The 144179-nt window shown below is 33.9% G+C and overlaps 7 protein-coding genes and 1 non-coding gene across 13 annotated transcripts in view; 4 read left to right on the forward strand and 4 right to left on the reverse strand.

Annotated features, from left to right (window-relative positions):
* rtknb (rhotekin b) overlaps nucleotides 1–19447 on the forward strand; it is a 31616-nt gene extending 12169 nt beyond the window's left edge. Inside the window, exons 11-13 of one of the 2 annotated variants that reach the window (XM_051094011.1) lie at nucleotides 9250–9351; nucleotides 12206–12305; nucleotides 18475–19447. In XM_051094011.1, the coding sequence (XP_050949968.1) occupies nucleotides 9250–9351; nucleotides 12206–12305; nucleotides 18475–18481 (209 nt within the window). In that variant the 3' untranslated portion in view covers nucleotides 18482–19447. The remainder of the gene's footprint in view (nucleotides 1–9249; nucleotides 9352–12205; nucleotides 12306–18474) is intronic. The other variant, XM_051094012.1, reaches the window with a different exon arrangement.
* Nucleotides 19448–22426: 2979 nt separating this feature from the next.
* Nucleotides 22427–29243, reverse strand: arid6 (AT-rich interaction domain 6). The gene is made up of 6 exons (XM_051094005.1): nucleotides 28997–29243; nucleotides 26399–26549; nucleotides 26257–26309; nucleotides 25858–25955; nucleotides 24944–25115; nucleotides 22427–24277 (listed from the first exon to the last, which is right to left on the reverse strand). The coding sequence occupies exons 2-6, from the start codon at nucleotides 26541–26543 to the stop codon at nucleotides 22922–22924; spliced, it is 1824 nt and encodes a 607-aa protein (XP_050949962.1). The 5' UTR covers nucleotides 26544–26549; nucleotides 28997–29243; the 3' UTR covers nucleotides 22427–22921.
* Nucleotides 29244–35884: 6641 nt separating this feature from the next.
* On the reverse strand, nucleotides 35885–59582 carry LOC127152734 (myb-like protein X). 3 transcript variants are annotated; one of them, XM_051093575.1, is made up of 13 exons: nucleotides 59332–59582; nucleotides 53843–53898; nucleotides 53661–53764; nucleotides 53513–53587; nucleotides 53127–53270; nucleotides 52898–52975; nucleotides 51223–51374; nucleotides 51099–51153; nucleotides 50953–51027; nucleotides 50749–50857; nucleotides 46159–49974; nucleotides 44298–44548; nucleotides 35885–36372 (listed from the first exon to the last, which is right to left on the reverse strand). In XM_051093575.1, the coding sequence occupies exons 1-12, from the start codon at nucleotides 59424–59426 to the stop codon at nucleotides 44310–44312; spliced, it is 4998 nt and encodes a 1665-aa protein (XP_050949532.1). In that variant the 5' UTR covers nucleotides 59427–59582; the 3' UTR covers nucleotides 35885–36372; nucleotides 44298–44309. The 3 variants fall into 3 exon arrangements, with proteins under 3 accessions (XP_050949532.1, XP_050949531.1, XP_050949533.1); XM_051093574.1 differs by having other exon boundaries at nucleotides 50953–51030; XM_051093576.1 differs by lacking the exon at nucleotides 50953–51027.
* On the forward strand, nucleotides 58951–59022 carry trnam-cau (transfer RNA methionine (anticodon CAU)). The gene has a single exon. It is a non-coding gene; the product is annotated as a tRNA-Met (tRNA).
* A 526-nt stretch (nucleotides 59583–60108) lies between the features above and the next one.
* Nucleotides 60109–71255, forward strand: dnajc21 (DnaJ heat shock protein family (Hsp40) member C21). The gene is made up of 11 exons (XM_051093001.1): nucleotides 60109–60490; nucleotides 60679–60772; nucleotides 61700–61823; nucleotides 63220–63348; nucleotides 64468–64772; nucleotides 66900–67069; nucleotides 67505–67598; nucleotides 67980–68141; nucleotides 68800–69009; nucleotides 69132–69216; nucleotides 70663–71255. Exons 1-11 carry the CDS (start codon nucleotides 60394–60396, stop codon nucleotides 70819–70821), a joined length of 1629 nt encoding a protein of 542 aa, XP_050948958.1. The 5' UTR covers nucleotides 60109–60393; the 3' UTR covers nucleotides 70822–71255.
* Nucleotides 71256–71272: 17 nt separating this feature from the next.
* agxt2 (alanine--glyoxylate aminotransferase 2) lies at nucleotides 71273–87629 on the reverse strand. The gene is made up of 14 exons (XM_051093002.1): nucleotides 87443–87629; nucleotides 86815–86903; nucleotides 86534–86724; nucleotides 86221–86344; nucleotides 86005–86099; nucleotides 85792–85885; nucleotides 83763–83856; nucleotides 82482–82582; nucleotides 81751–81843; nucleotides 81128–81260; nucleotides 78038–78126; nucleotides 77296–77445; nucleotides 72982–73080; nucleotides 71273–72551 (listed from the first exon to the last, which is right to left on the reverse strand). Exons 1-14 carry the CDS (start codon nucleotides 87540–87542, stop codon nucleotides 72450–72452), a joined length of 1554 nt encoding a protein of 517 aa, XP_050948959.1. The 5' UTR covers nucleotides 87543–87629; the 3' UTR covers nucleotides 71273–72449.
* Nucleotides 87630–88944: 1315 nt separating this feature from the next.
* On the reverse strand, nucleotides 88945–120933 carry prlra (prolactin receptor a). The gene is made up of 9 exons (XM_051093181.1): nucleotides 120742–120933; nucleotides 105843–105936; nucleotides 104461–104593; nucleotides 101656–101825; nucleotides 97668–97834; nucleotides 96313–96454; nucleotides 95025–95121; nucleotides 94242–94311; nucleotides 88945–93395 (listed from the first exon to the last, which is right to left on the reverse strand). The coding sequence occupies exons 2-9, from the start codon at nucleotides 105904–105906 to the stop codon at nucleotides 92415–92417; spliced, it is 1824 nt and encodes a 607-aa protein (XP_050949138.1). The 5' UTR covers nucleotides 105907–105936; nucleotides 120742–120933; the 3' UTR covers nucleotides 88945–92414.
* A 13593-nt stretch (nucleotides 120934–134526) lies between these two features.
* nedd4l (NEDD4 like E3 ubiquitin protein ligase) overlaps nucleotides 134527–144179 on the forward strand; it is a 93136-nt gene continuing 83483 nt past the window's right edge. For all 3 annotated transcript variants that reach the window (XM_051092623.1, XM_051092624.1, XM_051092625.1), the window contains exon 1: nucleotides 134527–134875. In XM_051092623.1, the coding sequence (XP_050948580.1) occupies nucleotides 134831–134875 (45 nt within the window). In that variant the 5' untranslated portion in view covers nucleotides 134527–134830. The remainder of the gene's footprint in view (nucleotides 134876–144179) is intronic.

The raw sequence follows: 144179 nt of genomic DNA on the forward strand, positions 1-144179 counted from the left end.
AAAGGTAGAGTATGGCGAAAAACTCCATCTCATTTTCTCCTACAACTTCACAATCGTCCGACATCGTTGTACCTTTTTGTTTGTAAACAACATTTGACTTACTTACACTTCCTTAGTCTTTGCGCGTTCGCTTTGTAAACGCTGGGTCTGTAGTTCCTCCTGCGTTCTGTGTGACCTTTCGACATGATTCAATAGTACGTAGCGTCGTGGACACGCATCCCAGAGCCTGTACTACACAAGCTTTGGTGCTTAAAAAGTATACAATTTTTATTTTCTGAAAAAAATGACAGATCGTTTCTAGATAAGACCCTTCTTCCTCGGCTGGGACCATTTAGAGCCCTTTGAAGCTGCATTTAAACTTGCAATTGTGAGGAAAAAAGGTTACAATTGTCTTTTTTTTGTATTTTGTATTCAGTGGCGGAAACTCTAATTGTGACCCTGGATCACAAAACTAGTCTTAAGGGTAATTTTAAAATTAGATTTATAGATTTTTTTTTTTTTAAATTTTAGATTTATACATCATCTGAACGTTGAATAAATAAGTTTTCCATTGTTGGGATTGGACAATATTTTGCAGAGATACAACTATTTGAAAAGCTGGAGGGTGCAAAACATAAAAATAATGAGAAAATCACCTTTAAAGTTGTCCAAATGAAGTTCTTAGTAATGCATATTACTAATCAAAAATTAAGTTCTGATATATTTACGGTAGGAAATTTACAAAATATGCAGTAACTGTTGTGATTAAGCTATAGTGTTTATGCATTAATACTAAATGTATTTAGACTACTATTTTTGATACAAATACCTAGAAACTATATTAAATTTTATACCATGATATTGAGGTGCTATATTTCTGTAACTGTTATTATCATGATATAAATGCATGCTACTATAGAAGAGCAATAATTAATTAAATAAAAAAAACTCAAACAGTCAGAATAATTAAATTTCACCATATAAAAATGAGGTTGCTACAATTTTTAGGTTTACAACTGTCAGGTTTTTACAACTTTCACACTGTAGCAAAAATCTGCCTTTAAACTTGAAAGAAATAAAAAAATTGACATTTATCGTGATAATTATCAATATCAACTGAAAAAACTGAAAAAAATAATTGTGATAATATTTTTAGCTATATTGCCCAGCCCTAGTGAGACCTTTTGTTTTGTTAGTACTGTTTATAGTGTACACATTATATATTGTCTTATGTATTTGCTTAATATGGAGAGGCCATTTAAGATGTTTGGATTATGAAGTTTACCTCCATACTCAAGTCAGTTATACTGTTTTAATAAAGCACTCAACTAGTTTATTTAGCTGGATGAGCTACAGTATTTTAACACATAATTAAATTAAAATAAGTGACAGTTGAAAGGTATTGCACTTGTAAGAATATTTACAAGTGGCCTCAAACTTTGCAAGGAATCCAGTCTTGTTGTTTTAAAATCGGGCATCTTGGCGACAGGTTTTAAGGCTTGTTAGGCTTGACTTGTTTACTCTTTTTATTGTGAAATCTACTGTTACTTGAAGTGAAGGCTTGAACTAGATTTTTTAAATTCACTAGTGACGTAAAGCTATAGTAAGCAAAGACTTCCTTTTGCGCAACATGCTTTTATTTTACAATGATTAAATATGGGGATGTTTCATTTGCAAGATTTTTTATATTTCAACAATTTGGCCTAAGAAAGTGATAAATCAGAAGGTTTAACAAGGACATTCTGATGATCTGCTGATATGATAAATGAGATAATTACAGAAAAGTAAACGTGCATAATTGCACGGGTTTGCGTTCATATCTGCATGAGCATGACCACTTTTTTTGGGGTATGAGGAACTGATATGCCTGAAGGACAGCGTCATCACCGGCATAAAAACCTTATCAAACTGGATTTTTCCCTAATCGCACTTTAAAGCAGATGAACTGATGAAGGACACGAACATGCGAATAAAGTAAAACAATACAGTAAATTATGAACCAAAGTAGGTCAGAAAAAAGAGTGTAAGAGATTATAAAATATTTATAGTTAAAATAATTTTACACCTACATAAACCAGTTCTGTAATGTATTAAAATGAAATAATAAACTGAGAAAACCAGATTAAAAAGAAAGGATAGTTATTATATGACTTTGTTTCATCCGTGGAGCACTTGATGCAATGCAAGTTGTTGCAAAACGTCTGTGTTTTTTTTTTTTTGGAGTGTGACTTTTTGTCACACACAATATATACCCTGCCAATATCTTTTGTCAGTTGTTAAAGGGTTGAACTTGACAAGGAATGTTATTGAACTTAAATATTAGTGTCCCACTGGCTAATAAAATCAGATGTCACTCAGCTATGTGGATTTTGACATTCACCCAAAATGTTCTTTCACATATTGTCTTTAAAATATTTCAACAATGTCTGCCTGATTTAAAAGAAGCTTTGTTGTTGTACATGACGTCAACCTGCCAGAATTTTCCACCTCATAGAGTTTCTGGGGGTGTTGACTTGTTTCCTTTGTCTTAGTCTTTGTTTTGGTTGTGCGTTTATGTAACTTTATTGACAACCCCTGTTCGTCTTCAGGAATGACAGAATTAATAGTTCTATATCTAATAACTATATCTTTTCGATGCCATCATCCATCACCAATGACTGACAGACATCACAATGTTAAGCCGGCATGAGAGGAAAAAATATATTTCAATGCTTTCTCTTGCAGTTATATCATTGGGCAATTCTACTACAAATTGTGGGCATTAGAGAGCCACTATTAATAGCTTTTGAATGGGTGCTCGTTTTTTGCACTTTCAAGATTCGAGTTTGAGTACTTACCCCACAGTTTCGAGTACTTACGACACATTTTACAAGATTAGATGTTTGTCAGTGATGCTCAGGATCTGCAAATCATTCGCCATCATCCTATCAGTCATTTCTCCTTACTCTGTTTATGTGGTAAGTAGGGCTGGCGGTATATTGAATATTAGCGATAATATCACAATAAATTTAATGACGATGTAAAATTTGAAAATATCGCGAATATCGAGTATTTCAAATTCCCCCTTCTCCCAAAACAGCTTATACTACTGTTTCAGCTATTAAAATAGTTCAGTTTTGTATGTAATGGCAAAGTGATTAGATTTTGTTTTGTTTTTTTATTTAGTTAATTTAGAAAAACGTTTGGAGCATTTTTGTTCATTAAATGTAAGTTTTTGTTTTTTAAAGTAATGGCCAAGCGGCAGACTGATCATAGTCTGTCTGATCAATTTTGCCTTCTCAAATCATCACGACTTGCCTAAAATAAAATCTATAGATACAGGCCTAAAAGAGTTCAAGTATAAAATAGTTTCAATGTTAAACTAAGATAAATACACTGTAAAAAATAAAAAACACAATTTGTTGAGTCATCTTAAAATAATTTGTTACCCTGCTGCCTTAAAATTTAAGTTCAGTCAACTAAAATAAGTTGTATTAAGTAACAACTTAGATATTTGTGTTTGCTAAACTTAACAGATGGGTAAGTAACCCAGCTGCCTTAAAATTTTAAGTTGATTCAAATCAAATATCTAAGTTGTCACTTAGTATAATTTAACATTTCAAGTTGAATAAACTTTTTTTGAGTTGACTGAACTTAAAATTTTAAGGCAGCCAGGTTACGAATTATTTTAAGTTGTATGCGCTATTAGGCATAATTATGTGTGCGGAGAGTGGAAGCTAAAGCCGCTGTGCAGGGCAGCATGTGCACTTGGATTTTTTTCAGTGGAAACAATTTCAAATATTCCGTCATTTTTGCTCATAAAGGTAGGAGTAATACATCATTCGGAAGTGTAAAGGGCCTACTTTTATTTGTGTGCGCTTACAGTATCAATAAAATGTTGCAGACGGTGCTTTTATAAAATAAAGAAAACAAACATGATGCGCTTTCTGTTGTCTCAGGATCGCTCCACATAAATGAAGCGAAACTCAGCGAATACATACCTCACGGAAATAAGTATATCTATAGAAAGCTTTAATTTATTACTTAACGAAATAAAATAAACGCTTTCATTATGTAATCTGTAAAGACGCATTTCTCTGTAAAGACGCATTTCTCTCTAAAGGCGCGTCCAAAGAGGATAAGGCGAGTCAGGATTGGCAACTTCATCCTTGCGACAATAGAAAACACTAGTTTATTAATAATTCAAATCTCCTGACAATTTCCCCCCGACACATTCATGGTAATTACTTTTGCAGGTGCTTTGTGGCAAGTTTCAGCCTATTGCATGCACTCGAACGCGGGAATGTTCCAGCGACGCTCGCGTCTGGTGTAGACGTGGTGTGAGTTTTTAATGAGTTATGTTACAGACCTGCTTGTTTTTAATGTTTTTATTAAATCTCTGTATTGATCATATCATCGTATTATTTACTGCCATGCGAGCCACAAATTAAAGCTTGGCGAGCCATGCAATTAGTAACACTGGAATAGAGAAACATAGGCTATTTGGAATATGGAATTACTATTAAGAATTTCACTGTTCTTATTTCCCCCAGTTGCACAGTGTAATTTGTGAATTGCACGCACTAAAAAGTTGACTGAATGCACTTTCTGCACTTGTTTTGCACTACAGTTACATATACATGTTCATTTAATAAAACTAAACACTAAACATTTTGGGCAAAAGAAAATCATGTTTTTTTATTATTTAAAGCAAATGCAAACAATATCGAGATATATATCGAATATCGCAAAAATTTTGACAATATCGAGATTGCCCCAGCCCTAGTGGTAAGTGAAATTTATTTGTACTGTAATGTAACAGGCTAAACATGTCCCTTTAGTGGCTCTGTAGAACGTGTTAATCGCTTTCCGTGTCAAATATAGATTCACACTTCGGGCATAATTCTAATGCCCATACCTCCTGATGTCATTGTCCATTGTATTCTGTAGACATCGTCCGATGCCAATTTGGTAAATACCGCCCAACCCTAAACTGAATTAGATGAGTTAGCAATGCTTTGTTTTCAAATGTCAAAAATTTTTCTTCGCTAAGCAGCCGAACCATAATTAATTCTGTAATTGAGATTTATTAAAATTTGCAACTGAAATAAGGGTGTGACTCTTTTGGTTAGCAGCAAATTTCATTTATTCACTATTGCTTGGGTGTCGAGTTTGATGAGAGTCAGTTTGTATTTTAGGCAAAACAAAGAACACTGACAGACTTATTAAGCCTACATTCCTGAACAGGCCGCTTGAAAAACAACAAAGAGTGCAATACTAGCAACAGTGAGCGATCAGGAATCTATATCACAAATTTCTATATCACAAAATCAGTAAGGTTACATAATATAAGGGTTGTCAATCAATTAAGCCATTCCACAGCAATCCATTTTGCAATTATGTATCATTATTCAAATGAAAGTCATATTTTAAGACCTTTGGTTAAGATTTGAGACCCTAGAGATTAACTTTTATACTTTCCTTTTGATTTAAACTGCCAGTTGACTGACATTTATGATTTCAGAAATGCTACATTTAGAAAGATACACGCTATTGCGAGTTAGCCAACCGTGGAAATAAACTCTTCACTCAACAGGTTTTGACGTCTTTAAAACCAAGTTGCTTTCTTAAACAAAACAGAGACACAGACAGATGTGGGTGGATCTTAAAATGTGTGATCATTGGAGATCATTTATCATTCGATGTGGATAAACTGGTTTTAGTGGATGATTACTGGAATAAGAAAATTGTAACATAGATTTCACGTTAGGTGTTATGAGGAAACGCTTCCCTTCACAAAAAAGTGTTTGAATTAACTATGAATAAAATATAATATTATTGCCCAACAAGCAGCAGATAGGACTGTCTGTGGTTAAATGCCATTAGGTAGTAATGTTTTGCTTGAAGATTAAGTGCTTGGTTGCTCAACAAACCTTGTAATATGATTTACATACTGTTGTTAAAAAAATATACTGTTGTCTGAAAATATGCATGCATAATATGCTCACATACTGGAAAAAACCTTGTTAAAAATACAGTAAAAAGCTGCCAGAAATTCACTGTAAAGAAAAAAAGTATGTTTCCGGTATTACAAGAGAGGCTTTGCTATTTGCACTGCTGTTTTACTCCCTTTTACTGTTTTTCACTGTGTGTACTAAGATGATGATATTTATTTTATATATTTTTAAACAATCAAAGAATGTAGTTTTTTTTCAAGAGTACTTTATTTTTCAGATTTTTTTTTTTTACCAGTTTATATATTTTTAAGCTTTTTATTTGTCTTGTATTTTCTGACATGCCATCACCTCAGTTTGACCTGTATTTTAAAATTCAGTGGATACATTGTATAACAGATAAAGCACAGCGTACAGTGCTTTCTTTGTTCAGTTGATAGAACAGGGTGGTATTGTTAACATACTTCATACTTCAAAAAAGGATTAGAAACGCAGACAAGAATTCTCTCCCAGCAGCAATATGCTATATTCACAAAGCCTGTTTTCTTTTTTAACGCAAATGAATTCATCAGCTGTTTTATTTAACGAGTGATTTTTAATGCATAGACCGTGACTGTGAAAAAAGGCATGTGTTAAGGCTGCTCTTTGTCTGCTTAAAATTCTGTGTAAATATGTAATGCTGCATCAAAAAAAAAAGTAGAGATGGGTTTAAAAATGTTTGAAAAAACTGTGCCCCATAACTGTGAAGTGTCATGTGACATTGTGTCGCCGTTTGAAATGATCTATTTTATCTTTTAGAAAATGAAGTTTGAAAAGTAAACAAAAGCTGAGCAGCATTAAATAGTCTCTGTAAAGACATCTACCGTAAATGCCACTTAAGATGCGCTTCTTCGATGTAAATTAGGGATGCGTTAAGGCTGCTCCATGCCCGCTAAAAATTCAGTGTAGAGGCACCATGCTGCATCAAAGCCAGACTAAATTATGCCTGCTCAGAGCCACCTCTGAGCAGCATTTAAACAGTCTGTATGGAGACACCTAAATGCCACTTTAGAAGCACTTCTGTGCCACCTTTGCACTGTAAATTAGGCATAAGTTAAAGCTGCTCTGTGCCTGGCTTAAGGCTTGCTGTGTAAAAGCATTTAAGCCTGAGCATCATTAAACAGTCAGTGTAAAGACTTCTACTGTAAATGCCACCTCTGAAGCGCTTCTGTGCCACCTTTGAAGTGTAAATTTTGCCAGAGTTAAGGCTGTTCTATGCCTGCTGAAAATTTGTTGTAAAGGCACAATAGTGCAAGCCAGACTCAATTATGCCTGCTCAGAGCTAGCCTTTAATATAAAAGCATATGGTTTTATTTGCTGTATAAATGCATTTATGCCATCTCTGAGCAGCATTAAACAGTCTGTGTAAAGTCACCAAACTGTGCCTGCTCAAAATTCAGTGTAAATATGTAATGCTGCATCAAAGCCAGACCAAGTTATGCCTGCTCAGAGCCACCTCAGCACCTAATTTTAAAAAATATAGTTGTATTTGCTGTCTTTGTAAAAACTAATGAATGCCACTTCAGAAGCACTCCTGTGCCACATTTGCAGTGTAAGTTGGGCATGAGTTAAGGCTGCCCCGTGCCTGCTCAATATTAAGTGTACAGGCATAATGCTGCATCAGAGCCGGACTAAATTATGCCTGCTCAGAGCCACATCCGCCCCTAGTGTAAAAGTATAGTTATTATTGCTTTGTAAATGCATTTAAGCCATCTCTAAACAGCATTAAACAGTCTCTGTTAAGACACCTAAATGCCGCTTCAGAAGCGCTTCTGCGCCACCTTTGCAGAGTAAATTAGGCATGTGTTAAGGCTTCTCTGTGCCTGCTTAAAATTTGTGTAAATATGTGATGCTGCATCGAAGCCAGACCAAGTTCCATCTCCTTTCCTTTCCTAAAAAGTTATGCCTGCTCAGAGCCACCTCAGCCCCTAATGTAAAAAATACAGTTGTATTTGTTGTTTAAATCCATTTATGCTGTCACTGAGCAGCATTAAACAGTCTTTGTAAAGACACCTAAATGCCTCTTCAGAAGCACTTCTGTACCACCTTTGCCATGTAAATTAGGCGTGAATTAAGGCTGCTCCGTGCCTGCTCAAAATTCAATGTTAAGGCACAATGCTGCATCAAAGCCAGGCCAATTTATGCCTGCACAGAGCCACCTCAGCTCGTAGTGCCAAAGTATTCAGCTGTAGTTGCTGTGTAAAAGCATTTAAGCCACCTCTGAGCAGCATTAAAATGCCACTTCAGAAGCGCTTCTGTGCCACCTTTGCAGAGTAAATTAGGCATGTATTAAGGCTGCTCTGTGTCTGCCTAAAATTTTGTGTGAATATGTAATGTTGCATCAAAGCCAGACTAAGTTTTGCCACCACAGAGCCACCACAGCCCCTAAAATATAAACACACATAAACCATTTAAATCCATTTATGCCACCTCTGGGCAACATTAAATGACACCTGAATGCCACTGAAGCGCTTCTGTGCCACCTTTGCCGTGTAAATTTGAAGTCATGCAACTCGGGTCCACAACACTGTAAGGTTGCTAAACTGACACTGAGCAGTTTTATACTTTCACACATTCATGTTCAAAGCAGTTAAATTCCTCTGCACTGAATCACAACATCGAGTATGGTTTATTAGTTTAGGCAAAAGGAAACAGTACAATGCATGTTCTGAATAATACATTTAAAATAATAAATTCTCTGATTGTATAATAGATGTTGTGCAATTGCCACGTTTTGAAAAGATAAGGAGATACGTTGAAGCGGTTGATCAGACTGGTTTCTGTGGTTTGGGTATTTGCGTAATGATGTCAGGAGATTAATATTGTGTATCAAAAGACGGGTTTTTGTACTTTTAGCATTTTTTCCCCACCCAGTCTTATATCCTTGTCTTATGGCTTATGTGTCACAATGAGTTGAAAAGCATGCGGTCTGTTTGGTGTGTCACAAGACACAAGACAGGTGTTCTGATTTCTTAGAAGTGTAACATACAGAGTTCCTGAAGGATTGAAATTCAATACATATCTTACACAAATATGTAGACACGAGCACGTAGTGCCTCTCTAAAAAGCATCCTTGTTAATGGCTGTGTTTCAGCTAGTTTCATGCTAGGTATTTATTACATGGCGTGCAAGAATGATGTTTTTATGGCCTGCGTCCTCTAAATGTTAACAGATGGACCAGTCTAGTTTGTCTGTGTTTCACATTTACACTCAAACCCTTGTTTAAGTCCTCAGGTATTTAAAATTATGCACTCAAACAAAACAACTTTTAATTGACAGTCTGTGCTTTTCTGTGTAGGTCAGTGGAAACAGTGCTGCAATGAGCTCATGAAGATTGAGGAACCTTCTCCAAAGAAAATGGTGGCGGTGACAAAACAAGGCTCTCTGTATCATGAAATGGGTAAGAGCATTTTGGGATTGTAGGAAGTCTCTAAGTAAGAGACTTTTCTGTTCCATCAAGGTTTTTAATCATCTCTTGGAGGCGTATTACAGACATAAATAAGACACAAACTTTCGCTAATTTCTCATTTTCATTTAGTTTATCTTGATGTACTAAAATAACAGAATAATGAAATAAAAATTAATGAAAACTACATGGACTTTAAAACTAATAAAAATGTTTGTTTTTTTTTAACTCAGTTGTACTAAATTGTATATTATGTGTTTTTCTAAGACGAGATATAAGAAAGTTTAATGAACAGTGTTTTCTTTGAGGTAGGGCGTATTTAATAACTTTATTTAGCTAATTAATTTAATTTAAATAATTTACTTGATAGAATAAGAATGCTAAAATGTCTACAAATCCAGGATAATATGATCTGTTTATATTTTTAGCCATTTCATAGAAGAGATTTTGAGTTAAGATATCCTTTTGTGCTTAAACTTTTTTATCTCTAGCAATCAGGTAGAGTGTGTTAAGATTGCATAATATTCACTTGTGTAATTTCAAAAATATGCAGACATATTTTTTCAGTGTTATATAATTTAATCTGTATACCAGATCTAAGACTAGATAAAGCAAGTCAAAATTTTACATGCTATAAATGTATCATAATACAATCACACAAAAGTATGTATGAGACTAATATCACTGAAGCTTGTATGTATGCGATCCAGACCCAACTGCGCATTTTGATTAAATATCATGAATGTAGTAGACAAAAAATACTCATAATGACTTTCTCTTGAGCTTAGCAGACACATGATAGACATATGGTGCTAATTTAAGCATAGTACACATTTCCCTCAATTACCCCACCCTGTTGGGTGGGGATGTATTTCCTTTCAGACGTATCAGTTGACAGACAGTTCAGCCAAGCGCCGAGCCAGACGTGCTGTCAGGCTATTCATTTCTAATCACTTGTGACACTTATACAGTACAGCCACCAAACTAAGATGCAATCCATTATTGTGCCGGCATCTTTAGAAGATTTGAAGAACAAGAAGAACATTTCTTTGAAGAACAAGACTGGTAAAAATATGCGTATGGAACATGTTGACAGATTAAAAAAAGCCTGAATGCACAACAACTGTAGAAGAAAAGCAATATTGTGTTTGCTGCCTGTCATTCACTTTATTCTTTATATTACCTAGTTCACCCCGAAAAAGAACATTGTCATCATTTTTTTCACCATCATGTCGTTTCACACCTGTATGATTTCTTTCTTCTGAAAAAAAAACAAAACAAGACATTCAAGATTAAGTTTGGGGCAAAACAACTTTGGAACCAGTTGGCAATTATTGTATGGACAAAAAAAAAAAAAACATCCACAGAAGACAAAAAACAGAGGTTTGGAATGACATGAAGAGCGTAAATAATGACAAACATTTAAGGGTGTATCTGTTTAATGCAGCCACAGTATGTTCAAAGTGTATATTTGAAGGTATTTAAATTATACAAATGTATGACACAATGACAGCTGCCAGAGATTAAGACTTATGATTAATTTAAATATATTTTTTTAATGCAATTTAATGTTTTTAAAAATCTTTTATTAAATATTTGGATTTTTTTTTAATTTTCATTTATTTCTTCATTTGTTTTAGAATTATTAATAATTTTAGAATTTATAAAACTATAAAAATATGTTCATATGCAGTGTTTCGGCTAGGGTTACATCGTTGGTTCTTTGATGGTAACCAGTAACCGGTACCCGACGGTACTTTTATTCGTTACTCTCTGTGTAATGACGAAAACATTATTTAAGTAAAAAAAGTAAATCAAAAATTCTCAGTTTCAACATTTTGAACAATAGGGCCCTAGAAACTTTTTTTCTTTTCTTTTTATTCAGAAATTCTTTTGTGTTTTCATTTTTCTGATAATCAAATGAAGGCATTAAACATTTATTTATTTTTAATCAAATGAAACCCTTTCATTTTTTGGCATGCTAACAGAGGCTTACTGTTAAAATTAATATATGGAAGAAAAAAAAATATTTTTTTCTACAGTTAAGTGGTTAATCTTGTTGTAAAATTTATTTTTATCATTTAACAGTTTTATTTAAATTTGCCAGAAATAAGAATATATAAACACCTACATTATACTGTACAAAAGTACAAGAAAATATATTTCTGTTACATGTCAAAACGTACTTTTATTTTGACGAGTTTTCTCACGAGACGGTAAAATTCATATTTTTTTAAAGTTACTCTCACAGCAAGTTTGTGTTAATTAAGTTTGTGTGTTCATGTCATATAGTAAGCAAAACCGTGTTTCCGCCATTCGTACATACAGAGGCAAACGTAACATGCAGAATTCATATTTAAACCGTCTTTTTGCGTTTTAATGTTCACAGACACTAGTGCATATCGCAATTTGAATTAAGTGTATAGAGTAAAATCCGGTTTTATGAATGGACTCGCGATCCCGTCCACGTTTTTGCGGAGGACAAACTGTAGACGCGCGTCTGTGTAGAGACAGAAATGACATCCCGTCGTGTGAATAACATAAATAACATAAGACTATTTAGTTTGTTTAGTAAAACAACAAGGTATAGACCTGTTCTATAGGAAAGGTAACTTTAAATGACTTCTGTTGTAATGTAGCGCTATATTGAAACTAAAAATTAAATAAAATTAACTTGATCTTCAAGAGGGGCAGGGGGTGCCGTTGGGGGGGCGAGGCGCCCCCCTAATATAATGATAGGGGAAACACTGATATGTTTCATATCTCACCAGATAACTGTAAAGTGACTTAAAAAAGATCTTGGTAACTTATTTTTTATAGTATTGTGTCTACATATTTTTTTATACAGTTACACAGTCATCCACCCAGAGCAGAAACCATCTTTCACCCCTGAACAGACCTGTTTCTTCTGAAATCCGAAGTCTTCTGTCCACCTATTATAATGACAGGTGATAGAGGTTCAGAAAAGCATTCAAACACATACACCCACACACAAATTTACAAAAATAACACTTGAATGTCCTCCTACACGCACTGAAGGCATGTGTATTGCAGAATGACATTTATTAGGACACGTAACAAATACCCTTATACCAGATGAAGCACGCATTTGGACGGTACACAATGTGCCCGTGGCGCCTGAACAGGTTCTAGGCATTCACGTTAATTTTAATGCCCAGGAGTGGCTTCCCAACATGCAAAGTTGTCTGCATTGTTTAACCTTTGCATTAAAGGACATTCAGTTGTATTATAATTTCAATGAAAGCGATATAGAGGCATGTTAACACATTCAAGCGTGTTCACACATGCCATAATAGTGTAGGTGTGGTGTCGCTGTCACACATGCCAAACTCTGGCACATATCTGTCAGCAAATTGTGATTCATCTGCATCTTGTGTAGTGATGAGACACAGAAGTTCAACTGCTGTATCCTCATACTGGATAGGACAGCTGAGAATAAACAAATCTAATTTAGACTACTTGCGTGAGTTATTGACGTAAGCTTTGTTGTGATGCGTGTTTTAGTAAGTCAGGTATAATCTGTGATTCTAAGGTGATCAATGGGATTAAAAAAGGAATTAAATTCAAAAGATGAAACAGTAGGAAGACTTGAGCTTGGTGATTTGAATGTGAGACATGCTGACAATAATGAAAATACATGTGTTTTGAATTCAAAGTTGCAGATTAATAGTTACAAATGTGTAAAATGACATTCACATAAAATTACAGACACATATGTACATCATATTTAATTAAGCATTTTACTTAAAGGGGTCATCGGATGCTAAGTTCACTTTTTCATGTTGTTTGAACATTAATGTGTGTTGGCAGTGTATGTACAAATCTACCCTATAATGATAAAAATCCATGCAGTGGTTTTTAATTAATCTGTAAAAATAATATCCCCTTTTTCAAATCGAGCCATTCTCAGATGCCTGTCGGTGTGGCGTCACACTGACAGAGGCCGCTCCCACGATAGTTGATTGACATGAGCTCTTACCTCAGACCAGCTGTCAAAGTCCAGTAACTTTCCATGTTTCGATGCCGAAGCAGGGATGTAAGTTAGACAAGAATATCTCTGATTGAGCAATTGAGTTGTTGTGTTGCTGGATGTAATAATGAACATAGTCGTCGTCATTTACCCCTGACATCTGAGCCGCTGAAGATGCAGTAGATTACATTTGTTTGTGAAGGGAATGTGCCTCCCGATCTACATATATCCGTCTATGTTCGCGCGAATCATTCATGATCCAGCTTCACTTACAGCAGAAGTGTGTATAAGCGTTTTTTTAATGAATCTTTGTGATCGCCTTTTCCTTATAGCGTGGTAGTTAGGAAGTTTAGCGGCTAAATGCGGCTAAAGTAAACAAGATCGTCACTCCACAGAGAGAAGAGAGGGGCGGGGGTGAGCAGAGCGCATTTGCATTTAAAGGAACAACCCCTTAGAATGAGATGATTTTTGCAGAGCTGATTTTGGCAAGGTAAAAAGGGTGTTGTTTTACACAACCATTGAGAATTTTTAATTAAAGTATATTAGAGACTTTTCATTAAGACCCTAAAGAATCATATCAACTTGTGGAAAATGGGCATCCGATGACCCCTTTAAGATTCGCTGTAGTTGTACTGCACTTTACTTCGCTGTCGTGAGAAAGCAGAACCAGGAGTGTGGTGGGATAAAAGCCGTTTTATTGGTTGATGCCTGAGCAATGAACAACACCAGCCAGCACGACTTGCCATGCAGCAAAATATTTTTATGCATATGTATCAGTTATTTGTAAAACAATGGAAACTATTTTCAGTTGTTGTGAAACTTGTGTGAAAGATGTGAAAGATTAAGCTTTTCACATCAGAGCTGTGTGTAAAGTTCAACTATGAATATTAATATGCAAGCTCTCGAGTTTATGTACACACAGGGTATATATAAATTTTACATATATTATTTGATTTGATTATTTTTGTACAATGTGGGAGTGGTGGCATGTTTATTAAAGCCCTTTATCAAATTACATTATTAACATGATATCATTTTTTGGCTGGTGAATACAGGCATATAATACGTAAAATGACATCGATGTCCCACATCAGAAAAAATATAGATTTTTAAAAATATTTTTTGAAACGCTATGTTGTTTTGTTTTGATTATTTTTGTACAATGTGGGAGTGGTGGTAAGTTTCATTATTACATCAAATAACATTATTAACATGATAGAATATATATATATTTTTTTTTTGGCTGGTGAATACAAGCATATACTACATAAATGACACCCATGTCAAATGTATTTTTAGAAACACTGTTTATTTATTTTATTTTATTTTATTTTGTACAATATGGGAGTGGTGGTGTGTTTATTGAAGCCTGTTATCAAATTACATTATTAACACTGATGCAGAAATGCGTGTTAAGCGCTGCCCTTCACATTGTTTTTAATACTATTATTTTTATTGTTGAATAAAAATAATTGAATGCGTAATCTAAAATCACCCACCTAGTGTGCTACACCCAATCTTATTGTGTGGAAAATAATTCATGATTTGTTTGTTCTTACATGACATCAGATATAACCAAAATTAAACAGGCAATTCAGCACACATTTTATAATAAATTTTAAATAATAATAAATTATTAATAACTTTTGTAATAAGTGGCATTTTATTTTAAATTAAAATTTATTTTGAGGCAACAAAAGTTTTACAAAGTTAGAAAATGATTTGTTAAAGGGTTTTTTTTCTTTTTTGTAGCATTTTGAAGACGTTTTTTTGGTTAGTCAATGTAGTCATCATATTTTAAACCTATAAAATATATATTTTTTAAACCTAAAGATAAAAGCAATGAAATGTTTTGATGTACAATGAATAGAACAAATCTAAGTATCATTATTTGCATTCTTTGTATTATTTCCAAGTGACTAATGAAGATTATGATCTTTGATAATATAATTAATCAGCAATGGATTTCCCCTAATGGTCATGGACTTAGCTTGCTTGTACTGTAATTAGTTGATAAACAGAGTTCCATTGTGCACACAACAGTCTGTGTTACGCTACAGTTGTGTTGCGCTAGTTCGCTCCTGTCATCCTATTGCCAACCATTTCTTCTTGAGGGTAGAGCAAGAAGACAAAGTGGAATTAGGGAATGTGAATTCTCAGCCGAGTACTGCTGTGTCTGTATTGCGCTGGTGCAGATGGTTAACATTCCTGTGGCCTCCACCTGCCGGTATCTGTTAATGACTGTGCAGTGTGTGGGTGTTTGTGGTTGTGTGTGGGCGTTTCTGCATGTCAACACATGTGTCTCAATCCACACGGAAAAGTTGTGTTAGCCTACATGTGCTGTAGCATGAGGAAGTTGCGGATAAATTTAATCAGACCTTGTGTTTTTCGCTCATGACGTTGAGCATTCCTGATCAGGAGTTGTTATGAATGTTTCTCTTTTTTCAGTTTGTGTTGTTTCGACCTGGAAATTTTGGTAACATTTTACAATAAGGTTCATTAGTTGACTACTTTAGTTAAAATGAACTAAGAATGAATGTAGAATATTTCTACACTTTTAAAAATAAAGGTGCTTAAAAAGTTCTTCACAGCGATGCCATAGAAGAACCATTTTTGGTTCCACAAAGAACCATTCAGTGAAAGGTTCTTTTAAGAGCCATCTTTCTTACCTTTTTATTATCTAAAGAGATGATTCCATAAAGAACCTTTAACATCTGAAGAACCTTTCTGTTTGACAAAACGTTCTTTGTGGTGAAAGAAGGTTCTTCAGATTATAAAAAGGTAAGAAAGAGATGATTCTATAAAGGGGTCATCGGATGCCAATTTTCCACAAGCTGATATGATTCTTTAGGGTCTTAATGAAAAGTCTATAATATACTTTAATCTATAATAAGTCTATAATATACTAATATACTTATAATATACTTCATACTTGGTTAAAAATTCTCAATGGTTGTGTAAAACAACACTCTTTTTACCTTGCCAAAACCAGCTCTGCAAAAATCATCTCATTCTGGTCAAGGTTGCTTTAAATGCAAATGAGCTCTGCTCGCCCCGCCCCTCTCTTCTCTCTGTGGAGAGGCGAGCCTGTTTACTTTAGCCACATTTAGCCATGTTTAGCCGCTAAAATTGCTAACTAGCACATTATTAGGAAAAGCGATTGCAAAGATTCATAAAAAAAACCCTAATACTCACTTCTGCTGTAAGTGAAGCTGGATCACGAATGATTCGCGCAAACATAGACGGATATATGTAGAACGGGAGGCGCATTCCCTTTTAAGCACCTTTATTTTTAAGAGTGTAATAATGTTAATTTCACCATTTACTAATGCATTATTAAAATCAAAAGTTGTGCTTGTTAACATTAGTTAATGCATTGTGAACTAACATGAACTAGCAATGAACGAATGTATTTTCATTAACTAACATTAAGAAAGATGAATAAATATTGTAATGTATTGAATTAACATTAACTAATGGAACTTTGTGTTGCTGCAATTTTATAACGTTACATAATTAAATAGAATAAATACATTTCAGCAAAAAAATATTAAACACAAAGTTTTCAACATTGGTGATAATAAGAAATATTTCCAAAGCAGGAAATCAGCATATTAGAATTTATTTCTGAATTATCATGTGGCAGGAATAATGGCTGCTGAAAATGCAGCTTTGTCATCATAAAAAATAATGACATTTATTCACAATATTACTGTTTTTGTTGTATTTTTGATCAAATAAATGCAACACAATGCAGCATGTTTCAGAAACATTAAAAAATCTTACTGACACCAAACATTTGTGCATAGAGCATATAGGGAGCAACAACGGGCAAATTTTCAATTAATTAGATGATATTTTTTTAAAATCAGTATATTGACTGAATATAAGATTTATACGTCATATGAATACTGAATAAATACGCTTTCCATTGATGTATGGTTTGTTAGGGTAGGATAATATTTGCCCGAGATACAACTATTGAAAATCTGGAATCTGAGGGTGCAAAAAAATCGAAATATTGAGAAAATCGCCTTTAAAGTTGTCCAAATTAAGTTCTTAGCAATGCATATTACTAATCAAAAATGAAGTTTTGATATATTTACGGTAGGAAATTTACAAAATATCTTCATGGTACATGATCCTAATGATTTTTGGCATAAAAATCGTTCATTTTGACCCAGAAAATGTATTTTTGGCTATTGCTACAAATATACCCGTGCTACTTAAGACTGGTTTTGTGGTCCAGGGTCACATAGAAATTAATGACATTTATTCACAATATTACTGTTTTTGTTGTATTTTTGATCAAATAAATGCAACACAATGCAACACGTTTCAAAAACATGTCCAAATGAAGCAATGCATATTACTGATCAAAAATTGAGTTTTGATATATTTATGGTAGGAAATTTACAAAATATTTTTTAATTTATAGTAAATACCGGTTACTAAAATCTCCCTTGTGAATTTGCAACTTTTAACTAGGCCTACAATTGTTACACAACCAGTGAACTGTTATAGTTGCAACTTTAAACAACTAGTTACTAATTATACGGACTTAAGTGATGCAAGTCTTACTTTTTTATGTGGCTTGTACTGTATATGGTCAACATGAATCAAACATGTAATCAATTTTACTTCCATAATGTGGTGCTTTCCAAGTGAATCAAGATATTCAACAACAACAAAAATTAGGGCGGGACGTTCAGATTTTAAATTATTTTAATGATGTTACATTACAGGACGGAACCAGATTGAATGTGAGTTCACTGTGAATTGCAAAAACAAATTATTGTATCAGGGACTTTTATTAAGAAAGACAGCCCCAGTTCGATTTAATCTTGACTTTAGTGCACGCTTAAAAAATTGTATGCGTTACAATGCATTCATGCATACATTGTGGGGATGCGAGCATGCGCGTACACATGTAGATGCCATAGATTTCATGAATATTTTTTTATTTTTTTAAATATGATTTGTGGCCGCAGTTCCGCAGTCACTCTACCAGTTTAGACTTTACCAGAAATCAAGACGTAAATATGTGCCACACCACAATGAAATCAAAGCATGTATGTCATTAATTTGTTTATTTACACTCTTCTCCCTCTGCTTTTTTTTTTCAGTTACTGAAGAATCAAACAAGAAAACTAAAGAAAAAAGCTGTTTTGCGCAAAGCTGAACACACCCCAGTATACTACCGCTCACACAAATCCTTTTTTTTTCCATATTTATTTGCTAAATCCAAAAAGCACACCCACCCAAGTCCAAAATACTGTATTGGCTTAAAATTGGTTTGTCATTATCACAGAATTGGCCCTAATATTACAAAACTATACACTATCCCACATTTTAGCTACGTACCATATAAATAATGAATAATAATAAACTGTGATATTTGTTTCAAAATCACGCAAGATTAAAAGTGTTACAAAAGACAGTAAACTAGCACACCTACATAGGAACTTGTTTGCCAGGAACAACAGCCAATTATAGTTTAGCGTCAGTATGCAAATATATTTTGATCATTTCACATTCCAAAGAGCCTGCTATATCAGCTTGTCAGTACCGCATATACATGTACAGCGTAGTATTTTGTCTTATGGTATTTCTTTTTTAATGCTCAATAAAGGTTTTATTCCACAAACCTGTACTGGCAGTGTAACTTAATCCTATGCAGGATCAGGACGTCATTACACGTGTTGCTGGATTAAAATCACTCATCCTTAAAATTGACTGAAATGTTTTTACTTACTACAAGCTGTGGAAATCCTGCATGACAGGAGTTTGACAGTTTACGCTTTTGGTTGGTTTTTGTTTTTTTTTATTCATAATAAGCTATTTCAAGGCCATTGAAGAGAATTGAGCAAACCGATTTCATGTATGATTTAAAAGGTATCAAATTTAAAAGCTGTCTATCTTCCCTTAAGATAAATCAATCAAGCCGCCAACCAACCAAAGCGGTTTCAAATCATTATGAAAATAACTTTCATTTCTAAACCTTTCCTGGATTTAAATTTTAGCTTTGTCAGTGATAGCTGTAAAGGTAGGCCCTACAGCTTTGTGACTTACTGTAACTTGTATTTTGTAGGAAACAAAGATTCACATATAATGTACTCACCCCCTTGTCATCCAAGATGTTCATGTCTTTCTCTCTTCAGTCGTAAAGAAATTAAATACTTGAAATACTTTTTAATCTTAAACGCTCGTCTTGCCTTTCTCTCCCTAAGCTCTGTGTATTCTGACTCAAGACAGTTAGGGTATGTCGAAAAACTCTGATCATATTTTTTCCCTCAACTTCAAAAATCATTTCAAACTCATCCTACATCACTGCAGAAGCACCGACCCAGTCTTTGCAAAGTGAACATGCAAAGAAGATCAAATACCTGCAACAAAAACGGTAAAACGACGATATAGAACGATTTTGAAGTTGAGGGAGAACATGAGATGGGAGTTTTTCAACATACCCTAACTGTCATGAACTGGAACAAAAACAGTCCAGGCAGAGTAAGACAAGACGTGCGTTTGGCATTAAAAAGTATATCAATTGTATTATTTTTATTCAAATAGCCGATCGTTTTGCTAGTTAAGTCCCTTCTTTCTCATCTGGGATTGTTTAAAACCACATTTGGGATTGTTTGAAGCTGCATTTAAACTGCATTTTGAAAGTTCAAAATCGGGGCACTATATCAGTCCATTATATTGAGAAAAATGCTTAAATGTTTTCCTCAAAAAACATAATTTCTTCACGACCAAATAAAGACGAACATCTTGGATGACAAGGGGATGAATACATTATATGTGAATCTTTGTTTTGGAAGGGGACTTCTCCTTTAATGCAGTTCCTTTCTAAGAGCAAAGTTATGAATAGCAAGCTACAGTTGAGGTCAAAAGTTTACATCCCCCTTTCAGAATCTGCAAAATGTTAATTATTTTACCAAAATAAGAGGGATCATATTAAATGCATGTTATTTTGTTATTTAGTACTGACCTTAATAAGATACACTTTACATAGAGTCCGCAAGAGAAAATAGTAGTTGAATTTTTAAAAATGACCCTGTTCAAAAGTTTACATACATTTGATTCTTAATACAGTGTTGTTACCTGAATGATCCACAGCTGTTCCCTTGTTTGTCCTGAACAGTTAAACTGCTTGCTGTTCCTCAGAAAAATCTTTCAGGTCCCACAATTTTTTTGGGTTTCCAGTGTTTTTGTGTATTTGAACCCTTTCCAACAATGACTGTGTGATTTTGAGATCCATCTTTTCACACTGAGGACAACTGAGGGACTCATATGTAACTATTACAGAAGGTTCAAATGCTCACTGATGCTTGAGAAGGAAAAACGACGCATTAAGAGCCGGGGTGAAAACTTTTGAAATGAATGGAAATGTGTACATTTTTCTTATTTTGCCTAAATATCATTTTTTTTTCATATAGTACTGCCCTTCAGAGGCTACAGAAGATACTTACATGTTTCCCAGAAGACAAAATGAGTTACATTTACCCTGATCTTCAAATTAAAAAAGTTTTCATCCCTCAGTTCTTAATGCATGGTTTTTCTCAAAATCATTCAGTCATTGTTGGAAAGAGTTTAAATACACAGAATTGCTGAAAAAACAAAGAATTTGTGGGACCTGAAGGATTTTTTTGAAGAACAGCAGGCAGTTCAGGACAAACAAGGGACTCATGAACAACTACCACAAAACAAAAAAACACAGCTGTGGATCATTCAGGTAACAACACAGTATTAAGAATCAAGTGTATGTAAACTTTTGAACAGGGTCATATTTATACATTCAACTATTATTTTCTCTTGTGGACTATATGTAAACATCTTTTATGTGAAATATCTTATTCGGGTTAGTACTAAATATGAATTAGTATGAATAGTACTAAATAAAATTGTTGACTGATTTGTTTTCTTGCATGTTTTTTTTAGCAATTGTAGCAGTTGACTAAGAAGTTAAGCCTCTTCATTATTAATAATTGGGCCATTCTATCAAATATAGTATTATTCAGTTATGTAATATGGGTGTGATGTGTCTCATTGGTTAATGATTTGGCTGGTAACCCAAAGGTTCTAGGTTCAATTCCCATGAAAAGCTGTTTGACAGCTGTTTCACCGAGACTTCCTTCCTGGTCTTTCTGAACAGTAGTTGCGATAGGAATGAATTTGTTGTTTCATGATGTATGTGACAATTGTGTTCTTAAGTTTGTGTTGATTGTGCCATTATAATAAAATGAGCAATTGGAAATCCCCGGCATTTCTTGTTTGTGGGTGTGTGTTTGCATGTGTCTACATGCTGTTTTTTTTTTTTTGTTTGCTTGTTTTTTTATGTGTTTACAGTGTGAACTAAATGATTTTATGTTATGAACCTTGACTAAAGCATATTTCAGCGTCTTAAAGTCTTCTATGCAAGTATCGAGAGTAGATCTTTAGGCATGATATTTCAGTAGGTTCCTGTGCAACCAGTAAAACAACATATGTATGTGATACCTAACATTTTCTTAGAAATTAGTTAGAGGTAGTGTCTTTCAAGAGCTCATATTCATTGCAAAAGAATGCAAAATAAAACACATATGTGACCCTGGACCACAAAACCAGTCATAAGTAGCACAGGTATATTTGTAGCAATAGCACTGTATGGGTCAAAATTATCGATTTTTCTTTTATGCTAAAAATCATTAGGATATTAAGTAAATATCATGTTCCAAATTTCCTACCGTAAATATATCAAAATGTGATTTTTGATTAGTAATATGCATTGTCAAATATTGGTCTATCCTAATAAACCATACTTCGTCGGAAAGCTTATTTATTCAACTTTCAGATGATGTATAAATCTGTTGTAAAAGAAATTGACCCTTATGACTGGTTTTGTGGTCCAGGGTTACATATGTGAGCTGATTTTTGGTAAGAAGTTGGAATGAATCATAATCCTTAATCTAAATGTTGGATGAGTTTTTTGTAACCTAAAAAGTCATTGTAAGTTCTCTTCTAGGAAATCATTTGATGTCTCAAATTTTTCGTGTGATATCACTGTAAAAAATGCAAACGTAAATTTTGAAGTATTCTAAAAAACATTTATTTAAAACATGAAGAAGTGAAAAATAATATAACAAAAACATTATATGTGCATTTTACATGTTTACATTTCTATAAAAAAAAAATTACAAAAAGTTCTGTGCTTTGCTACCAAAGTATCAGTGCTTCTTCATAAAACTGTGTTGCTTAAAAGTTAACAAAAAGGTACCATTGCTTATTTTAACAATCTCACAAAAAAGCAAACTAAAAGATTTTTTCCTGAGCTGACCCTTTTCATAATCTTTATTATATATATATATATATATATATATAGAAAAGGTTAATCAGTAAAAAGCACCTGTTGTGTCTAATTTAGTGTCCTGACTGAGAGTGGACAGTGCTTTCATGCTACAGTTGCATATCCTCAACATTTCTCTTTTCAGTTCATCTTTTCAGAAATCCTTCAGTAATACAACACAAGAGGCTGATTTGGCAAGACTGCAGCATTGACCAAGGTGAGGAATTTTTTCTCAGATGTGCAAATTTTCAAAATGTCTGCCCTCTTTCCAGTCTATACGGTAGGCTTGCCAGAAGGAGTTTGAGGTTTTCCGATGTCACCTGTATCGAAGGTGGGGATGTCGAGATTTCCTTTGCCACACCGTTAGATGTTCCCATCACTTTCTCAGACTTTCTTCCAGGCTTCATGGTCAAAGAGAGCGGAGAGTCTTCACTGTAACTGGGGAGTCTGGGAATCATGCTTTCTTGGTGCTTAGAAGCTTGTCCCTGCTTTGGTTGAAAGGGTCTTGGTACATCAGAGCTGTTTACATGAAAGGAATTGATCATCTGGAGCTTTGATTCTGCTGGGATGCCATTGCCACCAAAGAGTCGAAACTTCTTCATACCATTTTCTGGAGGGGTGGCATCCGAAAGGTTTCTCAAAGGACTTTTCAAACTCAGATTAGTCGGTTCCTCGCCCGTGGTGGAGCTCTCGGACGTTTCTGACCGTGATCGCACGTGGAACTTGTGCTCGGGTTGAGCTTCAGCTTTGGTTGGGAGTTGAGATGCATGGCTACTTGCCATAAAAGCTGGGTTGGAGAGCAACCCTCTCCTAATCAACTCCTGTAGAAGCTTTAGAGGAATCTGAATCTCCATATTGCCGTTCGGATCTACGGGTGGGGGTCCGAAAGGATTGCTTCGGTTTACGATCCCTAACTTAGGTGCACCAGAAGATTCTTCCTTCAACCAGTCCGCGTGCGGCTCTCGCTCCCGTGCTTTCATAGCTAATGCTTCGGAGTAGTTCATTCTCCGGTTGAAGAGGTTTACTGAAGGAGGACTTGCCCTACGTGGGACTGGATTGGCGGTGGAAGACGAAGTGAGATCAATGATGTCAGCTGACACGGGACTCGGTCCTGCTTGGACAGACCCTGCTCCTCCTTCTCCCAAGGAAGTTTTATCCTCTGTTTCCCCCTTCTCTGCACCTTCTTCGCTCGTCAAACCCCTTGGAGGATAAAGCGGTGAGGCTTCGTTGAGGAACTTGGGCTTTTTTGAGGGTGGACTGAAAGATGAAGGCGTGTCACTCAACGTATCAAGTCTGTTTTCTTTCCGGCTGAGGTTGAGGGGTTCCTCCCAACCGGCTGATGACTTGTACTCTTTAGCCAGGTGGCGTAGCCTATCGAGTGGCTGTTTGCAGCTCTGAACCTCCACAGAGGGCGTGCCCAAGTACGAAGGAGGTGGTCGAGGAAGGTCTTGAGAAGGGCTGAGGCTCAAATGAGGCACTGCAGACTCTCGAAGAGCCATATAGTTGGGTAGAGATGTACTGCCGTGTGGGAAGTATGGAGCAACATTCAAAGGCATGCTGAAAATCTGTCTCTGATGCTCCGTAAACAGAGGGCTTGGAGAGGGCTTGAGAAAGAAAAGGGAGTAGTATTCAATTAATTCAATGCTCTGATAAAACTTCGGAAATTGCATTTCTACTACACTCTCAGAAAAGAAAGGTACAAAAGCTGTCGCCAGGGAGCAGTGTTGCCAAGCCCGCGTTTTTTCCACAAAATTGGGCTACTCTAAGGCTGTTGCTGCAGGTTGTTTTTCATGTCCACGGATTGAAGTGTCCCCAATAACATGATGTTTAGCCCCTGGAATGCGAATTTTACCAGGGGACCCCATTTGAAACAAGATTGGGCTAGTTTTGAGTAGTAATTAGGTGGGTTTTGTTGTGAAAACCTGGCAACCCTGCCGGCGCCTTTAAAGTTGTCCAAATTAAGTTTGTGATATATTTTTAAAATATTAATTTTGAAATTTAAAAATATATTTTCATGGAACATGATCTTTACTTAATATCCTAATGATTTTTGTCGAAAAAGAAAACTTGATCATTTTGACCCATACAATGTATTTTTGGCTATTGCTACAAATATACCTGTGCTACTTAAGACTGGTTTTGTGGGCCAGGGTCACATATTAGTACCTTATTAGTGCATATTTGTACCTTTTGCAAAGGTACCACCCCAGAGCTTTTGTACTTTTGTTTCTGTCTTTGAAAGTATATATTTTGTTCTTAAGATTTCATACCTGAGGGAATGCCGGGAGGTGTCTGAAATCTGCACGTTTGCCGTTCCTGGGGTATTCGTGCTCGCTGTAGTCGCTGTAGCTGCTGGGGTGGAAGCGTTTTTGAGATCTAGGGGTCCTGAAGACAATATCGTCCCTGTATCCATTTTGGTGACACTCAAAAGGAAGAAGCAGCCTGGTTGGACAAAAAGAGGTTTGTGACTAAAATGTATTTAAATAACCTGTTTTATATATATAATATTGGTGAGCAGCTGCTGTTTAAAGGGGACATCGGATGCTAAATTCACTTTTTTTGGTGTTTCTGCCTTAGCAGTGTATGGAGACAACTAGCCTACAATGATCAAAATTCATTCATTCCTATTTTTTAATCCCAAAAAACCTAAACTGTCTCAATTATCAAGCCGTTGAGGGGTGGGGTGATCAGAGCTCATTAGCATTTAAAGAGACATGCACCGAAACAGGTCGCTGTGAACAGAGCTGTTTTTGACTAGGTAAAAAGGGTGTTGTTTTACACGACCATTGAGGAATCTTAACCAAAGTATGTTATATACTGTCCCATATTTGCATATTTCCGCCTGTCCGCCATTTTCTCCGCACTCCAGCAGCTGTAGCAACAAAGTTTTCGTAAGCAATTCAGGTGTTTGGCATATCATGTGATAGTTTTGTTTTTGATAGTGACGCACCAACAAATACACAAATAACCGAATAGAGGGGCGGGGTGAACAGAGCTCATTAGCATTTAAAGAGACATGCACCCAAACAGGTCGCTGTGAACAGGGCTGTTTTTGACTAGGTAAAAAGGGTGTTGTTTTACACAACCATTGAGGAATTTTAACCAAAGTATGTTGCGGACATTTCATGAAGACCAAAGTGGAAAATATGCATCTGATGTGTCCTTTAAGGTTACATGTTCTTACTTTTCATAGTGTCTGCGAGTGCAAGTGGCTGCACTAGTGCTGCGCGGGTTTCCTCCAAGTATGTTGTAAACTTTCTTCCACAGCTGCTGTGCAGTAACCTGGAAGTCACACACACACACACACACACACAAGACACTTATATTTTTGGTGTTAAGTGGCAACAAGTATTTTTCTTGGCAGTAATCTGAAGTTATCAATCTTAACACCAGATAAAGTATGCTGAGAGGAAGTTCAGTCAAAAATCATTATGGTTTTTCCTCTCAAGCAAATTAATCCTTTGACGTGAAATGGTTAGTCACTTTTCTTATATGTACTGTAACAGCATTTATAAAATTGTTTTCCAAGGTGGAGTCATTCAATTTTAATTTTGTGGTTAGCATACAGTAAATGTCTTTTTACCTGTTGATAGCCTCCTAGCTCCTTCACTGTCTTGTACATTAGGAACATATCGACTGAAAAGGAAAGGATAAGTAACAAAGTAGATGTTAAAACTCTGAAATGATTTCTTTTAGACATGCGTTCACTTGTCGTTCTCACTCACTCTGTTTGAAGCCTAGATGAGGTATTCTTTCAATCGGAGTGTCTCTCTGTTTCATAAAGAGGTAGAGGTCTTTGAGGAAGCTCTCCTCTGTCATCTCCTCTCCCTGTTCTGATCTCTTCTCCTGCGGGCAGTCCTGCTCCATCATACTGATCTGGAAATACAGTATAGGCATGTTTAACATTGCATAGTGACCACGTTTTGTGTAATATATATGGTAAAATCTTATCTAGATACAGTTAGGACACTGTATGTATGATTGAAAATGTCACTATGAAAGGGCACTAATGGAGGTATGGGAATTTTGTACTAATCGTAGCTTAATTGAGTTCACATGCATGCTAGATACTTGATTCCTGCTTTTACTTCCTATATGCTTTAAATCTCCATTAAACTTCAATTTGCTAATAATAGAAAAATTAAAAAAATAATACTAAATTGTTTTGCTAAGAAATTCACATAAATTTCAAAAGAAACAAATGAATTGTGTCCAAAATGGTAGTATATAGACAATATAAAGTATTTTTATTCTTCACTTTATATACCTTCTATTATTTTTAATGGAATAAAAATAAAAAAAATAATAAAATAAAATAAAAGTAATTGCGATTTTGTTTTTTTATCTCACAATTTTGACTTTTTTCCTTGCAGTTGCGAGTTTACATCTTGCAATTCTGAGAATTGAGATCTAAACTTGCAATTTTGAGTTATAAAGTCAGAAGTGCAGGATATGAATTTTTTTCTTGCAAATGTTTGTATCTCGCAATTCTGACTTTTTTTCTCAGAACTAAGACATAAACGCCGATTCTGTTCTCAGAATTGACTTTTCATCTTACAATTCTGACTTAATAACTCGAAATCGCATGTTATAAAGTCAGAGAAGAAAAGTCATAATTCTGAGTTTATGTCATGTAATTCTGAGGAAAAAAGTCACAATTGTGAGATAAAAACTCATAGTTCTAAAAAAATAAAAACTTGCAATTGTGAGGAAAAAAGGTCAGAATTGTGAGATAAAAGGTCAGAATTATCTTTTTTTATTTTGTATTCAGTAGCGGAAACTCTAATCGTGACCCTGGATCACAAAATCAGTCTTAAGGGTAATTTTTTACTTAGATTTATAGAATTTTTAAATTTTAGATTTATACATAATCTGAAAGCTGAATAAAAAAGATTTCCATTGTTGGGATTGGACAATATTTTACATAGATACAACTATTTGAAAAGCTGGAGGGTGCAAAAAAATAAAAATAATGAGAAATTATTAAAATGCATATTACTAATCAAAAATTAAATTCTGATATATTTATGGTAGGAAATTTACAAAATATCTTTATGGAACATGATCCAATAATTAAGTATAGGATATTAATTACCTAATAATTAATCATAATAATTAAATAATTTTGGCATAAAAGACAAAAAATAAATAATTTTGATCCTTGCAATGTGTTTTTGGTCATTTTTGCTTTAAATATACCCGTGCTACTTAGGACTGGTTTTGCGGTCAAGGGTCACAATTGCCGTTCTTATCAAATTGTTCATGCACAGAATAAATTATGCTTGAACGTTATCTTCAACTGATTAAACTGCTAACTTTATCTTCATTCCATCCTTAACCTGTTAACTTCGCAAAGCTCTGAGTTCATGTTAGATAATCAATCTAATGTCCAGATCAAACTTCACCTGGGCAGATTAATATCTTAATCACGGCAGTCATCTCAGACAGGTGACTTGACTATCAAACACTCAGTGTACCATGACTTTGTACGGACAGTAATTCACCGAAACGTGTCTGACGCACATGATGCCTATCTGGCATGAGTAGAAAATGCGGCTTGACAGCAATATTGAATCTCTCATTGTTAGCTGCTTTTTTGACACCTGCTCTCACATTTCCTTCCTCTTTGATTTTCACTTGTTTTTACAAGTGCATATTGATGTATACAGTTTAGTTGTTTCCTTATTTCTCGAGGTACATTAAGATGATTTAAATGCGTTGAAAGCTCTGAAAGTTCACTTGCATCACTAAAATACAGCTTGCTTGCTTTCAAGCTGTAAAAAACACAAAAGCAATGAACATGTGAAAATGTCTGATTCCTCCAGTGTGATGCAACAATTTCAGGCCTTTATATGACATGCAAGAAACACTGTGATTTATAAACAATGACCAATGCGTCACATAAGCTATGGAATCAATTACTTGACTCAGACAATTAGTTAGTCTCATTGACAACTCACTAATCCAGCAGTGACAAAGACTGATGATCATTCACTCCATGCACATTCATACTTACTAATCATCTTTAATCATGATGTAAACAGCTAAACACAACCATGTGTGATTTTGTTTACTATACTACCAACACAACGCTTTTCTGAGATTTAAAGAGAACCAGAACTTGGAGAAATTTGTGTTTGTTTGTACAATGAAAGCCAGTTGGGTTCAAAACAACACTGGACCCTGTTGGCTTTAATTGTAGGTTTTCGGCAGAAGAAAAGAAAGTCACAGGTTTGGAACGACGAGGGTGAGTAAAGTTGATTTTTGAGAAAACTAGCCTTTTACGGTTTTATGTCAAATTAGCTTCTTCCACTACATCTTACCTGTGTCTTTTCAGATGATGTCAGTGGTGGTTTGCTGGATGGATCCTATTTGGAGAAGAATGTAATCCAGAGAAGGTTAAGCTAATTATCCGGCCCTTAGCGGTTTCTTTGACATGAACGTTTTGTGATGCCTACACGCCGTTTCTCTACTCCTGAATGAAATCATGGCCTCTTAGCGCTGAGATGTCTATTCAACTGCCTTCCTGTTTGGAATGTTGAGTTGGACAGGTTCTTCCTGTTCTGAAGACAAATGCCAAAACCTCAGAGTATAAATATTGCTGATAATTACTCTGAGATTATTACGTTAAAATGTAGTCATCAAGATTTGTTCTTCCAAGGAGAAGCTTGTCATTAAGTTTCGTGTTAATTACTTCTTCTTGTTAACGCTACATAAATGATTTCCACACCCAAGTTTTAATGGCATCGCATTCCGAAGTAATGCGCTGTTTTATATCAATAAAATGAATGCACATTAGTCAGACTTATAAACTGTTGTTGACCTTTAATGAGCTTTTTTAAAAAATTACATTTGCGCTAAACAATGAAAATGTCTTACATATTACCATTGATCAGTTTTACCCATCACACTTTTTTTGTGGGATGTTGAATTCTCAGTTATATGTCATTACCAGTAATTATTAAATGTAGCTCTGCAAAATTTCTTAATTAAAATAGACACCGTAATATGTAACATTAATATTACAATAGCTCAGAATTTACTGATGGAAGAATTAGAGAGAAATGCATGAATGTATTTTGAGTGCTTTTCGTAGCAGAGTTCAGTATTGCAGTAAGTCAAAGGACAATGTGAGACATTGTTAAAGCAATAGTTCACCCATTAATGAAAAATGTCTGTTTTTAATGATGTCCACTGTATTTTATAATCCCATTTTTCTTAAAAAAAAAAAAAAAAATTGTGTGTGTGATCCACAAAAACAGTCAGTAATGACTAAAAAATGATAATAATAATAATAATAATAAAATAAATTATAATAAATAATAAAAAATAAATTGGTGAACTTGCCGTTTAAGATTTTGTTCCCCAATTTTCGACAACAACAATAATTATAATAATAATAATAATAATAATAAATTGTGAACTTGCCATGTTGTGTAAGATTAGTTTTGTTTTTGAATATATATATAGATAGATAGATAGATATAAATATATAAATAGATATTCAAAAACAAAACTAATGATTTTAAATTATGTCCACAGTATTTTATGACCCCAATTTTCCTCAAAAAGATTAAAAAAAAATATATATATATATATATATATATATATATACAAATTCAGTGACTTATATAAAAAGAAATAATAATAAATAAATAAAAATTAATAAACTGGTGAACTTGTCATTTAAGAAGAAGCAGTTAAGAAGCAAGACACTCAAGTAAATTTTTTGCTGTTGGTCCACTGTATGTTATGACCCCAATTTTCCTCAAAAAAGCTACATAGTTTTTTGTGATAAGCAAAAAACAAAAACAAAAAAAAACAAAACAAAAAAAAACAGTGAACTTGTCCTTTAAGATCGTGTGTAAGATTACTTGGGTATTTTTCTCAGAAGAAAAATTCTGACTCAAGTACTCAAGTAAATTTTTTTTTTTTTAAATAAGATCAACTATATAAGATCTTGCAAAAAAATCAGCAAAAAAAAAAACAACAAAAAACACTGAACTTGCCCTTTAAGATCGTGTGTAAGATTACTTTGGAATTTTTCTCTTTTTTTATAAATAAGATAAACTATTTTATGACCTATTTTCCCCCAATTTTCAACAACAACAATAATTATAATAATAATAAATTGTGAACTTGCCGTGTTGTGTAAGATTAGTTTTGTTTTTGAATATATATGTATATATATTATATATTCAAAAACAAAACTAATGATTTTAAATGATGTCCACAGTATTTTATGACCCCAATTTTCCTCAAAAAGAGAAAAAAAAATATTTATCATATATATATATATACAGATTCAGCGACTTAAATAAAAATAAATAAATAAAAATAAATAGACTGGTGAACTTGCCATTTAAGAAGAAGCAGTTAAGAAGCAAGACACTCAAGTAAATGTTTTATTTTTTTATTTTTTTTTTGCTGTTGTTGCTCAACTGTATGTTATGACCCCAATTTTCCTAAAAAAAGCTACATAGTTTTTGTGATAAGCAAAAAAACAAAAACAAAAACAAAACAAAAAAAAAACAGTGAACTTGTCCTTTAAGATCGTGTGTAAGATTACTTGGGTATTTTTCTCAGAAGAAAAATTCTGACTCAAGTACTCAAGTAAATTTTTTTTTTTTTATAAATAAGATCAACTATATAAGATCTTGTGTAAGATTGCATTATCTCAGAAGAAAAAATAAGAAGCAGGACACTCTGTATATATATATATATATATATATATATTTTTTTTTTTTTTTTTTTTTTTTTTTTGGGGGGTACCCTATTTTATGACACCAATTTTCCTCCAAAACTCATGTGGGAGACTTACGCAAACATCTCCTGATGTTGTTCTTGTTGTGTGACAATATGGTTTTGTTAGGCAGATGAGGTTTAAAGCAGACGGAAATTAAAACTTACTCACAGGCGGTTGTCTATTCCTGCAGATTTATCTTTGTTTGGTTTGTTTTACTCATTTGCAAACAATGAGGAAAAAATAACCACAAATAAAACCTGTTCCCCCATTTCACTCCTTAATAGTAACCGGAGTGGAAAATATGTCGCTATACAAAGAGAAACAGAGATGACCTGGAATGAATTTATGTAAGAGACGTGGCTAATGCAGTATTGTTTACCTTCTTAGGAGAAGTTTCCAACTGACAAAACAGTGTTAAAATAAGTCCATCCATCATTTTTATAAGCATTCACTTGTAGTGGCGCTTGACAGACTGCAGACGTGAAGTGCGACAGTGTTGACATGTTTGTTTGTCAGGGCTTTGGCAGCAAGACAGACTACTTATGTTGTCTGCCTTTTTTGTTGTGCTTGTCCACACGTATCCAACCATATATTTAAAGTCATACTCTGTAATAAAAGCACAATTTTCTTGCCTTGAATAACCTGTTTTTCTGATAAGAACAGTGGCTGTGCAAAACTGCAGAAAAATATGTGTACACTTAATGCACACTTAGGGTATGCATTTCTTTAAAATAGACAAAATATCAAACCAAGTAGCTTTTTTGTGAGGAAATATAGCATATACAGTTGAAGTCAGAATCTGCAAAGTGTTAATTATTTTATCAAAATAATAAGGATCAAACAAAATGCATGTAATTTTTTATTCAGTACTGACCTGAATAAAACATATTACATAAAAATGTTTACATGTAGTCCACAAGAGAAAATAATACTTGAATTTATAAAAATGACCCTGTTACACTTAACTACGATACACTTGATTCTTAATACTGTGTTGTTACCTGAATGATCCACAGCTGTGCGTTTTTGTTTTTTGTTTTTTTTTTAAGTGATAGTTGTTCATGAGTCTCTTGTTTGACCTTAACAGTCAAACTGCCTGCTGTTCTTCAGAAAAATCCTTCCGGTCCCACAAATGGTTTTTCAGCATTTTTGTATATTTGAACTCTTTTCTACAATGACTGTACCATTTTGAGGTCCATCTTTTCACACTGAGAATGACTGAAGGACTCTTATGCAACTATTACAGAAGGTTCAAATGCTCACTGATGCATTATAAGGAAAAATGATGCATTAGGAACACTCACTTTTTTTGAAAATAGGCTCATTTTCCAACTCCCCTAGAGTTAAACAATTGAGTTTTACCATTTTTGAATCCATTCAGCCGATCTCTGGGTCTGGCAGTAGCCCTTTTAGCATAGCTTAGCATAGATCATTGAATCTGATTAGACCGTTAGCATCTCACTCAAAAATGACCAAAGAGTTTCGATATTTTTCCTATCTAAAACTTGACTCTTCTGTAGTCGGTTTTGATAGCTTGCCATATCAGTGTGTTTTTGTTTGTTTGTTTGTTTGTTTTGCATCTAATTAACAACTAAATACTCCTGTACACCTCTGTACACTGGAAAAAGCATGGATTATTATATGTCTGCTTAATATTTCTTTTGAGAGAGGTATTATTTTTCAGATTTTCACACAAAATAGGATGAGTTTCATTCGGCTAAATGCGGCTAAAGTAAACAGGCTCGTCTTTCCACAGAGAAGAGAGAAGGGGCAAGCAGAGCTCATTTGCATTTAAAGCAGCCTCGACCAGAATGAGATGATATTTGCAGAGCTGATTTTGGCAAGGTAAAAAGGGTGTTGTTTTACACAACCATTGAGATTTTTTAACCAAAATATATTATAGATTTTTCATTAAGACCCTAAAGAATCATATCGACTTGTGGAAATGGGCATCCGATGACCCCTTTAACAAATATCCAGTGGTTAATGGATATAGATGCAGCCAGGAATTATGTTTTCTAATACTTATATGCTTCTGATTTTGACGTCGGGAAAAATAAATAATAATATATCAATATAAAATATATGGTTTATCTGTGTTCTTCAAGCCATCTCGGGTATTTTCATAATGATTAAGTATATTTGTAAGCCATTCGACATACAGTATAGAATTTAATGTCCGCCTCATTCTATGATAAGAAGCCACATTAGATCACAAAAGGAAGTTATTTCAAACACTCGACTGATGTTGTGAAGTAAAAATAAGTTATACGTTTCTCTTTTGTTGGACAACAGGTTTAGAAAGGCTTATCATTGTATGTCATTAGAAGGGAAGGTGCTCTGCAAGTGTTGCTTTTTCAGATATAAACAGGGAAGCATTCCTCATGTCAGCATGTGAAATCACGGGTGCACACACTGCAAATTTCCAGATAAATAAAACAAGGAAATTATTTAAATGCAAAACCAAAAAAACACAATTCATAAGCGCGTGTTGAACTGTGGATGTCTGAGCGGTTTGATTTTATATTGAGTATCCTAGTAACCACCTGCTTGCACAGGGAGACTATTTTCAGGCGCTGCGTAATATCATTGCGCCTGCTGGACCCATGGTACGGCAGCAAAGACGTGTAGATACTTGAATGTTTTCTAGAAGACAAAATAAGTTAAATCTACCCCGATCTTCAAATTCAAAAAGTTTTCACCCCCTGGCTTAATGCATTGTGTTTCCTTCTGAAGCATCAGTGAGCATTTGAACCTTCTGTAATATTTACATATGAGTCTCTCAGTTGTATTCAGTGTGACTTTGTGGGACCTGTAGGATTTTTCTAAACTTTTAACTGTTCGGGGCAAACAAGGGACTTGTGAACAACTATCACTAAACGAAAAAACAGCTGTGGATCAACACAGTTTCAAGAATCAAGTGTATGTAAACTTTTGAATATTATTTTCTCTTGTCGAGTATATGTAAACATCTTTTATGTGAAAGATCTTACTCAGGTCAGTACTAAATAAAAAATAACATGCATTTTGTATGATCCCTCCTGGTAAAATAATGAATATTTTGCAGATTCTGCAAGGTGTTTGTACACTTCTGACTTCAGCTGTATCTAGATTGGATTCCAACTTCAAGGCTGATATTTGTATTTAAAATTGTGTTTAGTCATACAACTTCTTTTAATAAACTGACTGTTTTGTATGTATTAATTGAGGTTAAAAATGATTTTTTAAAGACTTATCTTAGATTAAATTTCAGCTGATAGGCATTGCAAACTTGTTTTTGTTAAGAAACATAAAGGAACATTGTGAAAAATCCCCTAAAAAAAGGAAAATGTGCTAAATTTCCTCATTTCACTCTCAGATCCTGATTAGCAAGAAGATATGACCTGATGAAATGATTGGCAGTAAATCTTAAACCTGTTTCCTGCCAGCATCGTTTTTCAAAAAAAAAAAAAAAAAACGTTCCTACATTTTTCTTTTTCTCCATTCCACAACTTTTTTGGTCAACTGTCAACAGTTCTCATTCTTTGCCATCTTTCTTCACTCACACTCACAAACAAACGTATTCCGTGCTTGAAATGCATCCTCGGATATGGGCAATTTATTCCCTTTTCACATTTTGCAATAGCTGAGTTTGTCCCTATACCTGCTTTGGGTTCCTCCAAGAACCTTTAAGTGAACAGTTCTTAAAAGAACCTTTTTTTATTGGTGTGAAGAGCATTTTAATAAAATTCGAAGAAACTCTTCTTCATTATTTTCAGGAATGTTAAAACCATCAGTGCCAACATTTGAATGATTTTATCTAATGGTTATGTTTTACATGTCAATTTTTACTTGTCTGGATCAGTACATGAACTATTTTCAAAACTGGTAAAATAGCATTATATAAGTTTTGCATAATCAGGTTAATATTCATGAGGCAAACATGTGCCACCTGACTTCCGTGAACCAGTCACAAGATTCAAATAATTATATGATCGTTTTCAGCAAGTGACGTAGATGTGCAAAGCATTTCAAGTATGTTATCAACAGACTCATGGTTACTATTATCAGATCAACAAAATTAAGGCAGGAGCTTAGTTTTCAAAGCAGGCATACCATTGAATCTTAGAATGCCAGTGATGAATTTACCTGTTTTTGCAGTAAAAGTGTTTTTATTCTCTTATAAGCTTATAAAACTTGAGTGAACTTTGTAATGTTTGCACTGACTGTCTTTGTGCTAACTGATGTGATTTAATTGGTAAACCAGTGGTACGGACGGTTAACACAATGACTCAGTAAAGTGATTCTTTTCACCTATTCTTTCGAGAAGAGATATCCATCTAAATTTGTAAATAGAGTCAAATAAGTCACATGAATAGCATACACCATATTTACTATTTTGGAGAAATCTTTATTGGAAAGTAAGAACCATTATAGAGTAACAACAGTTTATTTTGCTTAAGAGAAAAAAATGAATAATAAATACACATATATGCTCTGTAACTACACATAACCTACAGTCAAAAGTCTGAGTCTGTTTGTGAAAATTAATGTTTTTTTTTTTAATATAGTGCATTTTATCCAATACAAATTATATTATCAATATGAGTGAAAAGCTAAATAGAAAAAATGAACATCAGTCTATGATGTCTTAGTATTTGGTGTGTCATGATAATCATATTCTCCAGCATGATTTGACAAATACAGCTGCTTTATTTTACAAAATAACATTTCACAGAATTTTTAAAAATGTATACATTTTCTTAATTTTCAGTGTGGTCTCAAACACTTGGAGCCTGTTATATGTTGAGTGCATTTGTGGACGTAGTTCTTAATATTGCATTATTGTGCACACATGAGAATAATTTGTGTATCACTGAAAGGCCTCCAGTGATTGGTTGAGAGAAATATCTTTTAGTCATATTTCTCTAAACAGGCTCATCTATGATTGGCACAGAGTTCCCATGATATCTCCTGTGTGAAAGAGATGGAAATAATGAATTATTAGATTAGGTGGATGTACAACTGAATGAAAATATACAATGTAGATTTTTAATGCTTTTTTTTAAAAAAAAAAAAAAAAAAAAGAAAAGATGTTTCTTATGCCCATCAAAGCTGCATTTATTTGATCAAAAATCCAGAAAAAACTGTAATATTGTGAAATAATATTTCAGTGTAAAATAAGTGTTTCCTATGTTAATATGCTTTAAGATGTAATTTATTCTTGTGATGCAAAGCTGAATTTTCAGCATCATTACTCCAGTCTTCAATGTCACATGATCCTTTTAATAATAATTAAAAAGTTAAAAAGAACAGATTCTTTTTTTAAATAGAAATAACCATTTACTATTTAAAAGGTTGTCTTCAGTAAATTGTTATTTGTTCTTTTTTTTTTAAAGGAATTAATACATTTATTCAGCAAGGATGTGAATTGTAAAAAAAAAAAAAAGGTTGGAATAAATGCTGTTCTTTTAAACTTTTTTTCATCAATCCTAAAAAAGTATCGCAGGTTCTAAAAAAATACTGAACAACAGAATTGTTTCCAACACTGATAATAAAAGTCATTTCTGAAAGATCATGTGACACTGAATACTGGAGTAATGATGCTGAAAATTCAGCTTTTTCATCACAGAAATAAAGTATATCTTAAAAAATATTTATAAATATATATCCATTATTTTAAACCGCAATAATATTTCACAATATCACAATTTTTTCTGTATTTTTAATCAAATAAACGCAGCCTTGATGAGCATAGGAGACTTCTTTTAAAAAAAACATTAAAAATCCTACTGATCGCAAACTTTTGAACAGCAGTGTATACATGTTTATATTTTCCACATTGGATTAAATTACAGCACAAACTAATGAATAAGAAGCAAGGCATCTCATGTGAAGGACTATAGATGTAAAAAAAAATTGTAAGAAAGAAAACGAAAGAGGAAATGCAGCACATATATATTTGTCAAGGTGGATTGTGGAATCAATAGGATCAACAGACAGTTTATAAACTTGTTTGCTGAGTACATTCCCCATATGTCAGATGGCTCAATGTTCCAGGAACACGCACAAGTATGTTTCTGTTTCACATTGTATATTTAACCCAGAATTATTTCATGGTGTTTAGTATAAAATGTGTTCACCTGAACTATTTTTGGGGGCTTATTTTTATGAAAATACTCTACTATTCAAAAGTGTGGGGTTGGTAAAATTTTTATATTTCTGAAAGAAGTCTCTTATGCTCACCTCGGCTTTGTCTTACTGTAAATTGTCAGCATTTTCAGCATCATTACTCCAGTCTTCAGTGTCACATGATACTTCAGAAAGTATTCTACATATGCTGATTCAATGCTAGAAACATTTCATATTATCAATGTTGAAAACAGCTGCTTAATATTTTTGTGCAAACTGTGATGCATTTTGGCAGGACTTACAGCATTTATTTAAAATTATTGTAAATGTCGTTTTTGTTCAATTGAATGTAACCTTAAATAAAATGATATATGAGTAATCTTGAATGGGTGATTGAACACAGTGGGAATAATTTACCCCTCAACTTGTATACAATACAGTCTAGATTATTTTTTCTTTTACCTTGTATAATTTTTAAGGGTGATGGCATGTCACACAACATATCCGGCCAAATTGCCATCTGATATACAATTACATAATTTGGTGTGTATAATTAATATATATAAATATTGTATTAATTTTCTATTTTTTTCTGTAATTGCAAAGCTGAATTTTCAGCATCATTACTCCAGTTTTCAGCATCACATAATCCTTCAGAATCATTCTAATATGCTGATTTGCTGCTTAAGAAACAATTCTTCTAGTTAAAAAAATGATTGTTCTTCTTGATTTTTCAGATGAACAGAAATGTTTTATAACATTATAAATGTCTTCAGTGTCATTTTTTAACTATAAAATGCATCCTTGCTGATTAAAAAAACAAAACAAAAAACAATTTACTGACCCCAAACGTTTGAAATATTCTATTTCAATGAAAATAATTATGTGAGAAAATATTGCCATGTAATACACATAATGCCATTTTATGCTTATAAACAAATTAATTATTTAAAAAAAGGGTAAAAATTTATTAGCTATTTGAGTCACAACATTTTTTTCATGATACTTATAACTCTATCTGAACACATAATTCTGCACTAGGATTAAATATGATATATTCAGACTAGTATGTAGCTATTCGCACAAGTATTTTAGTAGTAGTATTTTAGTTTTTGTTATTTGGAATAATTCCATTTTTAAAATCTGAATTATAATTAATTTTGTATGTGTTTTTAAAATTAATTAGCAAACTTCTTTGTTAATTTTTAATTATTTTATTATTTTAGTACTCCAACTTTGGCAACTAGATACATGCATTTTTATATTTAATAATAATTAATAAAATAAAATGTGTGTGTGTGTATATGTGTATATATATATATATATATATATATATATATATATATATATACATATATATACATATATACATATATATATATATATATATATATATATATATATATCAAAATTCTTATGTTTTTTATTTCTTAGAATTTATTTTTATATTTTATATATTTATTTCAGTTGTCAGTTCAATTGTTTATTACTGCAGTTGTTTTGAAATGATTTTCTTTCTTTATTATTTTTTTCTTTACATCAACAGCCTGTCATGAATCTTCACTTCAAGCTGGAGAGCCACACATTTAACTTGGCTTACTTATCATTGTTTGTTTGCACAAAACATTCTTGCATTTGCCCTTAACGATGGGAGCATACTGATTTGCATGTTAATTTTTAAAGTGCTCCTATTATGCCTTTTCAAATATGATCTTTCATGTAGTGTGTCATGCAGCTGTATGTGAACATAAACTATCTGCAAAGTTGTGAAGCCGACAGTGCACGATAAATAAAGTTATTGTCTATCAAAAAAAAGAGTTGGCTCACATTTGCCTGAACGAGTCGTCAGGAATTCGAATCTTTTTCTGTTACGGCCATACGTCACAAAGTAACACATCTGCATAATGTCCGCCCACATTCTACGTCGCGAACAACTTGCAAACCCATTCATTTCAATTTCTTCCGCCCTGCGAGGACGGCTTGTTTCTGCCCCGAACAAAGCGTGTGCGCTCCCCGCGGACAAAGTTCAAAATGAGTTGTACAAATTAACTTTTGCTGCTGCACTCTGCAGGGCTGCACTGAACCCAGCGGCCAGCGCAGCGCTTTCCGCGTTCGGTGTGAAAGCCGCCTTAATACATTATACAATGTTGAAGTTTACAACATAGAGGTGTGCCCAGTTCGCTTACATTCCTAACCCTAACCCTACACTTTCCACGGTAGCCCGTGCTAACTTGTCGATCAGCCACTTCATCCGTTTTATCATCAGACTCTGGCTGGAATTGGTATGGTAAAATCGATGCCATCATTTCTATGTATTGACAAGTATCCAGGGCTGTCAGTCAGTTATGGCAATGGGCGTTTCGTTCTCCGACACGCTGTACGCGGTAAACCAATCATAAAGGACTGCGCCATCTGACCAATCACAGCAGTGAGGGCTCACGGAAAGGAGGGGTTTAGAGAGACTGATTCTTCAAACTGCTTCGCACGAGTCGTTGAATAATTTAGAAATGGGGTAAAATTAAATCTATTTTTAGATAAAACTGAAGTTGTTTTTGACCTTGCATTCATGTAAACCTGTTTTGGGAGTCTATTAAAACAATATTAGCAACCTTTAAAATGGCATAATAGGGGCACTTTAAAGCAGCAATGATTTGAATGTAAATATGGAAGTGATCCAGGTCTCATCAAAGGTGTGGCCACCCCCACATGCCACAATGCTAACGTCTCTTTCAAGTTTGAGATTCGGGTAAACATGTATGAATAACCCTAAAAGCTATGTTTGGCATTTTGGTAAACAATCCATCTTTGTACACAGAAAGAAAAAAGTAAATCTAGATATACCTGCTTGAATCAATTCCAGGGGCCCATTTTGTACTCTTTTATGAAGTTAAGGAGCTTGATGTTATGTGCTTAGTGTTATTTTAGTATCACTGATATACTATTATAGTTTTTGTTAATATATTTTGAATTAAAAATTGATTTTTATATTTTCTGGTTTCATTTTAAATTTACTTAAAGTTTGTTTTTCATTTTTATTATTTTAATTTGTCCATATACTATATTTTTTAGTAAGTTTTTAGTTTTAGTTGATTTAGTTATTTTAGTACTTAATGTAAACTTAATGTAAAAAAGAAACGTGTGTATACATGCATACACCCCCTCTAAAACAATTCAGCAATTACTCTTTACTTAGAAGACATGTTAGGATTCTGTGGAGATATAATGTTCTAACAAGCCTGCTTGATCAGTTACCAAAGAAGAATGTAAAAATTATTCAGGAAAATAAGATTTTCTTATGAAAGTGATAAAATGTTGTGTTGCAAAAATGAGTACACCCTCCTGAAAGTTACTAAATGGAAAAAAAAAAAAACCTTTTGGTAAGTGAGGTAAAACAGGTAAGTGTATTGAACCAAAACTTCTAAAGACAACTAATTCCCTGACAATTAGAAGTGTTATATAGCTTACTGAATCATACTCAAAATTAATGCTGGCAACAATGGAACCACTTGGGAGAGAAATGCCAGGTGACTTATTTCTTAGCATAAAAGAGGACAATGGTATAAGTGGAATACCAAATTATTGTTTTAAATGTGGCAATATAGCAGAAATAACACCGACTTGGACTTCTGACAAGGCTCCTGAAATAATCAGGTCTTCACTTTAAGTTTTCATTTAATGATGAGTGAATTTGTGCTAGAAAAAGAAATACATTCAAGTGTCTCAGAGCTGGCAAAAGCTGGCCCATATTTACGAAATATAGACTTTTGGGAATCCATACTCTGGTCTCAAGAGACCAAGTCAATCATTTCGGATCCAAAAGCATCCAAAATGTTCTGGTGTTGCTAGAGGAGGAGTACAGTGAGAAATGCCTGGTTCCCACAGTGACGTTCAGTGGTGGTAAAGCTCTTATATTGGGATGTATGAGTGCTGAAGGTGTGAGGGAGTTGTGCTCTATCAATGCTGTCATGAATTCACACACCACTGTGAGATGTAATACAAAAACTTGAAACAGAAGACGCTACCCTTCCCTCATTCCCTGCATTATTGGGCATTTTTAAAGCATGACAATGAAGGTATTCATTCTCCCAATGTGAACATGTATTTCACTCAGTCGTAACACTTTTGAGCAGCTGTGGGGGATGAGCTGAGCAAAACTCCCCATTAAAGACCAGGGCATTTAAGGAGGTCGTCCTCCAGGAGTTAAACAGGACAGATGTGAAAAATTGTCATGAACTTGAGCACTCAGTGACAAGAAGGGTCAGAGCAGTTTACTTAAAGTTCTGGAGGACATAATAAGTACTAGAATATCATACATTTGCTGAATTACGTCTAGGGTGTACTCATTTCTGCAATCCTTCATTTAAACAAATTTATTTATTTTACAGAAAATACTGGCATATATTTTGTTGTTTTTACTAAGTATATGTTTAATAAATTTCAATTTTGTCATCCTTCCATGAATTATATTAGTGATCATTAAGTAAATACATCTTTTACATTTATTCAGAGTGAGTGTACTTATTTTTGCTGTGCACTGTATATATATATATATATATATATACAAATACAAAAAAAATAAAATTCTTTATATATATATATATATATATTTTTTTATTTCAAGTAATGAATAAAAAAATACAAATGTTTTTAAAAATATTTTTATATATACAAACATGTATATAAGCGTTTTTTTTGTTTGTTTGTTTTATTTTATTTTGTTTCAAGTAATGAATTTTTCTTTAATTTAATTTAGTTTTTTTTAACAATAACCCTTATTACACTGTATTCACATGACTCCAGTCCATCAGTTAACATCTTGTGAAGTGAAAAGCTGCATTTTTGTAATAAACATGAGTTCTGTAGCCATAAAATTGCTTTTTTCAGTGAAAAAGTCATCCTGTCTGAATCAAGAGAGAAATATGCACAGATCAAGCACCATTTACAAATGAAAACAGTTTAACTACTAAACTACTGTATACATATCAGTGGACTGGAGGAAGCATTATTATGGATTATGGACTCTCACTTCAGCCGGAAGTGACTGTTTAAAGTTAAAACGGCCTACACTGTAAAAAATAAAAAACACAATTTGTTGAGTCAGCTTAAAATAATTTGTTACCCTGCTGCCTTATTTTAAGTTAAGTTAAATTTTAAGTTCAGTCAACTAAAATAAGTTTAGTTAACTTGAAATGTTAAGTTGTACTAAGTAACAACTTAGATATTTGTGTTTGCTAAACTTAACAGATGGGTAAGTAACCCAGCTGCCTTAAAATTTGAAGTTGATTCAACTCAAATATCTAAGTTGTCGCTTAGTATAATTTAACATTTCAAGTTGCATAAACTTTTTTTGAGTCGACTGAACTTAAAATTTTAAGGCAGCCAGGTTACAAATTATATTAAGTTGACTCAACAAATTGTTTTTTACAGTGTAATGGTGTATTTGTTTCTTACAAATATGCAGCTTTTCACTTTATAAGATGTTAGTTGATGGACTGAAGTGGTGTGGATTACTTGTGGATTATTGTGATGTTTTTATCAGCTGTTTGGACTCTCATTATGACGGCACCCATTCACTGCAATGGATCCACTGGTGAGCAAATGATGTACATTTCTAAGTTCCAGTGAAGAAACAAACTCATCTACATCTAGGATGGCCTGAGAGTAAGTACATTTTTAGCAAAGTTTTATTTTTGGGTGAGCTATTCCTTTAAAGTAACTTTTTTTTAGGTGTGTATTGTGACGAGTATCTCCGGGCTCATCAGCGTCGCCCTGGTAACCAACGATCGTCAGCTGCACGCCACCATCACCGGCTGATCGGTCACGGCTGCTTTCCAATCAAGACCTGCCTACAAAAGACGCTGAAACACGCTACCGAGTCAGACTTGGATCTCACACATGCTGGACGCTACTAACTCATTTTCTCTCTTTGCCAGAAAGCAGCGAGTGACCGACAGCCCACTTAAGGAGCACGACACGGACACCCACTTTCGAGCACGAGGACCGAGACAGAGCACCAGCCACGCCAGCACCCCACGTCTTCTTTCTGCACCTGTTTTCACGAAGTATTATAATAAAATCCACCCTCCGGGGGGTTTTTCACTCAGCTCTCTCTGTCGTGTGATTCTTCACCCCGTGACAGTATACATAGCAGAAAGCAACCAGGGCATAAACCTGGTATGTTTTTGCTGAATCTGAATCGTGCTGAATCTTATCCAATATTTTTGCCAAAGGAATGCACGATGTGAAGAGAGATAGCGACACTGATGTTACAGTAAAAGCATTTGCACTCAATGTACCTTATAAACATGTCTCCCGTCTGTCTGTCTTGTTCTGATTGATGGCCCATCTATCCCATAATCCTTTGCTGGGCACGGGTCACAGTGCAAGTTTACTTTTTCTGTACTCTTGATACGAGATAATTTGAGGTTGAGGTGTTTATACTAGGTCGAGTTCGGTCGAAAATTGCAGTGTAATATTTCCTTCCAGCAAAAGCACTTTTGAGATTTACTAATATAATTATCATGATGAGATTTACTCTAAATCTCTAAATTGGGGTAATTATGTATAGCAGTTATATCGCATTGTAGGATTTCACCATCCAAGACTTACAAAAAGCAACCGACCTGGGGTGAAAAGGACAGCAAATGTGCGATTAGCCCTGAATTACCCTTCCACTCCTTAAGGTTTTATAATTAATGCCAATCCAAACCAGTAACATTGCATTCTTTAACAGAATGATTTGCTCGGAGATAACAGCTCACACCTACCAATTATGCTCTTCACTTTTCATCAGCTATCTTATCATTCCTCATGTCGCTGGGAGTTTCCACATTGGTTTCGCTTTCTTGTTTAATGTCTTCATTAACTTGGTCGGCGTCAGAATCGCATTTTGAGTTCTGCTCCACATCTGTGTCTTTGGCTAGGAGTGATATAGCCTCTTTTCTTTCTTCAGCATCACTTATATCATCGGTCGGATCCAGCTGATGAGTAATACAACATTTTAGGTCCACTTTAGAATCTGTAAAGTTTCAAAACAATAAAGAAGATTTTATCAGTTAAAACCAATGGCTTATTTAAAAATTGATTTACTGATAAAACATACTTCTTAGAAAGCACATTAAATGTAAGTGTCTACTTTTGTTTCAAATACATTTTTGGAGAATAAAATGTAAATTGTAAATTTGGTTGAAATAATGTTACATTGTCATTCAGTATAACACAATATTTATGTAAAAATTCAAACAACATACTTATTCCGACTTAATAAAATATAAAAGAATCAGGGAGCATATCAAATTTTATTGTGTTTTAAATGAGTAAAAATTCTTACTGACAAACAGGCAAAACCTAGGATAGTGGCCAATTTTAAAAATGTAAAATTACAACTAATTATTATTTGGGGTAAAAGTAATTTGTCTTTTAATATGTCATAAATTGATTTTTGTTGTAAACAAGCCTGACAAGATTGTTACACTGTATGATATTTACTTTTTGCTCACAAAAACTAAAACAAAAAGGCAATTAAATTAAACAGAAAACATTTTAAAAGTTTTTTTTTTTTTTTTTTTTTTTGGAAAATAACAATTTAAAGCAGTATTTACACTTAAAGTTTTTTGGCTTAAATCCTTTTCGTCTTTGACTCATTTAGTCTATTTATGATTTTTAGATTTCGACACAAAACCACAAAAGAAAGTTTCGGCTTTCTATTAAAAAAATGTAACATTAATTAATTAATAGAATTCTAAAATCATTTTATTATTAAAAAATAATAAAATTATTAAATAACAAAATTGTATTTTTACTCAAAAGTATAGTCCATAATCATTTAAATATTGTCTTTCAAAAATATTCTTATAAAAAAAAATCTTTTTTGTTTTTGACTCACATAGTCGATTTATGCTTTTTAGATTTCAAACAAAACCACAAAGGAAAGTTTCGGCTTTCTATTAAAAAATTTTACATTTGAAATGTTTTATACTAATAGAATTCTAAAATAATTTTATTATTAAAAAATAATTTTTTCAAACATATCATTCAAACATTTGGAAGCAGTACGTTTTTTATTTATTTATTTATTTTTAAAGAAGTCTCTTATGCTCTCCAAGGATCATGTAATTGCTTAAAAATACAGTAAAACTGTAATAATGTGAAATATTAAAAACATTATAATTTAATATAGGTGTTTTCTAATGTTTTAAAATGTAATTTATTATTGTATTGGAAAATGGCAATTTTACGCATTGTGGTACTCTTGTGAAACGCTTCAAAGACTGACATGGAAGAGAAGAAATTGTTGAATAGAGTTTTTTGTTTTCGTTGTACACAAAGTATTCTCGTAGCTTCATAAAATTACTGTTAAATCACTGATGTCACATGGACTATTTTAATGATGTCCTTACTATCTTTCTGGCCCTTGAACGTGTCAGTTGCGTTGCTGTCTATGCAGGCTCAGAAAGCTCTCAGATTTCATCTGAAATATCTTAACTTCTGTTCTGAAAATAAACGAAGGTCTTACAGGTTTGGAACGACATGAGGGTGAGTAATTAATGACAGAATTTGCATTTTTGGCTAAACTATTCCTTTAAAATTCTTAAAGAACTCTTTATCCAATGACGCCATTTTCATTACCTGAGTCTTCTGAGAAATGACTGACAGGTACAAGCCCTTCCCCTTCATCGGATTGTCCAATCCCAGCTTGATTCTCAGCTATAGAATCAAGCGAAAAATCTGCGAAATCATGGCTGCTGTCCACAATTTTCTCCTCTTTAAGCACTCCTGCATCTGTCTGTTTATCCTTCACTGTAGCGCATGTTTCTGTATCAGGTGATGTGGAATCCTGGCTGTTCTCTGAGGAAGCTTGAGAGTCAGCAGATTCAGTTTTCTCTTTCATGTCTGAATCTCTTTGATTTGTCGAACTTGAAAGATCTGATTTGACCTCAATGGTTGGCAAGTTCATTTGGAGTGAGGTATCAGTTGAGCTCATCTTTGGCACAGTTTTATCGTGAGTGGTTGAAATGCTTTCAGAAATACATGCGTCACTGATTTGAGATGGCTCTGTAGCGTGGGATTCTGGGAAGAGTGCATGCTGAGAAAAAACTGTGTCAGCCTCCTCTGTCTGGATTAAAGATCTGTCTGTCTGTTCCCTGTCATTTTCTTGATCAGGTTTTACCTCTTTAACACGTTCTTCTGTCGCCTCATCCCTCTTTATAATCTCTGTGTTGGATTCTTCCGTCCTGAGCACAGTCACGTTCACTGCTTTATCTACATCCATGTGTGGCATTCGTTCATTATCTTGGTTCAGTTTGTCCTGCTGTTGGTTTTCTGTCATACTGTCTTGTTTGTTTTCACTTTCAAATTCCCCCAAGATGTTCTCATATTGTATTTTTTCGCTTTCCCCAATTTTACAATCCTGGTCTTTTTCCAATCTTCTACCTTCTTGTTTTTCACCATCATCTTCTTTTTTGCTCTCACGTTCATCTACATTTTTTCCATCTTGCACCTTTTCTTGCTCACATGCTTCCATACCTTTTACATCTTGTGTATTTTCAGTCTCAAAAACTTCCACCACTTTCCTCCCTTCTTTTTCAATTTCATGTTCTTCTCTGTCTCCATTTCTTATTTTTTCACTGTCATAGTCTTCAGTTATTTTCCAATTCATTGACTCATGTTCTTCCATCTTCGTTGCATATTGTAATTTTTCAGCCTCAAATACTTCTATGCTTGTCTCATCTCGTCCTTTATCACCGTCAAATGCATCCATAATTTTTTCATCTTGTTTCTCTTTCCATACATGTTCTTCCATTTCTTTTTCACTCTTATATTCTTCGCATTTTTCTACCGTTTTCACAGCATGCTCATTTTCTTGGCTTCCAATTTCATGTTCTTCCATAATTTCCCCAGCTTGTTCCTTTTCACTCTCGTGTTCTTCCTCACATTTCTCTGCAATTTTCCAATTTTGCTCATTTTCTTGCCCACATTCTTCCATCATTTTTTCATATTGTATTTTTTCAGTTTCAGATGTTTCCATGCATTTCTTGTCTTGTGCTTTTTCATTGTCAAATGAATCTACAATTTTCCCATCTTGTTTTTCTTCGCTTCCATATTCTTCCATCATTTCTCCATCAAATTCTTTTTCACACTTATATTCTTCTTCACATTTTTCTACAGTTTTCCCATCTTGCTCATTTTTTTGCCTTTCACTTTCATGCTCTTCCATGATGTTCCCATCTTGTATTTTTTCATCCTCTTGTTCTTCCATAATTTCCCCAGCTTGTTCCTTGTCACTCTCATGTTCTTCCTCATAATTCTCTGCAATTTTCCAATTTTGCTCATTTTCTTGCCCACATTCTTCCATCATTTTTGCATACTGTATTGTTTCAGTTTCAGATGTTTCCATGCATTTCTTGTCTTGTTCGTTTTCACTGTCAAATGAATCCGCAATTTTACCATCTTGCTCATTTTTCTGGCTTTCACTTTCATGCTCTTCCATGATGTTCCCATCTAGTATTTTTTCAACCTTATTTTCTTCCATAATTTCCCCAGCTTGTTCCTTTTCACTCTCATGTTCTTCCTCACATCTTTCTTCCATTTTCTCATTTTCTTGTCCACATTCTTCCATAACTTTTGCATCCTGTATTGTTTGAGTTTCAGATACTTCCATGCTTTTCTTGTCTTGTTCTTTTTCATTGTCAAATGCATCCACAATTTTCACATCTTTCTCATTTTCTCTCATACACTGTAATGTCATTTTTGCATTTTGTATATTTTCACACTCAAATTCTTCTGTAATTTTCCAGTCTTGGTCTTTTACACTTTCAGGTTCTTCCATGATGCCCCCATCTTGTATTTTTTCAACCTCAAGTTCTTCCATAATTTTCGCATCTTTATCCTTTTCACTCTCATGTTCTTCCTCACATTTTTCTTCCAATTTTCTTTTTTGCTCATTTTCTTGCCCACATTCTTCCATAATTTTTGCATTTTGTATCGTTTCAGTTTCAGATACTTCTATGCTTTTCTTATATTCCTCTTTTTCATTGTCAAATGCATCCACAATTTTCCTGTCTTGCTCATGTTTTTTCATAATTTTTACACTTTCATGTTCTTCCAAATCTTTCCCATCATGTATTTTTTCAACTTCAGATTCTTCCAAAATTTTCCCACCTTTTTGCTTTTCACTCTCATGTTCTTCCTCACATCTTTCTTCCATTTTCTTATTTTCTTGCTCACATTCTTCCATTACCTTTACAGACTGCATAGTTTCAGTTTTAGATATTTCCATGCTTTTCTCATCTTTTTCACTGTCAAATCCATCCACAGTTTTCCCATCTTGCTCATGTTCTTCCACCTTTTTTTCATTTTCATGTTCTTCCGAATCTTTCCCATCTTCGTCAGGTTTTTCTGTAATTTCTCTATTTTGCTCTTTTCCTAGCTCACACTCTAACCTCATTGTTTCATGTTGTATTTTTTCACTCTCTTGTTCCTCTATTATTTTCCCACTCTCAAATTCTTCCATAATTTCCGCAACTTTCTCTTCTTCACCCTCACGTTCTTCCATAATTTTTCCATCTTGTTTTTCTGCACTCTCACATTCTTCCAACATTTTCCCATCTTGTTCTTTTCCACTCTCATATTCTGCCATTGTTTTACCATTTGATTCTTTTTCACTTTCATGTTTTTCCATAGTCGTCCCATCATGTTCTTCCTTTCCTCTTTTCATTATGTCTCCCGTTTCTTCCTGCCCCGCTCTCTCTCCATCCGTCTCTTCAGTCGCATCTTTCCCCTCACATTTAATCTCTTTTTCTTCACTTCCTTCATCCTCCTCTTCCTCAACCGTAGATATAACTGATGCCCGAGCAGTAAAATCTCTCTCTGGTTCCAGGTCTTTCAGCATTTGTGGAGAAACAGGCAGAGCAGGAAGTGGTCTGCTGGGTGGTCCAGGTACCAAAGCACATGATGGAGGAAGAAGAGGCTCTAAGGCTTTGTCAAGTGTCCCAGGCTGGTTCACAGATGGTTCTGGTGAATTCTCAAAACCAGGGGGAGGTGGAGGAAACTCATCCTCTATCTGTGATTCATCTGGTTGGAACTGCTCAGGGGCTGGTGGAGGTGGGTAAAAGACCAGACTATCTAGTATATCACTGATGGGAGTTTTGATTTCAGATTCAGTTGCATCGGTTGAAGATGATGGTTGAGTTTGGAATTGTGGCTCCATCATCTTAGGTGAAGATAGTTGGATCTGGCTTGTGGTAGGTACCACTGCACCATTTTGCAGTGAGGAAGCTGAAGTGCTAGTGAAAAGGATTGGGCTCTGGGATGTGGGGGACGACATAAAATAAGGCGATAAAACGGATGATCTGTACGGGGATGTTGGTGTAGAAGAAGGCGATTCATTAAAACTGAAGATATTGTCCGTCTGACTGCAACGCAGTCGTCTATAGGGACTCCTGACTGCAAAAAAAAGAGAAAGAGATTTTGAAACAAAAATATAGACTACTAAAATATGAAAAGTACAATAATCAACAAATCTGTCTACATCTCAGGTGTGTGCGTCACATTACTTTTGTTCAGTTGCTGAACACCCTGTTCCTATTTTGCTCATGCAGAACATTTATTGTTTATTAGATGTTAATCTACATTACTTTTTTGCATGTTGAAGAAAGTCTTAAATATTATTACAATTTAAAATAACTGTTTTCTGTTTGAATATATTTTAAATTGTAATTTATTCCTGTGATGCAATGCCAGTTTTTTTAGCATCATTACTCCAGTTTTTAGTGTCACATGATCCTTCAGAAAACAGAATATTATTTCAATGAAATAAGCATGTAAACGTCTGGTTAATTTTGATCAATTCAGTGCATCAAAAAAAAAAAAAAAAAAAAGAAATAAAAAATCTGGACCCCACACTTTTTAACAGTGGTGCATAAATATTTAGAAACAGTAACCTAGATATGAAAAAAAAATACTGTAAATGTAGCCTATTGTTTATTGTCATTTTGTAAAAGCTAATACAGCAACTGTAGTAAATGCAAAAAAAAAAAAAAAAAAAAAAAATATGGCCTTTACATGGATGCCATAAAAATGCATTTGGATTTTAAAATAAATTCTCAAATGTTAGACACAAAATATTTGTTTGTGGGCAGCTTATGCAGTAGTGTAGTTGCTCCCACTGTTTCACTCAATGGAAACACAAATTCTGATTCTCTTTGTCTTACACTTTACCTGGACATGTGGGGCTGGGACTGGAGGGTGTATGGACACTTGAGGTGGACAGTTGTCTGAAAAACTCTCTTGGGTTTGCTGCACGCTGAGACACTAGAGCTGCTGCCTCCTGTTGGCCATAAACAGTATTACATCACAGCTTGACAATGACAGGCCACATATTTAGGGGAGAGGTTTAGTGCGGGTTTAACTGACAGAACTAACCGCAGCTTTTTCCTCTGATTGAGAGCATGAATATCTAGCTTTGATTTCCTCTTCTTCACGCTCACTTTCCTCGTGCTTCTGTGATACAATATACATTAAGTATATATACATGCAAACACACATGTACAGAAACAAATTTATCATACCCATTTCATTTTCTCCACTTTCCGGGTCTCTGCCTCCATTTGGGCCTGCATTCTCCTATTTAAAAAAAAAAAAAGTTTAACTTTGACCCTTTTTTGCATGCATGCATGAGAATGTATGACTTACCTCTGCTCCTTTATTTTCTGTTCTTTTTCATTCATCCTCCTCTCTCTTTCTATTGCATCTCTCCTTTCCTGGAGCAGTCGTTCTTTCTCTCTTTGCCTCCTGTCCTCTGCTGCCCTCCGCTGTTCCTCCTTTTTCCTTTCCTCCTCTTCTCTCTGGAAAATAAAATAAGTAAGGTAATCACATGCACCACACCCAAAAATGAAAATTCTGTCATTAATTTCTCACCCTCATGTCGTTCCAAACTTTTAAGACCTTTGCTCATCTTTGGAACACAAATAAAGATATTTTTGCAACTACCACGTTCAAGGCCCAGAAAGGTAGTAAGGACATTGTTAAAATAGTCCATGTGACATCTGTGATTCAACCGTAATATTATGAAGCTACTAGAATACTTTTCGTGCACAAATAATGATTTTTTCAACAATTTTTTCTTTTACATGTCAGTCTTTGGTGCGAATTCACTGCCTTTCTGGGCTTTGAACGTATCAGTTGCGTTTCTGTCTATGCAGGGTCAGAAAGCTCTCAGATTTCATCAAAAATATCTTAATTTGGGTTTGGAAGATGAACGAAGGTTTTTTGGGTTTGGAACGACATGAGGGTGAATAATTAAAGGAGAAGTCCACTTCCAGAACAAAAATTTACAGATAATGTACTCACCCCCTTGTCATCCAAGATGTTCATGTCTTTCTTTCTTCAGGTGTAAAGAAATTATGTTTTTTAAGGGAAACATTTCAGGATTTTTCTCCATATAATGGACTGATATGGTGCCCTGAGTTTGAACTTCTAAAATGTTTAAATGCGGCTTCAAACGATCCCAAATGCGGTTGTAAACAATCCCAACCGAGGAAGAAGGGTCTTATCTAGCAAAATGATGGGTTATTTTCATTAAAAAAAATCCAATTTAAATACTTTTTAATCTCAAACGCTCATCTTGTCTTGCTCTTGCTGTGTATTCTGGCTCAAGACAGTTAGGGTATGTCGAAAAACTCCAATCGTATTTTCTCCCTCAACTTCAAGAATAATTTCAAAATCATCCTACATTGCTGCAGAAGTACCAACCAAGTGAACATGCAAAGAAGATCAAACACCCTTAACAAAAAAGGTAAAACAGCAATGTAGGACGATTTTGAAGTTGACGGAGAACATGAGATGGGAATTTTTCGACATACCCTAACTGTCATGAAAAAAACATTTCAGGCAGAGCAAGACAAGACAAGCGTTTGACATTAAAAAGTATATAAATTGTATTATTTTTATGAAAATAACCGATTGTTTCACTAGGTAAGACCTTTCTTCCTCAGCTGGGATCATTTACAACTGCATTTGGGATCGTTTGAAGCCGCATTTAAACTGCATTTTGGAAGTTCAAAATCGGGGCACCATATCAGTCCATTATATGGAGAAAAATCCTGAAATATTTTCTTTAAAAAACATAATTTCTTTACGACTAAAGGAAGAAAGACATGAACATCTTGGATGACAAGGGGGTGAATACATTATCAATTTTTGTTCTGGAAGTGAACTTCTCCTTTAAACAATGTATTTTCAGAAATTTGACAGAATTTTCATTTTTGGGTGAATTATTCCTTTAATTCTAACGTGCTAAGTCATATTTACAACTATAAAAGAAAAACAGACAACAATAAAAAAGAAACATTAAAAACTCACTCCATACCTCCGCTTGTGCCCAAAAAGAATCTCTCTGAATTCTCTGGATCTCCGCAGCTGCGATTATTCGCTTGTAATTAGTGCCCTGGAAACATTAAGGAGACAGTTTGATTTGTTTACCATTTTTCTGATTTTAATACAGTTTAATTGCTTGACTGGCTATACTTTTCAAAACAACTTCATCATTTAGGATCAATAAAGCCTGTTTGTAGTAAGAAATTGTCATGATCTTATACCACAGTATCTTGTCTATCTTCTGCCCGGCGGCCGGGTCTCCCTCTCGGCCCCTGCGTCACCGCTGCAGCACTACAGGCCAGAGTACAGATCCTTTCCTCTGTGATTTCATCCAAAGTGTGGGCAGGAAGAAAGATGTGAACTTCCTGAAGCATTAGAAGGACAAACATAGCACAGAGAAAAGTTATTTTTTATCTTTTTATTTTATTTAAGACTAAAAAGCCTTCTAAAAGAAAAAAATAAATGGAAAAATTGAATTTAAGATCTCCACATGCTCACATGTTCACAGAACAAAAAGCACTGTTGTGCTGCCTAAATCAATTTACTCAAAAATGTAAAGCTTGGAGTTTATCAGAATACATTTAAAGCTGATATTGTTCTCTTTTACCTTAAAGAAGGCCCTGATCGCTGGTAAATGACTGGCACATTCAGCTCTGCGGTACTCATCCACTTCTTTTCCTACCTGAGAGACCACAAACACTGGTTAAAGGGAAATGTGTGTGTTTTACATGAAACTGTGTGGAGGATGAACTAACCCATAATATCATAGCGATGCGGGGTTGAGCTTTGCCCACCCTGCACATCCCATAAAGCGGCCGCCTAGGGTGAAGTTTAGCCGTCAACTCATTCAATCCACCTACTATGTTTAAAAAAAAAAAGCATGAAAACAAGCACGCAAACATAAAACCTTATTTCTAAAGCTTTTTTGTGCTCTTACCTCCAGAATCAGACAGTTTGAGCCTGTTCATTATTCCATCGTAGGCAAATAAAGCCCTGCATACAAAGATAGAGAGAAACAGCCACAGGGAATATTAAAGGTTCACTTTATTTCATTAAGATAGATAACTCAATTTAGATAAATGCAATATATGTGCAGGCAAGCTCTCTGATATTTTAGTAACAGACATATGAATGCTTCTGTTCTGACGTTTAAGGGTTCTATGTGATTAATTGATAGATTTCCCTTAGTGCTCAGTGCATATGAAATTAAAGTGAGCATATTAAATGTATATATGTATATATATATATATATATATATATATATATATATATATATATATATAGACATTTCTTAAGTAGCAGGGGTATATTTGGAGCAGTAGCCAAAACTACATTAAAATGATTAATTTTTCTTTTATGCCAAAAGGGTGTTAAGTAAAGATCATGTTTCATGAAAATATTTTGTTAATTTCCTACCGGAAATATATCAAAGCTTAATTTTTGTTTAGTAATATGCATTGCAAAAAACTTCATTTGGACACATTGAAGGTGATTTTCTCAATATTTGAGAGATTTTTTTTTTTTTGCACCCTCAGATTCCAGATTTTTCTGTATCTCAGACAAATATTGTCCTATCCTAACAAACCATACATAAATGGAAAGTTTATTTATTTATTTATTAGCTTATTTATATTATTAAAAAATGGACCCTTATGACTTGTTTTGTGGTCCAGGATTTATATATATATATGTATATATATATATACACACACACACACACACACACACAAACAGTTTTTTCTGGTCATCAAATCTGATTGGCTGAAAGGTACTGAACAGTTGGAACTCCAACTGTTTCACTGTTTGTATCACTCTGTTTGCATTATTTCCCACAGAGAGTGTCATGGCGGACACCCAGATTCACTGTAATTTTTATAAATAGTAGTGTTTTTGTGTCACAGAATGTAGTTTTAAGATTTTCTTTAGGTGAGAATGCACAAATATATATATATATATATATATATATATATATATACATATATATATATATATATACACACACACACAAACACACACACAATATATATATATAGATATACAGAGCTGGGTATTACTTACACAAATTGTAATCCGTTACTGATTCCAAATTACGTGACAAAATATCTATAGTAGATAGTAACATATTTAAGGTAATATAATCTTATATATAATATAATCAAAAAGACTACTTTTTGATTACTTTTGACCTAACTTGTTAATAACATTGATTTAAATAGGATAATATTATACCATAAAAATACAAAGAGTAAGAAAATATATTCCATTTGTTGTTGTTAACAACATAAGGTGCATTAAATATATTAGGTATATTATGTCAAGGTTTCCCAAGCTGGTGTTTGTGAAGAAACTGCAGGGTGTTTATGAGTTTAATGAAAAACTAATTAATTAATTCATAAAAAGTCTTACATTAAAATAATTCATTTTAAAATCAATAAAAATAAAATAACTTATTAAAAAATAAAATATTTTACTTGTTTACCTGCATGTCATGTGACCATAACCAACATCGGACAACCAATGAACACACAAATGTGAGACTTAATTATTAAAATATTTATTTAAAAATCTCAGGGGTACTTCGAGTAAATATTACTGTGTTTGAAAAATTACTGTCACAAAACATAACGACTTTCTGAATGCATTTAATCAGTAAGGTTATTTTAGAAAGGAAATTTTTAAAGATTAAAAAGAGGAATTAGGGAGAACCAATAAATTATGAATAATTTATTGCTATTGTGTAAATAATACATATTCACGTAAAAAGTAAATGTAGTTTGATTACGGGTATTTTTAACTACTTATTTTTAAGCACTTAATTTTTGGAATCTGATTATGTAATCCAAATTACATCTAATCAGTTACTACCCAGCTCTGTATATATGTATATAAGGTGGGAAATGGCACCATTTCCTGTGGACAGGACCCTTCTTGGATCCCTAGGGTCTTCTATAATCTGCTCACACCCAAAAACAAAAGGCCAGTTTTCCCACATTCTCATGAGAACAATGTCAAGAACATACAACTACAACGGCATGAAGAACAAACCTGAGGACTCAATTTAGAAACATTACAAGCAAAAAAAAAATAATTGAATTTGGTTATTTGGACACTGGAGCCATAATGTCTGTCGTTCCTGGAAATCACCATGTCATGGTCATTCTCAAAAGCCTAGAAGGATAATCGCATAGACTGTTAATCCAAACATTTTTTCAACTTCTAGGCAAATAGTTTGAGCTATATTAAAAGAAACGGCTTACGCAAATGTCTTGAGCTGAAGCATGTTACATCTAACTTACATAAGACACACATTTAAGCTGCTTGGGTGCTGTTATGTTACTATGCATGTGATGCTTTTGTAAGTTTACTCATTAATGCAAGATGCTAAAGTCACCAGTGTTTTTCATACAGCGGTCAGTTTTGAGATTTTTGTCTATTTTGCTTTCATAACTTATCTAGACTAATGGAAAGAAAACATACAAAATATAAATGTAAGTGTTTAGTATTACACTTTATCTACTTCCATCTGGAGATTTCAATTACAAGTCACAATTTCAAGTCAGAAATCTCCACCTCAGTAGCACTTACATACACCAAACTTGAAAGTTTTATTCCATTTATCTATATTTTAAGGGGTTTTGTCAGAGGGGTTTGTTTATATATTGTTCGACCTGATTTATAAAACATTTTCTGGCTGTTGACAGTATTTTCTGATTTATAGAGCAGTAAAAATATTCTAACTATTAAATACCCACACAATGTGGAATATAGTGATGTTTATTATTTACACTTTTTACCTATAGTGTGTCAAATGTACTATAGAACATAAAACATCATGCTGTATTATAAATACCCATACTCTATAAAAATCTGAGGAAATGGCAGAGACAGGAAGGTTATGAAGATGCAGAGTCCTGTTTCCGTGTTTAGACTAACACCTTTGAAGGAGACATCTGGCACTTTCTATTTCCATTTATGCGCTTGAATCCATTATTAAAATTATATTTGAATATCTAATAACCTGAAGTGGGTAAAGCCAAATACAAATCTAAACTACACATGATGAAATTAGGACATGGTTTGAATAATTACATGAGGCCTTGGTTTATAAACAGCTTAGAACATCAAATCAGATGGAATGCAGTCTGAATGTCAGGAAAGAAATCCAAAAGGTTTGCTCTTATCACAAACACACAGACTAAATGAAGTTCAGAATTATACAGACTTATTTTAGCTCACAAACAACCAACAATGTTTCTTTTGAAAAGTCCTTCCAGCGGCGACATTCTCCCTTTTAAAACATTTCCTGAGACAAGAACAACAGGAACTGCTCTGCCCGTGGACATGTCTGCAGTTTAGCCCCCAGCATGGTCAAAAACAATCACTGACAGACTTATGTCTGAAGTAGCGTGTTTAACAGATGCTTGACCCACACACACCTCCATGCTTTAGGTTTAGCATCTCAGATCATAGGATAGTTTGTCATACAGGGTGATTTTGCAGATAAACATGCTAATTAAGATAAGCAGGGGTATTTACAGAGGAAATTGGTCTGGGAGGGGGTTGTTTGGTCATTAAGATAAGACAGACATTCTGAAATGTAATTCATAAGATCAACACACCACGTCTACTTTATACTGGACTAGCTAGTTTGGGTAAAATGTAAAAAAAAAAAAACTTTAAAACGAGGTCATTTACCAAAAAAAAAAAATTTTTTTTTTTTGTCCTAATAATTTAACCCTCTATGGTACCGTGTTGCCTCTAGGCAACACAGACTATTTTTGGTTTTTTAAATAAAATGAGCCACCCATTTAATGAATGCTATCTTAGTAAAGAAGTCGTCAAATACTAACAAATGAAATTGCAAAAAAGTGGTCACATGACCCATAGGGGTCTATTTTGCTTCCTCTTTCAGGACATGTGTACATGTCACATGGCTCCATATTTTGTCCAGAGAAAGGGGCAGTTTTAATCAATTTTCATCCATATAATTGCCAACAAAAAATCTGAATCACCTTCACTGATTAGTAAAGAAGTATTTTCAAAAACTTTTCATAATATATCATTAAATATATCATAAGAAATGACAAAAAACTGCATGTTGCCTCAAGGCAACGTTGTACCGTAATGGAATCACATATGGCCAGGCATATAGCATAGCATACATGCATATGATATTTGTATAAAAAAATTAGTATTATCTAAATGTATTTGCATTTTTGCATGATATTGTAATGTATTTATAAGAATTGTAATTCATATACAATATCTGCACATATTCTGCTGAGAGCAGGTGCTTCCCCAGCTTTCACAAACAGTGAGGAGTCATTAGTGAGGAAGGAGATTTTACATGCATGTGCTTGTGTTTGTATGTGCATGCTTGTAAGGAAAAGTTATATATTAGCATAAGGTTATGATATATATATATATATATATATATATATATATATATATATATATATATATATATATATATATATATATATATATATATATATATATATATATATATATATATTTTTTTTTTTTTTTTTACTTTGAAACAACACTAATTATAATGTTTTGGTATGATAACAGATATGATAGTTTGGTTATACTTGTGATCCACGATGGTACAGTGTTGAAATCGTACTTTTTGTTAAATATGAGATGTGCAAAACATCAAAAGTGTGATAAATCTATTTGTTCAAATGTTTGATTAAACAAATCGGTGTTTTAAATAAATTGATTAATTTTTTTCTGCATGAAAATATCAAATGTTGCATTTTGTCCATTGTGGTACAATGTTGCCTTGAGGCAACAACTTTTAAAAAAATAAATAAATAAAAACGGACGCTAGAATATCCCCTTAACATACATATAAGCAAAACCATCTGTGTGGTGGAATAGCTGCACATTATTTATTTTCTTTCCAAGGAATTTCAGCATGAGCAGTGTTTTATGTGTTTGTCGGCGTTTGTGAATAATTGATAGCTTAAACAGATAAATATTAGGGAACGGAAAATTCTTTTCTTCAAAACGTGAACGCGCGCCTTTGAACTACCGCCTAGCAGAGTGGCGCAGCGGAAGCGTGCTGGGCCCATAACCCAGAGGTCGATGGATCGAAACCATCCTCTGCTAGCTTTGTTTTTTTCGCTTTTACAAAATACGATATTATGCAAATTCTATATCATATTTTAACGGATTAGATGTGTATTATAGTTATTGTTGTTTAAAAACATTTGCTATTTAATTAAAAGTACGTGTTGTCAAACAACATTTCTTGGCAAAATAAATACATATAATAATAATTAAATTTAAAACAGCTTTACGTATCCTGCTCACATTTGATTTCCTTTTACGTTTTACTGTATCTTGTCTATCTGAAATATATTTGCTTGTACGCGTAGATTTTAAAAACAAGCAAATAAATAAAAAACGTTTTCATACCAGTTTGTTGACGAGCGTGGATTTAGGATGTCTTCTTTTGCCGTAAGTAAAGACAAACTGTATGTATCCAGATCAACTTCCCTCATTGATTTCATGATGTTAGTTTATAAGATATTATATCCAATTCTTACATGCAAAACAAACGTGACTAAAATAAACTGCAGACATACAGCAGATCTCGTTATGGCAGCAGCTATATATCCTTCTGAAAGATTAAAATAGCCAGCATTTGTCAATTGTATGCAAACTCTTAGGAAGCTTAGAAAAAAAGGCATAAGCCACTCCTGCTCGGAATAAATAGCGGTTTGCATTGTTTCAAAGGTTAGCCACTCACTGACAAATCCCACCCATTCAATTTAAATTAACAGAACAGTATTAGAGTTTATGCTTGATATTGATTTTGAAATAAACAATAAGTTGCAAAAATAATCTATAGATATTTTTTATGTAACGTTTAACGTTATATAAGCCTTTAGATCATTTAATCAATAATTAACGTGTGTTGTGTAAGTTATATCACATATGTTTATGGTTTCAAACATTTTTGTTATTTAAATATATTCGATTATTAAGATATAAAGCGATATATATATTCAAAAATATTATTTTATTCTTTAAAAACGTCCTTTTTATCTTTATTATATTTGAATGCATACACAAATGCAATTTCAGATAAACAAATAAATAAAAAAAACAAAAAATATAATATATATAAAATTTCATACTTAAAAGCTACAACTCTCAACCAATAGCAGCGCGTTTAGTCCGTGACATCAATTCCATGCGCCGCGGCTGCACACACGCGACACCGGCTTCGTGCGGTTTTTCCATCGAGTGAAAACATGACAACTGTTTAAGAAGTTGAAGAATAAGCGCGCTTAGTGGCTTATAGTATTATATTTATTATATTTAGTGTTATATAAGACTAGCGTTGTTTTAGTTTTAGTTCAAATCTAATCCACGTGGGCATATTGGTGACATTTCGTTCTGTAGCTAATGACAGTGGATTTCAAAACACGGCCTTTTAAGTTTGTATAGGATCTTCCTCAGGTAAAAACCAGGATGAAGTGTCACTATGAGGTGCTGGGGGTTAAAAGGGACGCGTCGGACGACGACCTGAAGAAGGCTTATAGAAAACTAGCCTTGAAATGGCACCCGGGTATGTGATTTCATCTTCTCTCTTTGATAATTAATAGCGGTTATTGTCCTTTATTAATAAATAAGGCTGTTGTCTGTTTTCTGACTCGTCAGCGATGATCTGTCAAGTGCTGTTTATAGGATTTAGATTAGCTTAAACATGAAATAAAGATATGATGTAGCTCATATTTTCTTAAATTCTGATTCTAGACAAGAATTTGGATAACGCAGAGGAGGCTGCAGAGGAGTTTAAGCTTATCCAAGCTGCATATGATGTTCTGAGTGACCCACAGGAGAGAGCCTGGTAAGATCAATAAACAACAAATATGTTCATCATAAATTGCAATACATGTAGCTTAATTCAGAACTAATGAGATTTTACTTAGGCTAATATATGTTACATATCCTGTGTAAACAATCCTTAAAAAAGGATAATTTCTTTTCAAATTAATATCCTATTCAGTCTTTTGTTCACCACTGTGATGTTGCAAACCTGTATGACCTTATACATCATGTTGTGTGAGAAAACGTTTATTGCGAAATCTCTAAACCACGTTTTTTTTTATATAAAAGTGGATTAAAAGTGATTTTTCCCACCAAGATCTAAATGTAAGACTCACTGCATACACTCTAATAAATGTTATGAAGTTATGGTTTTATGTAAGAAACAGCCAGAAATTTAATTTTGGTTTATCGGGTGCTGGTTAATGAGTGGCTCACTCTTTTCCTCATCCTCATGTCATTCCAAACCAATGTGCAGTTATTTTTTCCATTCAACAGATGAAAGGAGAATTTAGCTATTTTCCATATGGTGTTATGGATACTTTTATGGTGTTTTTTTTTTAGAGCATGACATAAGTGGCCACTGCTGTTGTACAAAACCACTTCTTCAAAATTCTCCTTTTGTGTTCAGTGGAAAAACAGCATATGGGCTTGGAACGATAGAGACAATGTTGACATGCTGATCTATTTGTTCTGGCTGTGTAACAAAAATGAGGATTTGTCAAAACTTGTATTAGTACTGGATGAATCAGGAATGGGTTGAAAATTGCAAACAAATTAGTAATACTAATCCTAATCATATTATTATACTAATTTAACTAATTTTTTAACAGTACCAATAATACTAATCAGTATTGGGCCAGTAGTATACTAAAATGGCTATTACAGTTTTTGATATTATTTCATTAATATTTAATTATGCTAAAACGACTGTTACTTTTGTTTTTAGGTATGATAACCACCGAGAGGCGCTGCTGAAAGGAGGTGTCAGCGGAGAGTATCAGGATGACAGCGTTGATCTCTTGCAGTTCTTCACTGTCACCTGTTACTCAGGTTTTGGAGATGACGAAAAGGTGAATATTTAAAATTTATTTTTTTGTTCGTTCACATTCTTGTTTTTCATCTGCGTTCACTTTAAATGTATGACATATGTAATTTTTTAAGTAAGTCTCTTCTGCTCACCAAGCCTGCGTTTATTTGATCCAGAGTACAGCAAGACAGTAAAATTTTGAAATATTTTTACTACTTAAAATAACTGTTTTCTATTTAAATGTATTTGAAAATGTAATTTATGCCTGTGATCAAATCTAAATTTTCAGCATCATTACTCCAGTCTTCAGTGTCACATGATCCTTCAGAAATTATTCTGATCAAGAAACGTTTAAAAGCTTTTTTATTATACACTATACCATTTAAAAGCTTGGAGTTAGTATTTTTTCTTTTCTTTTTTTGGGAAATTATACAAATTAATACTTTTATTTAGCAAGGATGCTAAAGGATGCTTAAACACCGAAGACATCATTTTTTTCTGAACTTTCTATTCATCAAAGAAACCTGAAAAAAATTCTCTGTCTACTGCTGTTTCTAACATATTAATAAAAATAAATGTTTTTTGAGCAGTAAATCAGAATATTAGTATCATTTCTGAAGGGTGATGTGATTGTTTAATAATGCTAAAAATTTAGCTTTGAAATCACAGGAATAAATTATATTTTCAAATATTCAACTAGAAAACAGTTATTTTAAATACTACAAATATTTCAAAATTTTACTGTTTTTGCTGTACTTTGGATCAAATGGACCCTTTTCACAAGTCTGTGATGACGTGTTTCAACGGTCATTATCATCATAAATCCTTTAAAGTTTTTTATATTTTGATTTTTAAAAATATGTACTTTTATAACACTGTACTTTGTATTATATCACCTTTTCATCAAGTTCCAAAAAAAACTAGTTAACGCTACGCGAGGGTGTTTCTAATGTCGCGTCTATGGGAGGGAAGGTAAATTTGATGTTCTCTCTTCTGACTGCCGATATCAGTCTAGCTCAATTTTTTTCCTTTGATTGAAAGCCATGAAAACACTATTGTGTAGTTTTTCTTTTGCTATTTGAGCAAATGGGAATGCAAAAAAATATATATGTGGTACTCTCCCATTCACTGCTCTCGGATTTTACCAACTATGACGACTTGCGCTATGAGAAACCTGGAAATGTGAGAAAGGTCCATTAATGCAGGTTTGGTGAGCAGAAGAGACTTCTTTAAAAAACATTAATCTTACTGTTCAAAAACTTTTGACAGGTAGTGTATCGCTCATATGTCTGCTGTACCAACCTGTACTGCTGGAGGGCAGTAGAAGTTCATGTTAAAAATGCACAAGTTGTGCTTTCAGTTTGGAATAATTCAGACAGTTTGTGGAAATGCATGTATTCTGTTTTAATACTGCAAACTGTTTCTCTCTTTTTCTGTAGGGCTTTTACACTGTATACAGAAACGTGTTTGAGACTATCGTAAAGGAGGAGACGGAGCACAGTAAAGATGTGGAAGAAGTGGAGGATGGGTTTCCCTCATTTGGAGACTCTCAGAGTGACTATGACACTGTATGTAGACACTGGCACGTGCAGTTTTTCTCAAAAACATTAGGTACAACTGAACCTGTGACACTGAAGACTGGAGTAATGATGCTGAAAATTCAGCTTTGCCATCACAGGGATAAATGACATTTTAGAATATATATTTAAATAGAAAACAGCAATTTTATATTGTAATAATATGTCACAATATTGCTTTTACTGTCATTTTCATCAAATAGTTTCAGCTTTGGTCAGACTTTAGAGACGTCTTTTTAAAATATAAAAAAATCTTACAGATCCGACTTCTGAACAGAATTAGTGTGACCTTTTCTTAGTGAACCAGAATCATTAAATTCCCTAGAAAATGTAACACATCTTGAGACAGAAGTAATGTATGGACTGTGAGAGCTGGTTGATGAACCCACCAGTAGTTATCAATTTATTACAAATGTTAAGATATTAGTAGAGTATGGATTGCTTTTGTTAGAGAAATATGTATTTATACCATGAAGATGAAATACTTCAGTGCTAAAACATGGCATTAGAGTTCCTCAGGAGGAGGTCTAGTGCATTTTAGACCTTACAGCCAAATGAGACTGGATTATTAACTTATTAGCTAAATGGAACACAGAAGTATTTCATCTATAAATACTTTTCCAAGCTACTACATGTAACAGGATGGCACTCTTCCATATCTGAAAACATTTTTAGACTGTTGGCTAAAAAATAAAGGGGGAAAAAATCTTGATGGAAGACTTCACATTTAGTTCAAGGGATCCAGCATGTCCTTTAGTTGCTGAGACCATATTCTTCAGAGTTTGAACAATGAGGTTCATCCCACTCCAATTAGTCCTGAAGGCTCTTAAATGATCTAAACCGTTTCCCCTTCCGGTGTGGCTTGTACCTGCACTTTACCTAATGGATGTTTTGGAGTGTTTGCCATCGTTGGAGGCTTGCAAGAAGCAGTTGAACAGAGGACAAGTGTACCAGCCTTCTAAAAACTCTCCATCTTGTTGTTAAAAAGGATGAAGCATTCAGAAAGTTTATACATAAAATCTAGTTGTATAGTATTATACTTTTTCTTTGCATTTGTCTGTGTTTTTTTCCATAAGTAATAATCTATATTCATCTCATTTGTGCTCTCAGGTGGTACATTTATTCTATGGCTACTGGCAGAGCTTCTGCACACGCAAAAACTTCGCATGGAAGGAGGAGTACGACACGCGTCAGGCCTCCAACCGCTGGGAGAAAAGAGCCATGGAGAAAGAGAATAAGAAAACCAGGGACAAGGCTAGGAAAGAGCACAGCGAGCTGGTGCGCCAACTAGTGGCTTTTGTTCGAAAGCGCGACAAGCGAGTTCAGGCCCATAAGAAGCTGGTGGAAGAGCAGAATGCAGAGAAGGCCAAAAAAGTTGAAGAACTGAGGAGAAAACAGAAGCTCCACCAGGCCAAGTGAGTAAGATTGGCCCATTTTATACAACTGGGTGATATGACAATATTTTTGTTCATGCAGTGATAAAAATGTATCATGTGGGAGAGCAAGACTGACCCATGCGTTTTTGTTTAAAGGCGACTCAACTCTATGCATGTTCTGCAAGGCCCCCCTTTCCATTAAAGGGATAAAGGGATAGTCATTAATTACTCACCCTCATGTCGTTCCAAACCTGTAAGACCTTCGTTCATCTTTGGAACACAAATTAAGATATTTTTGGTGACACGTTCAAGGCCCAGAAAGGTAGTAAGAACATTGTTAAAATGGTCCATGTGACATCAGTGGTTCAACTGTAATTTTATCAAGCTATGAGCATACTTTTTGTGCAAAGAAAACAAAAATAATGACTTTATTCAACAATGTCTTCTCTTCCTCGGATTTCAACAAAAATATCTTAATTCGTGTTTTGAAGATGAACAAAGGTCGTACAAGTTTGGAACGTCTTTTTCCAAAAAAATTGTTTTTATGCAAATTATATAATATCAAAGTACATATTTTTAGTAATTGTGTAGTTAATTCTCAAATTGTATTTTCAGAAAGTTTTGGAATATTTATTCTCTCCCCAAATTTGTCACTGTCAAAACACAGTAATAATAATTTCACTAGACGGGTTATATTGACCTATTCAAATTTTGCTTTCATCTAGATTGTAAATATATTTTGTTTGCTATTTGCTAAATTTTTTTCAGAGGTAAGTCCAATGTTTCAAGTGTAATTTATGCGATTAGTTTTTGTAAAAGGCAAAAAGTTGATCATACTTATTTCAAAGTTAAGCATTCATTAGTTTGAATATACATGGAACCAAAAACTATCATAACATCTTGGTTGATAATTCAGTATACTTTATTTTTGACAAAACATCCCATTTTTCGGTAGTGACTGCACTTTTTCGGTAGTGACAGTAATGCTTTGGTAGCAACCACATCACGTTACAGAATTTTAACCCACATACTGAAACACTACTAAAACATACTAAAATACAAAAAAAATGGCATAACTGCACTAAAATTTAGTTTATATTTCCCAAATATGAGGATTATGTGTTCTCTTTTGTCACTAACGAAATAATGATGACACGTTTTAGTAGTGACAATTCTATGGGATAACACCCAAAAAGATGTCACTACCAAAACGCCACCAAATGCCAGCACAGTTCTGAACAGTGGTATACATACAGAAACATGTTATAGAACTCCCAAATAAGTGTGCTTAATTAAAGAAAAAAGGTGTTCGGTAGTGACGTTCCTCAACACATTTACCTCAAAATGATGGGACATATCTACTCAAACCTTGAGTGAGGGGGACAAAGGAATATTTCCTGATCATAAATTTATCTGTTTAGTTAAAATCAGTCTCTGCAAGTAGACTAAAACGTACACTGTTTCGATAGTGACATGAAAAATGTGGGACACTTTTTTTTTTTTTTTTTTTTAAGTTTCATAATTTACAATGAATATATAAAAAATATATATATATATATATATATTTTAACTTCACCTCTTAAAAGAAGTAAAAATACACTTTTAAAAACAACAATGGAAAAAACTTTTTTTTTTTTGATATTTTCATACATTGAAATTTAGGGGTTAGGATTCAGGACAGCCACCTCCCAATTGCAAGTACCCAATAAATGATGATTTTATATATATTAAGCTTTCTAATATTTTAAATATTATTGTGGGTTTGAGTAGATAATAAAAGGATCTTAGGCTGTGTTCACACTTGCCGTCTTTTTTGAAACTGCCAGCGTCTGTTTTACACTGTAATCCTATGGAGTAAACCGTGTTTTCAAAAAAAAAAAGTCCTGAACGTTTTTTTTAAACGCTGCCGCCACAAAAGACGCCCTCTGCGTTTTACTCAAAAAGCGTCAACTTTTGTCAGCTTTTTCTTGTCAAAAAAGACGCCAAGTGTGAACATAGCCTTACTAAACATGTACGATTTGATTACTTAAATGCTTTTTAAATGTGGTTTTTGGTTGTGGGACAGCAGTTTGCACCAATTCTGTGGAATGGCCCATATATGTGTAAAACATTATTGCTGTAATAAAATATATCACAGTTATGTATATGTTGATTGTGTGCCATTAGGCTGGCGGAAGACTATCAGGAACAGAGTTGGGCTGCAATGTCGGAGCTGGAGAAAGAACTGCAGCAGATGGAAGCAGAGTACGGTCAAGAATTTGGTGATGCATCAGACAGTGAAGAGGACGAGGAGGAGCTGGAAAATGGGCAGGAGAGGGCAAATGTGGACGGGGGAGGTGAGCTCTGATGTCACATATACTTAAGTGGATTCTGGGTAGAGGATGTTAGAGGTTCAGGGGCTGGTCAAAGGTTCAGTGCACATTAGATCATTCTGAGACTGAAAAATGTTCAGAAGGGTTGAAAGCATAATTTCTTTTTTAAAGAAGGAGAGCTCAAGTACTTCTTCTTCTTCTTTTTTTTTTTTAAGCTACATTATATTTGTTGTGTTATATCTATGCAGTGATATTCAGATATAGGTGTGACATCAGTGTACAAATACTTGTTGAGGCCACTATAAATAGACAGAACAAGTCAGAGCAAACATCTGTGATTCATACATAAATGCAATGATTCACCAGCGTCACCGAGCCATGAAAAATACCTCAGTTATACTGTAAACATTTATGAGTAATGGACAGCACACATATCTCACTGCTGTATGATTCTGTCAGATGTGGTGCAGGCAGATGGTGCCGCGGAAATGGACGACTATTATGATGACCTGTACTGCCCTGCCTGTGACAAATCTTTTAAATCCGATAAAGCGTGAGTGAATAGAGCACCCCACATACGCCGCACTGAAACCTTCCATGCACACCCTCCATCACTTCAGAGATGGAAATTCATATTTTATTTTTTAGATCTCAAATTTTTATATCGTTTAAAAACATATAACATTTCAGTTCAGAGCTGATTTACCTTTTTTAAAATATATATTTACATTTCTGTTCTATAGTTTGAGGTCAATAAGGTCTCATCAAGGCTGCATTTTTTTTAATACAAAATAGGGAATTATAATGTAAAAGAACTGTTTTCCATTTTAACACACTCTAAAATGCAATTTATTCTTGTGATGCAAAGCTGAATTTTCAGCATCATTACTCCACTCCATTTAATGCAGCAGTATAACTTTTTCTCACACATCAGTATGAAAAACCATGAGAAGTCTAAGAAACACAGAGAGATGGTGGCATTGCTACGGCAACAGTTGGAGGAGGAAGAAAAGACGCTGAATCAGAATTCTGCCGAGAGAGAAGAGGAAGAGGATGACGACGATGAAGAAGAACTCGATGACACACCAAGACAAAAGTAAAACATGCCTGTCAGCTCTCTTCAATTATAGCTTGCAACGTAATATTTCACAATATATCCATAATGTCTAAAATGAACATTAATGAAACATTACTGTAAAATGAATAATTATAATATGAATAAATAGTAATGTAAACAAATAAATGCATAGATTTTTGAAACCCTGGACCACAAAACCAGTCGTAGCACGGGTGTATTTGTAGCAGTAGGCAACAATATATTGTATAGGTTAAAATTATCGATTTTTCTTTCATACCAAAAATCATTAGGATATTAAGTAAAGATCATGTTCCATGAAGATATTTTGTAAATTTCCTATAATAAATATATCAAAGCTTAATTTTTGATTAGTAATATGCTTTGCTAAGAACTTCATATGGACAACTTTAAAGGCGATTTTTCTCAATATTTTTATTTATTTTTTTTTTTTTTTTTGCACCCTCAGATTCCAGATTTTCAAATAGTTGTATCTCAGCTCAACCACACATCACTAGAAAGCTTATTTATTCAGCTTTCAAATGATGTATAAATCTCAATTTAAAAAAAAATGGCCCTCATGACTGGTTTTGTGATCCAGGGTCACAAAAATGAGGATAAGAGCATCTGGAGGCATTACTGGCTGTTCCTGTCCACTGATTGGTTCATTTAATTACAGGCTATCTAAAAAGCAGAAGAAAAAGAGACGCCAGCAGAAAAATGTAAATGTAAGTGAAGAACCAGAGATTGACAACCCAGTCCCACAGTCCACAGAAGAGCATTCCGCACCTGCGCCCGATTCGGGTAACAACGAAGACGCCCCTGTCCCCTCTGAAGACCCAGATGAGAAACTAAAACCAGAGGGATGTGAACCCGAAAACCAAAAAAGGTATCTCTTCTTTAACAATCCACTGGTTTGAACCTGTTGTAAAGTGCTTAACCCTTGGATTGTGGGTAAAGTCCTCTTTGTTTATATTAACTGAGATTAACTCTTAATGTGACCCCTTACAGCTCCGCAAAAACAAAAGCGAAGAAAAGCGGAAAAGACTCTAAGAAGAACAACAAAGTGCACGGAGGTGTGGAAGTTGCACAAGAGGTGTGTACTGTAATTTAGTTAGCATGTGTGTACATGTGAGCAAACAGCCACTCCTCAATGATGTTACAGCTGTTTTGTAATTATCATCTGGACGTCAACAACTTGATATGACTTGATGTGATTTCCTGCAACAAAAAGTAATATGTCCTGTAAAGGGATAGTTCACACAAAAATTAAAATTCTGTTATTACTTTCTCACCCTCATGTCGTTCCAAACCTGCAAGATGTTCATTCATCTTTGGAACACAAATTAAGATATTTTTGATGAAATCCAAGAGCTTTTTTGTCCCTGCATAGACAGCAACACAACTGACCCGTTCAAGACCCAGAAAGGTAGTAAGGACATCATTAGAATAGCTATGAAAATACTTCTTCTGCGCAAAGAAAACAAAAATAACGACTTTATTCAACAGCTGCTTCTGATTTTTAAAGCTAATTTTTCACAATTCATGACAGATAATTTATTTTTGGGTGAACTATCCCTTTAAGTAAAACTCCAGACTGTTGATATTTTTTAATTATTATTTTAATTTAAAAAAATGCAATGTGCATTCATTTTTAATAATTACATAGTTTAGAGTAGGGGTGCAAGATTAATCGAAATACAACTAAAATTGCATATATGAATTAGTGTGATTACAAAAACGCAAAGGCTGTGATTCAACTCCATCTTTCCTCTGGGTTAGGGTTGCATTAACATGCAAAAATTTGACAGTTTAATGACAAAATTAAGACAAGCCATAAATATTAGTCTTGTTTTATTTATTTATTTTTACAGTTTAATTTGTATTAAAAATTATATTTTTTATTTTACAGTTAAATATTACAATATTAATATTTCTTGTTTTAATCAACTGGACCACAAAACTAGTCATAAGTCACACAGGTATATTTGTAGAAATAGCCAACAATACATTGTATGGGTCAAAATTATAAATTTTTCTTTTATGCAAAAAATCATTAGGATATTAAGTACAGATCATGTTCCATGAAGATGTTTTGTAAATCTCCTACCGTAAATATATCAAAACATACATTTTGATTAGTAATATGCATTGCTAAGAACTTCATTTGGACAACTTTAAAGGCGATTTTCTCAATATTTTGATTTTTTTTTTTTTTTTTGCACTCTTAGATTCCAGATTTTCAAATAGTTTTCTCAGCCAAATATTGTCCTATCCTAACAAACTATACATCAGTGGAAAGCTTATTTATTTAGATGATGTATAAATCTAAGCGTTTCAAAAAATGACCCTTATGACTGGTCCAGGGACTCTACATTTTTTCCAAAAAGGAATCACAATTACAATTTTCCCCCAAATTGTGCAGCCCTAGTTAGTCATCACTTTCCAAAATGGCATTTGTCAGCAAATTTGTGGCAGATAAGCTTAATGTAACTTTTTGTGTGTGTGTGTGTGTGTGTGTGTGTGTGTCTGCTCCTTATAGAAGGAAGCCAACCTGCACTGTGTGACCTGTCAGTATGAATTCGCCACCAGGAACAAACTTTTTGATCACCTGAAAACCACAGGCCACGCCACCGCCCTCTCTTCTAGTAACACCGCCCAAACGTGCAAGAAAAAGAAGGACGCCAGGAAGAACAGATAACCGAGAGGCAGCCTTAAAGACTGAAGCCCCTCTGATTGTACATTTGTCTAAGAAAACACAACCTCTGCTGTTTTTTACAGCTCGTTTGATGACATGCAGTTGTGCAACCATCAGGAAGCGTGTGTATTTCTGTCCCTAGAAGAATGAACATCTCTTGTAACACGCCATATGCCAAAAGATTTCCCAAGAGCTGCCATTTTATTCCCACCATAATTGATGTGTAATCTGGTGCCTCAGAGCTGCTCTGTAAGCGAATGAGACTTGAGTAGGCCGTGCGAATGTATTGTTTTGATTTTAGGACATTGTGAATAATTATCTTCCTGCTAAAGATGGCATGCTTTATGTCACGTTTAGTTGGGTTTTCATAGTCACCATTCCAGACTGGTAACCTGTAAACGGCTACGTGAGGAATAAAACGCCAATGGATGTTTTGAAAGTGCTTTTGACAATATTTCACAGAGATTTCTTTTTATTGGAAATGTTTTGTAACATTGAAGTGTTCATATGAACCGCAAAATTTCACAACAGTGTTATTTTTAGTAATAAGACCAATGGGATTAGGATTCAAAAGGTTAAAAGCTAAACATTCAGATATTTGTATTATACCACGTGTATTGGGTCAGCTGCGGTATAAAAAGGCTTAGTGTTATGCAAAACAAATACCATAGGATTTCCAAGAAAAAATCTCAAAAAGGACCAGGACGAACAACGGATGCTTATTTAATATACAGTTGCTTTCTTTACAGGACAAAATATCCATATATCATCTTCACATACTGTTTTAAGGGACAACAGATTTATTATAAAAGTGACATTGCTTGCCTTAATCGTTTAAACTATGAATGTCATTTGAACTGGGTCGGGTTTGAATTTAAAGACTTTCCAAACAGGTTTTATGTATTTATAACAGTGTTGTTTTACTTAAAAACCAAGGATATTTGTCGAAATCCTTTGATAATGTAATTATAAATACTAAAAATTTGCTTTAGTCGTTATATTTTTCAGCACTGAAGGCAATAACCTAATTGAAAAGATGGTTGGATTTGTTTTTTTGTTTGTTTCTTGCACGAGGGAATCTGTCAAGTACTGTTTTTATAGTATATCATTTGGCATCACGTAGCCGTACCTGTAAAACAACACAAACCTGTTATAGCAAGTATATCGTCCTGTATTGATAGAAGATACTAAAATAATTTTAAAAGTAATTTTGTTTTACTTTACTAATTCTTGAATTAGTATACTTTATTACGTGACGGTAACATGACTAGCATTATTCATGTTTTTCTACAACACCTCTTTTAATTAAAGTGTTTAAGTCTAAATGATTTGAGAGTAAAACTAGCCCCATTTCCTAAAAGATCTGGTCTTAGAAGGTCAGGTAATAAGAATCTCAAGTGCTTATACTTAGAGGTGCTAGATTTCTGAAGTAAAGTGTACTCAATTACTGAAGCAAGAGGGAGTCTAATGAGAACCACTCTTGACATATCACTCTCATATATTAAGCAACACGAGTATGGAATTGTGTTATTTGCCTTCGGCAGTCTTTCGATGAACTGCCCGGACCTGTTGCGTAATGTATAGTTATCTAGATGAAATATGAGCCAATGTATCTTCATGTTCTGCAAGTCTTATCTTCTCTCCATGTAGTTTTGCACCGCCTGGTTAAACACGGCGAGGAAAAAGTCTGCGTCATCTTTAGTTATGCACATAGGAGGCTTGATCCTGAACGTCTGGAAAAAGAACAGGTGAGAGAGGGGGAAAACATCTGAGGATGAGCAAGACTAAAATTCAAAGATTTGAATATGAGCGTCAAAAATATATTTTCAAAAAATACTTAAAAAATGTATGAATAATAACATTTGTATATTTTATTGCAGTTTTTTAAATTTTACTGTTTTAAAATAGAAACAAATATGAATTAAAGTTTTAAGTTGTGTACATTCTGTACAAAGTTTACAATTACTGTGCATACTGTGACTCTTTCTATAAGTTCAGGCAAGCAGGATACCTGAGGCACTGAGTGTCCATGCCACTACAAGACTGAGGTGAATCCCTGAAATACCTTTTCCATTGCACAACATCCACACACACCCTATGCATTCATATTCCACCCCTGCAAGAATCGCTTCACACATGGCCTTTCAGATAACCCTCGCCTACCTGTCCATACAGTCCCCCTTTTCCAATCAGTACGCCCATGTCTTTAGTGTCCTCGAAGATCTCAGCTATGGCCTCGGGAGGAAGCGGGTCCCTGCTGGCCTACACATTGGGTTTGAGAGAGAGAGCCAGTAGGTTTTAGGAGAGCAATTTCAGGTTAGAGCAAACAAGCTTTGATTAAAAATTCTGTTTATGTACCCAAATCAGTATTTTGAACTGTTGTCAGTAACAATAGATGTTTAAAATCTAAATTATACATTATACAGAAGCTCACAGGGCTGTTATATTATCACAAAATCGATATAGAAAACAATATAAAAACGTTTGTTTGGGCACGTCACATTCTGGCTTCACCGACAAACATGTCGGTCCATGAAGTTAGTCTAGCCTAGTGCAAGTTATGCAAAAACTCCCGTTATAATAACTGAAGCTATGAAATTTAAGTTCCTCTGATTGGCTAATGCATTCCTAAGTTAACCAGAAACGCGTTTGATTGGTTATAAGGCTCAACGCTGCACAAAACAGTGCGTAAAAGATACTTTTTTCGTTCATTTCACATTCCATTTCAATCGCGACAGCCGTAATACATTGTTTAATTGTGCAGGGGCATTTTTTTGCCCCTTTGTCTTGAATCTATGGGGCATTTGTGCCACAAGCCCTAGTTAATTTCCAACCCTGCCAACAAGTAAGTGTATTTCTGTTTCATTGTTTTTTATATATATATATACAAACACACTACTGCTCAAAAGTTTGGTATCAGTAAGACTTGTAATGTTTTTAAAGAAGTATCTTATGCTCACCAAGACTGCATTTATGTGATCAAAATGTTATTACAATATAAAATAATAATTTTTATTTTAATATACTTTAAAGTATAATTTATTCCTGTGATGCAAAGCTGAATTTTCATCAGCTGTTACTAAAGACTTAAGTGTCACATGATTGTTCAGAAATAATTCTAATATGTTGATTTATTATTAGAATTATCAATTTTGGAAACAGCTGAGCTGCCAAATATTTTTTTGGAACCTGTGATTTTTTTTTTTCAGGATTCTTTGAATGAATAAGTTAAAAAGCATTTAAAAACAGCATTTATTCATAATATAAATATTTTCTAACAATGTAAATCTATGCTATAGCTTTTTATTAATGTAACACATCCTTGTTGAATAAAAATATTAATTTCTTTAAAAAAAAAAAAGAAAGAATAAAAATGTACTGACCCCAAACTTTTAAACAGTAAATCCTGTTGTTTTTTTTAACTTTTTATTCATCAAAGAATCAAAAAAATCACAGGTTCCAAAAATAATTAAGCAACACAACACTTTCCAGCACTGATAATAAATCAGTATATTAGAATGATTTCTGAAGGATCATGTGACACTTAAGACTGGAGTAACAGCTGATGAAAATTCAGGTTTGCATCACGGGAATAAATTATATTTTAAAGTATATTAAAATAGAAAAAAATCAGTGAAATCTGCAGAAATGTTACTTTGTGTGTCTGTCTTATTTTTCCAGACACATCCTCAAACAGTTTCCAGTATAAATAGCCACAGGTAAGTGAGGTTCAGTGAGTGTTTTTAGCTCTGGCAGAGAGTAGAGTGTGTTCTGGGAATGTTCGAACACGCTGTCTCATTGCTCTCTGCTCTAGTTAATGGCTAACAAGTCTTCTAGTTCATTTCCTGTGAGGAAAATGACATACACTCACAACAAACACTCTGAATCATTAACTCTTCTATCTGGATTTAGTAACTCCTACTCGTGACTCTTCTCATACCTCAAGGTCAAGAAACCATGATTGCTCTGCAAATAAAGTTTAATGAAGTGGATGCACAATCACAAAGCTTGAGGATTTTCACAATGATTTCTGAACCGTGCCAAAGCCTGAGAGTCACTGGGCAAAATAGACACGAGAAAAAAAACAAAAAAACGACTCTTTAATGTTGAGACTCTTGTTTGTGCTGAATTTTCTTTGAGCTCTTCCTAGAAGAAAAGCTGCAGTAGTCTGTGTTCAGTGCACTTGTATCTGAAAGGTAAAAGCAAGGTTACTGTGCCTGATGAGAGGCAGTTTCCATCATTAAAGCTCTCCACAGATGGACATATGCCCCACCAGATGTGTTTGTGTGTTCAAAGCATTAGTTCAGGTGGATCAAAATGTCCTTATTCAAAGTTACACGATCCTTCACCTGACAACTGAGTACACTTTGTTGCTTTTGTAACGTGGAGAGATTGTAGATATGGTTACTTACTGATGTTGGGCAGAAATATAGCTTAGTTTCTAAAGCAAATAAAAAATATATAGACTCATTTCAGTCATGCTGTAACGTATAAAGATATCACATCAAGATATGAATAAATAGTTTGTATTCTTACAAATTATTAATCCAAATCATGTACAGCAGGTCATTAAGTTTATTTCCACCACGGGATAAAAATAAATAAATAAAAACTTGTCACACAATTTAGACTGTTTGTCCAGCAATTGTGAATTTATCTCTCACAATTCTGACTCTTTTTGCTCATAATTTAAAAAAAAAAAACAGAATTGCAACAGGAAAAAATTGCAATTATGTTTTTTTTAAATAAACAAACAAAAAACAATGCAAACTGAGAGTTTAGAAAAAAAAAATGTCAAAATTGGGAGGGAAAAAAGTCTGAATTATGAGATCAAATTTCACATTTACCTTTTTTATTTTTAAGGAGAACAATTTACAAATAATTTACTCTCCCACTTGTCATCCAAGATGTTCATGTCTTTCTGTCTTCAGTCATAAAGAAATTATGGTTTTTGAGGAAACATTTCATTTTTCTCCATATAATGGATTTCATTGGTGCGCCAATTTTGAACTTCCAAAATGTAGTTTAAATGCCGCTTCAAAGGGCTATAAATGATCCCAGCCAAGGAAGAAGGGTCTTATCTAGCAAAACGATCGGTTTGTATATTTTTAAACACAAAAGCTTGTGTATCACAAGCTCTGGGATGTGCGTCCATGATGCTACAAATTAGTAATGGGTCGTTGTTGAACGATTATTTCATTTTGAATGAATCTTTAGTGTGACTCAGGAAGAACGAGTCGTCTTGGGGAGTGATTCGTTCAGTCGCGCATGCGCAACATCCTATTAGGTTCTGTACTGGAATTAGTTCACCTGTTTCGAGTCTTCGGGTTTTTTGAGTCATACGTTCATCTTATGGGACTGTCACGTGATGAATGAACGACTTAAACCCGAAAACTTGTCAGATAAGAGGTGAGGTGAGCTAATCATAGACTAAAGACTCAGGTAAACAATGAATTAATCTTTTCTGTTTCTTATAGCATTATAGTTTTGTCTTGTTTGTATTGTGATCAACGTTTGTGTAAGCAGTAGATGTGTTAGGGAAGTAACACGTAACATTTTAATTATGTGTTACTATAATAAACGAAATGACTCAAAAAGATTCATTCATTTTGCTAAACAAGACTCCAAGGTCCTAGTCGGTAAAATGATTCGAACTTCCCATCACTACTACGAATCACGTGTAAGTTCATCGTCTGTGTACTGAGTATGGCAAAAAACTCCATCTTATTTTCTCCTACAGCTTGAGAGGAGGACATCGTTGTGCCTTTTCGTCTGTAAACAGCGTTTACAAACGTACTTGCAAAAGACTTTCTTAGTCTTTGCACGTTCGCTTTGTAAACACTGGGTCTGTAGTTCACGTTCCGCGTGACCTTTTGACATGATTCATTCGACATGATTCAATAGTATGTAGCGTCGTGGACGCGCATCCCAGAGCCTGTGCTACACAAGCTTTTGTGCTTAAAAAGTATACAAAAATGTATTTCCTAAAAAATTGACCGATCGTTTCGCTAGATAAGACCCTTCTTTCTCGGCTGGGATTATTTAGAGCCCTTTGAAACTGCATTTAAACTACATTTTGGAAGTTCAAAATCAGGGCACCATTGTGAGATTTAAACTTTGAATACAAAATTTAGGTGAGAATTGCAAGAAAAGTGTACAGAATATGAGAGATAAACTCAGAATTGCAAGACAAGTCACAATTACCTTTTTTATTTTGTGGTGGAAAAAAAACAGAATTGTGAGATGCAAACTCAGAGTTTAGAGAAAAATGTGAGAATTATAAGCTGTAGACTCAAAATTGCGGAAAAAAAAAAAAAAAAGTTAGAATTGTAAGAGAAAATTTAAAAAAAAAAAAATTTGTGATGGAAACAGGCTTCCATAGGTTGTTAATACATAGAACTGTTGTATTGGCTGATGAGTATGAACAGTATAATATGAATGAAAGCTACATGCACTTAATCTATCTGCTTCTTTTACCTTGTCTTTGACCATCTCCACCCCAATCTGAAGACCTTTTCCTCTCACGTCACCGATGATCTCATACTTGTCCCTTAGTTTGGCCAATTCAGTAAGCAGGTACGTCCCCACTTCAGCACTGTTCTCCTGCACCCTGTCCTCTTTTATCGTCTGAGAGCAATATACAGGATTCAGTTTCAAGTATTTATTATCTAGTATAATGGATATGATACAGGGAATAACACTGCACTTAAATCCAATTATAAAAACTTGAACAAGAGGATAAAATTAGCAACTGCAAGGTCTCATTTTAATTGATTTAAATTGATTTATATTTTATATTATTATTTATATTTTTGTAGTAGTTTGTCATTTATTATAACACTAATTAACATTTTATGTATACTATTTTTAACATTAATTATATTTTTATACTAGTTTATGATTTATTATATCTCTTAGAACATTTTGTATTCACTATTTCTGACATTTTATATTATTTTGTTAACCACTGACCTTTTTATCTGAGTTAAATTATTGTTTTGTTTTATAATATTACTTAAATATCAGGTATTTTATGTATGTATTTTACAATTTTGATCATTATCTCACAAGCATATATATTGTTAAAATTGTATTTAATTTTTTATAATTAATTTTACAAGTTTGTAATTAATCACACTCAAAATTACAATTTATTCTTCACTATTGCTTATACCAACATAACTGTACACGACTGAAAAGTAAAATGATCTGTACTTACATCTAGCACTGACGAGGCGACTGCACAGGCTAACGGGTTTCCTCCAAATGTGTTGAAATGAACTCCCTTCCCAAATGACCTGGCAATTTCTGCAAAATATGCATATCACATGATATCAGTGCTGTAAACAATCATTCAATATGCGTGCAACCCACTCACTGCATGATATTCATTGGGGTTTCATACATTTGTCACAAATTTATATTAAACACTCATAATAAAACACTCATAATTTTAGACATTATTATAAATCAAATTCATCTATTCAGACTTTGTATGACCTGACCCACTCTTTCTTTTCACTTATTCTCTCAGCTTCTCACAGGCGAGAGCCAGAGCAACATAATTAGAGTGAATGGGGAAAAAAAGCATAAAGCGAGCAGTGGCAAAACAGCATGCTTTGAAAGTAAAGTATGTGAGACTAATGGAGAATTGGAACTCATTACTTGATTCACATGTGTGAGTGAGTCGAATGCGGCCCTGCGGTACCTCATTAGGAGCATTATCTCAGACCTAATTAACTATTATGGTGCAACGACATTCTTATTTAGACAAACTCAAAGTCTTAAAGGCATAATTCAACCAAAAAAAAAAGACATTTTGTCATCATTTAGTCACCCTCGTGTCATTCCAGACCATCCATTTCTTTCTTCTGCTGAACACAAAAGACTTCCTATGTATGGACCCAAAATAAAATGCAAGTTAATAGGAACCAGGTCTGTTCGATTGTCAAGATTTCAGAATCTTCTTCTGTGTTCAGCAGAAAACAACTTAAGCTCCAGCCATAGCATCTTGAAGAATGACATTCACCTCGAGCACCGTTTTTGCTTTTGAAAAAATCTTTATTTGGGAAAAAATTGAAAAACAGTTACTATACTGTATGTGTATTACTACTGGGCTTCTCCTTTAAAGTGTACCTAAAGTATACTTGCAATAGACCAATTATAGGTTTGTAAACATTCGGGATGCATGCGCAACCCTGGAGAGAATTACACGGATACGGTACAAAATAGTTACATTTAAAAAGAGTATAGATTATATTAATTAGATGTAATTTTCAAAATGTTCTCCGCATATTACAAGAGTTTGTCACCCACTGTTATTCAACGAAATTGACATTAGATAGTGGGATAGTCTTACAGATCCGATTTTTTTTCCTCCTCAGAACTGACTGGAAATCTCACTATTTTTGAGTTAAATCGAGTTATAAAGTCTGAATTAGGAGATATTAACTTGCATTTGCATAAAAAAACATTTTGAATTGTGTGATAAAATAAATAAATGTTACGTAAAAATGTTAATAGTAATAGATTGAAATAATATTTCATGCTGTGACTGTAGAGATAATACAACATGTCCCCTATGAACAGCATATGTGAATATTATGTAGAGCTATTGTTAAAACAAATCAAAAGTAGAGTAATCATAACAGTTTTTATCCACAGTATGACAACAGTATTCTATAAAAATGATTTGCATTCTGAATTTGACTTCAAAAGGCACAAAAATATTTTTTTCTCTTATTCCATGGATTTTACCCATTTACCTCCACTTGTTACCAGTGTTTTTCTGCAACCACTATGTGCACGCAGCTGCAAGTGGCACAATGTCTACTCCGAATTGATCTATAGTTCCACTTTAGCACAATCAAATATACTTCAGTATATCTTTAGTTTGACTTCAGCACTACTTCTGCACAATTAAAGTGAATTAAGTACAAAATTAGTTGTTCCAATCTAGCAGACTTTAAATATATCAGTTTAGTATACTAAAAGTACAATTGCAGGGTATTTTTTATTAAGTGCATAATATGTAAATGTATTTGTAGTACACTTAGAATGAAATAAATGTATTTTTACTAGGGTTTATATTATTTTGGACTGGAAGTCTAGCCTGAGACAAGGATAAAACAATAAAATGGCATAAATGTAAAATGAAGGAGAAGTTCACTTCCAGAACAAAAATTTGTGAATAATTAGGAAAGATCATTTAGAAAATAACTGATCGTTTCGCTTGATAAGACCCTTCTATCTCAGCTGGGATTGTTTAAAGCCCTTTGAAGCTGCATTTGGAAGTTCAAACTTGCGGGCACCATAGAAGTCCACTATATGGAGAGAAATCCTGAAATGTTTTCCTCAGAAAACATAATATCTTTATGACTGAAGAAATAAAGACATGAACATCTTGGATGACAAGGGGGCGAGTAAATTATCTGTAATTTTTTTGTTCTGGAAGTGAACTTCTCCTTTAATGCTGAAAAGTTGGATTAATTTATTTAACCACTGTCCCAAGATTATTTTAGTATTATTTATATACTGTTATTGTATTTATTATTATTTCAAATGAGCTTTTATCATTAAATTTTAATATTATTTATTTTTATTTTTATTTTAGGTCTTAGTAATTTAGTAATTAATGTGCTATTTTTAACAAAGTAAATTATTTAAAATAATTTATTTTGATTTCAGTTTTAGGTTTAGTAACGTCACAGTTATGAGCCAAGGTAATATTTCTAATATTTCTAAGCTTTGTTTCAATTAATGAAGACAGAGATTAGTGTATTAGGACAAAAACTCAAATGTTGTTTAACAACTGTTGTGTAACTACTGTGTCGAACTTTTGTGCCACTTGTGTATCCAGCTGCATTGAATGGCTTTTCAATATGAAACACTGGTACTGAAGCAGAGCTTTTCAAAGTCACAAGGCAATAGGGTGAACACAACAGTAAGCCTATTAAAATCAACGTGAAACAGATTTAACTTAGAATTTGTGTTTAATTTTGTTCTAAGAATATTTTAATTGAGTGCAGCACTGAACTCGGATTCAAGCTCACCACTGGGCCATAGTGCTGACTAATTCTGCTTCCTGGTTGACCGTTGTCTTCCTGCACGGACCCTCAATAAACTTTGAAGAATAACACTCAGTGTGTGCACCTCATTTAAAATACCTCCAGGTTTAAATGCAGTTAAATTAATCCCTGAACGCACACTTGCATAAATTGAATAAATATTACAAAGCCACAGACAGCGTGAATAAGCAAGACACACAATAAGTTCATCTGAATTTGCCTGAATTTCACACTAGCCTCACCTGCTGTGGTCACTACAGCCCCCATCGGGAAGCCGTTCGCTATGCCCTTTGCCATGGTAACCATGTCTGGAAGGACATTATGTCCTTGGAAACCCCAAAAGTGGCTCCCTGTGCGACCAAAGCCAGTCTGGACCTAAAAGAACAAAAAATACCAACAAATTTGCAATAAATAATAACTTTATTTAGTAATCAACCAAGCGTTTGCATATTACAAAGCCTTAAAATAAACCAAAAAACTGATTCAATTAAATTTTTTTAGTTTTTAACTTGCTTTTAAAAACTTATTGTCAAAAGTTTGTCTTTCCAGGCTCCCAAAATGTAGTTTTCGTGTAAATAAATGTCCAAAACACAAAGAGCTTTGCATTTTTAGTTAAAAAATGGTGTCATGTAAAGGCCCCTAACAGTCTGGGGTCACCTGAATGATTTCCTGCTGGTTCATTTACCTGCAATTGGGGGCGGGGTTAAGCACAGGTGTTTCTGTTCACTTCACTAAAGTGATACATCTGTTTGGTTTTGATTTTGGGAAGTGGGGTGAAAATGCACAGCTACCTCAACTAGCACCATCTCTATGTTTTTGGCTTCAAAGATGTACAGAATGAGATTTACAAGGAAATTCTTCAGACCTCATCCGCTATACAGATTCCTCCTTTCTCCCGAACAAGCCGGTAGGTGTCTTTCAGGTAGTTTTTCGGGAACTGAACCGCCCCACCGACCCCCTATAGAAAGATAAAAATGATAATCATAGTATAACTTGCCAGCCACATGTTAATATTTGAGGGCAATGAGTTTGTTAAGAGTAATTTTTAGTCAGTGCTGGGAGTCATACAATATAGAAATGCAGACAGAACATACAGTACAGATAAACCTAACAACTATGGACGCTGCTGGTCTGTTTAATTATGTACTTGAATGAAAATGAAAGCAATTACTGCTCGGAATTATTTTATATAATTGCAAACATTACACTGACTGTGTCAGAAAATACAATATAGAGCAAAATGCTGACATTCTGCTGTGAAAATGCAAGTTATTTTACCAGATGTCATTTAACTAACTTATGACGTCTACTAGCAAAGTGCTGGTTAATGGCTGTGATTTTGTTTGTCAGCATTTGTTTCTATGACAACTGAAATGCTCTGGTTACACTCCTAGAAATATAGGTTCCAAAAGGGGTTTTCACAGTGATGCTGTAAAAGAGCCATTTTAAGTTCTCCAAAAAAACTTCTGTAGAAATGTTCCATGGATGTTAAAGTTTCTTTATAGAACCATAGATGCCAATAAAGAACCTATATTTGTAAGTGTATATGTTGAACGATGCATTCATATACAATCAAAGTTTCAATGTAAATCAAACCTGGATGGGTTCCGCAAAGAAAGCAGCAATACGATTGGGAACGGTTGTGGCGAACATCTCTTTGAGCTCCTTAATGTACATATCATTGGCTTGACAGTGACCTGAAAACAGATAGAAACGAATATGATATGTGACATTTGTGCTAACAAGTAGATTAGTGTAGAGCGGTGCTTGTTGCTTGTGCTTGTGCCTGCTGAGAGTGGTTTTCCACATGTTGGCACAAATCGGCCATATTGATGGCACAGAACGTAAACAATGCCATTGAACCGAACGAAACTCACATATTTTGCTGATTGCTGCTGCTGAAAATGGTCAATTATTGTCATGTTTTGGCTGTAGTAATCAGTCATACCGGGAAAAACAGTACTTCTAAAAGTTTTAACAAATCAAGGAGAAGAGTGCAAAAAACTGTCTGAGGAACAAAAGGCATTGTGGTTGACCAAACTGAACCAGGATTTCCAGAGCATGAATCTTGACAACATTCGTGTTTGTTTCTGGTCAGGTAGGTGAAATATAAGGCTAATATCTTAATTAATACTCCTCCTACGTATCTATACTATAGATTAACTTTAGTTTTTCAAAATATTGCTCCCTTTTCTACTTCCTAAGTCCTTCTCTATATGATTTAGCAGCTTCCATACATTTTTTTTTATGTTGTTTAGACAGATTCATTTAGCAGAATAAGGATTCAGTAGTACATGAACCATTCAATCCATGCTGTTGTTTACATCCGAGTATCGCCAATATGACAAACTGTGACGTAAGTGCAAACCCTCTATTACAGTAAAGAGTTAACAAGCTCTGATCATGTGTTGTGTGGTTGTTTTTAATATAGTAGCTGCTGTCAATGTTTGACCTGATGAGACCATGTACTTTAAACACATTGTTTGAGCTATTTAACAAGGGATCATTGATTCCATGTGAAAAGAAGAACAAACTACTTTTTTCCCGAGTCAAGGCAATTTTATAGGCCTATGCCATTGTTCATATACACTGGTAATTCAAACAGCTTTACAGTAACATGCACAAAAGGAAAGCGCAAACATCTGCATGTAATCTACACTTTTTCATTCATTTTTAAATTTCTAATTTTAAAAACTTTTTATTAAAAACAAAAAACGGTTTCATTTATTTAATATTTTTTTAACCCCTAAAATTTCAAAAAGTTTGGGTTAAGGTTAGGCTGTAGAATTTCTAATCGAGCATTACCTTTATATAAAAACGACAGACGTCTATGGTATGCCCTCATAAAGCTTTGTGTGTAAGTGTGTGTGTTTGTACCTGGGGAGCAGCTGCACTCTCGGATGGTTTGAACTGGGGAGTCTCTACAGTGGCTTCCTCCCCAGAGGCCTCTGAACACATCCGGACACATGGTCTACAATGAACACAACCCACACAGGAACAAAAGTTTTAAAAAATGTATTAAAGGGATAGTTCACACAAAAATGAAAATTCTGTCATTAATTTTTTCACCCTCATGTCTTTCCAAACCTGTAAGACTCAAATTAAAGAAGTTCAATGTACAGAACAAAATGTACAGATAATGTACTCACCCCCTTGTCATCCAAGATGTTCATGTCTGTCTTTCTTCATTCGTAAAGAAGTTATTTTTTTTGAGGAAAACATTTCAGGATTTTTCTCCATATAATGGACTTCAATGGTGCCCACGAGTTTGAACATCCAAAATGCAGTTTAAATGCAGCTTCAAAGGGCTCTAAACAATCTAAACAAAAACTGACAATTTATATACTTTTTAACCTCAAATGCTCATCTTGTCTAGCTACTCAGTTGGAGTAGGTAGAAAAACTCCCATCTCATTTTCTCCTCCAACTTTAAAATCATCCTGCATCGCTGCAGAAGTACCGACCCAGTGTTTACAAAGTGAACGTGATCAAACGCCCTTTACAAGAAACAGCGATGTAGGATGATTTTGAAGGTGGAGAAGAAAATGAGACCTACCCTAACTGTCTTAATCCGGAATACACAGACTACACGCAGAGCTAGACAAGATGAGGATTTGAGGTTAAAAAGTATATTAACTGTCATATTTTTTAGGAAATGACCGATCGTTTCGCTAGATAAGATTGTTCTTCTTCAGCTGGGATCATTTAGAGCCCTTTGAAGCTGCATTTAAACTGCAATTTGGAAGAACTCACGGACACCATAGAAGTCCACCATATGGAGAGAAATGCTGAAATGTTTTCCTCAAAAAATACAAATTTCTTTACGACTGAAGAAAAAAAGACATGAACATCTTGGATGACAAGGGGGTGAGTAAATTATCTGTACATTTTTGTTCTGGAAGTGAACTTCTCCTGTAAGATTTTTTTTTTAATGAAAAATAAAATGCAACTGACACGTTCAATGCCAAGAAAGGTAGTAAGGACATTGTTAAAATAGTCCATCTGACATCAGCCATTCAACTGTAATTTTAAGAAGCTACGAGAAAATTTTGGGTGCAAAGAAAACAAAAATAACGACTTTATTCAACAATTTTCAGTTTCCGATGTCCTACCTTTCTGAGCCTTGAATGTGTCAGTTGCATTGCTGTCTATGCAGGGTCAAAAAACTCTCGGATTTCATAAAAAAAATCTTAATTTGTGTTCCAAAGATGAATGAAGGTTTTACAGGTTTGGAACGACATGAGGGTAAGTAATTAATGACAGAATTTTTATTTTTAGGTGAACTATCCCTTTAATTTAAGATATATTAAAGACTTATCTTACACAAGATTGCTTCACAATCCACTTTTTTTTTGCAAAGGTACTCAAATCATTAAACAAAACGCTGAAATAAAATATAATAATTTTTGTGGGTTAAATATTGTCTTACATTTAGGGCCAGTTTTACTAAACAGGGCAAATTAGTGCACAATTCCAAAAAACAGCGCAGATGGGAGGGGAAATTTCTGCAGGTGATTTACTAACAATGCGTAAATTAAAGAACACAGACGCAACATCTCATTTACGGAAAATGTGTTCTTCTGGCATTCCAAATTAATGAATACATGTGGAAAAAGTCCTCTCCCTTCTACCACATGCTCGCTGTTCTCTGTGGTGCCTCCTCCTAGCAACAATAACAGGATGGTTGCATGGTTTGCGCTGCTGCAAGCTGTTAGTAAAACTGGGCCATAATGTTTAGGGTTGTTACTCAAACGTCATAAGCTCTAACAGTATTACTTTTGCATTAAACACCACCAACATAACTTATGTTTCTTCTTTTAATGCAATTTGTAGACTTGACCCGGAGGAACATTACATTATAAAGCAGGTAGCTGACATGAGAAGAGATGTGTGGGTGTGAGACATACATTATGGCAGCCCATAGAAGACGGGATGGGATATTTATAATCTGCGTTGGATGTCAGGCCCGTCGCTTGTGGACTGCCGCCATGATAAGAACCCCTTAGCACACAAACACAGATGATGCATTGATTATCTATGGATGTACAGGGATGCTTGATCTGTCAGCAAGAACTTGCCATCTTCCATTCGTTCAAAAATGGACAAATAAGGTCAATCACCTCAGTGTGATGACATCAAAGTTTCCCGTGTGAAGCCGGGCCATAAGTACTGCGAGGTCATTAGCCTCCGAGCCACTGTTGGTAAAATAGACAACCTGGAAAAGAAGACCATTGTGAATTTCATGCTACACCACAAAAGGCTACATGCACTGTATTCAAATTGTATGTATGCACATTTTGGTTTGCGGTTGGTAAAACGTTTTCCTTCAGCAGTACCTTTAGCGGGTCTGGGAAAAGGGAGGCTAGTTTCTCTGCATACTCCTGCATTTGCGGGTACACGTAGATGGCTGTCGTGTGCCATAGACGCCTTAGCTGTTTCTCAGCCGCCTCTGTCACTTTCCTGCATCCAAAGTGAAACTTCTGATTAGGAATAATTCCAATTTGTAAACAGCAGCCCATGTAAGAGCTCAGGGCAATAAGATGCTGGAAGTCCATAAACATGAATCTAATTACAGCTTAGTCATTTATTTCTGTAATGCACAGTTATGAAATAAGCAAAAATGTTGCATGGCAACAGATTGAACCTTACGGGTTGCAATGTCCTACGCTGACAGTGACGACCCCCGCAAACAAATCCAGATAGCGTCTTCCATCCACGTCCCACAGCCACTGCATGTAACCCTGGTTTATGAAGACTGGCTTCTTGTAATAGGTTACCTTAAAAGTCATGGGGTTGCAGTTGTGTTTCCTTATGTCTAGTAAACGGTCTTTAGACATGCCCTGAAGGAGAAATGCATTCATGCTTAAAAAATGATTTGATTTCTATCTGATTATTATTATTACGAATGCACTCAGATATAAACCGCTTACCTGATACGGCTCAGGTTTAAAGTCACATGGGGGGATCTGGGGCAGGACAGGTGGTGGGTGTTTCACAGCTGATTTTTGGCAGAGCACACCTGTGCAAAGGTACATTTAGTGCTCAATAAGCCATTGAGAGAGTTACGGGTCACGATATTTCCTTCCAGCTCATATGCAAAGAGATATTTTTATCTTTTAAACTGCAGGAAAGCCCTGTTCTGAGACCTGCTAACGTTAATCTTGTGGTAACCTTGCATGCATTGGCACAGAAGATTTGCAGTGGTGATATAGGATGCATATTATATCAGTATCTATTTATCTATCATAGTAGTATTGTAAGTATTACTTTGTATAATACCTTTATTTTTAAATATCTAATAGTTAGTTAGATAGATAGACAGATAGAGTTGTTATTATATTAACAGGGCAGTCATTCGTCATCAAATATCACAGTATCGCCATTGTAAACATACGTTTGCACTTTTTTGTTATGATGACAGGACCGTTATTCGATGCCCAGGAATGCAGACTATAGATTTGTTCGAGTCGCATTTCGCAAACACAATTTATAGAACTATCAAAACTTTCCATAAATGTTGCGGTCACTTTAAATGAGAGACAAATACTGTATTCTTACCGCCACCGTTGTGGAATTTCACATACGCATCAACTGAATTCCACCGGTCCGTTTTCCCGAAGAGAGACGGACCGTGCAGCCGTGAACAAACTTTATGCATTACTGATGTTTTTAAGATAAATTCTTCTGCAGGAAATCCCCAAATTAAAGTGTTGAAGCGGTGAATTCTACCCCAAAAGTGCTTGGGGAGGGGCGAGTTCAGCCAATGGTATGTGAGGGTAAAGTCTCAAGGCCTTTTACTAAGGAGTAATGTTTTTCACAGAGAGCAAAGCTGATCGTTTGAATATTATCTTAAAAGTTTATGGAATATAGTTTAAGTTCATCAGATTGTGTCCGTAATAAATACAAATAATAAATTAATAATTGTAAATATTCAGAATATAATATAAACCGTTTCTGCTAATTACGGCTGCGTATATTTGATTAAAATACAGGGGAAAAAATCAGAAATATTGTGAAATATTATTGCAATTTAAAATTGTGGTTTTCTATTTTAATATACTTTAAAATAGAATTTATTCCTGTGATGCAAAGCTAAATTTTCGGCATCTTTAAAGTCTTTAAAGTCACATGATCTTTCAGAAATCATTCTAATATGCTGATTTATTATCAGTGTTGGAAACGAATTTATTTGTTTATTTATTTATTTATTTTTTGGGAACGTGATAATTTTTTCAGGATTCTTTGATGAATAAAACTTTAAAAAGAACAGCATTTATTTAAAATCTTTTGTAACAGTATACACTAAGGTTCAAAGTGTGAGTATTCAGCAAAGATGTGTTAAAGTGAAAAAAAGTGATAGTAAAGACTTATATTGTTAGGAAAGATTTCTATATGGAATAAATGCTGATCTTTATAACTTTTTATTCATCAAAGAATTCTGAAAAATATCACAGGTTCCAAGAAAATTAAGCAGCACTGTTTCCAACACTGATATAGTAAACCAGCATATTAGAATGATTTCTGAAGGATCATGTGACACTGAAGACTGGAGTAGTTATGCTGAAAATTCAGCTTTGCACCACAGAAATAAATTATATTTTAAAGTATATTAAAATAGAAACCACAATTTTAAATTGCAATAATATTTCACAACCTGAACATAAATAAAATATTAAGCAGCACAACTGTTTCCAACATTGATAATAAAAGTAATAAATCAGCATATTAGAATCCTAGCATATTAGGATTGTGTGACACTGAAGAGTAATGGCTGATTAAAATTTAGCTTTGCATCACAGAAATAAATTACATTTTAAAGTATATTAATATAGAAAATAATTTAAATTGCAATAATATTTTATAATATTTTTCCTGTATTTTGATCAAATAAATGGAAAAATCGTACTGATCCCAAACTTTTGAATGGCTGTGTGTGTGTGTATATATATATATATATATATATATATATATATATATATATATATATATATATATATATATAATAAACTATGATGATCTACAATAGTCAAGAAAACCCATTAACGACTCAACAACATATCTGAAACAATCTGAGCATCTTTTAATGGTTTTGCTATGTGATTTCACAAATAATGTTTATGGAGAGCAGAACACAGTAGAACACACAAGATGTATTTCTTACATAGGTTAATATCACAAATTTAATTTCAGAACCTCCAGTGACTTGACAGTACAGAAAAAAGACTAAATAAAACAGCAACATTTTTTATGTACTGTATATACAGTAATAATAGTATTCTTAGTGTATAACAAACACATTTTTGTGATTTGAACACATTTTTTAGTCAAATGGTGTTGGAAAGTTTTCATCTCTACATGAGAATATAATCATCACTCCAGGAGATTTCGGCATACGCATTTTCTTTGTAAAATATCTTGCTCTCAGATTAAATAGACTGAAATATTATTTCAAACTCTTGCCCTGAGGCTTCACATTAAATTAGATACTGATAAAAATACGCATTTTGTAGATTTGCCATTGCCTGAGTTAGAAATCTATTAAAATAAACATGCTTTTCCATGCAGATTTATTAGGCTTGAAACTCAGAATGTGTGACTGTTCAAAAACCAAGATATGAAAAAATCTTACGCTACTCACAAATCAGTTAGATGGGATGATTTATGTATGGCTTAGACAAACCTGACAAAACTATGTGTCAGTACAATATATATATATTATCCGTAGGTTACATATAAATGTGTTTCTATATTATATATAACAACCGAATATTTATTGTATATTTACATGGATGCATAATGCAACTTTACACATAAATATATATTTAATAAATGATCCTTTCCAAAAAATACACCTCACTCTGCTTTCAGAGATTTATGCATAAAATAAGGCAACATGTGGAGGTTGACTCTTGCACTGGCAAGGGCTAAAATCTTCCTTGTCTCCATGTAACTGGTTTAATGGTCAGTGATTTATACATGCACAAGATAATAATTGTTTGGCTGGATTAAATGCATATATGCCGATCTCTCTAATTTGAAAAATATTTTTAGAATTTCTTTTTTTATATCAAACATAAAAATTTACAGTGCTGAATTAATGGCTACCTATGATCTAAAGATATACAGTCTTGGAAAAATAGATTCTCACAAGGTTAACATTCAAAGAAACACACAAATTCTTACAATGAACAGTTCGCTGTAACATATTTGGAAAAATATTTGACTGCTGGCACTGTATGATTTTTCGGTCGTGCTTACAATATGTTTAAAATCAGTGCCTATAACTTCTATAATACATACATTCGGCAGGAGTGTTTATGCAAGCTTTCCTCCACCTGAGAGTTGTAAATATCAAAGGCAAAGTCTTCACAATTACAAGAGTCTACAATCAGTTCAAATCCCTTTTAAACAATTTACTTTTTCATTAGTGTACCATTAATAAGCAAAGACATTTAAATCTTATGGCTGAGATTATACTATGTTTGCAGTAGGATTACAGTAGGACTAAACCAACTCTGACTGCAAACAGTGCTCTTGTGTTTATATAATATGCTGTGTGAGTTTTAAATAACTGCTATTATATTTAAAATTAATGGAATGTGTAGTGAAATGCTTTAAGTTGTGAACTGGGTGAATGCTCATGATAATGATAATACTCAAGATCAGTTTATAAAAAATAGTCCACGTACATTATAGCATCAGACCCCATCATGTAGTTTAGGAGTGGACGGTGGCATAAAGTAGTGGCTTTGAACACGTAACAGTGCCATGATGAACATACATACAATAACAATGCATAGTCGTTTGCTGAGGGCAACTATGCTAAGTGCTAAGTTTTCAAATCTCATTAATATCTAAATAAGACAAATTGTTAAAAGTTAACATGAAATGGCGTTTACAAATCATTTTACTTCCACAATAGACACTACCAGTCAAAAGTTTTTGAACAGTAAGATTTTTCATGTTTTTAAAGAAGTCTCTTCTGCTCACCAAGCCTGCATTTATTTGATCCAAAATACAGGAAAAATGTAAAATTTTGCAATATTTTTACTTTTAAAATACCTGTTTTCTATTTGAATAGATTTTTTTAGCATCATTACTCTAGTCACATGATCCTTCAGAAATCATTCTAATATTCTGATTTGCTGCTCAAAAACTTTTAATTATTATTATTCTGTTGAAAACAGCTGAGTAGAATTTTTTTTTTTTTTTTTTTTTTGTTTTTTTTTGATGAATAGAAAAAACAGAAGAACAGCATTTATCTGAGATAGAAATCTTTTGTAACATTATAAATGTCTATCATTACTTTTGATTAATTTAAAGCATCCAACCTTTTGAATGGCATTGTGTATAACGTTACAAAAGCTTTTTATTTCAGATAAATGTTGATCTTTGGATCCTTCTATTCATCGGAAATTCCTAAAAAATGTACTCAACTGTTTTAAATATTGATAATAATAATAAATGTTTCTTGGACAGCAAATCAGAATATTAGAATGAATTCTGAAGGATCATGTGACCTTGAAGACGGGAGTAATGATGCTGAAAATGTAGATTTGATCACAGGAATTAATTACATTTTAAAATATATTCAAATAAAAAGCAGTTATTTTAAACAGTAAAAATATTTCACAATATTACTGCTTTTGTTGTATTTTGGATCAAATAAATGCAGGCTTGGTGAGCAGAAGAGACTTCTTTAAAAACATTAAAAATCTTACTGTTCAAAAACTTTTGACTGGTAGTGTATTTTTGAGTAAAACAGCATAAAATACAGAAGAATTCCATTGGCTATTGCTGGATTGTGAAAAGTAGGCTTTAACTGACATGTCCCATGAAATCCCAATGCCTGAATGGCTATTCGGCTATGGATTAATATAGTATCAAAACTAAGCAGAATTTAAGTGAATTTTGCAGAAATGTGCAATAAAGTGAATGGGATCCATTTTAGTAATTTTTTTTTTTTTGGGGTGTTTATAAGTGTCACCTCATCAAAATACACAATCTGTCAAAGAAACAAAATCAATGATTTCTCACACTCTTTAAAAAAAAGGTTAAAAAAAGAGGGTTTTTCACATAAACGCCAAGGAAGAACCATTTTTTAGGTTCCCCCCAAAAAATTTCAGTTCATAGTTCTAAAAAGAACTTTTTTTCTTGTTGTGAAGAACATTTTTCACTATAAAGAACCTTTTGTGCAATTGAAAGATTCCATGGATGTTAAAGATTCTTCATGAAACCTTCAAAGCCAATAAAAAACCTGTTTTTACATAAAAGTAAGCAATGTAAAAGTTTACAGCACACACACCCTGTTTAGACCTCAGCTCTGAAACAAGACCCTCTTGCTAATATATTCTAAAAGTAAATATTCTTATAAATATATAAATTCTCCTCATTAAACCGGTGTGTGAGGGAGAAAAGCGCTTCTTTTAGGACTTGGCAAGAGCTGTTGACAGTTTAGTGGTTTTGTGGTCAGCTTATAGTTTTTGCTGCATTTGAGGCAGATTGCACTCATGCATTGGACCACTACGTGCTAGTAGGTTGGCATTAAGACTGTTGAATCTACATAACCATTTCCCATCACTCTCATGCCTTCCAGTGGCATCCCACTGTTCGATTGGTGGACGGCAGGTTTGCAGGGATGAGGTGGTTGTTGGGTTGTGCATTGATCAGCCTGGCTGTCCAAGTCCTGTCTGTAATTGTCCACGCACTGATGGGACGTTTCCCTCTGCAGAAGCAGAATATTGTTTGACGTCACGTTTTTGACTTTGCTGTAGTCCTCCCCGGCGTAATCAGACCCTTCGGGTTCGCGGTTTGGGTCTGAAAGCGGCCTAAGCAGTAGCATATTCTGCAGGTCGACCGTTTGCACTTCTACGTATTCCAAAGAATGTGACTGAGACACGCCGGGAACAGGAGTGTGGACGCTGTCCAGGTTAAACTGGTTGTAGCTTTGAGAATGTCGGCAGGCTGGTTTACTGAAGCGGCCCTCCTGTTGTGGTGATAGCTGGTGGTAGTTGCTTGGTGTTGCAAGTGGCGACAAATGGCTGAGGATCTCTGGGACGCTGTGGTAGGCCGGTTTCACCACTCCGTTCTGGTAATGGTGGTGAGGTTGCGGTTGAGGAGACGAAAATACGACAGGCCAGGTCTTTACACGTCCATCGGTGGAGTCTGGAGAACCAGGTTCGGGACCCTGGCTTTCACTGCTTTCAGTAGAAGCCCAGCTGGTTTCTCCATGCTGGCTGTATTGATGTTGATCACTTGTGCTTCCTTCCCGTCCCTCCATGCACTTCTCTAAAAGCAGAGTGCGACTATCGCAGCTTCCCCGGCCTGAATCGCTGTCCGACGGGCTTTTGGACTTCATGCAGTCCTCTGATAGATCTTTACCATCCAAGACCAATTCTTGCTCCTCATTGTCATACACCTCAAGGTACTCTACCATTAAGTCGACGTAATCTGTGGTTGGAGGGAAACCTTGGATCACCAAAGAATTGAAAACTTCCTCTGACTTTCCGCTCTGCAAAAAAGCAAGTGAGATGATTGCCTCAAACATGCAATTAAAAATGTGGCATGAAGGAAAATATTAAAATCTTAATATCCTGAGGACATGCCTCACAAATAATGAATTCTGACTTTATTTCTTGCAGTTTCAAGTTTATATCTTTTATCTTTTATCAATTCTGAGAAAAAAAGTCAGAATTGCGAGATATAAAGCTTGCATTTTATCTCGCAGTTTTTTTTATTTTTTTAATCAGTTTTTATCATTTTGCAATTCTGAGAACATATCAGTCTTTTTCCCCCTTCAAAAACTCACAATTGAGAGTTTGTATCTCACAATTCATAGAGAAAAGTCAGAATTCTGAGATACAAACTTGCATTTGCAGGAAAAAAAAAATTTTATCCCACAAATCTGGCTTCATTTCTCACAATTTGTGAGTTTATATCAAGCAATTCTGAGAAAAAAAGTAGAATTGTGAGTTTATATCTTGTAATTTTGACTTAATTTCTCAGATTAACAAGTTTTTATCTCAAAATTGTGACTTTTTCCATCGCACAATTCAGAGAAAAAAGTCAGAATTGCAAGACATTAACTTGCATTTGTAAGAAAAAAAGTTTTTAATCGCAATTCTGGCTTTATTTCTCGCAATTTCCAAATTTACATCACGCAGTACTGACAAAAAAGTCAGAATTGTGAGTTTATAATTTTGTAATTTTGAATTTATATCTCCCAATTTTTACTTAATAACTTGCAATTGTAAAAAAAAGTCAGAATTGTGAGAGGAAAAGTTGCAACAACCTTTTTTTATTTTTTATTCAGTGGCTTCCATACTTTTCTGAGATGCACAACTGATATTTCTATTACCTTGAGCAGCTGTTTGTCAAATCCTTTGATTTTTGGTCCAGGAACAGGAGGCAGCAAACAAAGCTTCACACTGAATACAAATATAAAAACCAGAATAAGAATCAAAAAGTTGATATTGAACTCTTTTTCAATGGTTAAATAAATGCTTTATATAGATAAAATGCACTGAATTTGAATTTAGACCAATTTTTATATTTATTTAAGGTGAGTTTTGTCTTAACTGTGCACTGACCTAAAAATTAAGATCAATATCTATCATTAAATGTTTTCCTGCTTAATTATAATGTAAGCACTATGGATACAGAATAGGGACTTATCTAGAATGCGGAACAAAAGGTTCCACGTGTCCCGACAGGATTAAGAGATTAATTTTGGATCCCGTTCGTCCTTGTACTGTTAAAAACGCCTCACATTATCTGACAATGTAATTAGTCTATCTTTGTCTATTTAAATCTGCGCTGAGAAAAACTGCCCTAAAAACTACATTTGAGAGTGAAGTGAGGAAGTGCAAGATCTGGATCAATCCTCTAATGGCAATTTAATCCTACATAATGAGTATGAGTATTTGTCAGCAAGAACAATGAGGCAAATTATGTATATAACTGGTCTGAGCAAATGGGATTTCAATCACATAAAAGGCATGAATTGTAGATTTGACAATGGTGGTAAAAAATAATATAGAATAAAACAAGCAAAATAATCTTAAAATATATAAGAAAACAAAATGCAAATGTAAAAAATGAATAAATATGAAACACAGAAATGCTTCAGGCTCAAACGCACCTGTTTCGTTTCACATTTAGTGTCCAGGTGAGGATGAGGACGATGAAGACAGAGAATATTGTGATCATGATCCACAACGAACGCTCTCTGGGTATATCTATACAAACAAAATCAGGAAATTGTGATGAATAGAGTAAATCTCTACTGCAATTTGTTTTTCCATTTATGACAAATCAAACTGTGTTGTCACCAACAGTCCTTGGATAGAATAACAAGATAAACAGTGGGTAAAATTGGGTCATTGCATTTAAAAACTATGAAAAAAAAAAAAAAAAACAGGAACAGTGTGGTTTTTGAGAACACTGTGAGCTGGAAACAGGATGATCTCTGACTCATTTTGCTCTATTTCATGCTCGACGCCGTCAGGTGCGACTCCCACCGGGCCTGACTTTCCATGGAAGCTCCGGGGCAACTGAGGCCCAGCCGGAGCTGTGGCTCAAAAACGCGTCCTGCTGAGGTTGTGCTAGCCAGGTGAAGATGAGTTCACAACTCCCTGGAGAAACTGAAGGCCTGTTGGTATTCCCTCTAGTATTGTCTGCGCTGCTAGATACATATGCGTAGAGCAGATTTGTTCTCAGGCTCAGCAGGAGACCATGGAGACACAGACTGTGGTCCTAAAATGGCTTTCTGGCTATGCTGGATGATAATCTAATAGGCTTTACGCATGCCTTAACCTACTGGACTAGAAATGTTTCAAAAGTCTGAAAATAATTATAACCAAAAACTGTTATGCTGATAATATAATTTAATAACAATTAAATTGTTAATTTATTATAATAAATTATTTTTACTTACTAAAATTTTTTAATGTTTTTTAAAGTCTCTTCTGCTCACCAAGCCTGCATTTATTTGACCCAAAGTACAGCAAAAACAGTAAAATTTTAAAATATTTTTACTATTTAAAATAACTGACTCCAAGCTTTTGAATGGTAGCGTATAATGTTACCAAAGCTTTTAATTTGAGATAAATGCTGATTTGATGAAGTATCCTGTAAAAAATGTTCTTTTGTTTTAAATATTGATAATAACAATGTTTCAAAAACATTAAAAATTTTACTGTCCAAAAGCTTTTGCCTTGTAGTGTATGTTAAATACAACACATGTATATAAATATAAATACATTTATATAACTATAAATACAAATATTATATATTAGAATTTTTTTTTTAATCTACAGCATTTTTACATTTTATTAAAAATATTATGAAAAAATTACAGAAACAAATTCTCCCCAAAATATTTATAATAAGCAAGTTTACTTAAATAACGAAGAAAAAAGAAGACTCACAATTAGGCATTTTGACGTAGGTGGTTTGGGTCCACTCGCTCCAGAAACCATGATCGGGTCTACAGCGCACTTGCACCATATATGTTTTATCGGAATGAAGACTGAACACAATGTAGTACTTCTGCATACCAGCATCATATTCCTACAGAAAAAAATTAATGAAAAGATTAAAAAAAAACAAAAAACTTAAGCTACCACTACAACACTTTTTTATTAAACTCATTAATCAATATGAATATATAAAAAAAAATTATATATTTATGTAATTTATATAACTCTTTTATATGAGATTCCTAACTATTTCTAACTATATTTTACAGATATAATAAAAAAATATATAAAAATTTTAAATAAATAATAAAAATACATTATAAATATATATATATATTAATAATTGTAATTGTATTAATATTTTGAATATAATTATTTAAAATACATAAGATATTAAATTTAAAAAATGCAAATCTTAAACACTTGCATATTGCACAGTTTCCTAATATGTCTGCTTATACATCAGGTTGTTTAAATTCAGATCAAAATAGATGCCAGCATCATACTCCTACACAGATATAAAGAAAGCATAAGCGACTGTACCACTGCAATTAACTAAATCAATATTTATATAATAAAATGTATTAAAAATCATATAATATTAAATAAAAATACATATATCACATACTATACAGGTATTTGCTGCTTTACAAAATGTCAGCTTATACTTAAAGTTGTGGGAATGCAAATCAAAGTAGATTTTAGTTAAATATTTATCCAGTTAGCACTTAAATTCATGACAATTACATCATCAGCAATAATCATCAGTTACATACGTTGTCTCCGTTCATAAAGCCGATACTACCGTGCTCAGGTTACTTTGTCACTAGGCAATCATTATTGGTCATGCCAATAATGTGTTACTGAAGCACAGCCTTTGGAAAAAATCTGGTTTGATCTAGTCACTGTTGTTCTGTATATCTAGCCTCCCTCAGGTTTCTGCGGACTAATGAAGACATAAACCCAGACTGGGACAGTCAATGATTAAACTGCTTTGTGCAACAGCTGATTTAATAATGTTGGCTCACTTGCCCTTAGCATTCCATTCATTTAAGATCTCGGATAAAGTCACAAACAAACAACAGACACTGTTAACTATTTTCTAACTTGTTGGCTCACATTCAACAAGTTGGTTGGCAATACCAGTCCGTAACACCAAGAAAAACAAGCATGTAATGTTTGCTGTGAAGATGGCCTGCCCATCTCAATTTTATCTATACTTAATTCTAGTTAAACTTTTACAAATGTAACTGATAATTAAACATTTTCTAAAGACAAAAAGATGATTCGTTGTTCAAACCCACCTCCCATTCTGTATCTTCTTCTTGTTTAACTCGTAGCTGGTACAGTAGCGTGATCCATCCTGAGCGGGTGTCTGCGGTTCGGGGTTTCTCCCAGGACACTCTCACGTACGGACCCTGGTCGCCATTAACCACAACCGCTGTCACGTTCTCTGGAGTGTTTGGTTGAACTGTGGGTAAAAACGAAAGGACAGATCAGGACAGGATGTCCATAAGAAAAAAAATATACAACAGTTAAACTTACTGTTTATGCTTTAACACAACTGTTCTGATTTGTACTAATATTTTTTATCAGTACATTTGATTTTGACTGTGTAAAGGCTGAAATGTTACACGTATGCTACCGTTTAAAGGTTTGGAGGCGGCAACATTTTTTTTGAAAGATGTGTAGGCTGCATTTATTAGATAGAAATACATTAAAACGCTAATATAGAGGGTTTACGTCACAGTTTGGTCAGTTACCCAGATGCATGGCCATATAGATACTCGGATAAACAACAGGATGGATTGCACGGTTAATGTACTACAAAGAGAAACATTGTTCTGCTAATTTATGCTGTCTAAACCATTGGAAAAAACATGTGGAAACTGCTAAATCATATAGAGAAGGGCTTACTAAGCAGGAAAGGGCGTATTATTTTGACAGACTAAAGTTAATAGGTGGTAAAAATACATATGAGCAGTATTAATTAAGACATTAGCCCAACATTTCACCTACCTGACCGGAAATGATAAGAACAAACACGAATGTTGTCAAGATTCTTGCCCTGAAAATCCTGGTTCAGTTTAAACAACCACAAACGCCTTTTGTCACTTAGACAGTTTTTTGCACTATTCTCCTTGATTTGTTATTACTTTTGGCGGCCTATAGTACTCCAAATGCTTTTTCCCGGTCCGACCGATTAGTACAGCCCAAAACATGACAATAACTGACCTTTTTCAGCAGCAATAATCAGCAAAATATGCGAGTTTCGTTCGGTACAGTGGCATTGTTTATATTCAGTGCCGCCAGTATGGCCAAAGTGCTGGGAGATATACCGGTTCAAACTATAAACCGGTTTGAATTACACACACTGTATGATTTATTTATTTTTTAAAAAACGGCATACGACAGCATCTTAAATTGAGAGGAGATCACTGTTAACTGCATCAAAGTCCCTTTAAGGCAAGCCATTTTATTTGGCGGCCATCTTTGAAACGCCTCTCGGGCATGCAAGTGCAGCTCCTATCTCTTTGAATAAGGAAACATAAAACTCTCCAAAACGGTTCACCAAACTTACGATTAATATATATATATATATATATATATATATATGAAATCTGACAACAACTGTCTCATAATTGTTGTTTCCTATGCTCCAATATTGTCAAAAAGGCTTATTTTTCAGGCTAGAGCAGCTGATGCGCATGCACAGTCATGGGCGCGGGTTTGCGAATCGGAGCTTCTAATGGCAGCTGCAGTGACGCGATGACTTTACTAATCAACGATTGGCTCTTTCATTTAGAAGGCGGGGCTTATTCATCAAATTGGGCATCACAGTTTCTACTATTCATAAGTATTAGGAGTGCACAGTCTTCCTATATATTAAGTCTTTGACTGCATACTTCTAATGGTTAGAAAACTATTAATAACACAACCAATTCGTTACCTTGGCAAATAAACCAACTGTAAACGGCTGTTAACAGAAGTCACAACGCTGAAGACAAACGCAAAGAGGAGAAAATGTAGCAGGCAGAAGAAAATCACTGTTCACGATGTGCAAAACATTGGAAGAAAATCCTAAATATTGAATTAGGATTATATGAATGTATCTCTGAGAGAAACTGACTGTCTTCGGAAAATTTTAGATAGTATTTTCTTTTCATCTTATCTCCATATAATGCATATTAATGTAGTATTTAAAAGTTTTGTTTGCTGTAGTAACAAAGGAAACACTATATTACGCTGTTCCTTAAGCGCCACCTGGTGGCAGAGAGTGAATTTGTGTTCACATTCAGCCTGTTTGTTGGTTTTGTTTCGTGCAGATGATTTATGTAGCATAATTTTACAAAGATAAGGTCAGACCATTCTATTCTTGCATTCATCTTTTTTCAGTTATACAACCTAATTTACATCAAAAACTGCTTATACTACATGTAGCATATTTGTTTGGATTATGAAAATGCAGCGGTTCTGCAACCATTTCATCCAGTCTGATTCATATAAAGGCACAGTCAGAGAAAAACTGTGATAAAGCTGCCAGAATCCTTAAAGTAATACAGATTTTTGGTCAAATCACCCAGCACTACACTGTAAAAAACAATTTGTTGAGTCAACTTAAAATAATTTGTAACCTGGCTGCCTTAAAATTTTAAGTTCAATCAACTCAAAAAGTTTATTCAACTTGAAATGTTAAATTATACTAAGTGACAATTTAGATATTTGAGTTGAATCAACCTAAAATTTTAAGGCAGCTGGGTTACTTACCCATCTGTTAAGTTTAGCAAACACAAATATCTAAGTTGTTACTTAGTTCAACTTAACATTTCAAGTTGAATAAACTTATTTTAGTTGACTGAACTTAAAATTTTAAGGCAGCAGGGTAACAAATTATTTAAGCTGACTCAACAAATTGTGTTTTTTATTTTTTACAGTGTACCCTTATGAAAATTAATCATGGTTTTACTACAAATAAACCTAAAAAACGATGGTTACTATAGTTAAACCATGGTAGCCACAAACTAATCAGTGTTTCGGTACACTAACCATGCTATTTGAGGTAAAACTAAGGTTATACAAATGGTAGTCAACACGCCAAAAAAAACATGGTTACTACACTTTTACTACAATTAAACTGTGGTTAATTTTAAGGGTTAATATTACATTCTATTAAACCTGTATATTGTTCTTTCTTCCATTGAACACATAATATTTTGATGAACTTTGATGCTTTTCCATAGAGTATTATAAAAACATACAGAAAATAGGGCCTTTCAAACTCCAAAAAAAGGACATAAAAGCACCATAAAAATACTTTATATGACTCTTGCACTTTAAAGCAAGTCTTTTAAAGCCATACAATAGAAGCAGACTGAAATGCAAGTCACCGCTCTCCACTGTACCTCTCAAATCTCATTTGCTCATTTGCAAACCAGTTTTGAGCTTGACAACCCCTATTGTAACTTAATGCTTTGATTATTTAAAAAAAAATGTTGTTGTGAGACTTTATTTTTAAACATCTCATTTAAAAAAAAAAGTCATGCAGGTTTGGAACATGAGGGTGAGTAAATGACTTGAGTTTCTTTTTTGGGTGAGCTATTGAGTTAACACTCTGCAAATTCAGCACTAACACACAAAACTAGCTTCTTCCAGTTTGAGGGTGAAAAACTAGTTGACACCTAATAAGGTGACCTAAGTGACCTTTGTATGCAAACTTGCTGAAGAAGGAAGAAAAAAAAAAAAACAGAAACTGTGCTTTGTATTGTGAATAAGTCTTTTGCCCCTTCAGCATAAATAAAAACATTAGTTAAAGTTTAGTCTCAGTTATAGTTGTGCATATGAGTTAATGATAAGACTGAATTGGACTGGGCGCACAAATCAGATCAAAGGAACGCGACATGGCAAACTGTGCGGGATAAAAATAAAATTGGTACTAAAAGTAAATGAGAGTCTTAATTTTTAAATTTTAGATTAGTTAAAAAATAGCCTTTTGACAATGCAGTGACTGTCAAAAATAGTGTGCAATATTTTTACAGCCCAAAGGACCAAATAACGTTTCGCAACAGTGATTCTCGACAGGCAGCAATAACATTCTTCTTACTGATGACTCTACTGCAATAAAATCTGTAAAGGTAATCTGTACCGTCTATTATGTACTAATTCAAAAGACTATGAACAAATGACACATTATGCAAGAAAGAATATAAGGTGAAAGGGGCGGAAAAAGACAAATATACAAAGAGAGGTAGATAAAGAGAATACAAATGAATTAGTGGACATATGTAAGCATACCTATATACACTACATCCACCTCCACAGGGTCTGAAGTGTTCTTTCCCAGGGCGTTGGTGGCCACCACAGTGATGTTGTAGTTGACCCAAAGCGATGTGTCATTTTTGTTGAAGAAACACGAGTTCTCGCCCGCCGTTCTGTAATCTGGACACTCGTAGACCGTCTCTGAGCTGAATATGAAAGATATTGACAAGACGGATTTATACTTACAAACTGAAATTATACAAATTACACTCTGATTAGTGTCCGAACACTGTGGCAATGCACAACTAAAGTCAAAAGCTTGCACCTCTAATCTGAAAAACAATTTTGATGATAAACCTGCATCCATAATGCTCAGTACTCAGGTTGATACCATAAAAATATGACCTAAACTTGTACTCGGTGAACTTTACATTTATTACTTTACATTTATTATGTTTGGGCTAAAAAAGAAACTGACTTTCTGAAAGTAAACAGGAGTTTTGTGGCATTTAGTCAATGTCTATTAGCTTTGATGTTAGTGTACACTACCATTCAAAAGGTTTTTGAAACATTTAATACTTCTCTTCAAGGATGAAATTCATTGATCAAAAGTGACAAAAAATATTGAAATGAACACTTTTTTGATGAACAATTCATTAAAGAATCCTGAAATATTATCATGATTTCTGTAAAAATATTAACCAGCACAACTCTGTTTAACATTTAAAATATGAAATGTTTTTGTGCACCAAATCAGCATATTAGAATGATTTCTAAAGGATCATGTGACACTGAAGACTGGAGTAAACATGCCCAAAATTTAGTTTTGCATGTTTTAAAACATATTTAAATATAAAACAGTTATTTTAATTAGTAGTAATTTTTCACATTATTACTGTTTTTACTGTATTTTTGATTAAACAAATGCAGACTTGGTGAGCGTAAAAACACTTCTGAACAGTAGTGTATATTCCAGTGTACTCAAAGTTGACAAAATAAACCTTTTTTTATTTCAGTTATATGCAAATAGTCTTTTCTGAGAAAATGGACCAAAAATATTTGTTTCATTATGATGATGCAAATTATGCTTTATTCAGTGTTTGTCCATGCAGGAAATAAACGACTGTAACATTACAAGCTTATTTCATACTGTAACTCATCACTGTAGCCTTGAAATACAGCTGAGGTCAGAAGTTTACATCCCCCTTTTCAGAATCTGCAAAATGTCTAATTATTTTACCAACATAAGAGGAATCATACAAAATCCATGTTATTGTTTATTTAGTACTGACCTGAATAAGTTTTATTTCACACAAAAGATGTCTACATATAGTCTACAAGAGAAAATAATAGTTGAATTTATAAAAATGACATAAAAAAGTTTACACCCCCTTGATTCTTAACACCGTGTTGTTACCTGAATGATCCACAGCTGTGTTTTTTGTTTAGTGATAGTTGTTCATGAGTCCCTTGTTTTTCCTGAACAGTTAAACTGCCTGCCGTTCTTCAGAAAAATCCTTCAGGTCCCACAAATTCTTTGGTTTTCCAGTATTTTTGTGTATTTGAACCATTTCCAACAATGACTGTGTGATTTTGAAATCCAGCTTTTCACACTGAGGACAACTGAGGGACTCATATGTGACTATCACAGAAGGTTTAAACGCTCACTGATGGTCCAGTAGGAAAAACAATGCATTAAGAGCTAGGGGGGTGAAAACTTTTGAACAGAATGGAGATGTGTACGTTTTTCTTATTTTGCCTAAATATCATATTTTTTTCATTTATTGCTGCCCTTCAGATGCTGCAGAAGATACTTACATGTTTCCCAGAAGACCAAATAAGTTAAATTTACCCTGATCTTCAAATTCCAAAAGTTTTCACCCCCCGGTTCTTAATGCATGGTTTTTCCTTCTGAAGCATCAGTGAGCATTTGAACCTTCTGTAATAGTTACATATGAGTCCCTCAGTTGTCCTCAGTGTGAATGATGGATCTCAAAATCATGCAGTCATTGTTGGAAATACACACAAAAAAATTAAAACCAAAGAATTTGTGGGACCTGGGGGATGTTTCTGAAGAACAGCAGGCAGTTTAACTGTTCAGGACAAACAAGGGGCTCATGAACAACTATCACTAAACAAAAAAACATCTGTGGATCATTCAGGTAACAACACAATATTAGGAATATTATATTAAATATTAGTAAACTTTTTTACGGGATCATTTTTATAAATTCAACTATTATTTTACTGTATGTACTATATGTAAACATCTTTTATGTGAAATATCTTAATCAGGTCAGTGCTAAATAAAAAACAACATGCATTTTGTTTGATCCCTCTTATTTTGGTAAAACAATTAACATTTTGCAGATTCTGAAAAGGGGGATGTAAACTTTTGACTACAACTGTATCAAGAATTCTGCACATCCAACTGTATTAAAATTAATTCTAAGAACTCCTCTTGATGCAGTATTACACGGTATTAAATATGATCTGTTTGTTTACAGTACTTCGTGAATCTCAAAGCCGTAACGTTGGCATAACACTTCATGGCACTAACAAGGAGTTTATATTTGACAGGGTGTGTGGGCATGTGTGTGTGTTGGCTGAAGGTAAGTCATGTATGTCTTTCTGATTATTTCACATATGTGCTCAGAAACAGAGAAAAATAAACACATCTGTTTAAATTGCTCCTTAATAGAGGAAAGGCCAAAACACAGCGAGACCTTTGAAACCACATTGGAAGCCAAGTAGAAGGGTAACAACGATCATTAAAGACAGATTCTAAGCTAATAATGTCTTCTCGGGTCTAGGAAGGAAGAAGGTAGAAGAGGGACTGACTTTTCTAGACGGTAGTAGAGAGCGTAGGTGGTTGGCAGACCTCCATCATCTCCAGGCTCCCACCAGCATGTAAAAGTCTCTTTCTCTGGAGAGCGACAGCTTGTGAGTCTGGGTTTGCCTGGCGGACTGACACCTACGGACATACAGTGGCCATTTAGACATCAAGTTACATTACCATTTTGTAAAACATGAAAACATACATAAGACTATTCATATGTAAAGTTTCATGTAGGATTTAGGCAAATTTGATAGCTGTGTTACATTAACGCAGGCTATAATACATTGTTCATTAAATATACTAACAAAAAACAACCATGGTATTCTTTTAAGTACCATGTAAATATATAGCAGTCATTCAGTACGTATATATAGCCTATACCCTGAACCATAAGGTTCAGGACCCTGAACCATAAAACCAGTAAGTAGCACAGGTATATTTGTAGCAATAGTCAAAAATACATTGTATGGGTCAAAATTATTGATTTTTCTTTGATGCCAAAAAACATTAGGATATTAAGTAAAGATCATGTTCCATTAAGATATTTTGTCAATTTCCTACTGTAAATGTATCAAAACTTAATTTTTTTTATTAGTAATATGCATTGCTAAGAACTTAATTTGGACAACTTCAAAGGCAATTTTCTCAGTATTTGGATTTTTTTGCACCCTCAGATTCCAGATTTTTAAATAGTTGTATCTAATATTGTACCAAATATTGTCCTGTCTTAACAAAAAGTTAAAATCGTTTTTTTCAAAAAATTTGTGACTGGTTTTGTGGTCCAGGGTCACATATATCAGTCTATCACAGTGTGAGAATTTGATCCAATATTTTACTTAAATAGCTTTAAATAGTGAGGTAACTTAAGATATTGCTCTTTTAAAATAGTTTACACCATTTCCATTTGAATAAATATTAAAAATACAAAACATGACAATTCCATATATGTACTCAACCATTTGAAAGTTTGGGGGTCGGTAAGATTTTAAAAGTCTTTTCTTCTCACCAAGGCTGCATTTATTTGATTAAAAATACCATAAAAGTTGTAAAATTGTGAAATATTATTACAGTTTAAAATAAATCTTTTATACTTCAATATATGTTAAAATTTAATTTATTCCTGAGATGCAAAGCTGAATTTTCAGCATCATTACTCCAGTCTTCAGTGTCACATGATCCTTCAGAAATGATTCTAATATGCTGATTTTTCTTATCAGTGTTAAAAACAGTTGCTGCCTGATATTTTGTAACATTATAAATGTCTTTAAATGCTAAATAAAAGTATTAACGTCTTTTATAATATTTTTTACTGACCCCCCCAAAAGTCAGGTTGTACTGCTTACTCTAGGTTCATACACAATATAAGACACCTAATACTGCTCACCTGCTGCTTGTGATATTAATTTGGCAATAAAGGTCAAAACCAGCACGGCGCCAGAGTTTCTCATCGTCCCTGATGGCTTCTGAACTCCTTAGATCTGTCAGTGAGATACAAAAGAGGAAAGTGAGATATTAGATCTGTATAGTTTCCATTGACATAAGGAGCCCAACAATTACTGTGAAATACAAAACATATCTTTTACAAATAAAAATGTATAAGAAAAAGCATACTAAAAGGTTGCTGTGGAGTGTAGATACAGCAACTGTAATTGATTCAGAGGTATTGAACCTTCTGTGTTCAGTATAAACATAAGACACTGTATATAGAGTAGTACGAGGAACCATTACAATCTTAAACCAGAGCAGTCAAATAAGCCACTTCTGATATTTTATGAATGTGATCCAAACAAAACTATAGTTCTAGTTCACATAAAATAAAATGTAATATTTTCTGAATTAGCAATCGTTCGATTGCTTCTTTGTTTTTGTTTGTTTGTTGTTTTTCTTCAGATCTGATTTTATCATTTCTGTTTGTGTAGAAACATTCTTCCTGGAACGAGGTGTTTTTGCACAAATGTTTTTATCTGTACATCAAACTGAAGACATAACGTTTTATTCTTGTACCCACGACAGGAGGCAATTTCACAATAATCCAATATCTCACTCACTGGAGATAAACAATAACTATCCTCTTTCTCAACAATACCAGAACTTTCATTTGTTCCTTCAGTACATCTTATCAAAAGACAATATAAATCATGATCTGTTTGATTTAAGAGAACAGAGCAATTCTGATCAGCCCGAGTCATTTAGTTACTGTAAAAAGTCCCATCTATATTTCATGAGGTTTTACAACCAGCTGCCTACTAGTTAAAAATATAGTGGTCATCAAACTGCCACTTTCTACATTTTACATGACCAAAGCGCCATGTAAAACAGCAATATCTCTTAGTGTGGAATTTTTTCCACTAGTTTTATAGGTTATTTCTGTATGTTTACTGCAAGACATAGACTTTCAGGCGAAGGTTTTAACTATGATTTTTAACATCACCTTTCTACCAACGAGAAAAAAAGACTGCTATTGGCATGTAAAACTTCAGAATGAATTGCTCAACTCATAAAATAGGCAGGGAGATCCATGCCCCCAATCAAAGGTTTAAAGGTCTATGGAAACAATTTCCAAATATTAAGCTTTTTAAATAGGTAACAAAATATAATATATTCTCTTCAGCTTTTGTGAGAGCGTTGACTTGTTTTGGTTTATTTGCCACTCAACTTCAGCGCACTCATGTGCTAAATTTGTGTGTGTGTGTACCAGCTAAAGCTAGTTAAGTTTTGTTACCGAATTTCCAAAGACTTCTTTGTATTTTAACACAATTTTGTGCCCTATCATACAAACAAGTGACTTAAAAATAGCAACGTTGAATAGGGGTTGAATATTTATGACATGGCTGTATTACAAACTAAAATTCTGTAACTCTAAATATTACGTTATATATTGACAATATTACCTTTAATATGCAACCTAACTGTTACAGGTGAGGTTTTTATGTAACTTTAATACAAGAAATTTGTATGAAAAAAGGCAAGAGCAAAAAGGTGAACTTTAAAAGGTGAACTCTATTGTACAGTCATGAACAAACTAAGCATCTAAGACTAGGCAAGCTACATTAGCGTTTTTAGTAAATCACTTATCATTTTTGGCACTAATGTTATCTTTACAGTGCCAAAAGAAACATCAGAATACATTTAGAGGGATTTGAATCAAGGGAAGTGTTTTTAGCAAATAGGAAACATTTGGGGGGGTTGCCCAAAAATCACTTTTGTGGCCATGGACCACAAAACCAGTCATAAGTGTAAATTTCTCGAAATTGAGATTTATACATCATCAGAAACATGAATTAATAAGCATTCTGTTGATGTATGGTTTGTTAGGAAGGGACAATATTTGGCCGAGATACAACTATTTGAAAATCTGGAATCTGATGGTGCAAAAAAAGTCAAAATACTGAGAAAATCGCCTTTAATGTTGTCCAAATTAAGTCAACAGCAATGCATATTACTAATAAAAAATTAAGTTTTGATATATTTACAGTGGGAAATTTACAAAATATCTTCATGGAACATGATCTTTACTTAATATTCTAATGATATTTGGCATAAAAGAAAAATCGATAAATTTGACCCATCTGATGAATTGTTGGCTATTGCTACAAATATACTTATGCAACATAAGACTGGTTTTGTGGTCCAGGGTCACATTTCTCTTCAAGAAATTCCACTATTTAAGCACTAATTCATGTCATTTAGTCCCAGTGTGCAGACTGAGCTTTGGTGCAAGGTTTTAGATGAAAAATAAGCAATAGTGATGCCAAAATTTACACTAATTTACTAAATTTACACTAATTTAAGTTGTCTGGAAAAACTACTCAGAACTTCTGAAGTATGTTACCAGTGACATTGAACCAACTCGCAAAAGCTTCAAAGTTTGCCTGTGCATATAACTGATCTCTGTAAAAGTCTAAATCAATTGCACTTCTTTCCAATCAATGCCCGTACTAATAAATCTGGATGGATGAGGTCATGACCTATGCACTTTTGACCTGACTTTGTGTAATACATTGAAACTTAAACTGTTAGAAAACAATGGACTTGTGCTAGCAAAACATGACAATTCTCTGAAAACTAAATTACCAGGCATTTGTTTTCATTAGAATTTAGCCTTGAGAATTAATTCAATCTGCACTAATTGTAGCATGTGAACACAAACTAATCAATCAATTAGATTTTTTTATTTTCTGCTTTGTCACACTGACTCTTTTCTCACCTAAAATATCAGCTTTACGATATTAAGTGCTACCAGTGTAAGCATGGAAATAATATGCAAATACATTTGGCATCTGATTCCTCTGTGGAATCTGCTTAATCTCCAGCCTACCATTAATCTGATGACAAAAATAAGCACTAAGCACATAGAAAGCATGATATTAGGACTGCAGATTTAGATAGACGTAAACATGATGACAGATAGAAAATGAGGGGGAGAGAGAGAGAGCGCGCGAGAGAGAGAGCAAGAACTTTTATTTCCCCTTGTGAACAGGGTGGCATCATAGATTAAAAAAGAAAAAAAATGTTCTCCAGCTGGCATTTTCTCCATATCTGATTACGTAAGGGATTATATCATCATAACAGAAAGACTCGGTTAAAGTGTGTTGGACTTCATTCTCTAGCGTGTTGAAGAGTTGAATAGTGCATGACACTGACCCAACACAAGCTGGCAGCCCACCAGAGCCTCAGTGAGATCAACAAGCATGAATATTGAAGGAGGCCACAGTTTTGTTGCTTTCCATCATGAATGGGTCAAAAAGCCTACAACTCAACTATGCATTGCTGAAAATGATTAGCTTGGGATGGATTGAAATACAGTTTTTGAACAATTTTTTGCTTCTGGAGGCCATAAGAGGACTTGATGATGGAAAAAAAGATGAGATGGAATAAAAAAATGTTGCATTTTCTCACAAAACATTTAAGTTTTCTTGAAAAATGGTTAGGTTCCCCAGAGAAAATTTGTTTCTCTCACAAAACATTTGCATTTCCCCAAAAAACTTTACATTTTCTCGCGAAACATTGGGGTTCCCCCAAGAAACTTTTGCGTTCTTTTGCAAAATATTTGCGTTTCCCCAAGAAACTTGGCGTTCTCTGGCAAAACATTTGCCTTTCCCCAAGAAACTTTTCCTCACAAAACATTGTGGTTCCCCCAAAAAACTTAGCATTCTCTACTAAAACACTTGCATTCCCCTGAGAAACTTTGCGTTATTTAGCAAAACATTTGCGTTCCCCCAAGAAACTTTGTTTTTCTCACAAAACATTGGGGTTCCCCCAAGAAATTTAATGTTCTCTCTCAAAACATTTGCGTTAGTCTGAAAAACTTTACATTCTCTCGCAAAACATTTGCCTTTCCCCAAGAAACTGCGTTCTCTCAAAAAACATTTGCCTTTCCCCAAGAAAATTTGTTGTCTTGCAAAACATTGGGGTTCCCCCAAAAAACATCGTTCTCTACCAAAACACTTGCGTTACCCTGAGAAACGTTGCGTTCTTTCGAAAAACATTTGCCTTTCCCCAAGAAACCTTGTTTTCTCACAAAACATTGGGGTTCCCCCAAAAAACTTAGCATTCTCTACTAAAACATTTGAGAAACCTTGCGTTCTTTTGCAAAACATTTGCGCTTCCCCAAGAAACTTTGTGTTCTCTCACAAAATATTTGCCTTTCCCCAAGAAACTTTGTGTTTTCTCGCAGAATATTTGCATTCCCCCAAGAAACTTTACGTTTTTATCAAAAAACATTGGGGTTCCCCCAAGAAACTTGGTGTTCTCTCTCAAAACATTTGCCTTTCCCCAAGAAACTTTGTTTTCTCGCAAAACATTGGGGTTCTCCCAAAAAACTTGGCATTCTCTACCAAAACACTTGCGTTCCCCTGAGAAACTGTGCATTCTTTCGCAAAACATTTGCATTTCCTAGAAAAACCTTGCGTTCATTCGCAAAACTGTTACATCCCCCTGACAAACTTTGCATTCACCCTCAAAAACACTGAATTATAGTCATTTTTTCATACCTTATATTAGTTCCACCAAGTTTTTTCATTAAAGTTTCTCAGGGGAACGCAAAAGGTTTGTTTTGAGGAATTGCAAAATTTCTAGGGGGAAAGCAAAAGCACTGAAATAAATTTTTCCTCCTGTCTAATTTTGTTCACTATCACCATGTTTTTTTTATGGGCTCTGTAGTTCCAGGCTAAGAACCTGCAAAACTACATTTAACACTGAATGTTAATTTATTGCTTTCTTACTAAACATAAACAAAGGGATCAGGTGATCTATCTGACAGTTCATGAGAAGCTAGATTTCCTTAAGGGCTAATTCACCAAAAAAATTACAACTATTTACTCACCCTCAGGTCGTTCCAAACCTGTTTGACTTAATTTCTACTTTAAAGCACAAAAATGAGATTTCGAGGAAAGTATCAAATGATTTTGTCCATACAATAAAAGACAGTGGGGGTCCAAGTCCAAACACTGGTCCATTTGACTTTCAAAGTCTAGCCTATATAAAATCAAAGACATTTTTCAAAATATCTTCTTTTGTATTTCACAAAAGACAGACACAAAGGAGAACTCCCAAAATATGATCTCCTGACACTACTCTCTCTTCCCACTCACTTTTTAATATTCACGTCCTGTTTTATTTAAAATTAAACATCTCCCACCCACTGCGTCGGTTAGTCGCCCTACAGCAGCGCTCTAGTTTCAGCCTGTTCCCCTCACATCTAGGACTCTCTTTTGTCATCTGTCAATAGGCCAAAACCATCTATGAAAGGCAAAGCATCCAAAGTATCCGTTGAATCTAGGGCTGGTCTTTGACTTGACTTCGCAATGATTTGAAAAGCTACCCATTTCATGGAATAGAGGAAGAAACAAACAAAGTCTTCACTGCCTGAGAGCACTCTTTAACCTGCCTGATCCCTATAGTCAGATGAAGTAAAGTGCATATGTCTCATATCTTCTAATGTTGCCAGATTCTGGTCAATATTAAAAACACTTCAGTACCAAGGACAGCAGAATAACAGTAGCCTGAAACCTCAAGACCATCAAGACTAAAAAGACACCATGGTGACCTAGAAAGTTTGTAAACTTCAAATTTTTAGCTTTTCACTTTTAACAGACTTTCATTGAACTTTCAGGTGTCAGAGACAGATGTCTGAACCCATTTGGATTTCAAAAATATGTTAAAAAAAGGAAAAAAGAAAACAATTAGGGGGCTACAATACTAGCATTCAACTAATGAATAAATTAAATAATAAACAACAAATGTCAAGTCAGTGAACCTGTATCAATTTTTAAATAGTGTTATTTTAGTATCATTGAAATATTATTTTTCATTCATATTTTAAATTATTTTGATTTTATTTTTTTTAATGTCTATATAGAGAAATGTTTACTTGGCAACTAGCAGAAATAATTAAAAAAAAAGTTTACATACATATATATTTATTAAAAATTATTATATTTTAAGTAACAAAAGTTGTTTTTGTTTTTTTATGATTTTTGTTTTAGTTACATATAATAGCCCTGGTAAATGCCCCCTAAGATACATACATCTGAGAAATACATAAATATTTTAAAAAATGAATTAATGACTAAATTCAGTACAGAAAAATCGCTTAACTGTCGTCTAATTGGTCTGTTGTGTATTAACCTTAATTGACAATCAATCAGCAAAGCTATAAAGGTGTACAGATTGCTGACCCTATAATCTTCAAAACAGAATCCTGGATCGAGTTTAATCCCCTTAATGAGGCTTATCTGACTATGACACGTATATACTGCCACAGTAACCCAAATTAAATTAATCATTGCTCTTCAGGTTATTTCAATGCATTTATGTCAAGAAATGAAGCAGAAATGACCTTAAGCAAGACCTTTCTAAAGGTAACAACCCAGACGTAATCTTGCATTGATTTATTGACTAGTATGAATGCACTGAAAGCTTGTCCACTGACAAACAAATGCAGCACTCTAAACTGTTCTGTAAAAATCACTGACAGTCAGTAAATCCAGCTAGCTTGTGGTGAGAGTAAATGCAACATTAAAGTGATAGTTCACCCAAAAATGAAAATTCTGTCATTAATTACTCACCCTCATGTCGTTCCAAACCTGTAAGACCTTTGTTCATCTTCAGAACACAAATTAAGATATTTTGGATGAAATCAGAGAGCTTTCTGACCCTGCATAGACAGCAACGCAACAGATACGTTCAAGCCCCAGAATGGTAGTATGGACATCGTTAAATTAGCCCATGTGACAGTGGTTCAACCTTAATTTTATGAAGCTACAAAACTACTTTTTCTTCTCTTCTGTGTCAGTCTCTGATGCATGTTCATGAGAGTACCACGATGCATGGTCACATGGACTATTTTAACAATGTCCTTACTACCTTTCTGGGCCTTAAATGTGTCAGTTGCGGTCTATGCAAGGTCAGAAAGCACACTGATTTCATCAAAAGTTTTCTTATTTGTGTTGCGAAGAACACAACAGGTTTGGAATGACATGAGGGTTGAATAGTTAATGACAGAATTTTCATTTTTGGGTAAACTATCCCTTAAAGTCATCTCCATCTAGCTTTACAGTAGCCATTCATTTACTGCGTCTATTCCTGATGGCATTACCCACTCTGATGCTTTGATTGTAAGAATGTTCCTTTTGATCTGATAATTGGCATTAGAAGATTGCCCTCCTACTGTTTACAGCTATCTTACATAACTTCCAGGGGGGGGTAAGTCGCTAAGCCGGGTGAACGGCAGCAAGCAGGGGCTTGTCGACAAGTCGGCACGTATCTGAAGATTATCAAGCAACTCGCTCTCTCGCTCACCCTCGACTCTTCTTTGCCATTTCTGTCCCTTATAATTCCATAGATAGAGCTCTGACAGGTCTTGCTTGCATTAGGAAATAATGTTCTCAGGTTAAAGCTATGAAAAGATCTAGGAGGATTGCCTGACCTAATTTCGCTGCATAATTTTACCTACTGTGAATTGGGGAGAGCTAGGAAACAACAACACTGTTTTGAACATTGGATGATTAGAAACGTTTCTGAACCAGCAAATCAGCATATTAGAATGATTTCTGAAAGAACATGTGAGAATGAAAACAGGAGTAATGATGCTGAAAATTCAGCTTTGCATCACAAGAATAAATTACATGTTAAAATATACTGAAATCAAAAATAGTTATTTTAAATAATAAAGCTATTTCATAATTTAGCTGTTTTTACTGTATTTTTAGTCATATAAATGCAGTCTTGGTGAGACTTTAAAAAACTATTGAATAACCAAAAATACAATGTTGATTTCCAACAGGGCTCAAATCTGTTTTTACTAAGTGCAAATAAATTCTGAGTCATTCAGGAATGTAAATGAATGACAGTCTTGACTCTGCATGTCTGTCAAAGTTTGAGTATCGTTACAGAGCGCTGAGCTTATGTAAGTTATTTCAGCATGCATCACCTAGAGACAGCAAGTGCAAATTTCCAATTAGAATGGCTATATTTACCATTTAACCTATCACTCAAGATGGTATAATAGTTGTTCAGTCAAAAAGATGGCATGATGCTGGTAGTCATGGTAACAAAATAAAATAAAATGCATTTTTCGCTTCTACCCTAGACCTCTTGGCAGAAAATAATGCCAAGGTTGTGAATCATCGTATGCCAGCAGGAGTGCATTAGAGCCCTTATTATGAGGAGAAAACATAATTGTATGTTTGCTGAAGAAAATCCAGTTATATGCGATTAAACCCTATAATGTGTCTATTTATATGGGTATTAAACGGATTTGACACAAAAATACTGTACTGTAGACAAAAACAAGAAAGTAAGAGAGAAAGAAATATATATGTGACCCTGGATCACAAAACCAGTCATAAGGGTCATTTTTTCAAAACTGAGATTTATACATCATATGAAAGCTGGATAAATAAGCTTTTCATTAATGTACTGGACGTCTATATAACGTCAGGTCGACGTTGGACATGATGTCGGACAGATGTGAATTTTGGTTGAGAATAAAAATCGTGTTGATGTCAGTATTTGACGTCAATTTGACGCTGACTTAATGTTGGATTTTGGTTACACAACCTAAAAACAACAAAATATCAACGTCAGCTGACACTGGTATTGGACATCAATTTAACGTTGACATTAAACGTTGAATTTACATTGAATTTTGGTCAGCCGATGTCGCAACCCAAATTTAACCAAATATCAGCTTCTTATGACCTTGTGTGCCTGCTGGGGACCGAGATACAACTATTTAAAAATCAGGAATCTGAGGGTGCACAAAAATCAAAATATTGAGAAAATAAGTTTATTACTAATCAAAAATTAAGTTTTCATACATTTACAGTAGGAATTTTACAAAATATCTTCATGGAACATGATCTTTACGTAATTTCCAAATGATTTTTGCCATAAAAGAAAAATCAATAATTTTGACCCATACCATGTATTTTTGGCTATTGCTATAAATAAACCCCAGCGACTTAAGACTGGTTTTGTGGTCCAGGGTCACATATATAGACCATTTCGCTAGATGTAAACAACACTGGTCCAGAAGCGCTTCCTGTTTTTTTGTTTTTTATTTTTGTTTTATTTCACATATACAAATACATTTTAAAGGTGCTAATTTAACATTTTCATCCAGTCAAATGTTATGTTGGTTATATTTTTTTGTGATGTTTGTGTAAAGTTAAAAAAAAAAGAAACAGGAAGTGTATCAGGACCAGTATGTTTACATCTATATGTAAATGGTCTATATGTATGTATGTATGTATGTGTATGTGTATGTATGTGTATATATATATATATATATATATATATATACACATCAAAGTTTTGGGATCTACACTAAAAAAATCAGATTAAAAAAGATTATTGGAGCATGTTTTACATCGTTTACTTTAAAATTTCATATTCAATTCAGTGTTACTTGTCATTTCTTTATTTATTGTGAAACTTACTAGCATTTTCTCAGTGAAAACTCTTTCAACACCTATTTGTTTTTCAGTGTACAGTATGTAGAGCATGTTGTCACATGCCAAAAGTCTGTCTAAGAAACACAATTACAGATTTCCAGGAATGGGGCCATCTGTTTAGATATTATCCAGAGTTCAGTAGAAAACCATAGCAGGAAGCATCTCAAAGATGCTCTCAAATAGAAACTTTCACAGTCGATTAACACTTTTATCCCTGACAGTTTACTGTTGTCAGACATTTGTGAGTCTACAGTGTGTTGTCCTTCCAAATACTGTTTTCCAGCCCCCGCAGCGAAACTCTGTAGCAGTTGCACAATACATAACCATCCAGCGCGAGCCAGATCCAACCTGCCGCCTCCTCAGAGGTGTAGTGTTGCACTAGCGGGTGACATAGACCTGAAAGGTGATAGGCCACGAGCCAAATCCAGACTAACGTTAGGGATTAGGATCATTACATTGTTGACGGGTGGACCTGTGTCTTTGGGGACAAATATCTAGTCGTTCAGGTGGGTGGCCAAGACCGCGTAAGACTAATTAACACAAATCTCTAAAGCAGTCTGTCGTCATTCAAATATAATCAGATCATACTGAAGATGTAAACTCGTGATGAGTTACTAATGACACACTTGATCTGCTACTTGGCTTACAACAATGCAGCAATAAATTGCCTTTTTCTTAAAGGGATAGTTATGGAAGCTTGTTTCCACCACGGAATAAAAATAAAAAAAGGCAACAATATACCTTTTTCCACAGTTCTACGTTTAAATCTTACTTTAGATATAAACTCAGAATTCTGACTTTTCTTACAATTCTGACTTTTTTCTCAGAATTCTGAGTTTATATCTCGCAATTCTGAGGAAAAAGTAAGATATGAACTTAGAACTGTAGGAAAAAGTAAATAGTGAGATTAAAAAGTCATAATTACCTTTTTTAAACCTTTTCTTTCTCACTTTTTCCTCAGAATTCTGTGTTTCTTACAATTCTGACTGTTTCCTCAGAATTCTGAGTTTATATCTCACAATTATGATAGAAAAGGTGAGGGGAAAAAAGGCAACTGTGACTTTCATAATGCTATCTCATAATTCTGACTTTTTTTCTCACATTTGAGAGTTTAATATTTTGCAGTTGAGTTTTTATCTTACAATTCTTACATTTTCCTTCGCAATTCTGAGTTTAATTCTCACATTTTTTTTCTAACAAAGCAGAAATGGGCTTCCACAGAAAGTCCACAAAATTTTAAATAAAAAAATAACTCATCATTTACTAAGCCTCATGCTGTTCTAAACCTTTCTTTCTTCTGCAGATCACAAAATTTGACATTTTGAAGAACTCTTTTTGTCTATACAATGGAAGTCAATGCTGTCCAAAATAACAAAACAATTCTAAACATGCTGACATTTCTGAAAATATATTTTGTGTGTGTGTGTGTGTGTGTGTGTGTGTGTGTGTGTGTTTAAAAAGAAAAAAAGTCACACCGATTTGTAATAGCTTAAGAGTAAGTACTGTAAATGATGACAGAATTGTAATTTTTAGATGAGCTATGCCTGAATGAATCAGTCTGTAAGGAATGCATCTGAATGATATATTTCACAATTATATTTACAAGCTGTGTTACAAGAACTGTATACTAAGCAGAACCCAAAATATTTTGTTTGTATAGATAAAAATGGCCATTGTTGTTGAAATAACACAAAGCTATAAGTTAACAGTGAAACCAGTCGGACAACCATTCTGACATTTGCTCATATAATCTAAACATATATCAGCACTTGTGTTTGAGAATTCACATTTCTTCAAGACAAAGACGAGTTCGTTCCTGGTTGCCAGATTTCCAGAGTACATTTCAGCATTGGTCTGCTCATTTTAAATGGTATGTTTAATTTCAGGATAGCTTTGACAGCTTGTCACAAAGTGAGCGCTGCTGACTTGAATGATTTCTATTGACTTCAGTCTATTTCTATTGACTTCAGTTCAGTTCAACTGGCAGTGAATTACCTGAATGGCAGTTCCATTATGTTCATTAATCAAGCATGTAAAGCTTCTAAAGCACTGTTGTTATGTTCAATCATTATTTCTTTGCAGAGAACAGTCCTACATCAATAGCACAGACTACAGTAATCGAGGAAAAATGAACACCTGCATGAATTATTTCATGGCTCACATTGCAAAGAAAGTAAATTAAGGTACAATTTTAATAAAAACCTGGCAGCTGTTGTTGCAAGAAGTTCACAGAATAAATTACCATGACAATGTTTCTGGTATTATGGAATGTCTATATATTTTTCATCCATTTGAATTAACAAAATCTGCATTTTACCTTAAAACGTACTGATAATCACCATAATACAGGTGGTAAATAGAAAAGCACACAATAAATGAGTTCATAAGTGGCGTGTCCATAAAACATGACCAATAATAGGGGTGGATATGCCGGTAGACACGATTAACTGGTAGAAATTTGTCAAATTTGCAAGTATCCTCATAAACACAGTAATTTAGGTCTTAAGTGACAGCTGAGAAACAGCTGAGAGAGAACATACATGTGCAACAGTATATTGGATCTGGGCAGCTCTTAACTGCCAGTAGTCTAATATTCCTGTTGACGTTCATGTTAATCAAACAACAAAAGAGAAAATCTCTCACTGCTCTTGACTCAATCACTATGTAAATATTCAGTTTGCACAGTGAAGAATATGCAGTATTTTTATACATTTGATTACTTTATACAATGTATGTAGCATATCATATTTATTTGTTCTACTGTAGTTTTTTGTCCAATTGCCTGTAATTAGTTTCTTTTTTTTTTTTAATCGCTGACTGTTTGTCTTTTTTTGTTTTGTTTTAATTTAGGCTAGTATTAGTTTTTTTGTGATATTGACACTGGTGACAAAATTTCTATGATATCAAAAATGTTTATATCATAAAGACCTTATTTAAAGCAAAAATAACCATATGTATCTGTGATATACATCACTACAGTGAAATAAAATTGCTCATATTGTGATATAATAGCATAAACTATTTGATCATTCATAATTTTTGCCTGCAAATTTTGAGAGTTGAAAACATTTGAGAGTATTTTACAGTAATGCAATGTTAAACCATTTAAAATTTTTGTATAACCAACAATTTTTAACAACCAATTAACAGGTTTTACTATAGAATTTTACTGTATTTTATGTAAAAATGACATTTAGCCTTCTGTACAATGGTATACAATTTTTTTTCCCCTCACCTTAACCAATATTTTCAAAACTTTATGCTGTTTTTCTTGAAGTAACAACTTTACAACTTTACAGTTACCATGTCCGTTATCTCCAAAGAGGATAAAGCTCTATAACAGTCCATAAATGATCATAAAAGTAATCCAAATTCACTGTATATCATGCCTACTAATATCCTTACAATGGATTTTTGGAAGAACAAAATATAATGTAATGATTTAATTAAAATCTTCCAAGCGATTTTTCAAACGTTCAGACGTTCAGCAACTGCTGCTATATGAGAACCACCTGAGTAAACACAGCATCCAAAAATGACTCATTCTAAAGAACAAACAAATGCCTGCGGTGACTCAACAACATCATCACACTGACATAAGATCTGTACATAGGTGATGATGCCAAGCAATAAAAGCATAAAATCATGCAGAAGGGAATGAGTTTATGAAGAGCACAGGAAATAGGCCACTGCTGAAGAAGCTTTTATATCCTACATGCCCACAAACCCCTCTTCAAAACATTAAAAGCAATATATTCAATCAATATCTGTGAACGTTCAGTCAGAACTGCTGGCCACATTTACCACACATATTCTCCAAACATCTGAGTCTTACTGGCAATCAAGGCCCTCAAGATGGCTCTAACCAACAAAATATTGGGAGTTTTATTAGCCAGCTCAATATACAGGATAATATACAAGTGTGTTGAACACTTTCATTGATACAAACAGCTGAATGGCCGCTTAGGAAGTGGCAGGTCTCAGTTTAATCAGGTTAAGAAGCTATTGTCAGCTCTTCCGATGTGTTCTGTACCCAACACTAAGCGCAGAGGCACTGATTGGTTTTATGCATATGAATAGCATTCATATTAAACACATGCGACAAACAGAATTTGATTTCTGCTCGTACCGTACACTTGTCTGACTTCAGTTTATTGGCATCATATCAAGATGAACAGATTATTTTTCTTGTACAACCACGTGAAACAGGAATTTGTTCAGTTTCAGTTCAGCATTACAAGAGCAAAAGCATAATTATTTACGATGAAGAAATCTAAACTAAAGGCAAACTATTAATTTTCTAATCAATATTCCAGACTATGAAGGTTCTAATCAATATTCAAATGAGATCTCCGCCTCTTTTTGAACTTCCAGCTGACAAAAGGATCAAATAAGACACCAACAACCAACTCTTAACTCTGAAACATAAGTCACCTATTACTGAACTGTTAACGCGCATTGACAAAGTGGAACATGGAAGACTTCACAGCCATTCTGTCCTCTTATTCCCTGGATTAGACCGATGCAAAGCTCATTACATAATGAACGCCTATATCAGCACTTTCCACCCGCTAGTATAATTAGACTGTAAAGCCCTGCTCTGATTCTAGGCCAGTTACTTGATTATTACGTCAAAATCAAAAAGATTTAAGTCACACTTTACATCACAGTTCCTGTTAAGTGTATAATAATGAATTATAATATCAGCACACAATGATAGCACACAGCCTACTTAATATGTAATCATGTAAAGCTGTGGTTCATTCATATTCACTTACTGATTCACAGATCATTATTTGCAACAACAAATGCACTGTATATAACTCCTATATTAAGTATGACATGTTTTACAGCCTGATTATGCTTTTTTTTTTCCTTTTTTGGACAAAAAAACACATTATTCTTGTGCTCCATCTCAGAAACACTTATAAAGCTGTGCAAATGGTTTATTTATAAGTTCAATTTATAAACAATCTATCTATCTATCTATCTAGTTTACTTGAATAAATGCAGTTCGTCGCTAACTAATAACTCATTATAACAACCATTGTAAAGTTGCTTAAATATAAAATTTTTAAATGAAGTACATTTAAATGTAAAAATTAATATTAATTACAGAAAGAATATGTAGTTCAGCCGTATTTTTGTTGTTACAGTTCTGTCAAATCATTCAACAGAACATTTCTACCGTAGGCTATAAAATTACTGTTCTGCATTATAAAACCTTGTTGAGTACTTAATATGCATGCAATATTACATAAAAGTGCGTTCAAAATAATGTCTTCGACATCTCAAGGAGCAGAAAAGTATCGGTTTTGCGCTTACCCGCTGTTCATAAGGCGATGATGAGCTCCTATAATCCCGCTTTAGTGATCGTTCTAGCAGGATGGCTACATTGAACTGGCTGATTTCTGCTTTTCTTGCTTATGTAACCGGTCTCACGCAAAGCTTAGTTGGTGTCTTAAGCAGATGTGCGTTCCTGCAACTCTCAGGTAAGTCAAATGCCTGCGGGCGATGGGCATCTCCCGTCTAACCGGTCTGGCTGTCAGTGGGCGTGGCCATGATATATCAGCTCCTCCCACATCAACTCCCACTTTGCGCTCGGTTTAATCTCATCCGCAGGTACTGAGCATTCGGTCAGCGCTGCTGCTGCAGCAGATGTGATTCTGCTGTAGTTTTTATAATACATGAATAATATTGGATTAAAAACATTGCGGGGTCTCAAATAGAAAGTATGAATTGGTAATTAAATAACATAAAATGAATAATTAAAAATTCTAATTAATAATTAAATATTAAATAAAAAATAAATATTAATAATAAATATAAGTTATATATTAAATTATTAACTCTAATTACAGATAGTTAAAGCTAGATGAGGGAAACGTAGTGCAGTTGTTAAACATATATAATATTAACAAAAGTAAAATGTATGATATTATACATATTTTAATTAATTAAATATATTAATATATTTTATATAAATAAATATATAATATTCTAAAATATATTTGTTTAATTTAATTAATTAAATTTAATCTAATATATTTTATATTATTTATTAAATTTAAATGTATTTATTACGTTTAATATATTATTTGTTTAAATTTTAATCTCTATAAAATACTTTTCATTTATTTTGTATTTTTATTTTTAAATTTTTAACAAAAGTAAAAATGTATAAATTAGTAATTAATTAATTAATTAAATATATTACTATATTTTATATATAAATATATATAATATTTTACAATATATGTTTCTATATTTGCTTAAATTACTTTATTATTTTAATATATTAAATTACTTTTGCATTACTTTGTTACTTTAATTTATGATATATAATTCAATAAATTTGTATATTATTTATTAAATTTAAATTTAATTAAGTGTTTAATATATTATTTGTTAAACTACTAAAACATATTTTTTATTTTTATTTTTTTATAAAATTTTGAACAAAAGTAAAAATGTATGAATTAGTAATAAAATAAATAATTTAATTAATTAATTAATTAAATATATTAATATATTTTATATTAATAAATATATAATATTTTAAATAATATTCATATGCTTGTTTAATTAAATTAATTATATTTATTATATTTTATTGTATTTATTACATGTAAATGTATTTATTATGTTTAATATACTATTTGTTTAAATTTGAAATCAAAGTCTGTGATTTGCCTTATAACACTAAATTTGTGCTCAAAATGATCAAAATACCACAAGAAGGACATTAAAGAGAATTTGTGTTGTCATGGATCTGAAGTGTTTGGTAAAATCCAGCTTTTCTCTGTGGTTTTGAGATTAAAAAAAAAAAGTGTAGAAAAATATACACCCCAATACATATCATTTCACTGTCAAAAGTCTGAATCAAGCAGTATTCCCCTGATATTTGTTGTTAATATCACATAAGTTAGAATTCAGTGACTCAAATGACTTCAGAGTAGCTCTTTAGTGTTATAGATAGACAGACAGATAGATAGATAGATAGATAGATAGATAGAATACATACTTCCCGTTGATAACAGCAGGCAGTTATTTATGATTATCCAGTATGACTCTAAACTGCTTGTACTGGTTATCCAAACACATGACTGTACAGGTTCTGCTCTTGATCAAACACTGTAAAACCTGTTAAGATAAAGGCTACACATCATGCTCTTGAGTACTTTGTTTTCAGTACATCTCATTGAGATGGTAATAAATTGAAAGATCACTAGGAGACTGTGGAATTTCCTCTATATAGTGACATTGCAGTGTTTCTACAGTAGCCATGGAAAAACACAGCATCAGGATGTGGAATGATATTATGATCAATAAAACATTTTATATCAAAGGATGTGTTTGCATAAATCTCCTTATCTGGGCCAGTCTGTAAAGGGAAAGATGACTAAGACATTTTTAATCGCCTAGTTTCTAATTTTTGCAAAAAGGATCTACTGTTCTGATTATGCCACCTTCTACTTAATGTAACAGAAGAAGGGGAAATTAAGCACACAAGTACAGCTATTACCAAATTTAAAACCATTTCCAGTATAAGGTAATACTTCCTGGTAGTCTCCGGATCCTTGTTGCAGGATTCAAGGGACTAGAAAAATAGACAACTAATTTCTAGAAGAACAGTCTAATTTCTAGAAGAAGAGAAGTGTTTGAGGATAAAACATGTTTCAGGGAAAATAAACAAGGTAAAACCAGATAACAAATGGATGCTGAGAGGGAAAAGCGGGGAGAAAAAAATACTTAAAATAGAATGTCTACGATTGAAAAAGCACAAGAGAATTCAAGCTGGCCTTTTTGAGTATAACATGATGAATTACAGGATAAATCAGATAAAAAACTATGCCCGAAACACATTTTGGCTCCTCTCATGCTTGAGAACTCACTGTCATTGCAACATTCTAATAGGATTTCATAGGTTTCATTCCCCGGTGGCCTATAAGATTTCAATGGCATCTAAGCTCAGACTGAGGTTACTGCGTACCATTATGCCATAAGGAAGGCAATTAAATCAAATGAGGTTAGAGGTGGCGTACCCTACAAATGAGTCTTAAATATGACAACATTTCATGCGCACCTGAGGGAAAGGAAAAAGTATTTCGTAAGGTTTCACAATGTTTCACCATGACAACTGACTTTCTAAAAATTTCTCACAGTAAGAGTTCCATAAAGAGTAAAAATGCATTTCAAAAACAGCAACCCTAAATGTTTCTGAACACTTAAATAAGTGCACTTCCAAAACAAAGATTCACTTATAATGTACTCACCCCCTTGTCATCCAAGATGTTCATGTCTTTCTTTCTTCAGTCGTAAAGAAATTATGTTTTTTTGAGGAAAACATTTCAGCATTTTTCTCCATATAATGGACTGATATGGTGTCCCAAGTTTGAACTTCTGAAATGCAGTTTAAATGCGGCTTCAAACGATCCCAAATGTGGTTTTAAACGATCCCAGACGAAAAAAGGGTCTTATCTAGCAAAACGATCGGCTATTTTAATAAAAATAATACAATTTATATACTTTTTAATGCCAAACGCACGTCTTGTCTTACTCTCCCTGGACTGTTTTTGTTCCGGGTTCATGACAGTTAGGGTATGTCGAAAAATTCCCATCTCATGTTCTCCCTCAACTTCAAAATCGTCCTATATCACTGTTTTACCTTTTTTGTTGCAGGTGTTTGATCTTCTTTGCATGTTCACTTTGCAAAGACTGGGTCGGTGCTTCTGCAGCGATGTAGGATGATTTTGAAATGATTTTTGAACTTGAGGGAGAAAATACAGTTTAGAGTTTTTTCGACATACCCTAACTGTCTTGAGTCAGAATACACAGAGTTCATGGAGAGAAAGGCAAGACGAGCGTTTGAGATTAAAAAGTATTTAAATTGTATTTTTTAAAAATGAAAATAACCGATCGTTTCACTAGATAAGACCCTTCTTCCTCGGGATCATTTACAACCGCATTTGGGATCGTTTGAGGCTGCATTTAAACGGCCTTTTGGAAGTCCAAATTTGGGGCACCGTATCAGTCCATTATACTGGGAAAATGCTGAAATGTTTTCCTCAAAAAACATAATTTCTTTACGACTGGAGAAAGAAAGACATGAACATCTTGGATGACAAGGGGGTGAATACATTATATGTGAATCTTTGTTTTGGAAGTGGAGTTTAAGACACACTTTAAGACACACTTAAGATGAAAAAAATTTCATTGCATCAATTAACAACAAACCAAATTGCATCTGCAAACAATTGTACTGTAGTGTAGACATGTGCTGTACCTTTTCTAAGAACTAACTTCACTTTTGTAGTTATTTTTGTGCAATTATGTTTGTGTATTTTTTTTTTAGATGAAGTGGGTTTCTCTCTTCACATATTTGTCCTAGCAGTGTAATCACATATTTCATTAAATTAACTATAAATATGTTCTACAAAACATCCAGATACTTTTTGTCTTAATTTGTGTTTGTAAATCAAGCCTAACATGTGATTTTTTTTTTCTTGAAAAAGTGTGCTTCGTAATTTTTTCATGCTTTTTTGATGCATTAATGCTGTTGACAGTCAGTTCTTGCAATATTCTGTATGAATATAAGCACACTGATTTTCCATTCTGCATCACAAACAGTGCAATGCATTATATACAGCTGAAGTCAAAAGTGTATATCCTAATATTCCTAATATTGTGTTGTTGCCTGTATGATCCACAGCTGTTTTTGTTTGTTTGTTTGTTTGTTTAGTGATAGTTGTTCATGAGTCCCTTCTTTGTCCTAAACAGTTAAACTGCCTGCTGTTCTTCAGAAAAATCCTTCAGGTCCCACAGATTCTTTGGTTTTCCAGCATTTTGGTGTATTTAACCCTTTCCAACAATGACTGTATGAGGGACTAATATGGAACTATTACAGAAAGTTCAAATGCTCACTGATGCTTCAGAAAACTTTTTGAATTGGAAGATCAGGGTAAATTTAACTTATTTTGTCTTCTGGGAAACATGTTGGTATCTGTAGCTTTTGAAGGGCAGTACTAAATGAAAAAAGAAATATATGCTATTTTGGCAAAATAAGAAAAATGCACACATCCTCATTCTAATCAAAAGTTTTCACCTCCTCCACTTTTTTTAATCAAATTTTATTTCTCAGAGGTGATACAGAAACCCTGATAAAACCATGAAATTGCTCCAATCAATCAATCAATCAATATTTGACCAGGTAAATAATATAGAGTATATGTACATTTTCAGTGCAAGTTTTACTGCCACTGTTTATTTACAAATGAATAAGACTTACCAGATTCCATGACCTCACTGAACTCAAAGACCTGGCGCTTATTGGACTGTGAAATCATGTGATCATGTGACTGCTTACATGCACAACTACCGTAGAGGAAAAAAGAATAGATAAAATAGGAATTAAATACAATATGATTAGCTTTGATTTCAATGCATTGCTAAAAAACTCTTAAAAGCATGTACAGTACTTATGTAAATGTATTTATCAAATTACATATATATTGTATTATATACATTTTGTAAGTAATTCCTAAAATTCAATTTCCTAAAACCAATCCACTGAGGACATAAGCCAGTGTGTACTTTTTTAATCGAATGGCATTTTTGTAATTATAATTAATTACGAAATTGCTTCTGTTAGGGCAAGATAATAGCATAATTCTGATGATCTCCAATAAATTCTTTTCCTGAGTCACAAATGTCCGCTGTTCAGTGCAACTGTAGTGGTTTATGAGTGGATCAGAAAATTGGTCGATTCAATTAAACAAGCAGTAAAATTAGCAGTGATAAAAGGCTCTTCTGGACATGAGTCATTAGAAATATTACATAAACTCATCCGGAGGTAGACTTTCAATTACATTCAACCGGAAAAAACTCTGTGGAAAGATGATGTATAAACTACCAGTAATTATGTTTTCAACATTTATCAGTACTTGTGGTGAATGTTTTTTGCTCAGTTTTTAATGTTTTTTTTTAAAAAAGACGTTTCTGCATATTAAGGCTGCATTTATTTTAATTAAAAATACAGAAAAAAAGGCCTATTGTGAAATATTATTGCAATTTAAAATAGTGGTTTTCTATTTTAATATACTTTAAAATACAATTTACTTCTGTTATGCAAAGCTGAATTTTTTTTAGCAACAATGCATTCCAATATGATGATTTATTATCAGTGTTGGAAATGGTTGTGCTGCCTGTTGATAAATAAAATGTTAAGCATTTAGCATTTATTTAAAATAGAAATCTTTTGTAACAATATACACTACCATTCAAAGCCAGTATTGTCTTTCTTTCTTTCTTTCTTTGAAAGAAATTAATACTTTTATTCAGCAAGGATGTGTTAAATTGATAAAAAGTGATAGTAAAGACTTATATTATTAGAAAAAAATTCTATTTTGAATAAATGCTGTTCTTTTGAAAATTTTATTCATTACAAAATCCCGAAAAAAAGTATCACAGGCTCCAAAAAATGTTTCCACCATTTAGCTTTGCATCGTAGAAATAAATTATATTTTTCAGTATATTAAAACAGAAAACTGTTATTTTAAATTGCAATAATATTTCATAATATTACTTTCTGTAAGTGAACACAGAGCACTTTAGTGCAATTTTATCTTTCTTATGATTTTTATATTATTTTAAATTGCTTTAAAATGCTCTGAAATATCTGATAAATACCGTTATATTGTTCACGACTCTTAAAAATGCATTTTTTTCTATAGCTTGTATCTCGATTTATGGCGTAATATAGCATAAGGTCTCCATATGTTATTAAGTAAGCCTGGGGAGGATAAAATGGTATAAATGCTTTGCCAAGGTCACATTGCTTCAAACAATAAAAATTGCTATTAAAAAGAGACAGAAATGCAAAGTAAGGTAACTGCATAGAAAAAAAATTGTGGGCACTGGAGCATTTAAACTTCAAAAAGAACTCCATAAAAGTATCATATGACAGAAATAAATGTTTGAGGGTATTCCTTTAAGGTCAATTTCAAGTCATTGATGAACTAAAGTGGTTAGTTTTAAATAGAAAAGGATCAAAGCACCTGTTATAAAACTAAAACTTGACTTTTTAAAATTTTTCCATGGCCTATGGTCAAGTGGCATGACATGACTTAAGCCCACGTGCCTCCAAACATTTAACCCCAGCAGACAGAAGGAAATCATGGCTCAGAGATCAAACAAGTTTGCCTGTGAGCAACTGAGACAAAAAACACAACGACCTCTGGCAAACAATGTTTCTGTGGTCAGCTGAGAGACCAGCCGTGCCAGTTTATAGGAGATGGAACGGGCTCGAAAACATATTCATAAGTCATAAAGTGAAGTCATAAGTGAAGGTGGCTTTTTGATGGTGTAAAGGTCAGTAGTTTATTTATAAGGTTGGTGAACACTATGAACACTTACCAGTGTTTGCTGATGAGTTTGGGTTTTATTGGCTTGGCTAGAGAATAAGGAGACAGTCAGCTTATGATTACATGCTATAATACACACAGGCACATGTATACATGCATGCATGCACATGCATGCACCAACAGATGCAAAAAAACATACACTCCTCAGTGGTAGCTGAATATTGAACAATTTGGACTTGCATCCAAATGTCACAGATTTAATCCTGTCCCATGCACCGTATGGTTATTGAATTGTATTCTAGAGTGAAAACACTTAACAAAGGTCACCTCTGGGGGAGTGTCCTTTAGGTTATTGAACTATAAATCTGTATAGATAAAAGCTGAATGCTATATAACAAGAGAGATAAATACAGAAACAGGATATAGAGATAAATGGGTCATTCTAATTAGGGGAACATTCTGACAATATGAAGAGAAAAGTTTTTCTTTTTCCCAAAAACCCAAACATGACCTTACATAGCTTCTTTGAAACAATCTATATTGTATGAAGTGCTATATAAATAAAGTTAATCTGTAGGAATATGTGCATAAAATACCATCTATGTTTGCTACTGTCCACCATGTTACTTTTACTGGGTAACACAGTTGACAGGTAACTTAGTTGACTTAGTGTTTAGGGCCTATACTTAACATGGAAGCCATTAACTACTGAGCACATGGTATGTTTAGAAATATATTTTTATAAACAAAACATAAGTTTTGGTTAAACTGTCTAAAATTTGCAGCAGTAATACTTGTGTAACACTGTTGACAGTCAATTAATTCACTCTTGACACAGGTTTGCTAGTTTAACCAATATTAGGGGAAAGAGAGAGAACATAACTTCTAGTGTTTCATCCATGTGCTTCTAGAGGAAACATCATACTGTGCAAATTATGCAAGAATGGGACAAACCATTCACAACAAACACTTTTTAATTTTAATGCGCACACCCAAATGTCTAACTGAAGGCAAAACTATGAAATTAATTTACATTTGAGGCCATTTTCATGCTTAAATGCAGAGAAGAATGAGCAACAGTACAAAATCGGACAGCTGAATACCACTGCTGTATGTAATATGAACATCATTTGTAAACAAAAGATATGGCTTTTTCAACATATAATAGTGTGATTGGGAAAAATATAATTGTGTACTTTTTTAGGTTGGCATAAAAGACTTCTTTAAAAAACAAACATACAGACCAAATATCTTACTGATGTTCTGCATTCGTTCCATGCACCTGACTTCTAAATTAATGTGCACACAGGCTCAGTTCTCTCCCCCTCTGTTTTTTACATCCACTCATCTAATCTGTGAGACTGAGCCGTCATCATGGCCAGAAAAGGTCGACTGCATGTCAGGCTTACGCCAGCTGTCCAGCACTGAACAAGTGCACTGCCATGTTGCCAAATCTTCTTTTGAACAGTAGATCTTACCCGACCCAGTACACTCCTAATAGAATAGTCTTGCTTACTGCTATAGATTTGTAATATCCTGATTCCAGTTTTAGTACTTTAAATACCTATAAATCATAATTTGCATATATCACAAATGCTTTTGAGAACAGAGGATCAATCACTGTCTGTGGCATCAATGAAATGAATAAAAGACTAATGCATTAACTTCCTTCCTCTTGCCCTACTGTAAACGACAGCATTTATCTTCTCTTTAACGCTGCGATAATTCCAGGATTTTACAGTTACCTAGAAATTTGGGCTTACCAAATATTAAACCACACACCAGTAAACTCAATCTGTCAACATCCATTAACTTCATGGTCCTGCCAATGAACTCTGAACCCTTCTGCTTTACGAGTGATTGAAGAATTAACAGGGTCATGTTTGGTTGTGTGATAATAAAGAGTTTAAAAACAGTTGTGTGAAAAAGAGGAAGATTAAATGCAGCTTCTAATGAATCTCATCTCAGTCTCCCAATATGGTTTCATTCATTCGTGCCCTTCTTTCCAGAACTTTCCACACTTGCGCATCTGGCACCGGTGAGATTTTCATTAACTGCATCCGGAAACCCTCCAGCAATCAGAGACTCTCAATCAGAGACTGAATTTTGCACTCATGGTTGGATGGGTGAGGGAGCAGGGAAAAGGAAATCCAAAAAAAAAAAATAATAATAATAAATAAATCCTGTCCCACTCAATGTGTTTGGTGTTACGTAATTCTACCGTCTGGAACTAAAGTTGGCACTGTGTTATGGATTTATTTATTTTTTAAACAAAATCAACAGTGTTTGAACATAATGCCTATTGTTAACCCATTACATTTATCCTAGCTCAGTAGTTTAAGGTTAACAGAAAATTACTCACAGCTTTTAGTCTATGTTGTGTCACGCTCATGAGTCAATAAAAGCAAAGTAACAATAAACCAAGCTAAATCTTAATAATGTATCTACAAGATTAATTATTGTATATTTGGCCAATGTTTTATATGATATTAACCAGTCATGGGAACTTATTTATGAGGTGATGAGTAAAACCTTAGCTGATTCATTATACCGCAGTGCTTTTAAGAATTACCACTCATCCAGGTCAAAAGAAGTTTTTATGTGGTAATATGAGGACATCTACTGGTACACAGAGACACTTTTGAAATAGCACGTGTGAACTTGTCTTTTTTACATGAAGATTAATAGTGAATTAATCTTATTTATTAGGCTAATCTGTATTTTAACCAAAGTGTGGGCGTGGCCTAACATTAATGTGCGAGACTTCCGGTGTAATTTGCTTACAGTCATTTTACCTACAAAAACAGTCGAACATGCGCTGCTTGATGTTGCAAACTATGTATGTATGTTAATATTCACTATCATAACGCTGGTTTGTAGTGCAGTTTTACCATTTACTACACAGTTATTTAGCACAGTGGCTAGTCGGAAGTGTCCTACATTAAAAGAAATAGGTAAAGTAGATAAGGATAATAGATAAGGGGGATAAAAATACATATTAGGTGATATAAGTGGTCACCATTTATTTTAGCTTTATTGTAGATAATTTTAATATTCCTGTAGTGTGACAAATTATCAAATAAATTAATATAAACTGTATATATTAATACAAGAGCTAGAAAAACGTTGTTGCAAGTTTTAGTCTTAATGTAGGATACTGCTTTTACTGGTTAAAACTGAGTGTCAGCTACGATATAAGTCAAACAATGCAGAACTCCTTTCAAACATGCAATAGATGACTTTAGGAGTTAAATAGAGCTGACAAGCCAGAGAGGACTGATTTCCATTTGGTTAATATTTGCATGTGTCCGTGAGTCAGTGTTAAGGTTTGTTTTAGAGATCTCTTTACAGTTACATTTAGTCACACAAACTGACATATTGGGGGAAAGCCTGGTATTAAGAAATGAATGGAATGCATTGCATGATAACACACGAAGCAAATTACTATTACTTTCACATTGGAGTTGGTTCAAACATGGCATTGGCTACCCTGAAACCCTTGAATTGCAACAGATTAAAAAGACAGGACCCTTGAACAAGATTTTGCTTTGACAAATATATTTATATAGCTCTCTATATTTTAATACTTTGAATGGTGAGAAGTTTTCATAACTATTGCTTCAACTGACAATTGTTTCTCTTACACAAGTCAATTAATAGAAATCCTTTTTATGTATTAATGATAAAATCATGAAAGGTTAATTCTCAAAATACATTTACTTTCTGGCTTACAAAATGTGTCCTCGCAAGTTCTCAATTCAGTTTTCTCTAATTTCGCCCTTATTATTTTTTATATTTAATTTTACATCAAGTGAAGCAAGGGTTTTAATTAGTGCTGTCAATGTATACTTATATGTATATATAAATACACTACCGTTCAAAAGTTTGGGGTCAGTACATTTTTATTGTTTCTTTTCTTTTTTTTAAAGAAATTAATACTTTTATTCACCAAGGATGTATTAAGTTAATAATTAAAAGTTTATTAAAAGTTAATAATAAATAATTTACATTGTTATAAAATATTTATATTTTGAATAAACACTGTACTTTTTAAACTTGTTATTCATGAAAGAATCCTGAAAAAAAAAAAAAAATCACAGGTTCCAAAAAATATTTGGCAGCACAACTGTTGATATTATCCAACACTGATCATTCTAATAATAAATCCGCATATTAGAATGATTTCTGAAGGATCATGTGACACTTAAGACTGGAGTAACAGCTGATAAAAATTCAGCTTTTCATCACAGGAATAAATTCTATTTTAAAGTATGTTAAAATAAAAAACATTATTTTGTATTGTAAAAACATTTTGCAATATTACTGTTTTTTCTATATTTTTAAATCAAATAAATGCAGCCTTGATGAGCATAAGAGACTTCTTTAAAGCCTATTACAAGTCTTACTGACACCAAACTTTTGAACGGTAGTGTATAAACACATAAATTAAAGAAATAAATGTAATATATATTTAGATTTATATGTAATATAACTATGTATACATATATACGTGTAAATATTTGTTAAATATTTACATGTATGTTTGGGTATTTATATATACATATAAATATACATAGCACACGCACTTTTATTATGTAAACACAAATCTTTATTTTGAATGCGATTAATCGCAATTAATCGATTTGACAACACTAACAACAGTGACAAATTCTGAAGTACTTTCATCCAACTTTTGTGTATATTCAAAATACTAGTTTTTAATACACTGTATTTTTTTAAAAAATGTATCACATTTGTGATATTAATCTTTTTAACTGTAAATGTATTTCAAGAATTTTAATGTAATTATCAAATCATTTTGCCTTTTGGCGCATTCTTAGACCGTGTGACTCCTAGGAGAATATTTAATGACTTAATAATCTTTAACTTTTTACTTTCAGACTTCTTTACAATTTCACAACCCTGAATATTAACCTCTAAAATATCCCCGTTTGATCCTCAAGTTCATTTCAGTCTGTTAAACATCACACAGTGTTGGGGAGTAACTAATTACATGTAAAAGAATTACGTAATTTAATTACAAAATAAATGTAATTGTAATTAGTTACAGTTACTGAGAAAAATGTGTAATTAATTTACAGTTACTTTTGAAAAATATTCATGATTACAAAGGGGGTTACATCTGAATTTTACATACAGATTTAGTTGACTTCTTTGATAAATTGCATTGTCTGCTCTAAAATGAGACAGGAGTTTAGGACACAGAATAGGACACATGCTATTTGTTTTTTCCCATTGTTAAATGCCAGTGTTTCCTTGATTTCAAAACCAGTATTATAGCTATTAAACTTTTTCTTGTTATGATTTTAAATCTGTATTTAACCTCAGAATGATCTCAAAGTAAATAAGAGGTGTTAAGTCTCAATTTATGGTGCCTGTGCTTTAAATTAAATTATTACACAGCTCTGTGGAATGCTTGATTCTGTTTGGTCAGTCGTGACATTCCAAGGTATGTTATTCCGTGGTAACAACTGGTAAAAGCTAATAACACAGACTCATCCGGGCAACTTAAGTCGGCTCTAATAAATATTAAAACTCAATTCAATATTATGTGTACAATTTCTTAATTCTGTCATCCCGTGGACTCGCTCTATTGTTTCATACAAACGCAACTCCTGCCAGTTTGTTTTGTACACGGTAATAGAGTAGAGTAATAGATAACTAACAAACTAGTACTATAAGTACTAGTCCTTATGTATATGGTGAAATGTTGTGTAATAAAAGTATTGCTGGTAGGAATGTCTTGATGCTGGAATGCTGGTTAGGTAGGTTTTGATGCTGGTTTAAGCTGGTCCTTTGCTGGTTTATGCTGGTCCTTGACCAGCAACATGACCAGCAAAAACCAGCAAAGGACCAGCTTAAACCAGCATCAAAACATACCTACCAGCATATGCTGTTTTTTTCACCAAGGTCGTGTTTAATTGTTTACTTTTGTGGTAAGCAGCTGTGAAATAAGTGGGATAAACGTACATCTAGCCAGTTGTTATCGCAAAACAAAGATGTACATCTTACTTATTTTAATCTTAATTCAAATGATGAAGGATTTTCTGCCTGGTTTAAATGTTTCAAAATGATTAACAGTTAAAAAAATAATGGAAATTTAGAAAAGTAATCAAATGTAATAAGTTACATTACTTTAATAAAGCGATTAAAAAGTTACATTATTACATTTTAAATAGGGTAACTTGTAATCTGTAACCTTACATTTCCAAAGTAACTTTCCACTGACATCACATTAGTGTAGAACAGCCAAGAGCAATAAAACACCAGTAGAATATATTTTTACTTCCGTTCTTCTAGGTTGTTTCACATGTATGATGAATCAAAATGCATAAAAGTTGGACTTTGCACAGTGTTGGGTGTTAATCATAAATTTGCACATGTTAGTCTTGTAACTGTAGAGGGTGCTATAGCACTGCTATAGGAGTCCTGTTACGAGCTGCAAGATTCAAACAGCTTATTACTGGCTTTTTAAAGAAACTAAGTATTAATTAACACTATATCTACATACAAACCCACAGACATGTATGCAATATAATAATACGTCAAGTTATTATGGATCCGATATTAGGATCTAGGAAACTACCCATCCCTGATTACTCCACAAAAGTGCAACAACATTGCCCCGCCCTCAATCCACACGGATTGGATAGTCTGTCCAGCCGGAGTTTCGGAAGACGCTGTGATTGGCGCGATAAGTTGTCAGTCATTTCAGCGGGGAGTGTTTCGGATCCTGAGAGGAAGTGAATGATTCCCGTTTGCACTTGACGAGGGGAAATCATATTGTTGGGGGAATTTAAGCGTGTGCCCACCGAATTTCAGCCGTTGAATGAGATTGAACCGGTGGACGTACATCTTCTGTCACGATATGGTTTAAAAGGATAATCGTTTTTGGACTCAGACTTCGTTGCTTTGGATCAACTTGCATTCACAGGAGGTGGAGGAGGACACACTTTGCTATTGTTCCTGCTTTCACACGAGAGAGTGTGTGTGTTTTTGTGTATGTGTGTATTAAATTGCCGTTTGGCTTTATGGCTACGAATTTTGAACCCATTTATGGACTCTCAGAAGATGAAGTAAGTACTGTTTTTGCTAAACTCTAACGTTACCATCTTTAAGACAGTGCATGCCTCCCACCATATTAATATTGTATGTTTATTGTTTTTTCATAACCTGATTTCAGTTTTTAGTGAATTTCTGTTGTGACAGATTATCAGGATTAATTTTGTTAGACCTAAGAGAATTATTTTAGTATTAAAAATATGAATATGAAGATTAGTCAGTATTTAAATACCAATACTGGCCATCATTTTGTTCTTCCCACATTTCCATAAGACTCAGTCAGACATCTAGTGTTAGGAAATGCAAAAAAAGTCATAAAATCCAAATATTTCCCTTGTTAATATCAAATGCTATTTGAAAGTTAAGGCATCTAATGCATAATGTGCTAATTTCTATGATTGACAGCCCACCTGTCAAATATCAGGGTGACGTGTCAAGATTTCTGTGTTTGTTTTATGCTATACCATAACTGAGATACTTTTGGATGGTGTTTTTATTGTCACTGATAGTATAATAGGCTGAATGATGGGTGTTTTTCTTTTCTCTATGATTAATACAGTGTTATTTGTAGCACCACATATATAATATTCATAATACTGCCTTGAAAAAAAACATGTGGGCCAAAGATGAATGGATCATAATTAAGATTTTTCTGTAGTTACCAGGTGAAACGAGTGTTACGTTGTTTCTAATGATGTTACAACAACAACCACAACACCATGTTGTTTGTCATAACAGGGCCTCGGTGTAACCCCTGAAAATTCAGGTCAACTGTCTTGAGGACTGCCTTAGGATGCAGGTGTTTGCCTGTGATTCATTTGGATCCCTGTTAATGCCTTTTTTAGTCATTACCGCTTTTCTTTCTGGCATGCTAAATCTGTCTTTTGGTTTTTAGTGCTGATGGTGATATAGTTCAAAGCCACGTGTTCATAGGTGTAAATATCAGTGCAGTTTTTTATTTTTTTTAATGTAGGCTAGGCTTTGATATTTGAGTCCAAAGGAGAGCTCTGAGTCATGTATTATTGTCAGTACAAGTTAGCACGTACTTATTTAGTAGTCTGTATCGTGTTAAATTCACCAGTCAGCAATTTTCAGAAAGATATGTGACCTAGCACGTATAGTATACCAGGTTCTTGTGTGGAAAAGTACTGAGGAGCTTATAGTCCAAACCCCGAAACTGTAACCTAGGAGTAGGTTAATTAATAATTTTGCAGTGTTTTTACGGGTCTTGATATGTTTAATGTAAACAGAGAGAGGAATGTTACTATAGCTAGATGTTAATCAACAGGTTAAACGGTGGGTGATCAAAGTATGCTTGTGTTTGGATGTTAAACAGCAGGAGAAAGACTGAACAACCCTTGATTCACTTTCTGAGGAAGTTTTCCTGATGTGTGTAAACTTTGATTAAAGTCAGAGTGAAATGAAAAATCACTCTATCCATTTTCTAAATGCACGTTAGAGGTTCTCTTTCTATTTTAGTTTGTTTTTGTGAAACGACAGACTTTTTTTTAGTGAAGTATGCAGGACTTCTCCTACTTAAACTCATTTCTTACAAAAGCCAATTTATGCAATTGACTGCAAGCTTGCATTTAGATCTGCCTCCATCTAATCAACGACTGATGAGTAGAATTTCCCACTCTCCTTTTTTCATTTCTGGGAATACATTTCACTCAGATGTACATTGCAATACAGAAGAAAGGAACTTTTGCTATTTCTGTTATATCATGAGTTTTAAGTAGTATTTTCTAGTCGCAGATTGATAAATGGGCTGATGTTTGCCATTTTGACATTATAAACTTGTGAATTAACCATGTCTGCTTGACCAATTACAGCTAAATTGGTAAATAGTTGGAGGCTGGCGAGTTGCTGTGCGTTCTTTGGCTGCCTGCACGTTCTCATTTTTAAGCGTAGAGTTGTGGTCTGCTTAATTTTGTTGTATCTCTAATTTTCTCTTTTGCTTGTCACCAGAAAATTACCAACTCTTGAAAATTAATTATATTTAGTCTGTCACTGTAAAATTGCTGCAAAATTGGTGTTGAACATGTGCCAATTTGCATGTGTCATAATGACTTAAATCCGATTTCAGTTTCCAAAGTTTTATTTATGAACTGTTTTTGTGTCTGATTCACACATTCATTTGCATATGCATTATTCCGAACAAAGCAAATCATTTGGTTATAAGAAAATTATTACGATAATATCATCAGAGCTGTTGTGAGCATAAATACCGTTTTTACCTTGATGACGTATATGAAGGTTTTTTTTTTTAGCAAATATTTAGTATATAGTGTTCTCCACTGATCATTTCATAAGTTGTAAGACATTAGATAGTTGTAACATTAGGTCACTTCCAAATTAAAAAAAATTCCTGATAATTTTCTCACCCCCATGTTATCCAAGATGTTCATGACTTTCTTTCTTCAGTTGCAAAGAAATTCAATTTTTGAGTAAAACATTCCAGGATTTTTCTCCGTACAGTGGACTTAAATGGTGCTCAACGGGTTGATTGTCCAAATTCCAGTTTCAGTGCAGCTTCAAAGGGTTCTACACGATGCCAGCCGAGGAGTAAGGGTCTCGTCTACCAAAACGATCAGTCATTTTCGAAAAAACGCATTACATAGCCACGTTGGAAAGGTCACACATGGCGTAGGCAGTACTACCAACCCAGTGTATAAAAAGCGAACGTGCAAAGAAAGCAAAATGGTAAAAAAACAACGATATTGGATGATTTTGAAGTTAGAGGAGAAAATGAGACAGAGTTTTTCATCCTACACTCTTAAAAATAAAGGTGCTTTAAAAGGTTCTTCTCAGTGAGCTTTTGGTTCCACAAAGAACCATTCAGTCAAAGGTTCTTTAAATAACCATCTCTTGCTTACTTTTTTATAATCTGAAGAACCTTCTTTTGCCACAAAGAATCTTCTGTGAAACAGAAAGGTTCTTTATGGAACCATTTAGACAAAAAAAGGTTCTTCTATGGTGTCGTGAAGCACCTTTATTTTTAAGAGTGTACCCTACCTTTTTTAACCCGAAGTACATAGACGAAAAACTAACATCACGCGACCTTTCCAATGTGATTACGTAATGCGTGAAGTCACGCATGCACATTGCAAAGCTAATTCCAGTTGAGCGTTTGTGGTTAAACAGTACGTTTTAATTTTTTTAGAAACTGACCAATCGTTTCACTAGATAAGACTTTTATTTCTCAGCTGGGATCGTGTAGAGCGCTTTGAAGCTGCATTGAAACTCCAATTTGGACTTTCAACCAGTTGGCCACCATTGAAGTCCACTATATGGAGAAAAAAAAACAGCCTTTTTTCCATGTTGATCAGATTATCTCAGGTCTACACCATTTCTTTCGATCCAATCAAAATTTTATTTGGATCGATTGAGGTGTTTACATGAAAGCTTTTTAGTCCCATCAGTCCCGTTATAAACATTATTTGGATAAATGTAAACATACCCAGTGTGAATGACCCTTAACACAAGTGGTACTTCATATAAGTGTTGGTTTATTTTAGCCATTTTAGTTGTAGTTGAATTTAAACCGTATTACTGTACTACACAGGATGTTGATGTAAGTTGTTGGATTATCACCTTGATACACACAGACATGCACCACACACAGAGGACATGCATTGGTTCATTAGTATGCGACAAGTATCCGTCAAGTTGGCTGGGACTCGGCCTTGTCAGCGGGTCTGTTTACCACAACATTTTCTCAGTCCTGTGGGATCCCATCACTCGTTCCCTGAGATCCTGTCTCTTTGCTGGGCTTGATCGTGACTTTCTGCTTCTATAGATCTCAGTTCCCAAGGTGCGGTCTGTACACCGGAATGACAAGCTCTCCCGTAGGAACAGTCTGGCAAATCCGATAGACCTTTTATTGACACAACTCTTGTGGAATTTTAGACCCCTACGTGTTTTTTCTGTTGAGCTGTCTTACAGATTTATTGGAGAACCCTGTACAGGCATGCATGATGAATTTCTGACCAACGTTTATTATAAACACAACCAGTCAAAAGTTTTTGAACAGTACGATTTTTAACGTTTTTTTTTTTTTAAAGAATTCTCTTTTGCTCATCAAGCCTGCATTTACTTGATCCAAAGTACAGCAAAAGCAGTAATACTGTGAAATATTTTTACTATTTGAAATAACTGCTTTCTGTTTGAATATATTTTAAACTGTAATTTATTCTTGTGATACAAAGCTAAATTTTCAGCATCATTACTCCAGTCTTCAGTGTCAGATGATTCTTCAGAAATCATTCTAATATGCTGATTTGCTGTTCAAGAACCTTTTTATTATTATTTATTATCAATATTTAAAACATTTTTTCAGGATTATGATGAATAGAAGAATTCAAAGATCAGCATTTATCTGTAATAAAAAGCTTTTGTAACATTATACACTATACCATTAAGTATGTAGTCAGTATAAGGTTTTTTTGGCAATGAAATGATAGAAATTAATACTTTTATTTAGCAAAGATGCTTTAAATAAATCAAAAGTGATAATAAAGACATTTATAATGTTACAAAAGATTTCTGTGTCAAATAAATGCTGTTCTTCTGAACTTTCTATTCATCAAAGAAACCTGAAAAAATTATACTCAGCTGTTTTCAACATAATAATAATAATAAATGTTTTTTGATTAGCAAATCAGAATGATTTGAATGATTTTTGAAGGATCATGTGGCTGGAGTAATGATACTAAAAATTCAGGAATAAATGACATTTTAAAATATATTCAAATAGAAAGCAGTTATTTTAAATAGTAAAACTATTTCAAAATTATATTGTTTTCCTGTACTTTGGATCAAATAAATGCAGGCTTGGTGAGCAGAAGAGACTTCTTTAAAAACATTAAAAATCTTGCTGTTCAAAAACCTTTGACTGGTAGTGTATAAAGGTTTGGTGTCAGTAACAATTTGAACATTTTGTGGAAACTTTATTCGAATCTATTTTAAAATGTAATTTATTCTTCAAACGCAAAGCTGAATTTTCAGCATCATTACTTTAGTCTTCAGTGTTACATGGTCCTTCAGAAATCATTCTAATATGCTTATTTGCTGTTGTTTTTGAATACAAAAGCATGTTTTATGCATACATTGTTTAGTAATTTTCTGGGTGTGCATAAACTTTGCTGTCTGATTAGCTCTTAGCCAGTAAGTTGGATCTACTTGTTGATCATCACATGACATCATTATTACTCATGTGAAAGCCTTCAACTTAAAGGTTGGATGTGTATTACGGTATACAAACAGCAGAGTAGGTTGTCAAAGGAAAAACCTTTCTAGTAACCATTATATCTGATGATTTGGCCTGTGGGTGTGTTAAAATACGTCTGTTTTACATTGAGGGAGGACATGCAAGCGTTTACTCGATTACGCACTCGCACGCTCAGCATCATGAGCGTGGAATGTGATACAGCGACATGCTGTCACATCATCTTCATTAAAAATATATGAGCTGTAGTTGCAGCCGAATCATGTTTTCTCAATCCGTGCGACATGCTTCTCAGCTGAGGTCCCAAGATGGAATTAGAAAACCCAGGAAACTTATTAATGCTACACCACAGCCAGATGCCACAAATCTACCATTACTGTGTCAAATATAAAACAATTTCCTCTTTTGATAGATGTACTGCTTTATTTATCCCTAAGTGCCATTATGCAAGCACTCAAATAGTGCACTTCTGTTTTGATGGCAGCCTGATATCAGAAATGGGGTGTTTTTAGTTTTAGTTATTTAATTTGAATGATGCTCTCTTGTTTGAAATGCTGTTCTGTTTCATTGTCAGTATTGAATAAGAATGCACTGCGCGCTCTCTTTTACAGCCAAGGTCAGCTTTTAGATTTTTACATTTGAAGTGTTTGATACAAAAGCCTTTCAATTTGTGTCCACTAACTCTGGAAAAGGATCACTAGAACAGAGAAGCGTTTGTTCTTTAATATTTGGAATGTGGCATTTATTTAATGGTGTTTGATGGAATTTTAGAATTTGGAATTCTGTGCATGGAATGTCTTGGCGTCAGATTTAGAAAGTGTGTTGTATTCCGTGTGCAATTCAAAGAGTAACCGAGTTACCAAGTAGAATGAAACAATAGGCCGTAATTAAGCATTCCGCACATAGCAGCCACATGCTTACAGAAGGTCAGGGGCGCTACGGGTCAAATCTGGACTGTTTTCCCCCCCATCCCCACGTATCCCATAGAGCAGTCTGGGATAAAGTATGTTGTTTAAAAGGAATCTTGAATTTGCAAACTTAAATGTTTCTTGAGCAGCAAATCAGCATATTAGAATGATGCGGTTGTAAATGATCCCAGCCGAGGAAGAATGGTCTTATCTAGCGAAATGATTGGTTAATTTCATTAAAAAAAATATATAATTTAAATACTCTCCCTCAACTTCAAAAATCATTTCAAAATCATCCTACATCGCTGCAGAAGTTCTGACCCAGTCTATGCAAAGTGAACATGCAAAGAAGATCAAACACTCTTAGCAAAGAAGGTAAAACAGCGATATAGCATGATTTTGAAGTTGAGGGACAAAATACAGTCTGTGTTTTTTGACATACCCTAACTGTCTTAAGCCAGAATACACAGAGTTCAGGGAGAGCAAGACAAGACGAGCGTTTGACATTAAAAAGTATATAAATTGTATTATTTTTAAAATAACCAATCATTTCACTAGATAAGACCCTTCTTCCTCACCTAGGATTGTTTACATCCGCATCTGGGATCGTTTGAAGCCGCATTTAAACTGCATTTTGGAAGTTCAAACTCGGGGCACCATAGCAGTCCATTATATGGAGAAAAATCTTGAAATGTTTTCCTCAAAAAACATAATTTCTGTACTACTGATGAAAGAAAGACACAAACATCTTGGATGACAAGTGAGTGAGTACATTATTTGTAAATTGTTGTTCTGGAAGTGGTCTTCTCCTTTAGTTATGTTTTATAGTATGTTACAAGAGAAAAAAAATCAATTCAAATGTACTATAAATGATAATATATTGTTAATGGCCTGCTGGGCAGAATTCTAATTTCACACTCGCCTAAGTTTCATCATTGTCACGTGCAGGTTTCTCATTTCCTGTTTGTTGCGGTGTAATTTGACGTACCTTAGGGCTCCTTAAAACTGTTTTGCAAAATGAGCATGATGACATGTTTGGAAGCACTTACAGTAAAACCTTTTATTAAGGCAGACTTGTTCTGATGAAACCAGGTGCCATAACATTATGAACGCCATTGATATGGAAATGCTTCCACTAAGCTCAGCAGTCTTGATTATGTAACTGCTGATGGAAGCATCTATAGAAATGCTTTGGAAATCTAGGTGTTTAGCCAGGTTAAAAAGGGTCAATGTGTAATGTGAGAAGCCCTTTAATAATAACACTGTACAGTGAGAGCATAGACCTATGAGTTGTATTTGAGCACTTATGAATCGCATTTATAGACCATCTCAGAATAGGAGAACTCACTTGTATATGGTTTCTGTGATGGACCTTAGTAGGTATTATCAAGGATGTGCAAAACTATATATTTCCAAAATCAACTAGTCGCTGTGTTTCCTGAATGTCTAATCAGTTAATTGCTCTTAAGGAAGAGCTGTTGTAATTAAACTGGTTTCAGGACAATCCAACCCTGATCAGATAATTCATAGTTAGCCATTTGCTTGAAATCAAAGCAGATAGAGGAAGTGCAATGGAAAGGAATCTCTCTCTTTCTCTCTCTCTCTCTCTCTCTCTCTCTCTCTCTCTCTCTCTCTCTCTCTCTCTCTCTCTCTCTATATATATATATATATATATATATATATATATATATATATATATATATATATATACATTTAGTTCTGCTCAATGATTAATCGCAGTTAAATGCATCCAAAATAAAAGTTTTTGTTTGCATAATATATGTGTGTACGGTCTATATATGTGAAAATAAGAGCTTGTGATGTAAAACAGCCAAAGACATCCATCTGAATGTTTATCGTGCAGAGAGTGGAAGAGCTTGTATTTATTTGAGTACATTTTTTGAAGGAAATGAATACTTCTGTTCAGCAAAGATGCATTAAATTGATTAAAAATGAGCATAAAGACATTTTATAATGTTATGAAAAAATTATTTTCAGATAAGTAAATAAATGTTGCACTTTTGAAATTTCTATTGATCAAAGAATTCTGAAAAAAAGTATTATAGTTACCACAAAAATATTAGGCAGCAAAAATATTTTTAACATTTTTTGAGCATTAAAGGGCTAGTTCACCTAAAAATGAAAATTACCCCATGATTTACTCACTTTCAATCCATATGTACGATAGTTATGGATATTTGTGACCCTGGACCACAAAACTGTCGAAAGTAGCACTGGTGTATTTATAGCAATAGCCCAAAATACATTTTATGGGTCAAAGCGATATATTTTTCTTTTATGCCAAAAATCATTAGGATATTAAGTAAAGATCATGTTCCATGAAGATATTTTGTACATTTCCTACCTAAAAAATATAAAAACGTAATTTTTCATTAGTAATATGGATTGCTAAGAACTTTATTTGGACAATTTTAAAGGTAATTTTCTCAATATTTTGATTTATTTATTTATTTATTTATTTATTTTTTATTTTTTGCACCTTCAGATTCTAGATGTTCAAATAGTTGTATCTCGGCCAAAGATTGTTCTATCCGAACAAATCATACATCAATGGAAAGCTTATTTATTCATGGAATGACCCTTATGACTGGTTTTGTAGTTTAGGGTCATATTTTTCTTACACAAACGCTTTGCTTTACTTCAGAAGGCCTTTATTTACCCCCCCGGAGCCATGTGGAGTACTTTTTTTTGATGGATGGATGCACTTTACAGGACTTCAAAGTCTCAACACCCATTCAATACCATTATAAAGTTTGGAAGAGCCAGGACATTTTTGAATATAACTCTGATTTTATTGATCTGAAAGAAGAAAGTGAGCAATTCATGGGGTAACTTTCATTTTTGGGTGAACTATACCTTTAAATCCGCATATTTGATTAATTGATTGATTTTTGAAGGATCATGTGGCACTCAAGGCTAGAGTAATGATGCTAAAAAATTCACCTTTGCATCACAGGAATCAAACTCTGTGTTTTAATGAATTTTTCAGATTTTGAAATTTGCGTATACTTAGAACGATGGATTAAAATAAAAGCAGCGATTTGACTGTGAACTGTCAATATTTTTCTCTTGCTCCTGGGAAATGCTAATGTTTTGTACTGTTGTTTAAATGGCATTTAAGACAATATTGTATTGCAGCCCTCCCATTAAAACGACCCCAGC

This window comes from Labeo rohita, chromosome 21 (assembly GCF_022985175.1).
Source record: "Labeo rohita strain BAU-BD-2019 chromosome 21, IGBB_LRoh.1.0, whole genome shotgun sequence".
NCBI classification, from domain to species: domain Eukaryota; kingdom Metazoa; phylum Chordata; class Actinopteri; order Cypriniformes; family Cyprinidae; genus Labeo; species Labeo rohita.

Bases quoted from the DNA above. Each gene is read 5' to 3' on its own strand.
- LOC127152734 (XM_051093574.1), bottom strand. From the start codon at position 59,426: ATGAAATCAATGAGGGAAGTTGATCTGGATACATACAGTTTGTCTTTA. The intron at 53,588-53,660 runs GTTAGTTCATCC...GTGGTCTCTCAG, and splicing joins GCATCGCTATGATATTATGG to GTAGGAAAAGAAGTGGATGA. The intron at 50,858-50,952 runs GTTAGTTCTGTC...TATGGCCAACAG, and splicing joins AATCAGAGGAAAAAGCTGCG to GAGGCAGCAGCTCTAGTGTC.
- agxt2 (XM_051093002.1), bottom strand. From the start codon at position 87,542: ATGCATAAAGTTTGTTCACGGCTGCACGGTCCGTCTCTCTTCGGGAAA. The intron at 73,081-77,295 runs GTAAAAGAAGCA...CCCAATGTGTAG, and splicing joins TGGAGATGGTCAAAGACAAG to GCCAGCAGGGACCCGCTTCC. The intron at 72,552-72,981 runs GTAGGCGAGGGT...TTCTTTTTCCAG, and splicing joins AAGGGGGACTGTATGGACAG to ACGTTCAGGATCAAGCCTCC.
- arid6 (XM_051094005.1), bottom strand. From the start codon at position 26,543: ATGATGGAGCAGGACTGCCCGCAGGAGAAGAGATCAGAACAGGGAGAG. The intron at 26,310-26,398 runs GTGAGTGAGAAC...TTTCCTTTTCAG, and splicing joins TCATCTAGGCTTCAAACAGA to TCGATATGTTCCTAATGTAC. The intron at 25,116-25,857 runs GTAAGAACATGT...TTGTCCAACCAG, and splicing joins ACTCGCAGACACTATGAAAA to GCTGCTTCTTCCTTTTGAGT.
- prlra (XM_051093181.1), bottom strand. From the start codon at position 105,906: ATGAGAAACTCTGGCGCCGTGCTGGTTTTGACCTTTATTGCCAAATTA. The intron at 104,594-105,842 runs GTGAGCAGTATT...GTATGTCCGTAG, and splicing joins ATTAATATCACAAGCAGCAG to GTGTCAGTCCGCCAGGCAAA. The intron at 97,835-101,655 runs GTATGCTTACAT...TTTTACCCACAG, and splicing joins GGTGGATGTAGTGTATATAG to TTCAACCAAACACTCCAGAG.
- dnajc21 (XM_051093001.1), top strand. From the start codon at position 60,394: ATGAAGTGTCACTATGAGGTGCTGGGGGTTAAAAGGGACGCGTCGGAC. The intron at 60,773-61,699 runs GTAAGATCAATA...TTTTGTTTTTAG, and splicing joins GACCCACAGGAGAGAGCCTG to GTATGATAACCACCGAGAGG. The intron at 64,773-66,899 runs GTGAGTAAGATT...GTGTGCCATTAG, and splicing joins CAGAAGCTCCACCAGGCCAA to GCTGGCGGAAGACTATCAGG.